Source organism: Phalacrocorax aristotelis, chromosome 6 (assembly GCF_949628215.1).
Source record: "Phalacrocorax aristotelis chromosome 6, bGulAri2.1, whole genome shotgun sequence".
Taxonomy (NCBI): domain Eukaryota; kingdom Metazoa; phylum Chordata; class Aves; order Suliformes; family Phalacrocoracidae; genus Phalacrocorax; species Phalacrocorax aristotelis.
The window spans coordinates 55507245-55630854 of NC_134281.1; the positions used below are offsets into that span (position 1 = coordinate 55507245).

A 123610-nucleotide genomic window follows, 5' to 3' on the forward strand; every position below is an offset into this window, starting at 1 on the left:
CCCCGGCTCTGGGGGTGCCTGCTCAAGCAGGGGGTTGAACAGGGTGATCTCCAAAGGGCCCTTCCAACCCCTACCTTCTGTGATTTGTGCATCCCCACAGGTTTTTAGATCGTTTCCCCACAGGTTTCTAGACCGTTTCCCTGCAGCCCAGCAGTGGAGGGAGCAGCAACTCTCTCTCTCCAAAAGCCTTTGCACGCTCCTCAGCAGAGTAACGCCAGCGAAGGGGGGATGAAGTTGGCCTTGGTGTCAGCAGCCTTTAGTATTCCAGCCAAAAGACCACATAGGTGAAAGGCAAATGGTGTTAGGACAGAGCAACTCACGTACTGAGGCTGAAGCGGGCAAAAATTTGGTTTTGGTGCATGTGTTGCTCAGCTGCATCGCACATGAGTTCCATTAGCGAGCGCACAGCCCTTCAAAACCAGCCTTGGGAAATGGCATGACATTGCTTTTTTACCGAGATAACATACTCAGGCAGCCTTCACTGGTTAACATCTACGTGGGTCTACATTTCATTATCACCAACTTCAGGAGTATATTTTGCAGCTTTGACCTGCGACGCACCTATCTTGCGCAGGGCGAGAGCGAAGGAGCCATGGTGTTCAGGGTGGGTTGGATGTCGCCTCCCCGCCGACGGCAGCCGGGGGCAGGCAGGCATTCCACGCATTCTGCATGCCAAGCGCGCACTGCCTCGGTACATAACAAACCCCCAAATACTGGGTTCCCTGAAGCGCTCCTTCGGTTCTGGAGAAAACTACTGCTGCTCGCGAACATGGCATGCATTCACAGATTTCCTCTGTCACCAAGTTTTGAGGGGGATTTAATTATTTGATTGCTTGAAACTAAATATTTTTGAAGAACAAAATTAGGTTCAATTTTTGAATCTTTACATGTGAAACACCAACAGTAGTAACCCAGAAATACCTGTAAAAATGCAATGTAAAAAAAATAATTACAAAGTCATTATGGTTTCTCTTAACCTAAAATAAAGTTCATGATAGTTATCATATGTCACATTGCAGCAACTTGAAATGCCATTTTGCCATCCTGCCTTTTTAAACCATTTTCATTCCTTTAAATACACATATTGGGAAATATCTATGTACGAGTTTCAGAGCAAGATGTAAAACTATTCCGGAATGCTTTTGGTTGGGTAAAATGACAGACGAGCCAGCAGCGGCTGGGACGATCCGATGATCCCTGCTGTGCAGGTGAGGAGCTGCGAGTCCTCGGTCCCTGCGGGCATCGGATCCTGCCCGGGCAGACAGGCCGCCACAGCGCCGCGGGATGGGTTAGGAACAGCATCTCAGGCAAAGTAGCATGCGAGAAATGCATACAAACAAAACTGTCAGTGCTTCTCTGATAGTGCACTCACTGTGCACAATTAATGCCTCTACTGCCAGCAGATTAACTCACAGTTACATTATCTGCATTACCTACGGGCCCAACTAAAGGGAAAGCTGGTGCCACCTCCTCTAAGCCAATCTTACCTGTCTGAGTGGTTAAGCTTTCACCCCCAACAAAAATGCTGATTTTCAGGCTGGACTAAGTATGTAAAGCTAAGCCTTTTAACTGCACCTTCCAGAACCGTGATCTGTAAGGATACAGTCAAAGAAGAAAGGTATAAACATATTTGATGGCATTTTTTTTGTTCATCTCACGGGCGGATGTTGAAACAGGTTGCCCAGAATATCTGTGGAAACGCCATCTTGGACACTGAAAACTTGGCTGGTCCTGCGCAAGCTCACCTACGCAGCTCCTGCTCTGTGCTGGGGCTGAGCAGAGGGCCTCCAGAGGTCCCGTCCAACCTAAATTACTCTCCTGACTCAAAATCTTTCCTCATGTCAGAGCTGCCGTCCTTCCTAGCTGAGACATGGCTTGGATAAGAAGGAATGAACTCCAGCCGAGCAGAACACTAGCGGTACAATTTACCAGCGGTAAAATTCTGCATGGGCACCACAGCTCACCTGCACTGACCTTACTGACCCTATCAGAAGGTCAGGCGTGCCACGAGCAAATGCCTGCCTAAAGCAAAGGGCATGCATCTGAAGTCTGGAAGAGGGGGTCTCCCTCCATTAAAAAGCACTGAAAAGATTCAAAACAGCTAGGAGATGAACTCTAGGCCCTTTCTGCAAGAAAAAGTTTTTGCAACCATTTCAAGCTGAGTAAACAGAACAAGTCTACACTTACCTTGATTGTCATCGTCATACCTGCAGATTTCCCGCCTGTTCTAATGGGAAATCAGATTCCTCCTCCCACCCATGCCTTAGATTATCTGCGTTAGTTCCCTAATGAATAACAACTTACTACACTTAAAGTAACTCTATGTAATTTTTAGCAGGTTCCTCTTATTTAGGTGGTATTTTTGGAAATTTTTGTTACTTGGATATTTTCTTTTAGCAGTTAAAACAATACTAGTAGAAGGTAGGTACTAGCCAAAGTAAGGACCAAATCCTGCAAAGAACTGCAGGACGAATATTCAGCGTGCAGTACTGCCTTCTCGCATGAGTATTAGCTACGGAAACAAAAGAAAATTCAACATCCTTGTGTGTTCTGTGCCGCTTCACACAGTATTTTCTTCATGTTTGCTATGGTTTTAAATGTTAGTTTAAGCATTTAGATTATTCCTCTATGCAACAGGCACACAGGAAATAGCTCAGTGAAAAGCTGCCAATAGTTGGGTCTATAAACACAGTTTGATCTGTATCTTAGAAAATTGTTTCCATTCCAAACTGTGGTTACAAAGCACTTTTTCTTGTTGGCAGCTGGATTTTTTTTTAAATCCCTATGCATCCTGTATTTGCCCAACAGAGTTGGCATTGATCACACACACACACACACACAAAAAACACAAACCTGCAGATAAAATAACATTAAGGATCTGGCTGGAACTAACTTGAGCCAGTGGAGTAAGAGTCAAAGCTGAGCTTTTGTTTCCAGCTCAGCCTGTTTTGTCCCGGAGCTGCAAAGCACACAGTGCTGAGCATGAGTCCTTTTACTTGGCCTTCTGCAAAAAGTAAAAGCTACTTCAAGAGGATGGAACTAGAGCTTGCATCGACTTGAAGAGGCTTCTTATTAGGAGACTGGCAAATACTTAGGACTGGTTAAACAGTGTGTCTTTAAACAAATAAAAAGCAGTATTCTTCTGAAGGTAGAAGGAGAAATGTCTTTAAAAGTTTTTTTCATTAACAGACTGAGATTTTGCCAGTTACTTAATCTTTTCTGAGTTGATGACCTGAGAACTGTAAATGACTGCACAAGCAAAAAAAATCAAACTGAAGTTGGAAGAAAAAATGCATTGGTGAGAAGGATATCCCTGGTGAAGAAGCTGATGCGTAGATGCAATGTTTGGGCACTGATATAGCTGAATGAGGAAATTACACAGATAAATAGTTCCTAATAAAAGACTGACAGATAACCTTTACAACCTTGCTGACAGTTTCTGAGGTCATCCCTGCCTCAGCAGACACTGTGAAGAAGCTGTGCTTTCCTAAGTACACAGGCTTTTGTTTCTGTACAAACTCAGGGGCTGGTTTTGAACTGCTCTGCTCTGATTTCGGAAAATTGCATCCCTCATAGCATCTAAGACCTGCTCCTGAAATAAAAGTTACATATTAATTTAGGACGTAACTGTGTAAAGATACACTTTAGTTTACTTCAGTGGGATTCATTCATATGAGTAAAACTAGAAGTGTCTGGAAACGTGAGTATTCTTTTCATTAAAGCTTAGCAAATCAGTATCTTTCTCCTCTCAAGACCTGTCACAGACAGGAGGATAAAATGACGACTATAGGACCAAAGCAGAGCTGATGACAGCTGGGAACTGGAAGCATTTGAATGCCCCAATAAAATCTATGACCATTCTTTTTATTGAAAGTGTCTGCCTTCCTGACATCGAAATGGACTGAAATAAGAGTCCCATGAAACTCTATCAGGCAGCTAATAGCCGTGTGCATTATCCCCAGCCTGCCAAACGACTGAGCTCTCTCAGATGCAGACACCAGTACAGTCATCCATACCTTTGTTACCCCCGACCCTATTTTGAACTGGCCAGCTGCGGCTCCCCAGAGGCCCAGGGGGTCCAGCATACATCTGGTTATCTTCTTAGGAAGACAAACCAATGGGACAATAAACCATTTATATTCTAAACCCGAGGAGGTTGCTAGACAACAGGCTGGACAAAGCTGAAGGTGTTCATTACCCAAACGGCTCCACCATCTGCTCCCTGGTCTCCAGAACCATTTGCAGTTGGGGTTGCCTTTTGTAAAAGCAAATTTTAGAGACTCCAAGAGCAGTCAAGTGTTTGGCTCAGGGCACTGACTCCCTTCTAGAGCGCATCCTTACCAGAAACCTCCCTAACCCAAAACTGCTGTAAGAGGCACCGCTGTCAAGATCTTAAACCCAGTGCCCCGCACCTGCATTGCTGTTGCTTGGCCATGGCCAACCAAACTCGGTGCCTTCTCGCAAAGAGGTAGCGGACCTCTGAGAAGCCGTGGCCACCACCAGTTCCTCTCTGACTCCTGTGGCGTGGGTCTCCTGGGCTCTGGAGACATGACTTGTAGCATCAGGTTGGATGGTAGACGGTAGGTTATGTGGGTACCAGGTTAGGTGTTTGCTACCCTGGCTGCCTGCAACGTGCTGAGCCTGTTGCTCCCAGTGGCATGGTCTACTTGCCATGTTAAGCTGTAATTAAAATTAAACAGGAGAGGATTTTAAGAACTGTGTATGGTTAACCGAGATTCAAATGAGTACTCTGACGGAAATACTTCTGCTCGTAGCTATCAGCTAAGTTAAGTAACAGGAGCATTCACAGCTCTGCCTTCTGTGCTTTGTTTCAACAGAAATAAGACAGTAATTCATGCTCTTTTTTTAGCGTCTTGCACTTATTTTTTTAAGTTGGTATTTGTGTTTTTAGAGAACGCAGGCTAACATCCCTATGAGCTTTTCAAAACATGTCATTGAACTTCAGGGCTGTCATTACCACCTCTGCCTGCAATCGTACGGCATGCCAGTGCTATGGTAGGGTGCCGGTCTCACTGAAGATATGCTAAAAATACCGAAGTATTTTGGATACGAAGAAGCCAAAGCATTACCCATATAATAAAAATAGCCAGTATCATGACCATCATCACCATTACCTTCTCCTAACATGGAGACAAAACCGGCAGATCAGTGACCCTCCACCTTGGTTGAAGTGAAAGTAAACACCAACAAAGAGTGTAGTAAGTTCAAGCAAAAGAAAAACAGATTCAAGTTTATACTCAAAACATTAGGCGATCCTCTACAAAGGAACTGAAATCACTACATAAGCATTTATCTGTCTATTTTGTCCTGTCTCCTTAGGCCAGGACCACATTTGCCGTTTCTGCCCCAGGAGGGCAGGGAAGAAGCAGAGCTCTCACCCACACCTGTGGGTGAGGCACTCTCGCCTGTGAGGCGGCCTGTGGTCCGCCCTCCTCCTCGGCCTCATGCCTTCACAAAGCATCCGCCATCATTCAGTACATTCTCACAGTATTTGGCTATTGATCCCAACTTTGATAAAATGTGACATTTCTGAATCTCATTCCCTACCTAGCTGGAGCAGTAAGGTTTTTGAGCTGTGTCCTGTAGCAGACCCTGTTAATATTGTACAGGAGTGCTGTACCCACTGACGGACCCTTAGCAGAGCCAAGGGTCTGCCAGGCCACACAACAGAGAGCAGGAGATGTTGTGAGGTACATCCACCATAAGTCCCATTATGCACAGGGTCCTAAAGCCTGCCGCATATGCAAAATTTGTTTGTTAAAAACCCTGCAAAACTTAAACACTGGAAGAAGAATATCTTGAATGGCTTCTCGTTGCCAGTCAACAAAATGCCGGACTGGGGGAACATATTTAATGAGCATGTACTTAGGGGAATCCACTTTCTTAAGGAACTTTCTTAAAGTTCCTTTCTTCCACTTCTATTGTTAGAAATAGCTTTTTTTTTTTTTTTAAAGCATCAGCCTCAAAACTCTGAGTTTCAAGTCAGAGCAAAATATAGAGGACTTCTAAATGCTGTAAAAGGAAAGGCAGTATTTAAAAAGAGAAGTGGAAAGGTCCTTTAATTGGAAGACTGGTCTTTTTTAAGAACTGTATATAGTGTGCTGTGCTCAAAGATTTTAAGATAATCACAAGAATGCCTTAAAGATGTGTTCCTATAATCTTAAATTTTAAGCAAAGATGTTGTTTCTGTAGGCAAAATCTGCCAACGACTTTCACATGTTGAAAGGATCTAGTCCATTTTTCTCTTTTATGCAAGCTAAATAATTTCATTACTCAAACAACTTTATATGTGTGCATATATGATTATTTCATTATAGTCATCCTGTATGTTACAAAGCCAAAAAAATGGGGGGGAAAAAAAGCCAAAGAAACCCAGCATATCACCTCAGGCTGCTGAGAGATCTGTGGAATTTCATATATGAAATATTCTCTTCTTTCTCTCCGTTGTGTGTGCGCCAAAGGGAGCGATCAGAGAAGTTAATAGTAAGAAACTATGACAATGAAGTCTGTGCATGCATTAGCGTGCTCATACTTAGCTTGTTTGCAGAGTCTGAACAACACCGCTTCTGTACAGCGACTGAAAACTAGAAAAGCATTTTTGTATAGCTACACAGAGTAGTATGGAGCTTCTTTTGCATCTCCTGGAGTGCGCCTATCAAGTAGAAAAGAATAAAACTGCGTTTCACAGGAGAAAAAAGTTTTCCTGTTTAGGCCAGGCACTATGGGGCACATGTTTTGACCTGATGAGCGTTCTTGACTTGTAAAGAACAATGCAGCAAGGAGAAGACTAGTACTTGATCCTGCTGGCTCCAGCAGGGAAAGTCCCTCATTTACAAACTTGCCAGGGTTGCTGCCTACCATCTGCTGACAGCTTGCTCCCAACACTCGCTCGCTCCTGTGGTAACAAGGAATGACAAAAGCGCAGCAGCTGATCGGAAGGTGGCATGGTCAAGCTTCTTCTCATTATTAATGTCCATCATAACATTCAGTCACCCCGGGAGACACAAGAGAATCCAAGAAAACAAAGGTGAAAAAATAATTTATAATTTTTTTTTTTTTTATCATAGGATGGTTTGATTTGTGCTCCCTTAATCACGTGTCTCCTCGTTCGCTCATATTCAGACCAATCTCAGTTTAAGTATCTCAAGTTATATGGTCCTACTATTCTCCCAACAGCCTGACCAAGCATGTGGTTAGGAAGCGTTTCCAAATATTTAACCCAAATGTTAGTCTGCTATTCTACCTCGTCACGTCTCATGTGATGTATCAGTGCAATGTCCTGCTGGTCTTCTGTGGCTGCTCAGACTATGGCACATGGTCCTAGGTGGCATCTCCTCCTACCCAGCCTGACAGACCGCCCAGCTGGTAGGAGCCCAGCCGGCAGAGGTGACACTGGATGCTCGCACAAGGGCTGTCAGCCAGTCCTGCATGGGTTCTTCTGAGTTTCCAGTAGTATTGCCTGGACAATAAAATATATATTTAAATGCAATTTAATCTTTCAAATAATGGAAAAACAATTTACTTTTCACTTTGAAATATTTTCTGAGTGGGAGTGGAAAGTCCATGTATCTCAGCTGATTTCAAATAGACAGGAAAGGCTACAAAGGCTTCTGTGTGTTCTCTAGTGGGCCCTCACAAGAAGGGCACTCTTCAGGTGAGATCTGTTATTGAGAAGTGTGAGCTATTGAAAATATTCAAAATATTTACATTCTTCAGTGGATAGAAGCACTACTTTATCCTAATCTCTTCTCTAATTACTTGAGTTTCCAGCCGTGCCACTGCATAATCTGTGTAACACCCACAACAAAGGCCCACAGCACTTTAATACAACAAATTTCAGATAGATATCACAATGATGGGGATCCTGAAAGACCCCCATTTAGTCGGGGTCTAGATATCTAAATATCTAGAATATTTGCTGGATTATATCCAGTTTTCAAAGTAGATTTTTCCTTGTTTAACCCCCACCAACGTTCCTTTGCATTGCTAAAATTTGTTTCCTAAATGCCATATTCTTCTCCAGAACAAAAAGACTCAACAATATTTAAAAACCAAGTATTTAAGGTTAAACTTCTGGGTTTTTTACATTGAGCTGTAAGATCTAAAATGACTGAATTTTAAAGTCTATTTTTGGATGGGTTTAACCATGTATGTTTCCAAACACCAGTTTCTGCCCTGAAACATCATGGGCAAGGTCATTTTCAGTGTTCTTCCACTTTTGTCTGGCAAATTCCCCTGTTTATATAGAAGAGAAACACAGCCAAACAGGATATACTGAGTGTAAAAACAGAATTTGCATGGGAGGGACATGGGCAGAGGGAAGTCTGAAACTAAAATTACTCCAACTGGCTTTTTGAAACTGTGTTTCCAAGGTGACAGAAACCCCTTTATTGCAACATTGCTCATTTATCTTGAACAGTTGCCAAGATTTTGATCTAATTTTTAGTTCTGAAGAACTAAAATTATCCCCCTCCTTCTCAAAATAGAAACCAACCAACCAAACACAACACAACAGATTTTAACTGCATAGTGGTTTATGACCAGCAACAAAGAAAAAAATCAGGTCAAACTGTAAAGCTGCCAATTTTAGCATCCCTTTGGAAGATGTATCCCCAAATAGCACACCCTAATTAGGCACATAATTCACCAGATATCATAGGCTAAATTATGCACTAAGACCCTGTTACAAGGTTCTGTGACAGACAGGACCCTGCCTGGGCAGCTACTGGCAGGTCAAAGCCTGCAGGCTGTGAAAGGAAAACCTTGGGGACACACACACACACACAGAGCTTCTCCAGATCTTTGTACATGTTCACTACCAAGTATTTAGGGGAAAGAAAAACCCTAAGAAACCACTAAAGACTACCTCCTACATTGCTCTATAAACCACCCCAAAACTGACGGTTCATTTCAGCAACACTACCAATGGAGTAAAGCTGGTGCTTTGTTACCTACAGTATCAAGTCTCAGAGCTTTAACACCTAGAAGTAATGAAATGCACTTCGTCTCAGGATTCAAAGCCCTCTTTTGCACAGCACAGTTTCCTTCTTTAAGGGCAAAAACTGTAACTTTCATTTTCTTCCCCAGTCCTGCCCTCATAGAAAACACTCCAAAAATTTGACTGAGTCACCTTCCCCCTCTACTTTGTCTGTTCCTGAAACACAACAAATGAATTAATGCTCTAAACCAGCATTTTTTCCTTTCTAAAAAGCAAATGGGCTTAATGAAGACCCTTAGGTATTTACCTGCTTTACCTGAACAACCCCAGAGAACGATGCCCCTAGTTTCACGTCCTCTCTTCCCCTCATCACTTCCTTACCCTCATTTACCCTGTCACAGGTGAGCTTACTGCAGGGTTTTGGGACAAGTGCCATGACACAGCTCCATAGAAGATTCATCTCCTGAGGTGGGCCTTTACTGTCTCTAGAGCTCACATCCGTTGTGGCCCTCACACACCTCTTTGGCCTTGGAAGGGCTTTGCCCATAACGCGCCCGGGCCCTGAGCTTTGCCGTGCACAGGACCAGAGCCCTCTCTAGATATCCATAATGAGTTTATCAGTCTTTTTGATAATCATTTAGTTAAAACAGTTTTAACATTCAGCAGCCTCTGAATGGAGACAGGATTACTGATCATTTTGACAGAAACCGGTGTCTCCAGGACGCCACATGCACAAGCAGGCAACATGCACAGTCGGTCCCACTGGCTGCCCCCACCTCCTCTGCCCACCCAGCGGAAACCAGCTTGTGACTCACAAAAACCTCCTGGTCTCCAGTGGCATTTCTGGTTCCACACATCATTTGAGAAGGACAACAGTTGTTACGGGTGGACATTAGGAAGGACTGCTTCCCAGGGAGGCATTTCCTTTGCCATTGACAGACGTGAGCCCCGTTACTTCCCGTGCTCAGCACCGTGGCTGCTGTTGCCTTAGAGATCAGCACCAACTGAAGAAGAAGCTGCTCTTCCCAGGTATCAGGGTCTCCTACATAACTGGTAGAGTCTCAGCTTTCACCATTAAGGCCTCACGTTGTAGTATTAGAGACTACTGCCAGGCGAGAGAGCCAACACCAAAGTAAGTGTCGATTTCTTGTGCAGAGGGGCAAGAGCAGCCGGCGATACTGCAGTGCTGCTCGTGCTCTGCAGGGAGCGAGACAGAGCGCACGGTGAGCAGGATGAGAATGCACGCTCGCTCTCTCTGAACGGCTTTCTTCTCAGGTAACATGCGAGACATCAGCTCTCCCTGCTTCTGCAATTTGGGATACTCCCCAGAAACCCAAAGTCAGACCACTTGTCATTCCCTGTGCCAAGTCTTGCCAACAGTTAGCGTGTGATATTTAGGAAGCCCGTCAGGAAACATACCCACAGCATCAAAAAAAGATGAATGATATATTTTTATCTCTCTGATTCAGCAAGCACTGCTGAGTCATTTGTCCACTGCAAAGCACACTGAACGTGGCCTCTGCATGAAAATACATCCCATCTCCTCTGCTTGCCCACAGGAGATACAGTGAGGGAAGCTGCAAAGGCTTTTAGCCCAGTCAAGTGGGGGCAAGGCCCATCTTATTAATGCAGCTATGACAATGCAAATCTATGATCTCAGGCACTTTTAAGATGCCTGTCATACTGGCTTGCGTTGTCCTTGTCTGATTTGCATACAAAAAAATATATTTTCAAAATACATTTACAAATGTTAAGCTGAAGAGAATTTTTCTTTGCCTGACAGCAAAGAGCATCTGGAAATAATCAATCTCTCTCTCCACCTTGCCCAAATGTCCTCAGGGAGAAATTAATCTTTTAAGACAACTATACTGAAATAATAATAAAAAAGTTTTTGTAAGCTTGCTAAATTCAGATGTCAGTTACGTTTTCATGAGAAGAAAGCGTAGGGAGGGGAAAGGGATCCATTCTTTCTAGGAGTAAAAAAAAAAAAACCACAAATCACTTTTCCTTATTCTACTGCTAGGTGCACAACAAGGCTTCAGCCCCTATCAAGAATCAGAGGCTCAGTGCTATGGCCCCTCGCGGTGTAAATTCATGTGTGTGATTAGCTTCATATACAACAGACTCTCCATTGCCCATAGTGGGATGCACACATAGCTGAGCTTCATACACACGTACAGGTTCTTGCAGGAACGAATGTGGCATCTCTAAGGAGAAATATTACCAGTCTGGGAACAGCAGATAAGCGATGATCAGCGCTGCCACTTACTCTCGCGCTCATTCTCCACCACCCCTTCTACTTAATATAAGAACCAGTAACTCAATTAATAGGAAAAAAAAAATCGAAGGTGTTGAAAAAGATCAAGTTTAGAAGGCAATATTGGCATGCTACCAAGAGCACAAAACTTGAAGCCAATTTGCATGCAGTTGTGCTTCTCCCAGCAAGGTTCTGGGTGTGCAGCGCTCCTTGCACAGGCAGGGTGTGACTGCAGAAGTATTTCGGTTTGGATCAGGAGGCTGCTTTTGAAGTGACTCTCCCTATCAGCCTGGCAGACTCTGCTTTGGTTTTCAGAGTGCACCAACTGGATTCCTTTTGGATGAAACTCAAACCAGGAGATGCACTCCAGGAGTGCATTTAATGCCCTTGGACTGCTGCTGGGCATTGAGTCTACCGGAGCAAAGCCGAGCTAGCCCACAGTACTGACCAGCTCACTCTACAGGGACTCTCCTATCGTGCCAAACAACTTACTAATGTACATGTAGCCACAGATTAAAGAGCATCCTTTAGCATGATATCAGAAACAGAAGTGGTTATATCTCATATAGCTTCCCACCACCCCTGTAGCTTTAACCAGGAGGGTCAGTAAACCTGCTTATTCTGCAGTAAAAACAGAAGATCTGCTTATTTAACAAAAAAAACCCATAAACAATATAATTGAGAAAACCAAACAAATGTTCGAGGTGGAACTGACCTTCTGAAGTGGATTATTTCCCAAGTACCAGGAGAGCCAATTTCCCAACAGCTTTTACTTTAGGTTCTTAATGTTCAAGTGTACGTGCACAATCTGGGATATAAACACAGCACTGATGGAAAATCCTATAGAGTTTCCTGGGAATTAGTGCTGTTACTAAATGTGATAGCTTTTCAGGTTAGTATCCGTGGAATGGTATTGAAATCTATGGGGCTTTTGCAGAATGTAAGAATTCTTTTGAAAGAGATAAGATTATGGTAACTTTCCCCAGAGAGCATTCAAACAGTATTTGAAATTTACAGTGCAAAACCAGTTCAAAAAGCCTTTGTAATACTAAAAAAAATCTAGAGCAAGAAATTAAGAAAGCAACCAAATAGATGTGTACTCTTTCAAGAGCCATGTAATCAGGTGTTAGGCTGAATCAAAGAAAATTGGGTCTATAGTTTAAAGTAGGACAAATTCAAACAGGCGTTATGCCAGCAGCTAACAAAAGCACCCTCTGCTGGAGCAGCACAACTGAAAAGCCAGCAAATGTAGCATAGAAGAGCTAAATTATTGCAGGGCTTCATTTGTCCAGTGGTCTTTTGGATGATTTTGCCGATGGAGCAGTGCATGTTTCTGCCAGCTACCTGATACTTTACTGCCTCAACAGCTATTGTGTGCTGCAGCTGTCCCAAAAAGGCTGAGAAAAGGCAGGGAAACGCGGGATCCCCAGCAGGGGGGTGGGGACCAGAATTTAATTGCCACTGTCTCTCGACCATTCAAGGAGGCCTGAATTTAGATATATACAATCTGTGTCAGGTAAGCCTCCCTTTTCATCAGCATTGGAATCACTTGATGACAAGGATTCTACTTATTTTCGTATTACCAGCTTGAGTTGTCAATTATCCTTCTGTGGGGAAATAATACAAGGAATCTATTAATGTTATAGAATAATTCTATAGCCTATAACTCTGTGTTGTCTATATGTTGCTTTATAGAGATACTCTGAAAAATTCAAGTTTGTAAGATGTAAGCAGTATTTCATTACAGTGTCAAAGATCGCAGTGACATGGCTTATTTAAACTGTCAGAGAGATATGGCTTATTTACAACTTATATCCAAGAGACATGCACAAAGATTCCTGTGAGAACAAGTCATTTGACAGGTCACTAATGGTAAGCAAATCCTTAGATCTTATATAAAAATCAGTATTCCTGACTATCATAACAGTATGTTTTCGAATGAGCCTTTACCATTGCCAGCCTTATAACTACATTAAATAATACAACTCTCTAAAACATTTCAGAAAATATATAAGCTCTTAGTCTCAGAAAATGCCATTTTGTCAGTCCTAAAGAAGGGATCTGTGCGCTTCTCTTAAGCATCTTCTAATTACAACAGAAAGTGACACTTTGTCTAGACCAGAAGCCTAACAGAGAAATGTGGTCTTTATTAAGTAGTTGTGATCCTTCCTACCAAAGAAGTGAAATGAGTCCCTCACATTACCTGGTCTGGTTCCACAAGGCATCTCTTACCACCCTGTGTCAGAGAAAGTTACTTGTTTAACAAAACTGGACTGTGTTCTGCTTCCCTACAGAAAGGCTCCCCAGTTACTGGGGAACAGCTGGGAGCCGGCTGCTGTGGGCGGTGTTTGGTTCATTGGGTTGGTTTGAGGAGAGCATGTTAATCCCCTCCTGTGGTTTAGCTTTAACTCCCCATTACACTCCCCTGTATTAATCCTGTATTTGTTCTCATATCAATCCATCTACAGCAAAAAACAGATGGTGGGGGAAGTTAAGCAAAGGGATGGGAAAGCAATGTTTGCTCCAAAGAATACCTTGACCTTGTCAGAAGGCAGCAAAACACAGAGTACTTGCATTGTTGCTCACAGCTACAGCGAAGCAAAGGTGGGATTTATCTTTTGAAGCTACCAAGACGAAAGCATTCTAAAGATGAAAAGCACTTCATCTTCTAAATGAAAAGCACTGATAAAATTATTTGATAAGGACCAAAAACGCTTATCTCCATTCATTGAATTCATTGCATTCTTCTGTCAATCTAACTCCACAGGTCCTGGCTTCCCTGAAAATTCCTGCTTTTTTCAGAAGTGCCCTGAAGAAAATAGTTCAAAGGAACCAGCAGCACAAACCCAGTCCAATCTCTGGTGCAACTCCACCTTCCAGGGCCAACTGATCTTTGCACATTTCTATCAGCGACACAAATTCTGTGGACTCCTCTGAATATGAGGTCACTCCCTTTGGTCTCTGATACTCTCCGCATGAAGAACTAGCTCATGAGAATCTCTGTCCCTCTGTTATTCCCACTATTTCTTGGTTCCTAATTATATGACTTACAAGCTTTTAGAAAGCAGTACACTGCTACCAACACATTTGTCTCAGGAACAGAACCATTCCCTGAGATTCCCATGTCCCATGGGAAGCCTCCTGTGCAATGAAAAGGCTGTATTTCTTTCAGCAATTTTCCGTATTATGCCAGCCTTTTACTCTACAGAAATCCCGCTTTTGTTTCAGTCTTGACATTTTGAGACAGCCGCAGACTGCCTTGCTAATTGTCACCTCGTTGCATCCTCCTTGAAACTTCACCTTAGTCAAGACATCCAGAAAAAGCCCTGGCAGTAATGGAATCGGATTTCTTAGCAAGATGCCTCCGTTTGCTCAAGGTTTCTCTGAGCACATCCCATGCTAGTCTTCTTTTTGAGAAGTTTTTTCCTCTGTAATGTTTGCCCTCCTGTGAATTATAGAGAGAGGAGTTGGCATCTCCTCCTGAGCACGCCTGAGCAGCCATTTCCACTCTGTTGCTGCTACAGCAATTCACCTCCCAACAAGCTCACCTTCATAGGGCACCGGTACAACCATGCTTGTGCCCAGGCCTGATGGTGCTGGGGGGTTTCCAGCTATCCTGAAAGCAGCCTTTCAGTATTTTCCATTCTACTGAGTAATTGTGGGTGTCCTTATGCATTTTCTCTGAAAATGGAAATGCTCCACAGCTGTAGCCACTGCCAGGGGTCCCCTTCAACTGGTACAGCCATTTATCCTTGAAGAACACACACCTCAGCTGTAATCAGCTTCCACACTTTTAAGACAGTCCCGTGTTGTTCTCACATCAAACCCAGACCCAAAGCAAAAGCACAAGTGTCTGTGACCACTAATCAAAGGTGTTTGGGAAAAATCAGCAAGCTAAGACAGGAACAGGCACGAGAGCCTTTCAAGCCTGAAAAGAAAACCCAAATTGCATCCTGCTGGTGACCGAAAGCGTTACATCTTTTCATCCAAACTCTGCCGTGATTTTGCAAGATTAGCAAGCTGGCAAATGAGTTTCCTGTCACCAGAGAAAGAAAGAGCCAGCCAGCACCGTGCAGCTTCCGTTTCTCTCCGTTGATAAAAAGTCCTCCTGCTGCGCTGATTACAGGTTCACAACAAATTACCCTTTGTGGAACACACTGCATGTCCCTGGACTCAGTTTTGGATTGGCAGCCTTAAGCTTATCACACACCATTTGTAAATGAATCAGTTCTTCAATAGCGTTAGTATGCATCAAGCTGTCACATAGGAATAGCAGACTAACGAGGGATGCCTTGCAACAACCTCTCCATTAGCATTTCTGGGAGGAAGCACTGTGTGCCAGGAAAGCCATTATCCTCAACAGCTGTACTTTTATACTCATGTGAATTCTTCTTTTCCAGATCATCCTGAATTTCTTGGAAATCCAAGTAATGTAGCTGCTATTGTGCCAGCATCTGGAGGCAACACAATGTGTTAATCGCAAATTAATTGCCTTCCAGCCACCGTTTTCCTAATCATGACAAATTTTTAAGAGAATTTTCTCAGATCAAACTTGTATGCATCTTTACTTCCTTCTTTTTCTGTAATGCATAATGAACATCATCACATTTGATTCATCCTAAGAACAGTGCAGTGATGAGTCAACAGACGGCTCGTTTTCAGAGCCAATTTTCCCCATTTGTCAGCGGGGGTGTATGTTCGCTGTCACTGTCTCCTCTTGAAAGGCAATCCAGGATAAACTGTTCTCTAGAGACTGCTTGAACATCTGAGCTATCAGTTTAAGTTTAGTAAGCGTTCACTCACGCATTTCACTGATCCTGATGCACAGAGTAGCCAGTTCTTCATTATTAGCTGCCCAAACCTGAAGGAAACCTGCAAGTCTATTTCTTGTTCCATCAAGCTTTGACCTTCAGCTTTTCCAGAGTCTTTCCCTCTTCTACTTTCAAAACAAATGAGAAAATCTTATTGCTCATTTCTTCACACTTACCTGATCTGCCTGCTTTCAGCACTCCATTATCCATCTTTCTTGTTTTGTAAATCTGTCACTTCAAATCACTCAAAAAGGGGACAGAGAAGACTTGAATACCCTTTAGGGGACTGTTGGATGCACTCCTATAATTCCAAGGCTTATTGTGACTGCATCTTTTCCAGTAGTGCTTCTGTCTAGCGACTTATTGACGAACCTGAATGATGGCTGGTGGTTTTACAGCTTCGTGGCTATGAATGCCATGAACACGTTATCAGTAACCTTGATCTAGAAGCCCAACTCCAGATGAACATTTATAATTTAGCCTATTGCCCATTTTTCTTAGAAGCACTTTGTGGTATCTGAGTAAGATCTTACAGATCCTTGGCAAAATCAGTGGGATGTCTCTCCTTTTCTTCCTCTCCTGGCTAGTAGCTACCTTCTATCTAGCTCAATCCAGCCATTTCCAAACAGCCTCTTTGTACCAGCTAGAGACACCTGTGGTTTTTTTTCCCCCTGCAGAAACAAGTAGTGCTCAGTAGGTACCACACTATCAAAGCTGATCACCAGAAACATTTCGCACCCTTCCAGCCATTTTCTCACCACAGTTAGGACTCTTCTTGCACTACTGGGAGTTCTGTAGTTGTTTGCATCACAAGTCACTGATCATGCAAACGTAACGTTTCTTTTATGCAATCTCATTTACTTACAACAAAATGCACATGCTGTCTGTTACCTCTGAACTCAGAAAGGTCAGTCCCCGCCCTGCTCCGGGCTTTGCTGTGTGCCCTGCATGTCAAATCTGACTTGCTTCAGAAGCTGCAGCACTAGCACTTCTCGCATCATCTTCTCCCGAAGACGATGCACTGAAGCATCCCTACCAAAAACCTTCCAGCAGCAGATCCAGTCCACCCAGATAGCCTGCCTGGAGCTGAAGTTTTCTCACAGCCTTGTTTCAGAGGTCTTACTGACAAAAAAGCAGCATAGTTGCTTTTGCCATTTTGCCACAGTCACTGCTTACAATGAAGATTTCCTCAACCTGTAAATAATACAATTAGTCATTCTTCTCCCAGATTAGCCATGCTGGTTTTCTCCTTGGAAACCAAGTATCAGATGGCGTTAACTTCAAGACAACTGGATACCATGTATATCATATTAACTGAAAACAAAAGGAGCGATTAGCCTGGTAACTTCCTCAGCTGCCCCGCAGAATAGCAGAGCAAACAATACAAGGACAAAAGCCTCCTTGGTCATGGCAGTCGTGGGAATGCATCCTATTGCCAGAGCTGGTGACATTAACCTTCAGCTGTAACGCTCTTCAAGGAGCACTTCAGTAGCAAACAGAACTATTGTAAGACTTGAGAACTAGGCGGTCATTGAACAGTGCACTTCATGTCAAACCCCTCAGATTTCAAGAAATGGTACCATTCATCCCACATAACTCTGGAATAAATTCTGTACATACAGGATAGCAGAGGCAGATTTCTCAAAAAGTGTCTTGCTAGTCATACCGTAATCTGCAGCTCGCTGCCTGGACGAAAACTGAACCTTTGGGAAAGTGGCCGATCGTCTGATTTTCATATCTGAACAGGAGCTTGCTGCTGTTCCCTGCGCTCAGGTCTCTACGCCAGCTATGCTAGCAACACATTCCTGTTAAAAACAGAGCACAAGCAGTCTTTTTTTTCTACCACACACACTGAAGATTAACACATTCAAACTAGCAATAGTAGGACAGCAGATACAAGGAAAAAAAAAAGAAATTAGAGTGAGACTTTTCGTTCAGAGGCTTCACGGTCTGCACTTCAAGACAAATGTCCTTCATTTCTTTGTAAGCGAGGCTCATAGAAACCGTTTGGCCCCAGACGAACAGGACCCAGAGACCAGCTTGTGACAACCCACATCCTGAAGCGGATGATGTAAGGCTGCATTACTGCATGGAGACAGCTGTTCCTGGAAGGGAACCGGTCTGCATTAGATGGTAATTTTTAGTGGAAGTTTCATGTGCGATTACTAGAAGAAGGGAGAATTTACATTAGCATTCTAGACAAAGCAAAGCACAGGCATTTAAGGTCTCTCAACTCAATGAAACGCAGATATCCACAGCTCCTGAACTGTCACACTCCACTGGCTGCCCACCTAGTGAAGGCTCCATTTCAGAGGGGGGTAAGTATGCCTGCTGTGAAGGGGTCCTCATCCCAGCTGGAACCCAGCAGGGTCACTATTAAGGGCACGGGAGGTTTCCCCTCGCAACCCAGAAGCCAGCTCTGCTCTGGTCCCTGCCGGCTGAGTCCCTGCTCTAGCCCAGCCATCGCAATCCGAGGCGAAGGAGCGTTTTGAGAAACCGTACGCAGACCTGGCACCACATCGGCTTTGCCTGCGACACCGTCCCTCACCGCGGAGCTTGCTACGACAGCATCAGGTGTCAGGGCTTGCGCTAGGAGAGCTGGCGCACAGGGAACCCTCAGCTGTGCACAAGGACCATTTTTTGAATGCTTTCCAGACTGGCAGCATAGAAGGGGTGGAATGTATCACGGGTTTGGCCCGACAGCCTGTGAAACTGGCTAGGAGCGGTTGCAGAGTCTGCGGGAAGAGAAGGATCCAGAGAAAGCATTATCGCACTGCCAAGCCTAGAACTGCATAGCCCGTGGCTAACCTCATATACTTACTAAAAATGAATACATTTTTCTATATATTGAGGTTCAAAAGAATTTTTTAAAAAATCACTTTTAAAAATATTAACATCATATTAGCACATATGCATATAGAATCTGTTCTGCTAAATTAAAGCTAGTCCAAGACAGAAGGAAAATAAAAATTATGGATTGCGTGAATACTTTAATTATACAAACTTCTATTAGTAGGCCTAATCTCATTGCAGATTTCCGAAGGCACAGAAGCTTTATTTGAAAACAAACCTAGAGCAACCCTCCCTCCAACCCAGTTTTGCTGGTACTTTTTCATATTCAGACCCAAAAATCCATGCAGCAGCATATCACAAATGCACCATACACTGACGAGCACTTTGAGATTACTGACTGTCTGTACTGGAATAAATACAATCTGGCAGTAAAGACTATCACAGCTTTGTTGTAATATTTTTTCCACATAAATATCTAGATTCTATTTTCAAGTTTTAGGAAGAATATGTTAGATGCTTCAATTGTTCCTGCATCGCTTAGTCTCATGTTTCACTGATGCAGGCCACAGAACATCAAAACTAATTATCAAATATTAAACTCTGTTACTAGGTCCATGTATTTTTTCAGCTTGCAGTTGTATATTTATTAGAAACAAAACCCTGAGGAATCTGTTGTGTCCTAAGAAATACATCCCCGAAATGCATATGGTACAGAATTCATCCCTCCTATTCACCAAGCATGCAATGCAATATTTATACCGCAGGTGTTTTCACATGTAGTTTTATTCCAGTGACCTATTTGCAGTCTTTACATATATTTCAAAACAATGTTATGCAAACATATCACAGGACACTACTTAAAGAATCTTTAGTATATACTCCTTTATAAAAGGGTTTTACACAATGGAAAAGTCAGTCCAGAAAAGCTCACGTTACCCGGTTTCTTGATAAACAAAATACCATGAAGTCCTGTAACGTGCATGAGCACAAGCATCCATCACAACGGATCCCTCTTCCAAATCCCTCTTTTAAATAAACAGGTTTAAATTTTGTTCAGTAGACGAGTTTCTATCACGGCACTGTCCATTTAATTTTGTGCTTTCCAAAAGGCAAGCGTACTACAGAAATAGAATTCCCTACCCAAGAGGAGAGAGAAATTCGGTAAACATGTATTTGTTTCCCCTTCCAGCAGGGGAATCCACGTTCGTTGAAATTCTCATGGCTAAATCCAGGACACCCTGCTTATACCTTCTTCTTCTTTGCCTGCTCCCCGGAGTCTAGTTTACGTTTCTTAGCAGAAGCTGGTTCATCATCTTTTTCACCATCTTTAAATAAAAGACAGAGTTAATCAAAGTCAGCAAAGCCAGTATTTTTGCCCTAAACACCATCCTCGTCTCAGAACAGCTGACTTAACCACATCTGAGGTGCGTGGAAAAAAGACACGGTAGTTTTAACTGACAACATCCTCATCTTTGGCATGCGGAGAATATGTGGACAGAATAGGAATGATTACTTGTCATTACTACCACAGACTGTTGAGGATAACTAAGAAGCCTTACTATGCTACTGTACAGTACCTGTTCTAAAAACCTAATTATTTGAATAGATAAGACAAAAAGCTAGAAAATCACATTTAAAATGCAGGAAATAATGCCAAGGTCAATTAACAGTTCAGTTTATCTTCTTATTCTTTGGATGAAGATTGACTAAGAGAAATGCGAAGGGGCGGTGGGGCGGGGGGGAAGCATACAAAGAAAAACTGTCCCTGGGGAAGGAACACCCAGAAAACAGGAGCAAGACAGCAATAACACCTTCCTTTGGAAAAGGTCTGCTGACAACTTTACCAGTGAACCAAAACACTATCATGTGTTCTGAAAGCCCAGAATTTCTCCTTCTGCTTTTATTGTCCTGGTTGTTACTGGCTACTCTTTCTCCAGCAAGTTTTAAAATAACTAATTCTTCCCTCCTGTCAAGTACTTCTATACTTCCTAGATTACCATTACAGCTTGTACCATGATTAAAAGCAGAGGACAGTTAATATTTTCATCAGTAATCTGCCACATGGAAGTTTTATTTAACTCCCCCCTTGGCCCCCAAGTTTTGTAAACATTATAAAAATAATCTGTCCTGCATCTACCCCTAAGGCAAGGCAGCAGTGTTTGAAGAAGCTCTCACTCCACTTTCTGTTTTAGCAGTACTGTGACTGAAGCTGTTAGTTTAACTAGAGCTCTGCAGGCTCTTTAAACATTGCTTCTGCTAATGACAGCGGAAGGGGAGCAGCGGGGTTGCGTGAGAGTCTATGCGGACCCTAGGAAACCCAGAAGACCCGCGCTTAGGCCCAACCATCCCCGCAGCCTTCGGCAGCACGACCGATGCACAAGAGGCCAGAACTTCCCCCGCGTCCCGGGCAGGGAGGGCTCCAGTCACAGGCCCCTCACAGAGGCCACCCACCCACCCACCCTCCCAGCTCGCCTCCCCGCTCCGAGCAAAGCACCGCCGCCTTCGCCTGGGCCTCACCCGACTCGGGCGGCTCCTGCTCCTCATCCGGCAGGAACCTGGCTTTGCTGGCTTGCCGGGGCGCGTCGTCGCCGTTGTCCTCGTAGATATTGGACCACTTTATCGCCATGTCGATGGCCGGGGGCGGCGGGGGCTTCTTCTCGGGCGGGCTGTAGGTCTCCGGCGGGGGCACGGCGTTGGTTTTCCACACCTTGAACTCCTTGGGGGGCTGCGGGAGAGAGCAGGGCACCCGTCACACCGGGCCGGGGCGGCTGCACGGCCCTCCCCGCCGCCCCCCGGCCCCGCACCTCCTCGGGCGCCCGCAGGACGCGGCTCTCCCAGTCGATCTGCTTGTTGAGCGGGTTGTAGAGGAAGGCGGGCGGCTGCGACACCCTACGGAAGAGCTCGTCGGGCGGAGGCAGCCGCGGCCGCCGCCCCGGGCTGCCCCCCGCCGCCGCCGCCGCGCCGCCCCCCGCCTGCCGCTCCTCGGGCTGGGGCTCCTCGGCCTCCGAGTCGGAGCTGGAGCTGCCGTAGGCCGCGAAATAGCCCAGCGGATCGCCTCCCTCCGCCGCCATGGCGGGGCCTGCCGCCGCCGCCGGTCCGAGCCGCCCGCACGGAAACCGGGCCCCGCGCCGAGGGTTCCGGCCTGCCGCCGCGCCGGCAGGGCCCGCGGGGCCCCCACGGGAAAGCCGCGGCGGGGCTCCGGGCCTGGGTGTGGGCGTGGGGGCAGTTCGCGCGTGGCGAAGGGGATCCCTCCGGAGGAGGAGGCGGCGGCGGAGGAAGACGAGGAATGGAACAATCTGACCTTTGTGCCTGCGCCGCGGGGCTCACCCCAGTGACTCGGGGAGATTTTCCCCCTCTGAGTGACCAGAGACAGTCAGACATGAAACTGAGACAGCCTCCGTTTCTCCTTTTGTACACCTGCAGGCCCAAGCAGAGAGAAAAGGCGTTCTCCTCCGAGGGTTCGCTTTGAACGTCGCCTACCCAGCGATAGCTTCGGCAGCCACCTCGGCCACCTTTACCAAAACAGATTGTTGAAAGCTGTTGGAAGAAGTTTGTACTAGGCTTCTCTCATCAACAAGGACCGTATATCTGGGTTTGCATCAGCTAAAATACTTACTGGTGCTGTTGAGGTTACTTGCACTACCAAGGAAGCAGAATAAAGTCTAAGGAAGGGGCTTTGGTTATAACATGATCGATTCCTTAACTGCAAAGATACTAAACTGGGTCCAGCTGATCCCTCATAATCAATACCATAATAATTATTTTGAAAGAACCCCTACACACAAAGTACGATGAAAACAACCACTGAAGTGAGGCTCCACGGTCCCTGCAACATTTGCAAGTCCTTTTTTGAGTCATACTCCCCAGCACTCAGAAGGTTTTGTTTCTCCCCAACTATTAAAAATAAAAAAAATTACAAATCTTAATTTAAGAACAAAGTCAATATATGCATGGCTGGAAGCAGCACTTCCCCCATCTTTAAGAAGTTGAGCAGTCCAGTCATTTCAAAAAAAAAGCAAGAATCAGGTTAGCAATACTAGTCACGACCCACAGAAAGTATAGTTAAGCAGCGCAGGTCTTCATTTCATGTGTGCGTTTTCCCTATACGCTGCTCTTGAACGCAGTCCTACAGGCACAGGTGTTTCGCATTAAGTCAGTCTTTCCACCAAAGACAAACCTCTCCAGCAAGACAATGAGAACAAAAGCCTCCTGCACACACAAAACCAAAACCACACGCCTAGATACTGGCATGAACTGCTCTTACAACATTTTAATAATGAGAGGCAGACAGGAAAACAGGCAATTATACAAAAGAATTTATTCCAAAAATTGTGATAAAAATATTTCAATTTTTTTTTTTAAAAGGCATGTTATAAACACTTGGTAAGATAATACATTCATTTAAAGTCTCAGGTTAACAGGCTCCGCTGCGGGAGCGGTCCCTGCACAGGCAGGCATGCTGCAGGCTACGCAGCAGGGCAGGCAGCATGGTTCGCGCGTTTGGATTTACAGCTGCGAGGCCGTCCTCACCCTGAGCTAATGCTCTTCTTCAGTTAAGGCCAAGCCTGCTCGCTCTCGTCCACCTACAAGAATCCAAGAAGGGACACAAACCTAACCACAGCTCTACATGGTTACAGCAGGCATTCAGACAAATCAATTTGGAGACATCCTGAGCATGTGCAACTGCAGCCCAAGTTAATGGAAGAGAGGGATTGAAACCTGCCCCTAATTTCTGTTAGAGAGCAAAATTTTGCTTGCATATCTAGGCACTTAACTTCTAGAGTGCCTTCTAAACCAAGCAGTTTTGTTGAAAAGCATTTTCACCGTCCTGACAGTCTATGACCTTTGATGTACACGAGAAAAACAAGGATCTTTATAAATACTGAAGAGAAGCCCACACCTCTACCAAATGTCAGCTATTCCTATACTAAGTATGGGGCATAACTGAACATTGCAGTTCATTTTAAGCTACTTCCAAAACCAGAATAAACACAAAAAAATGTAGAGACTATATTGCGGTCCTGCAGATGGCCTGTCTCCACAAAAGGGGAACACAGTTTAGGAATATTACCTGGGTTTGAATTTGAGTGGAATTACACGGCTACAGAACTGCACGAGAGCCAAAATAATTTAAAACGTTAAATACAAACCTATCCTCTGACATACTGAAAACATTCCATCACTTTAAAGTGTAGTACTACAGAACACAACCGTACACGTTTCCAAGGAAGCGCCTGCCTTTGCCTAGTAATTTTAAAGTGGTTCTAGGCCGACTTCATAAAAAGCAGATGACAGCTCAGGAGTAGAGTACGAGTGGAATACAGCATGTTACATTGTGTCAAGAAATGAGAACCTTCCCATGTTGAAATAGTTTAAAATGCATTTGACTCCAAACAATTTGAAATGTAAACTTGTCTGCTTTGAAGAGTAGGTCTCTGAAGTGCAACATTTCCAAGAGTCCTTCAGTTACGGACACTTGTTGCGACAGGACTCCTCCTCCACTTACCTACTGGGACAAAACATACAAGCTTTGCTCCTTAACAGCATTATACAACAATATTATCTTACAGCTCACGCGATGCTGTTACAGCAGTTTACATTCCTTTTCCAGTACTGATGAGAATTTATACCTAAAGTGCATCTCAAATCAGAAATCTCTAACTAATATACAAGAATAACATGCTAAGACTTGTGGAAGTATATTTGCTAACTCAAATCACTGCGATATCGAGTGCCTTTTGATTTACTGGTAGGACAGAGAACAAAGTTCAGACAATTAAGAAAACTTCTTGCAAATAAGTACAGCTACAGATTTGGCCAGATTGGGTTTCTTCTTGCAAACGGAGCTGCACACACATACACAGAGGGCAGAATTTACCCTGCAGAGAAATGCTTAATTTGGGAAATGAGTTAAAAGCTTGTGGGTAAGTGAGCTTAAGCTTTTAGTTCTGATTGTTATTTTTCAATACTCAATACTTTTTCCTAACCATCTTTCCCAATTCACCCGTCACAGAAACTTTAAGAGAAACAGGCTTGTTAGTTTTGGTAAGAATCAAAAAACCCGTTTGTTCTATAACTGCAGCTTAAATACCTGCAACTAAATGCAAATCTTAAATACATTGGTTTAAAAAACAAACCTTTGCTGGTATAATACATGACCTTTTGAAAAAAAGCTCCCTAAAGAACATAAATCAAGCAGCTCCAGAGTCACCCAATTAAAAAAAAAAAAACCCCAAACCCCTCCTTAAAAACAGCAAGTAACATAGATTGATTTTGCTAGTTAGCAGTTTGAAAACATCTTTTTAACCTTTATAAGACATCACACAAAGTTTCAGTACCATTTGGATGAACAGCCAAAAGTCACTATGTTCACTGTGGTTGAAGAGAACGTGATCTTAAAGGCAAAAAGCAATTGTCACTAGAACTAGTACACGGTTCTTGCTGCTCTGCCTGGAGCTCGGCGGGGAGAGGCGGTGCGCCGGGGTCTCCAGGCCCTGGAAGGGTGGCTGAGAAAACAGCACTCTCTGCATTTCCCATCTCTGCTATCGGTAAATTCATTGAATGAAGAGAGACAGCAGACACAAATGCGGCGGTGCTATAATCTTCTTCTGGATGATGGATCTGGGTAGATTCTTTGTCTTTTGTTTTATCAAAAAAATTAGATTCATCAGAATATGATCTAGAAAGATTATTTGTTCCTCCATACAGTGAGGTCATACAGGTGCTGCAGCTTAGACCTAAGACAAAAACCAGAGACTGGAGTTAGTGACAATATCGTACATTCTTAAAACTGTGCTCTGATTTAATATCACTAACATTGTCCAAGATCAATTGCCTGCATTTTTAACAGACTAACCTCTCATCTCACCTGGGACATCCCAATATTCATGTCAAATGAAAAGAAGAAAATACATGCAGGTTATCTAGGCTGACGCGAATGATTTCTTTATATCTCTGCATCAGCTACTGAATTTAAGCTTAGTTTCAGGCAGTTACTTTAGCCCTTTGACCTACCTTTTGATAAGATTTTTCTCACATGGTTCTTCAAACTTCTAAACGCTTCAGCTACACGGTTCTACTCCAGAGTGCACTGCATTTGAAGGCTGTTTTACCCGAAGCCAGAGAAAACTTCAGGTCTTTCACCTCTTGGGTTAAAATGTACTACTTCCTTCTGTATTTCTCTTTTGATGGGTGTTGGAAGGGGAAGTAAGGCTTTTGGTTTAGAAGGCTTATATTTACTTTATCTGCCTTCAAATATGAGTACATATAGTCACTTCAAACTTTGTGCATCAACAAAACCTCTCTACCTGTATGAAGCAACACATGCATACATTTGGAGTCTCTCATTTTAAGTTTTGGCATTGAAGACATGCAGGAGGATTCCCCTCAGGTTGCATTTGCCAGCTTATCTGCTGCTGAGGCTCGGAGACGAACAAAACCAGAGCATCCTGCCACTGCAGTAAATAACTTCAAGGGAAATACAAGGTGGGAGATAACCACCTATTTTGAGTTCTGAAATTAGAACCTCACAGAAAACAAAACTGAAACATGAAGACAGGCTTATCCATCATAACAACACATGATAAGAGTTTTTTTGCAATTATTATTTATGATGTGTTCAGATTGGAAAAAGGCAAAGCCAGGACGCATGCACTAGGATCTTAAAGCCAAACTGGTGATATTTCCAAGAATGTTGTCCCAAACACTAGAGGAAACAAAAAACCACAGCCAAAGAACACCAAACCCAACCCGTCCTAAGAAACACGAGTTAAAGAACTGTTGGAGTTTCGTTTTGCAGACCCTCAGAATAAAACTCATGTCTTACAAAATATTATTATGAACTTCTCACCTTTGAGAGCTTCAAGTTTTTCGTTTTTGACTTTCAACACTACATCAGTTATCTTTTGTAACAGGAAGTTTTGTGTTCTTTCTCGTCTGATAGATTCAATCAAAGCATCTAGTCCCTTTGGGTTTTCTGCTAAGTAGTCCAATAACTTCCCAGTTTTTTTCCTACTGGAAGATCGAGAAGAAATTTCTTCTGTGTCCTCTCTAGTGAGTATTTTCTTTGAACGTAGGTAATCAAAGTGTCTCTCAGCTATGATTTTGTCACAGAGGTAAGGACGCATCCTTTCTAAGGCCTGAAAAACAAAACAAAACTAGTATTAGCCAATCTTTCACATAGATTTCAAGTACAGGCTTTTAAATAAATTGATTTTGATACAGGTTAAGGAAATAACTTTTTAAAGCTGCCACTGTGTTACCTACCAGATTTTTTTCTTAATGTAAAAAAGATTTTTTTTAAAAAAAAAACATTATCTAATTTACTTATCCTTTTCATTAGTTTTCTTTGAGTGAACTCAGGAGTTTTAATGCATGTTCACAAGGTGAACACTTACTGCAAATGTTAGTTATATCAAGTCTGTGGTTATCACATTTCAGAACATTCACCAAGTAAAAATGAGAAGAAATCACACCAACAAAACACAACAGCACCTACTCACTTCATCTAGACACACTCACTCTCGCTGACTACCCAATCACCACATTTCCATACTGTCTGCACCCATGAGGCACAACTCCAAAGTATTGCAGTTATTGATGTTTTCTGTACATCGAGTAAAAGCAGTCTCAGAGCAATGGCATGAATACACTCACAGTTTAAAAGGTTCATTAAATAAATACCACTACTTACAAGTTCAGCAGATCACTGGCATCCAAAACACATGCCCTTTCATCCACAGATGTACCTACTCTCAACAACTTTACTGGCTGCTTTTTGTCCTCATCGAGCTGCCTTCTTTTAGTTTAGGATTTTATATTAAACACCTGAAGCAACGTGCACACCTCTAACATGCTGCACAGATCACAGAGTTAGTGCAACTCTGACGACTCCGGCAAAAGCAAAATGGCTCTACCTGCTGCAGCGTAACTTCAGCTTACAAGCGTAAACTGGTTGCTTAAGCCCTCTCCATAACCAGCAAAAAGAAAGAGGTGGAACAATCTGCCCACAGGAGGGAACTCCATCCGTGGTCTCAAGACCCCAGCGCGTAGTCTATTAACACTGGGTATGATGAGGCAGACACATCTGCCTTGAGCACTTCAGCAGCAGTGCCACTTTGCATCTTCAGGAACTGTAACGCCCAGTATCCGATCACGTTCCCTCCAAGATCTTCCGCAGAAACATCCTACCTTTTGTAACCGTACTCAATTCTAATTTGGAATACTCAATTTATTTTGGAGGTAATTTTATAGGAGCAATGTCAGAATTAAAGACTGCCATGTCACCACTTTGATTTCCTCCTTGGAAGATCACGTGCCCTCTCCTATATCGACCAATTTATTTTACAGTTATCAAAAAAAAAAAAATCTCCCTCCACCTCGTTCAGAGGGTACATCCAAGCACAAACATCACCAAAATGTACGTTCAATCTGCACAATAACTAGCCTGCTTGATACCAACATCAAAACAGAATTAATGCATGTGCTACAACTCTCTGATTTCAGTATCTGCTGCTCTATGAAGATCAGAGTCACAAACGACATCCCTGTGCTTGAAAAACAAGCTCTCGTTTTATGTAATACTACAAAATTGGCAGTTTCCTCCCACCAACATTTTTCACTGTGCAGAATTACACAAGAAGTTAGATACCCACTAGCTGAATATTACTGATGTGGAAAAACTAACGCCCCCAAGTCTCATTTGATGCAAAAAAATGACAAAAGAAAAAATATTTGAGTGCCAGAAGGAAAAGCATCTTTACATACAAGTCACGTGAAAGGATGGAAAGAAACAAAACTTCTTTCCTGAAGAAAGTTTTCAAATATCCTCCTGCTTTTTGAGATTAGATTCCATAAGAGCAGCATTTAAAAATTAAAATTTGAAAATGACTGTTTGCTTATAGCCATTTACTAGCTCAGTAAATAGAAGCAGAGGAAAAAGCTAGATATAAAAGACACACTTTAAACATATTTCAAACAGCAAAATACTGTCTGGCATACTGGTGCTAAGGAAAGCACCACTAGCTCTTGAAGAAAAAGCTTCCTGGACTGCTCCACTAAGTACAGCAGAGGATGAATGTGTTCTTCTAGTTGCTCTTAGGATCCAACAAATACTCGCTGTCAACAAACAGCCTGTGGTTACACAGTTTTAAAGAAAACACCAGATGAACACACATGGAAGAGAAAGGAAGGCTTTTGGCTGCAGACTGTCACCACTAGATCGAATACAATGTAAAACTGAAAACGTAAGGGTGCAGCTGCATGGCAGCCAATTTAAGTGCAAGGAATGCTCACCCCCTGTGTGTTCCTACCCCTTCCTTGGTGGATGAGAAGATCCAGTCAAGAAACTGTATTGGTGCTTTTGTTTCCCCTCCCACAGCCAGATTAGTTGCCCGATCAAGTATAATGTGCAGTCACATCGCCACTAGTGGTGGTGAAGCAACTACGGTAAGAGCCGAAGAGTGCAATGGTAGAGCTTATATCAACTTAGGCAGCTCCAGAATGCATCTCGAGTGTCCAACTGACCTCAACGACATCTGCAGCTTCCTCACAAGGGGAGGAGGAGGGGCAGGCGCTGATCTCCTCTCTGGTCACCGAGGATAGGACCCGAGGGAATGGCAGGAAGATGAGCGGGGGGGTGGGGGTTTAGGTTGGGTATTAGGGAAAGGTTCTTCCCCCAGAGGGTGGTGGAGCCCTGGAACAGGCTCCCCCCCAGGGAGGCACCACAGCACCAAGACTGATGATATTCAGGAAGCACTTGGCCAATGCCCTCAGAGACATGGTGTGAATTTGGGGCTGTCCTGTGCAGGGACAGGAGCTGGACTCGATGATCCTTGTGGATCCCTTCCAGCTCAGGGCATTCTATGGTTCTATTACTGCAACAAGCCCATGCCTGAACGGTTACCAATGTAGGAGGTGATACAGATTTCCTCAGTTCTCATAGAAATCTCATCCTACCACCAGAAGGATCAATCTACACACTCTGAAATGTAAGACAGTCAACATTTCAACTTTAAAAGAATCGAGTGAGTTGTTGAATAGAAAGACTACTGTGTTTTGACTAACATCTTCCTGTAGTGAATCTTTCACTATATGAAGTGTATCAGTTCTGAATTCCCCTCTGTACTATCCTTGTAGGTTAACAATTTATGAGAGACACAAAGAGTAAACACATTAGACAAACTTTATATATGCTTTGCTTTGTATTGATTACTTTTGTACAGCTCACTGCCTCCTTCACAGCTCTCAAATATAAGACTCCAACCTTTATAATTCCTCCTGAAAACAAGTTTTCCTTGCAAGTTAGCTTTCTGAGGTACGCTGTCACATAATAAACACAGAACTTCTGGTAACACAGCACTTCTGTTGGAAGTGATCCTACCAAAGTTACTTCAACAGCTTTGAAACAGCTGAGTTGACAATAAACCAGCACTTTGTATCATGAAACCACAACATTTAAAATCTGAGAGAAAAAGCTCTGAAGTTGAATTTACTGGATTGTATTTTGATTATAACACTAATGTTATTTTTTTCTAGGTATTAGGTTTCCATTAAATCCTCCAATTACTACTGGAGGCGCAGTAAGATTGAGGGTTGAAGTGACATCTGTGAGATGCAGTCATGAATTCAGTCACCGAGAGATTAACATACATATCATGTTACACATATAACCTGATTTAAGTAGTTCTTAATCCTTTTTTGGTGTAACTACTGGATGGTAACTCTTGCAGTATTACCCTGTAGCTCCACAGAAGCAAGTAATAACTTGAAACCCGTGCCTCACAAAACTATGACAAAGCACTTAAGATTATGCACGCATAAAGCTGATAAAAAACCAAAACCGAACACCAAACATTTATTGTACTTTAAAGGGACGTTAAAAAAACCCTCCAAATAAGTCAACATAAGACACTGCAAATTACAAAACAGAAGCATGGGTGGTCAATAAATAATTGATGAACTGTGATTTTCCTTTTTTATGTTAATCAATCACTCGTTGAGTTTGGTTTAGCACATTGCTTGCTTCCCAGTTTAGCCAAGAGATAAGTAAATCCAGACCGAATCAGGATGAAGTCTTCCCTCAGATTCCAGACACAAGTGAATAAATATGGGGGGCAAATCAGGAAAATATATAACAAAAAGCCTCTAAAAAAAAGTCACCGATATTTAATCCAAATATTCACGGTCTATAAGAGAGAAACTTATTAACGCCAAGAGAAGCACGTACATTTGCAGCCAACCTTTGGATTCGGTACCAATTACTCGTGCCTCTGCTCCCCCCCGCCTCACGGCGGTACAGAGACACCACGAAAAGCAAACCCCTGTCGCGCTGGCCTCAAAAGGCGGCGCGGGAGCAGCCGCTGAGGGGAAAACAAGAAAAGCCGAGCTTCCCGGTGAATGCTTGGCCCCGGGGCGCGTCGTTACCAGCCGCACAGCGGGAAGCGCCCCCCGAGCTTAAGACCAGGCCCGCCCCCGCCCTGCGGGAAGGCGGCGAGGAGCCCCGGCAGGGTCCCGGTAGGGCCCCGGTCCCCCCCGCCTCCGCCACCTCCCCGCTCTGACAGGGCTTCCGCTTCCCCCGCCCGGGCCCCGGCCTGGCCCCACCCCGCCCCACCGCCCTGCGCCCCGGCCTCGCGCGCTCCGGCCTCCCGGCCCGCCCCACCACTTACATCCTTCTTCACCTCGGCCATCTCGTCCTCCGTCAGCAGCCGCCCCGCAGCTCCCGGCTCCGAGCCCGAGCCCGAGCCCGGGCCCAGGCCTTCCATGGCGGAATGCTCCGCCACCGCCACTGCTGCTGCTGGGGGAAAGCGCTCAGGGCAGCGCTTCCGGCCCGTGCCCCGCCCACGCACGCCAGATCCCCGCCCACGCACGCCCAACCCACCAATGGGCACGCAGGAAAGGGAGCGTGGCCCTGTCCAGTGGCGCGTGCGCGGAGGGGCACCGCCCACGCCTGCCCGTGAGGCGGCGGTGTGTCTCCGCCGCAGCCTGAGGTGAGGGAGGAGGCGGGCCCGCCTCTGCCGGCCTGAGGCAGGCGGTGCTCGGTGCGGCCTGGCCGGGGAAGCCGCGTGGGGCGGAGGATTCCTTCCTGCGGTCAGCCCCTTCGGCTGCGGGGCTCCCTTCGCGGGTTAAGCCCTGCCCTTCCCCGGGGCAGCCGCCGCCCGAGGACTTGTTGCCCCCTCGCCGTTATAACCGGGCGCCTCGGGGCCTGCAGCCCTTAGGGCTACCGGCGCTCTGTGATGCCGTGCGGGAAGAATTGCGGGTTACCTCGGTGGTGGTGGACTCGTTACGGTGTTCTTGAGTTAAATGGCTGATTTGAGCCAACAGTGTACACCTGCAGCCCAGAAGGCCAACTGTATCCTGGGCTGCATCCCCAGCAGCGTGGCCAGCAGGCCGAGGGAGGTGATTCTGCCCCTCTGCTCTGCTCTGGCAAGACCCCACCTGCAGTGCTACGTCCAGCTCTGGAGCCCTCAGCACAGAAGGGACATGGACCTGCTGGAGCAGGTCCAGAGGAGAGCACAGAAATGATCCGAGGTCTGGAGCACCTCTGCTGTGAGGACAGACTGAGAGCACTGGGCTTGTTCAGCCTGGAGAAGAGAAGGCTGCAGGGAGACCTTATTGAGGCCTTTCAGTAGTTAAAGAGGGACTATAGGAAGGATGGGGGCAATCACTTTAGCAAGTCCTGTTGTGACAGTGCAAGGGGTGATGGTTTTAAACTAAAGGAGGGGAGAATTAAACTGGATATAAATAAAAAAATTTTTACAAAGAGGGTGGTGAAGTGCTGGAACAGGTTGCCCAGAGAGGCTGTGGAGGCCCCATCCCTAGAGACAATCCAAGGCCAGGTTGGTTGGGGCTCTGAGCAACCTGGTCTAGTTGAAGATGTCCCTGCTCACCGCAGGGGGGTGGGACTGGATGGGCTCTAAAGGTCCCTTCCAACCCAAACCATTCTATGATTCTATGGTAGGAGAGCATGGGGATTTACGAGAGATTTTGGGGACTGACAGGTCTCAGAACCCTGCTGCTGCGAACGGCTGACTTCCAAGGCTGCCGCAGGGCCGGGGGGAAGCCGAGCCACAAGCAAGCGAGCGCTCGCAGCCCTGTGTTACTCCTCCCGTGGCCGGGCAGCCCCATGCTCCTGGGCTGGGCACTGGAGGGTGCTGTTGCCCCTTCGGGGGATGCTGCTGCCGCCGCCAGTCCCGGCTTCTCCCGGCACTGCCCTGCACAGGAGCAAACTCTTAGAGAAAGGACAGAAGACAAAATTTACTTAATCGGTATTTTTTTCAGCTGCCAAAGGTAAAACTCAGGCTACCGCTGCAGTCTTGAAAACTTTGTTTCCAGCAGTTAAATGTGTAAGTGTGTAGTAGAAGCAATCAATACTGAGTTTTGCTGCCAGTAAGGCAAAACAACCAGTTTTACTGTATTTTGCAAAGTCTTTTTGCTTGATACACCTTGTTAAGGTGATCATACTTCAAATATTAACTGCAATGATACCTATTTTACAGTGCTAGCGTTCCCAGCTTTCCAATAAACACATTGGTCCTGCCCAGAACATTTAAAAAAATAAAGGCCTAGTCACCGTTCTTACCTGGTGACAGGGCTGACTTCTGTAGAGCTGGGTGTTTAAATCACAGCCAGTCTCCAAACGGGTTAGCAGAAAACACCCACCCAGCTCTGCTCCCTGCCACTGCTGTGAGGGATGCTTCTGCCCAGTGAAAGCTCCTTCAGATGTGCTCTCACCATCCAGCCCTGCGGAGCTGATTGCTGGTAACCTGGCAGCACACCTCTGCTCACAGCCCAAATCCTTCTGTGGTGTTATTCCCACCCCAAGAAGCCTTTGTTTGCTGTAGCACATTTGAATTCCTCAAAGCTGTCTGTGTATCTCTAGATTAAACATCTGAAATATAAAGTAAACAATTATTTATCTTCTGTTTTCTGCTCTGAGGACTACAGGGCAGGCCATTGTTTTTTCAAGTCCAGGTGCCCACGCTGATCTTCCCTCATCTGTGCTAGGCACGCAAAGTCACGGAGAGGTTTCAGATTCTCTGGTGCTTCCAGCGAGCTGATTGTGGCATTTCTGAGACAGAGACAGGCATCTTCCCAGTCCCAGCTCCTCCTCTTCAAGGTGAATTATACTGTAGACTTTGTTAGCTTTGTACAATACTGCTGATAAAAATAGCTGTCGTGCATTGTGGATTTTAGAGTATTTGTTAATAACCTTGCTCAGTGAGAGGCGCAGCTCAAAGCCACGCAATGCCTGGAGGGTTAGTTAGGCTTCTGGATTGCTGAGCCATGTATGAGAGAAACTGAAATGAATTAACTTCAGCAATTGGGAAAAGAGCATGTGGTTAGAGAATACAAGAACAGAATATATTTTAGCAGACTTAATGCAGATAAACCCTAACAGGATTTAATGGTCCAGGCGGCTGGGAGAAGACTACTCTCAGCATGAAACCCCTTCCAGGAGGTTAGCATCAGGTCAGTACTAAGTAGTGAGCCTCAATGAATAGCGAGGTACAGATAATGTCTTTCAAGGTAGCTGGGAAGATTTTGGACACTGTGTTTGTTTTATGAGTACATACATATGTAATGTCCATCTAGAATAAATTTCTAGATTAAATTTCCAGATTAAATTTCCAAATAAGAGTTGGAAATGGCTTCCAACCCAGAGCTGTTCAAATCCTTCTCAATATTGGTCCTAGAAAATGTTGTAACGCTGTCAACACAGTTTGTGAGAAGAGGTCAGTCGGCTTTTCAAAGCAGTGACTGGCTCCAGGTTTTCTTCCCCCTCTGCCCTCCCTGATGAACCCCTCTCCAGGCAGCCTGTCCTTACTGCAGAGCAGGGGGAGCTTTGTGTGCTTCCAGCCCATTCTGCCTCCTGGTCCTCACTCAAGGGTCTGGCTCCTGCCTCAGGACAACCCATTTTTGGAGCTGGCAGGACGCCCCCAGCCCCTGTGAGTGCAGCAGGGCTCTACAATCACAACTCCCTGGGGAGCAGGAGGAAAGCTGCCAGGCAGAGAGAAGGGAAAGAGAGTTTGGTTCTGTTACAGATCCAGATTGAGATCAAGGACCTTACCTGAATTGAATGGATATCTGCAGCTACCGAGGGCAAGTTCAACTACAAACCCATGGGAATCAACTTACAGCTAGCGAGTTTGTGGGGCTGAGGTTGTTGACAGCATCAGACTGTCTGGACTTTATGATGCAGGAGACCGTGACTGATGCTCTTCTGTCATGATGTCCTTACAGCAGGGAACGAAGTCGTACACCCAAGTGCAGACATCCTTACTGGCTGAAGTAATATCCTACAGCTAAATTTTGCAAAGGGCGCTCCTTTTTAAATTACTATTATGCTTTTGCTTTTGAAGGTTTTGATATTCTGTGAGGTGCTTCTTAATGTGGCAAGTGCGAGTGGCTTGTACAGCTTGTGTTGTTTTTAATTATTGCCATTTAGAAACAAATTCAAGTAAATTGGATTTGTAAAGTACCAACTCTCTCCTGTGGATGTGGGTACACAAAGATGCACATAAATGCAGTAGTTTACTATAGTAATTATACCAAGATAAATGTATCCACATTAGACGTAGCACTGATGTAAATATATTCGTATAGAAATCATACTTTTAACCAGTGTAGTTAAATTAGTACAAAGGCTGTATTTAGATCAGCCCTAATGAAATCCTTCCTTGTCCCTGCTTCTCCAGCAAGAAGAGTATTAGTTATGGTTTGTTTAAAGCCCCATTACTAGCAAAGGTGTACAGTTTGGAAGTGATGAACTACAGGACTGTTAATTATGTTGTGTTTCTTACAAAGTTGAAGGAACGATAATCGAGGCCTTGAACAAGTGACTCTTGGATTTCCACAAGGTGGCACTGAAGGCCCACGACCACTTACATGCATATCCACGAAGCCTGGACGAACTGCCTTGTCTCTCCTGAGATCGTTAATCCTAAATATCATAACCTCATGATATTAGAGCACAAGGGTACACGCAGCGATTAGCCCCACATGCGCTATTTGTGGCACACAACAAGCGGCATTCAGAGACAAAACATGCGACCATCTGTCACGTTACCACGAAGCAATGTCTGAAATGTAGTCACCTCTCTTGACATGCTGGTGAAGAAAACACACAAGAGCTACATGAATAAGACAACCATAATGGTCATGCCACTAAGCCTTTGTAGTTTCACCTTTTGTAACTTACAGTAAATACAGGAAATACATAAATACTATCCTACAGTAACATCTGGTTAGTTTTCTTGGACACAATCAAATTTAGTCACAACCGTTGTATCTAGGACACACAGGCAACATCCCCTCTCTACGTTATTCTTAAACATAGAGTCTAAAATCACAATTTGTTTTTAAAGAGTCGAGATTTCTTCTAACAGACCTAAAGGTTTTACCACTAGTTTCTGTAACTGGCTTTATTTCTAGGTGTGTAACAAGCTTCCAAACAAAAAGATGGCATGAAACAGTACGACGTTAAATGCATATGCTTTCAGTTTCAAAACAAGAGGCAAAAACTACACAGTGCACAGTACAACTGACATTTTATTCCTTCGTGATGGGGATATATAGTATTGAAACTGCAAGTCACAAAAAAAAATCAAAGTGCAAACCTCTATTAGAACAGATTATGGAATGTATTGATGTTTTTGGCACAAAAAGTGGGGAGCTATATACTGCGACGAGATTTTAAGTTTAATGAAATGTAACACTTCTGCGTTCAGTAGTCATATTTGTGCACTGCAGAACAATACAATGTAAACCAGTGACTAACACGATTCACATGCAACTCTATACAAGTTACATACATCCAGTTAAAACTCTTCTGAAAATACATGAGGTCCAATGACACCTTGTTCACAATCACTTAACAAATACCATTCTTGAAGCAGTCTTATCTTTTCAGCTTCCTTATTGATAAAAGCAAAAATAGAGAATCTTAAATAGTAAATTATTTCTCCCACATGGTTCCATGTAAATGTTAACGTTTTCTACCATAATTTGGCTCCAACTTACTGATATAATGTGTAAGAAGCTGAACGAAACCAAAAGCTCATTTTTCCCCCATATTTCATCTCCAATGTGCTGTGAACAAACAGCACTCTGTGCGCTGACTTTGTGTTTTTAAAACTGGACATAGTGTCACCTATGAGCTCTGTACCTATCACACGAAATCACCATAAAAATCAGAGCATAGCTTCATACAGTGGCATCTATTTAAGACCGAAAAGGAGTATATTAGCATGGAAAAGACAAAAATGCAGAAATGGAAGAATTCAAGTTTATCTTGTAAGGTACAGTATGCATTCACATTTTCACTGCGGAGAGAGACACTGTATTCATATCCTGGTGAAGAAAGAAACCCACATATCACAGCTCTCCCTAAACTCTTGGCAAAGATAACATCCATGGAAGATCTATAATGCACGTGGTAGCTCTCTCATTTGAGCGGAGCTAAACCGATTGCTCAAAGGGAAAAACAAAACCCTTTGATGAGTAATTCAAGCCCCTTTGCTGAGCTACGAACCACAAGGACTTGTGCACCAGCCTGCTGTGTCATACAGCCAGTCGTTATCAAGTGTTTTATGTGGGCAGCTATTAGTGTTCCGTGTCTCGTCTCCTTTTTTGGTTCGGGGTTTTATTATTTATATTAATCAAGGATGATGATTTCTATCAGGCATCTGAGAAATGTTCTAGTGACGAGATGTACAGGATGCCCATTTGATGCATATGTATCACAGCAGAAATGTCCTCACAACCGAATTCTTCGTTTGGGCAACAGAAAAAATAGCAAACAGCAAAAAGCAGCAGCACTTGGCATGATTTTAGTTCTTAGTACCATACTGCAAATGCACAAACTGAAGTGCTCTTAATGTTTCTGCTTTATAATGCCAGAATAAAGAGTAACGCTAAAAGCAGAGAGGAGAGCAATCCCACTAACCAGCTTAGGTAACTTCTGGCATCGGGCTAAGATGCGATTTAGAGCATCTACGCGAAGAGGCTGCGATACCTACTGAGACCAACAGAGAGAAAGCAGGTGTGATTTAGGGCACCTAAATGCCACGCCTGGAGTTAGGCAGTTTGAATACAACTTGAAATCATCACCTGACGGAATTCAGGTCCCTCAGCCACTCCCTTGCTCTTTCTGTATACGGAAACGCAGCCCTGAAGGCAAGGAAATCTGAATGGCAACAGGTGAAAGACCAATGTCTCTGTCAGCATAGACATTTCTCAGCTCTGAAATCCCAGCTGCCCTTCTCCCTCCCTGGGGGAGCCAGGGGAATTCATTGTCACCTATTCTGTTGCTTTCAGGGACACAAGATATCAACAACTTCCACCACAAATGTTTCTCTTGGAGTAATCCTAAAGAAAAAGAGTCACCCTTGTCCCTCTCTGGATCTATAGCTCCTGTTGGCAGTCATCCTTCCAGCTTGAAAGAAGTTGCTCAGAGCCAAAGTGGACCCCTCAGTTTCTCCTCCCTCCCGCACCTACTTGAGGAGGGAGTGAGTTTAGAATAGTCCACTGTGGGTTGGGATACTTTGGAGTAAACAGCGATGAGGCAGGAGGAGTACAGAAAAAGAAGACTCAAGTAGAACTGAGGCAACAGAAGGCAAAACCACTTGGGGTTAAAAAAAGAAGAGTCCTCATTGTGCCATAAACGAGAGTCTGTGCAAAAGAGAGACTGAGGTGAAAGGTGAGAGTGGGTGGAAGGAAAAAAACCCACCATAACAGAGAGTTTGAGAGATAAATTTAATAGAAATCCCACAGCCTAATGCTGCCCCAGTGTAGCTGGATGCTTTGGCTCCCTAGTGAGCGGAGGGAAGAGGGACTGAAGGACATGGATGGGGGCAGGCCCCAGGAGGTGCACAGACAGGTTAGGGGCAATTCTGTCCGCCTTTCTGCAACAGCTCCCATGGCTGCACAGTGTACAGCCTGCCTCTAGAAGGTCCCAGTTAAATACTGCAGAGTCACTTTTTGGCACAAAATCTTTGTTTAGTGTCAAGTCATCTTAAAATGCAAGATTCTTTATCAGATATTTAAAAAGCACCAAGGGAAGGTAGAAAAAGAGATTCCCCACTGCGACAATTACATCCTTAGAGCCTAACCACCTGGGTCAGGCTTAAATGCTGGCGCATGGGCATGGAGGAGACCAAGGGGAAACATTAGGAGAACCCTTTGGGACAGCACACAGCCATAAAATCAGCCCCTGATGTTCGGCTGGCTAAAGACTCCCTTCAGGACATGCTCTCTTTTCACACACATTATATTCGCTCCTCATTGCTCTCTCCCTCATGATACCTCGTGGCATCACAACATTGTGTGCCCACAAAACATCAGATGTGTTCTGGTAGCTGCCAGGAGGTTTCCTCCTCATTAGCCACTGCGACGAAGTGAGAGATACGCTGAGGAGTACCTACGGATATGAGTACTTGTGTTTCCTCCCTTACGACTGCGCAAAAAAGCACACAGGTTTCTGAAGGATATCTACGTGTGTGCTCAGTTCATGCTGTTTGCTTTCCTGCAGACCACACTGCCTGAGCCCCCCCTGCTTGCTTCCTACTGTACCTTAGCAACGTGCCACAAGTAGTTCAGGAAAGGTGGAGGAGATGTCTAGGAAGTTGATAACATGTTCAGGCTATTTGTCAGTCTCTGGAGACTTCCCACTACTGCCTCTGTTTGGGAATTTCTTCATCCTTAGTTTACAAATGATTTAACAAGAAGCATGTGAATACAATGGGGTATGCTTCACTTTACTGTGGCAAAAAAAAAAAAAGCATGACTCAGTGGGTAAACATGTTGTGGAATTTGCTACAAAAACTGTATTTGTTTTAACTGAATACCACAGTTAATATTCATGCAATTAAAAAAAATAAGATGGGTATTGTTCCAAGGAAAACTGCCCCAAGGGCAGATAAAGTACAAATGCCAATCTTTCAGGGAAAAATAGCTTCCCTTATTCATGAGCATAGTCCAGGAATAGCTGTCCTTCAACTCCTTCTATCACCCTTTTCTTTTGAATTTTCCTAGTAAGTGGCCTCCAAAAGAGGAGAAAATGGAGAGACATAAATAAATAGAAAAAGTAAGCAAAGTGAATCACATGCCCACCCCCCCCATTTTAGATTACTTTTGTAGCTTTAACTTTTTCCGAAGCATCTCAGCCTTTCATTTTTGTGGTCCGGGTGCTCTCTGGGATCTGACCTTTTTAAGAACTCTTCTTCCATTCTCACCAAATCAGAAGTCATGGCATTAGCAGCAAACTGGGACCTGAACTTGCAGGATGTAGCTTGTGCAGCTGCCCTGCTCTCTCTTTTTCTGTCACTCAAGCTTCCCAGGCGGGCATTGCCCTTGAACGTTCCCGTCGCAGGAAGCTTTTTCCAAAGCTGCTACCTGGTGTCTGAAATGGATTCCAGCCACAACTCTGCCCAGCAGCAGCAGTGTGATGTGGCCGAGACAGCGAGCACAGCCTATTGCCCACCGTTCCAGCTAGCGCACGGAAAGCTTCCCTACCACACAAGACACCAAGTTCATGAGCCCACTGAGTTTTCTTCTGTCCCCCAACACTTTGCATCTCTGAAAGTAAAGAGGACCGAGGAAGGACAAAAAGATGCAGAGCAAGGAAGCAAGAGAAAAAAAGACAGGAAAAGGGAACAGTGTAAAAACAACAGAGGTGCTTGAAATGCTTAGCATTAGTTGGTTTTCATGAAATTTTTCACACAGATATGTTAAATCACTAAAGCTAGGGGTTAGCTGTTATAATTGTCTTCCGCTAGCCCATGGGACTAACATACTTCAGAGTTATGTGCCCCCCAACAAACGGTACATCCACCTCAAATACCATCTGCAAGGACATAATAAAAATACACAAAGCAAAAAATCTGTAAACAAGGGTTAGTAGCACAGTGGTACAGTAGATTGTCAATAAAAACAATAAAAGTGTGGATACAGATTCGTCTACCTTGTGTGTAACATTATTGCCAGTTACAAGGAAGGGACTCTTCTGTAAACTCATAACTCTGAAGTTTTGTTAATAAGCACAGAGCAACAGGTGAGTGCGCCGTCTACTTTCTCCAGTTCTGTGTTGGCTATTGGGATCAGCATGTGGTCCTTCAGTTTTTCAAATACCTGTTTAGGGAAGAAAACGGAACAGAAATCATTACACTTTATGCCTGTCTCTTTTTTCCCTCTCCTCTAAGTATTTACAGAATGAACAGGCGTGGATTTATCAGCACGTGCTAAGCCATCTCATAATTTGTAATCAATGCTAACATTTACAGTGTACATGGCCTGGCTATGGGAGCCACGCACATCAATGCTAGTCAGGGGAACGGTTGCTACATCCAGTTATGCAGAAGCAGCACCAGGGGCACAAGAGACAAGGTAATTAAACCAGTAGTGCAGATAAGAACAGAGCCCAGGCCTCCCGCCTTTTGCCATCCGGTATTTCCATGATAGAATGCAACAGCCCATGCTGGAAAGCGCCCGATTTCAATTCCCACCGACTTCCCGGCGAGGCGGGAATGCTGGGGGTCTCCCAGGCACCCTCAGCGCAGCCCTCACCTTTGCGCTCTCCGGGTACTCCTCGGGGGCTCGGTGCAGCAGGACGTGGCCTTTGCTGGGAATGTTTAAGTAGATGCAGTTTGCTGCGGCATCGTCGGGCACTGTCAGCTTGTCGTAGCGGTGGTCACTCATCTGTTGCATGGTCTGCCGGGGGACACAAAGCGCAGCCATTTAGACCAAACACATCAGCAGCCCCAAACAAATGGGAGAACAGAGCCTTCAAAAACCAGCTAATTGTGATTGCCAAGTCAGCCAAGAGCCATTTCGCTATGCAGCAAGTAAGGCGATCCCTTTTCATCTCTGTCCTTCAAGAAGAATCTACTAACCCTAACTGAAATGAGCAGCAGAAAACCTTTGTGAAATGGTTCCTGCAAGCGGCAGGATTAAGCAGGGCACTCAGTAAGCATCGCCCATAGGGTCTTTTCCTTGAGGAATGCGCATTGAGTATGCAAAACTCCTGCTTGCATTGATGGAAACTATAGGTGCTCAGCGCCTTCAAAAAAAGCAGCCATCATTCAATATTTATAAAATGAGCGTGAATTAACGCAAACAGGACGGGAACCGTTCCCCGTTTGGATATCAGCCCAATCTTAATTCTTTTCAAGGACCCCTTTTCTGCTTTCCAAGCAGTCACTCTTTCACTAGGCACCTGTGCTGGGGAGCGAGCAGGCACGTCTGTGCTAATCCTCGTTCCCAAGGGGACAACACAATAACCTCCTCAGAACAGCAGAGCTGGTGGGTTTCAGAGGTTTGGTTTATAAATATAGGGCTCATACACAACTTTGGATCCTGGCTGGAATTTCAGCGACAGAGACTTTCAGCACACAAGAAGCCTGAGATCCCATGTTTTGGATCAGGCTCAACTTTTTAATAGAGATGGGAAAAGCCTGGAGACGAGACGCCTGACTCCCCATTGTACCGTTCCAGCTTTACCTCAGCTTCACCCTGACAGAGACCTAGAAAAACACAGAAGCGAACAAACCTCAAAATAAAAAACTTCAGCTCTACCAAAAGCCTAAGCAAAGTCAAGTGTTCCAGTTTCTCTTGTAGCCCTGCTATGTTCCCACATACATTGCAAAGATGCAAACCGAAAGGCTTCTTTTTCCACCTTAAAAATACCCACACTAATATTATTTAAAGAATAAACCGGTATTCTGATAACAAAATTTTTCAACTAAATTTCCTTCTCAGGGGAGCCCCACAGATTTACATCACGTTGCAGAGAGAAGATTTTGATTTTAGGCACAGTTAAATCCACGTTTAAATTACTTGTTCATTTGTACTGCTCTTCGTTCATTAAATGATATTATATAGAACTGAATTATAATGGGGATCTACAAGGTGCTGGGAAGCAACAAAGCAACTCGCGCTTCTGCACACCTACAGTAAGCAATTCCTTTATAGGCCTGGATACATTTTTCGTGTTGTAGCCTGAGTCATCCACATCCCGCAGACAGCATGAAACTCACAACGAAGAATGCCATACGTTCTTGAGGAAGTGTTATCAGATTGTCGTTTCTTGTTCCTTCTGAAGTTTTGAAACTTTCCTGAGTTCCCAAGGTCACATCTACCTCCATAAAAGGTTAATGTGTTTTTCTGGGGAAAAACCCTTGCACCTTTACTTCACCGGATGTATTTTTATTACTGTGTTTACAGCTGTTGACTTCCCTATTTATAATTTTGTTTCTCTTATGTTGCCAAGATGTATTTTATTACGCTTTCCTTGATGCTGCAGACGTCTAGCAGCAGGTGACATGCTTGCACCCAGTGCAACTCTTCTCCCTGGTAACCAGAGCCAGCAGACTTGTCCTCTACCTGCAGCTTCTCTTTTCTTCCCTACATAATCTTTTAAAGTCTGGATTAAGGAAACATATTTATTAAATCTGCACCAGAATACATGTATCAGTAGAGGAAAAATCCACCGCACCGGGATTTCGCTCGGCTCCCCAACAGTTGTGCTTTCTCCAGTCCTTGTTGGCAACAGAATCCTGGTATTGTAGGCTCTCTGTAGGAACCGCTCTTTCATCAGAAACACATTGTGAATCACTGTGTAACATTTCCATATGAAATTACGAATGGATTCTTAGCAGAAGGGTACGGACACATCTCCTATTCATTCACTCCTGCAAAATGCCGAAGCGAGAACACCAGCAGCAGGCAGAAATGAAGAACAAGTGGCAGGGCTCTAGCTGTGCACGAGCATGAGCCAGCTTCAGGAAGCCCGGGACGTGATAGGAAGGCAGGTTAGGAGGATTGTTTTCGTGATTAAAAAGGACAGAAGTGGTGGCTGAGTTAATTCAGAATCAAATGAGGTAAAAACCAAAAATGAGTGGGACAGCATGGGGGGTTGAGTACCCAGCTGTGACAGGGGAAATGGGATCTCGGCTAGCTCGAACACCACCGCCAGAAAGCATTTATTAGTAACTGGAGGTTTGAAAATACAGGATTACTCTCTTCCTCAGATTTTAAGATAAGGAAATTGTATTTGCAAGCTTTCATGCCTGTTATAACTACGCCTGCATGCTGAAGTAAAATTTCAAAGTCGCCTTTCTTGAGAAAGCACCCCGGCAGTGACACCCCAAACCTGCCTGACAGGGAGGCTCTGCATGCAGCAGAAATGCACTGATACGCTGCCATCAGGTTATTTTAAAGTCCCATGGGGTTTTCCATCTTTCTATTATGTAAAGGCATTGAGCACATGTGCCTGGCCAGACAGGACTCCAGGGCAGAGGAGGAGATAAAAACAAGGTCCTTTGATTGTATTTTCAATCAGATACACCCCAAAAATATGTATTTTTTGGAAATGACAAGTTTACAAAGACTATAGCACTCGCACAATGCATTTGCGGCGGGCTGGCTTTCTGCCCACAAGCATTGTACGACCAGCCACGTTAAGACCAAGGCATTTCCCGCATGCCTGGTTTTTCTGGGAATTTTCTTCAGCCTGAAGTGGGTGATTTTCATTGCACATTCTCTCAGCCCTTAGTCATGCTTTCCTTATGTTGAAGTCATTCGCATAGCCTAAAATGCCTTTTCTATAGTTTTTTTTACAGTGTGTTCTCCAACAACTGAGGTAATGGATAAGCTAAATAATCCTAAATATGAAGCAGCATTATGCGTGAAGGAAAAATGCATAAGTGTTTAGGGCCTATTATCACTGACAGAGTTAAGATGACCACATGTGCTTTTAAACCAGGCCAAGCCTAGTTACAGATTTTCCCCCTCCATGAAGATGGCCCTTGTCTGAGCCCTGCTGCCACCTGGGACCTACGTGTATCCAGACTGCTGCGGCACAGAGAGCGACCAAACCCACCACACCTGCAACGCACATTTGGATCTCCAACACCCCACAAGCAAAAGCAAGCATACAGTGAACGTTCTTCTTGCTAACATGGCAATGAACAGTGCACTTAAAAATGCCCATGTCATGTCGATAGAGAAGCAGAAGTGCAGATTTTCAAGGTCTGATTTTTGTTTTGATCAGCATCTGCTCCCCTAGCCCCCAACATTTAGAAGAAAAAACAAACTTAAGCCCAAGTCGAACACATGTAACCCAAGACCCACAGGATCATTCCCTCACCAGATTTCAGTTACCTTGTCCTAAAATCCTTCGAGTCACAATATTCTTAAAACTATTGAAGACATTTCTTCCATCCCATGTCTTCCTTCATCAGCGTTTGGCCTGGTTTACTCTGACACTTAAGTAACATCTGGCCTGGGGTACAGTGCAAGTTGGAAGATTTCAATCCAAGAGATTGAAAGTTGTGAGAAAAGATGAAGCTACATCAAGACTTTGCCTGCAACGGTGAAAATTAAGTCTCCTGTGGTGCAGGGCCACTAACCCTGATGAGAATAACAACTCTGCAATATGCAAGTCACATCCCCCCAGGTCGGCTGGGAGTCTGGAGGACAGCGTGCTTCTCTTCCGCTTGGAGGAAGGACCACTCGTCTGGGAACGACAGCACATCTATGCTCTTACACACTTACGGCAAAAGATAAGGACAGGCACATGGCCAGTACATTGCCATCTGGAGGGAGGACTGGGGAAGGTAGATTATTGCTCACTACCTGGAAAACGCCTCTGATTACCAAACCTGCCATTTTTAAATGTCTGTAGAACTTGGAAGTGCTTCTTTTTTAGTGCTGGATGATGTGGGCCTCCAGCCCCTCGTCAGAGGTGATGATATCGCACTACTGGATCCTAAGACAGGGACTGGAGGTGACATTTCTTTTTTGAACTTGCCCCTTGCCTTTAGAGCTCCCCTGGTTCCTGCACTGGGAGAGGCAGCGAAATGAATTGATCCCCAGTCACCTTTTCCACATCACACCTGATTTCATAGGCATCTATCATCACCTCGTAGTTGTATCTTTTTTAGGTTATAGTCACAGCTTGCTTAGTTTGTCTCTTCAGGCAAGCTGTTCAAGGTATCTGTCCATCCTTATTGCACTCTTCTGAATCTTTCCAGCTACTCTATCTTTTTTGGAATGAAGGGATCATGCACGCAGCGTGCACACAACAGCCAACATGCAGATGCACCGCAGCTTTAATCAGTGGCATAATGCTGTTATTCATTAGGCTTTCACCTGAGCTGGCAATTTCAACAAGCCCAGGATCTTATTTCTGTGGTAACGATCAGTCAGAGCGTATTATTTCATGTGATGTTCACACCGTCATTCTCCCCGTCCCTTGCTGCACATCATTTTACACCTACCTACACTGAATTTCATTCATTGCTTTATTGCCCTGTCTCTGTCTATTAAGTTCTTTCCTCGCTTTTTCGTATTTGGAGAAACAATTGGCACTAGAGAGGGAAAGCAGCAGCCTTAGGGTTCAACACAAGAAAACGCAGGGAAGAGCGGGGCTGGAGAGCTATGCCACGGTGCTACGCGCCTGGGTGCGGGGACCCAGCCTGCCATACAAACCACGCTACGCAATGGCTTCTCAGCGTTTCCCTGAAATGCAGCAGTGACAACAGCGACCGTAACGGCTGGCCAGGCTGACCAGAGGGGAGAGAACAGCAGAGCTGGAAAAGGCAGCGACCTTCTTGAATGTCAAGATCTATGAGGAGTGTCACCCCTGAAATGCAGACCAGCAGGAGAGACAACAGCAGGAATGGAACAAGACGGCCACCCTGAGCAGCATAAATCACAGTAGAATAATCTAAGGCTTCTTGTCAGGTACCAAAAAATCTGCCAAAGATAGGGTAAGGACAAGACAGGATAGACCCTATGGATGCCAACTGCATTCTAGACCTATTTGAAACCAGCAATGCCCCAGTCTGCCATGGTAAATACGCCGAATTTCTTACCCCATACACAGCCAGAGCATTACTTCAATTTCCACCTACCACCCACACTCTCAGCAGCTGGACTCTGGGCTTTTCCTCCCTGCTGCACCCTCTCAGTCATGTTTTCCAGAAGGCAGAGCTCTTTAAACAACCTCTCCCGCCCTGCTCCTCAGCTTTTCCTGGTGCAGGACACCTTTTGCATCACCGCAGATGTGATGGGTACCACGTGCCGCTCGCATGCACGCCCGTGCTGCTCTGCCCCTCTGAACCACCTTGTGTCACAGCCACGCTGTCACCTGCCTGCCAGCTCAGCCCAAGCACTGCTGCAAAAGGGAAGCCATGGCCTGAGGAGTGGAGGAAAAGGAAGGGGCTTACGTGTGTTGCTGCTTTCAGTCAAGAAGGTGAGAGGACGAACATCCTGTCTTTTGGAACAGGAACCCAGGGAGAGAATAGTCAAAGGGGAAAAAAAAAAAAGCAGCAAAGGAATAGCAACATGAGTCCCCATTTACGTAAGTCAAATGACATCTCAGCCTCTGACCCAGCTCCTGGGGCGGACAGCCGTACTGGTGACAGCAAATATGATGTATTGAAAGGCATACTTCCTCGCCCTTTAAAAAACCAAAAGAAAATAGACTAATACAACGGTCTCTATTCTATAAATATATACTTTTGAGTCTGTGTCTCCCAAAAGACTAGATTCTTCTGCACACATGCAAACTGAACAGCACTGATGCTCAGTTAAGCACAGTACATGTACTAAGACAGCAAACTTCTTAATTAAAAAGAAAAACACAACTAGTTGTCTTTTTATAGTAGCAGGTCATCTGGTACTCAGTGAACACCTGCGTCCTCTGAGATGCCGTACACCCCTAATTCATAAAGTAATGGAAAATCAGAAGAAGCTAAAGGAAAGTGCACACAATTTTATAAATTGAGTAATTTTCCTATCTATAAGGTTGGGAGCAAAGTCTCATTTTTTAAATTTTTACTTATATGGGCAAGCTGTCAATTGTTCTCTGGGTTTCACTAACCTTTCTTTCTTGCTGCATTACAGAAAAGTCAGCATTCATCTGCACTTTCTGCTAATTCCCTAACTGATGTCATCCTCTTTGGGTTATTAATATTAGTAATCATTTCCACAGCAACCCATTGTGATATCGTAAATAGAGGGTTATGACTTCATGTAGGGAATAAGCAGAGGCACAAATGATGAATTCTTAAGGAAGAAGAGATAATTTTTTCATGCAAACTCGTGCATTACTAGAAAAGACAGACACTACACAGACAATAGGAAGAGCAGATTTAGCTGAGCCTTTCCACGCTGCCCAGGCGTACGGGCTGCTTTCTAAGAACACTGGATAGATGAAGTTTCCCCTTCGGTGCCTGTTCTGGAGGCGCTTCTGTGGCAGAGCTGGGAACGCCTTAGCTTTTTATGTAGGCGCTCCATCCCTGCTCTCTTGCAGGGAAACAGTACTCAGCTTTTTAAAGCTGGCACACTGCAGAGACTTCAGTTATATGAGATGGAATAAGAACAAAAGGCATTTAATCACAGGAATGGGGGCAACTGCCAATGCTAGAACAACTCCTTGCGCCCAAACTTTAAAAGCACTGCTGTGATCATAGCTCTGGATGCAGACCAAGAGCCTAGTTGCCCAAGAGACTCCTTTCTATTTCATCCTTAAGATGTGGTTTCGATAAGCCTCCCTTGACCTCTGTCAAACCAGCGTTTGGGGCTGCATTTGCAATTGCATCCTTCAGGGAATAGTTTAAGGGATGAATGAGCAGTTCCACTCCCAATAGAAGATATTGAATGGGAGAGTCAAGAACAAGGCAGAGCAATCCAGTCCAACTTTTTATCAAAAGCAGGGGAAAATAAGAAAGGCATCTGCTGAAGTCATGGTATTGCACTACTGTACATATTCCAATATGCTCCTGACCATAACGAAATCCCATTGACTAATGAGGTCGGAGCCCAGAACACCACGGACGGGCTCAGAAGTGCAGATGTCACTGCTGCTCTGGGTCCCGCTGAGGCAGGTCTGTTCAGGGGACGCAAGGGTTTACAAACTCAGCTATGTTACCTGCTCTGCCTCGCACCGCTCCTGGCTACACCACTCTGCCACAGCCATGCTGCCTCTGTAATTAGCATCCATTCCTCTAAAACAACCAGGTGAAATCCCAGGCGTTTTACTTGAAACCAGGAAGTACTCCATTATCCCAGATCTTGGAGAGAATACCCCAGATAGAGCAGCCACAGGGATTAGGCTTAAGCCATAAGAAAGGCTGCATGCACTGGGATTGTTCAGCCTGGAGAAGAGAAGGCTCCAGGGAGACCTTGTTGCCACTTTCAGTACTTAAAGGGGCTTACGAGAAAGATGGGGACAAACTTTTTAGCAGGAACTGTTGTGATAGGACGAGGGGTAACAGTTTTAAACTAAAAAAAGGGTAGATTTAAGCTAGATATAAAGGAAGAAATTTTTTATGAAGAGGGTGGTGAAAAACTGGAACAGGTTCTGTCACAAATGAGTGGAATGCACCCCACTCAAAAGAGAAGCAGCAATATCTTTTATTGAGGTAAAATAATAATTTGACTGAGTTCAATGAATTTGATGGAATTTAACACAGTTTAACAGGAGTTTGCCAAGGTTCAGTAACTTTGATGGCAAAGTTCACCTTATTAATTACTGCATAAGAGAAACATACAAAGGCAAATTGAGTTAAAGTTGAGTTAGAATGATTCACACAGAGACCAGAGACGCAAAGGGTAAGGAAGACCCTCCCATTGAGTCATGAGGTTCAGAGTGGACCCCCTTACTTTCTAAACTCCTGATGGAGCTTAGGTGCGGCTAGGTCCAATCTTAGTCTCAGACTTGGACAATGGTTTATGGCTAATGGAATTATCTAGACAAAGTTTATAGTAATTAATATTTAATAGCCACAGAGATTAGTAAACTTTCATTAGTATTAATTCAGCATGCTATCAGTCACTTACTGAGGATCTGTTGTAAGGGACCTCTCTGCCTTGTGCAGGGAAGATCTCCTTGTCTCAGGTGAGGAATCTCACACCTTGAGAGGTGTCCCTGCTCAAGGGAAGAGTCACCTGGTGTGCAGTCCGGCTGCAACTCAGGGAGAGCTCAAATTAGACTTATCCAAAGACCTGCCATTGGTAAAAGGTCTCTGCTTCGAGGAGCAACCTTAAGAGGTGTCTCAGCTCAAAGGAGGATCGCCGCCATGCAGTCACGCTGCCTAGCAGGGAGAGTTCAAAGAAGGCTCACTCAGGCTGTCATATTTATGGAATAAAGTAGTTGCCTTGCAGTCAAATCACATGCAATGGAAAGGTAGGTGTGAGACTCCTTGTACCCACAACTTTGTTCCTTGATGAATGGGTCTTGGAAAAGCCACCCGCTCTTCACATGTTAATTGCATGATTGGTGTTCCAAGCTCATATGCATTGATGCTCTCTGCCTCACTCTGCTCCTTCGCAGGTTTTCAGAGAACAGATTGAAACTAGAGGAGTTCTTCGCCCAGCTACAGCTCAGGCCTTTGCCTCCTTTGGAGCCTGCACCAAACTCCTGCTGGTTTGGGTAAGGGGTTGAGTGCATCCATCACGGTTGGCCAGAGAGGTGGTAGATGTCCATCCAGGGAAACTCATGGTCAGGTTGGCCGGGGCTCTGAGAAACCTGATCGAGTTGGAGATGTCCCTGCTCATTGCAGAGGGGTTGGACTAGGTAACCTTTAAATGTCCCTTCCAACCCAAACTATTCCATGATTCTATACAGTGGGATGAGTGCTCTCCATGTCACAGCCCTCACCCCTAGGCACCATGACCGGTTTCCTACCTTCCAAGTCCTCTGCTCCCTTCTGAGATCCATCAGCAACCACCAGGCACCCAGCATTACCCTGGACCAGCAGGGTCAGCTGGAGGCTTTCTCTACCAGTCTCATGGGGACACCCTGGGGTTGGTCCTTCGGAGACTGCCCAACATCAGAGACTACCCAAAGGACAACCCTCGTTTCCCAGCAGGGGAGAGAACAACTTCATTAGCAGGCACTTGCTACAAGTACAACACGTACCGCTTGCAAGGGAATAGATGAGCTTGCCAAAGCTGGGAACAGCACGTGTGTCCCTCAGATCTATCCAAAGGGTGGCAGAGAATGGTTTGACCACAGACAAAGCTGCTTAAACCAAGGACTGTGTCCACCATCATCTGCCACTGTCCAAGTCTTTACTTATCACAGAAAGCAGAGGGGATCTGCTCTGTACCGACCAACACCAACAGCCAACGCACAGAAATATGGCCTTTCAGGATTTAGTACAGAGCGAGAGAGTACAGAAAGGAGTGTGTACCAGATGCTGTGTCATGGTCCCCATTGTCACCTTGCCTAGCATTTGCCTTTGCTGCTGCAACCTGAACTGGATTATGTCCCAGGTGAGTTGCTGCTCGTCTGCTGTCCCAGCAAGGCCCCAGGGCTTTCCCTCATTGTGGAAAAAGCAGTGCAGGGCATTCACCCGCAGCGCTGCCCCATCACCTCCCGACGCTGGGGCCGGCACCATCACAACCTGAATTCGTCTTCATTCACTCACAGTGAAGGTCCACAACTCCAGCAGTGCAGGATCAGAGCCCAAGGGTGAAAAGTTTGGAGGAAGTCCTGGCTTCACTGAGAGAACAGAAAAATAATCTGGCTCAACAGCCATGGCCAATACTCGACTACGGAGTTACATGTACGGAATTATGAACGGGTTTAACTACAAGAAGGAATTAAATGCATGCTGAAAACAGCAGAGGGAAGTTAAAGTTTCAGATGTGATAGCCACTACAGGCCCCAGTAGTTTCTGCAGTTAATTTGTCTCTCTCTCTCTCCCTCCCAGCTTCCTCGAGTGCCACTTTTCAGCTGTAGCTCAAATATGCTATACTTGCCAGAGCCAGAAGAGGATTTCATGGTTAAAATGTCACTTCTGATTTATTATCTACTTCTAGCATGTGCTTTATAATCCTAAACTCTGTGCACTCATTTCCTAGCTCACTTGCAGCGCTTCACATTACACACACAGCACTAAACTCATGATCAATTGCACTCTGCCATATGTGAGCACCAGACGCAATTTCTTTTTCTATTTTTAAAGTATTGTAAGGATACAGGACTTGCATCAGTAAGAACAATTAAGAAAAATTTCTCTTTCAAACAAGATTGTTAGTAGGAAGATAAATCCTATTTTAAATATAAGATGCTAGCATAGCATGACATAGCAGTTCACTTGTTGCCTAACAAGACATGCTACAGAATGAAAACAACTCAATTACCAGAGATGGTTAAAGAGAGCTTAATCATCTTGCTTGTATGATTGCGTTTCCAAAGCAGACATGAAAAATGGCAACAACAAAGGAGAGGTTTAAAATAACAAGCTATCACAATAAAGGAGTCGCATGCTGGGCTGTGCCAGGCAAATGACTCTGTAGAAGCTCAGGGGACCGTACTGCCACACGGACTGCGATGGGTAACGAGAGGAGCAGCTCACAGAACTGCTCAGTCGGTCTGGTGAAATCCAGAGAGCAGCTTTTAATTCTGAGCGTCGGTGCCTCATCCTGTTGCAGTTACATTTCCACAAGACTGCAAGAAGCCGATTAGCAGCTGACTTTTTTCCCTTTGGAGGCCAATGCACAAATACAAAGAAATGACTGAGGTCAAAAAGCAAGAATTCAAATGTTAGAGGAAGGTAGTGATAAGCAGCACTGCCAGCTCCGTCATTTTGGAGACAGATGCTTTACTTCTTTGTTTTCCAATAAATCTCTGAAGATGTTTAGGCTACAGGAAGAACAGCTAACAGCTAGAGGTTCCCCAGGATGAGAGCGGAGTTGGATCCAATACACTGATCAAGAAACACACTCTAGGTAACATCACACATTGCTCTGACTGCAACTTGGTTGCCTGACGTAACCTGTCAGCTCGCTGGGAGTGCGAGAAAGGCACATGCTATGGCACAAAACTGCTGCTCCGGGCCAGAGTCCCTAACCTCAGCTGGCAGGGTGTGAGCAAACACCCCTGTCACACACATGTAGACGTGCTGCTAAATTATCCAATGCAGAGAAACACATAGAAAACTGATAGAGTTGACTTATTTTTTAAAAGACATCCACCAACAATTAGAGACTGCTAGATTATCTTGTCAATTACCATTTTGTTTTAAAAATGTGTCTGCTTTTTACTGTACCTTGAATAATGCTGGTATTTACTTGACAGCTAGTTAACAGCAACATTTAATCAGCTTATCCAAAAAATATTTTTGGCTACAATAGCTAAATTGATGCACTGCAACATGATTAGCCAAGCTGTGCAAAACAATTTAATCAAACTGATGAGTTCTCAGATCAGTCCTGGATTGAGTTCAAATTGCAGCTCTGAGCAACCAGTATTGTACTTGAATTTTGCTCATGTTTATAAACACTCTGTACAAGTTTGTAGAGAGTCAAGGCTGTCTGGATATCTGCAAACTTCATCAGGCTGCTACTCACGATGCATTTCAAGTTTGAGCCTGAATACTTGGGGTAGTGCATATTTCACAGGGAAACATGCAGGGCACTTTCCATCCCCGACTAAATCAATCTCACAGCATCAGGAACATCAGACCTTTACAATCAAAACCATTCGTCCTTGAGAAGACATGGCTGATAAGCTGGGAATGTGCTCCCAGAGCTTCATGTAGCGATTCCTAATAAGTGAGTAACTTCGACAGCTTGTTCACATAAACGAGCAAACTTAAAGCCACTCCAAACTATGTGGGAAGCCAAGGGACCATCCTCTTGTTTAAGAGCTCCCCTCAAGTCATGCAGCGCAATCAGGCTGCTATCCTATTCTCTTAATTGCTGCCATGCTGCAAGTCTAAGCCAGCCAGGACTGCACTTTCCTGGCCTCCATAATTCAACCCATGTCCAGCAGGGGAGATTCTGAGATTTGAAATGTTGTTATCTTAGCTGGGGACTGAGACATTTTAAATCTTGAACTGACACAAGATAAAGAAGAAAAAAAATAAAACACACCAAATCTCTGCCGAGCTCTGATAGTAAAAATGATGCTGCTGCGAAATGAAAAGTCCGAGGACTATGCCCATAAAGAAAATGTATAAGATCTGAAAAGCAAATATACAATGAAATATCGTAGCATGCAGTAAGGACAAGAAGCCTCTCAGGCATCCATCTTGCAAATACTTAAGGATACTTTAAAGTAATAAATATCACTACCTTACTGAAGCCGAGGAGGTGTACAGGACGGGTTCCTAAGCTTTTTGGGGGCCAGCGATGTTGATTTCAGAGTTACATACTATTTTGGCTGTAAATGTTCTGCCTGGCACAGATTCGGATCAGTAGCCTTGGGCACCGATAGCAGTGCTGTTCTTTCAAATAATTCATACTTTAAAATCAGAGCAAGAGATACAAGTCAGGTCATGTAAGTTGCATTTAAATTGAGCCGATTTCAGAGAGCTTTCTCACTAGTTAAGCAAAGCTATCTCCACCCCTCCTCATTTAGTATAAGGGACACACAGCTGGCTTCCTCCATGCATTGGTGACCTTGTTGCCTCAGGGAGGCTTCTGCAAAGCCAAAGAGTAAAGCCTGCACTAAGGTTCTTATTTATTGGCAAAAAAAAATCAGCATAATCATAAGGTGAAAATTTGGGACTTGCTGCCATCACTGAAAAGTAGATTTTAGTTGAACCTTTGAAGGCAAGTCCTGATAAAAATGCATAGAACACCTAGATGTAATGTTTTCAGACATGCTCTGGCTTACCTGCCAAGCCATGCAGGATGCTAGGTCCTAATTTATCAAGAGGCACAAACACCCTCAAAGCTTCACTTCAGGTAAAATCTCTGTTGTGCTTCACTGTTCTGGTGCCCCAGCCAAAGCTTCTGCTGCAAAGCATCAGGGCCTGCGGCTGTGCAGGAGCAGAGATGCTGACCTCTCGCGTAAGCTGTCTCATTGCCTATGTGCATAATGATACTCATGGCCTCACACGTCTCTGCACCCACATCTCTGAAAAAAGCTTAATTTGGTAGATTTGCTCTGAACACACCCAGCAGGCAGGAAAGCCACTGAGTCCAGTGCAAACCACAGGAGCAATAAATATCTCCCACTGAGGATGATGGTGGTAGTACAGTGTTGACCTGCTACACAACTGATTACCGGTTTTTAAGTCTGTCAGCAAAGAGAGACCCAGATTCACAAGGCCTCTTAGGCCAAAGGCTCAAACCCACATCTCCCACTTTAAAGGCAAATGTTCAGAGACTCAAATTATCAGCAAGGCTGGGGTGTGACTAGTCTCCCTCCTTTCTGGTAAAGCCACACTGTTACGAGACCCTCATGGGACCAGAGAGGAAAAACCGTGACCAGGAGGGAACTTGACTTTACAGCCAGGTGATGGAGGAAGGAGGGATGGGGAGTCCTGGACTCTGGTTCGTGTTGCTGGAGTTACTTACCGATCTTATCCAGAAAGTCTACATCGCAAAATCTGTACACAGGTCATCTTTGCGATAGCTCTCCCTCCTCCTGCATGCCAGAACTTTTACTTCCCCTCTGGCAATTTTAAAAGCCACATTTCCTCATGGCAGCATCGGAAGTAAATATCTCCTGCTGCTCTGATGCTACCTCCTTCCTTCCTCCTTCCTGTCACCAAATTACCACCTTTTTAGTCAACAAAGCTGTAAGTAATAACCTGCATAATCCATTTATTTCCTGAAGATAGCTGAAGCTAGATGGATATCACTGTCCTCCTGCCTGATAGAAGCATTCTTTATGGTTTGCACATACATGACATGTACTGATTTCCTCTTTCATTGATTTATATCTATTTTTAAAAATTCCTGCACCCTTGAGCAAAGATCCAAAATTAAAAAAAACCAAGTTTGCCGTTTAGAAAATTTTCTTACGTGCTTTACCTTGAGGGCTTTCTGTGCAGCTTCACTTGATCCAATAGCAATCAAGTTTGGTCCAGCCATGCTGCAAAAGCTCTTCAGATGCAGAGAGTCATGAACAGGGACTGTGGAGACAGCGTAATCCTGTATGGGAGCAAAGAATGGTTGCTATTAGTATTTTTAAATTGTCCTCGTTCCATAATCATATTAAGACATTCCACAATTCATTTTACACTCTGCAAATTAACAATAGCAACGTATCCCAGGGCACAGTGTCAACTGTTTAAGTATGACATACCCCTCTGGACTACCTCGTCTTGCCTGGTACTGAAGTAAGATCCAGAACATGTTTCAAATATTACTATTGTTGCAACTGTAAAGAAATACATTAAAATGTGTAATTAAACACTATGTGCATTAAAAATCTCCAGGAACCAGCAATAAGAACACGTTGCCGATACATGAGAACATTAAGAACGTGAGTGTTGATATGCTCTCAAATAATAACAGCCTTCCACTATCGAAATTACTTTTATGCAGAGATCTCACATTTCAGATCCAACTTCAGCATTGGTCACTTTACAGGATGCTCAAACCTCTTCAGTAACTTGTGGTTTTTTTTAGTTTTTAAATAAGTCCTAAATAAAGCACTTGAATATGACAAATGACTCGGCCAGCATAACTCTTAAATTGGTTCAGTGGGTGGATAGCTTATATTTCCCATAGCATGAATTAATCCACAAACCTTAAATGTGTCAGCCAGAATTTCTGCACCACGTTGATTTGTCCGCCTGGAAAGACCCACAAAAAATTCTCTGCCTGCAATGAAAAAAATCAAAGGGCAAAACAGTTACAGCTTTTATTTTTTTTAAGCCATCCAAAAAAATCACATCAGCTCCATCATCAAAACAACACATTTTAAAAACAGACTAGCTTTAGACGTTCTGAAGCAATCTTTCACGGGTATCATTTTCTTTCTTTTCTCAAGTTGAATAGTAAAACCGAAAATTCAGCTTAGAAGAATGCAACCTGCAATTGTGAGCTGATAATTTAGAGTAATTATCTTTTTCCAGAAGTCACGTTTCACCAGAAGCATAAATAGCTTCCTCTTCTAAAGCTCTGCAATGGTCATTGAGTCAGGAAAAAGAACAGCTGGGCTGGATTAGTACAGCACTGATTGACCATTTCCCCCTCCCTCTGAGATTTCCTCTGGTCTGGAAGGCAGCTCTGCAGCCACCGGCATCCTCCAGCTCCAGAGGAAATCAGTGCTGGATCTGCACTGCATTAGAAAGGCCTCCCTTCCCAGTTTGCCTCTTTTGAGACCCTTCTTTCCCTTTGGTGAACTAAGGCAAGCAGCCAGTCTACTGTGATGCTGATCAAAATAAACAGGCTTATTCAGTACAGGCAGGGAGCAAGCATGTGCGCAGCCAATGTGAGAAAATGCCTAATGGGTTTAATGGCATAAAGAACACAGCCAGTATCTTCATCTTTGAAGTCAACCATGTGTATAAGTTGTCTAGCACATGACATCTGGCAGGCAACTCCACCACTTTCTCCATAAACTAAAAATGCATTTTTTGCATTTGATTCATTGAACTAGTGACAATTGCCTGCATCAAGCTTTTTACAAGTTCTGAAAATGAGCCTGGTGAACGTAGCTGCTTGTAATGAGAAATATGAAACAACTACAGGCAGTTGACTACTGAAGGCATTCTTCTTATTGGCACTTTACAAGCTAAAATAAAATTTGTATGCACAGTGCTGCTCTTTGTACTGTGTGTACTGCTGCTTCATTTATTCAGGCATTAGGCAGGACATTGAGGGTTGCATTGAAAATTTATCTCAGCTACCTTCGTGACATTTAGTAAACAACTGATTTAACAAACCGCACAAACGACAGTTTATTACGCAGATGACAGATAACATGCTGTGTTCTAGGCAGTCAGAATATGTAAACAGCAAATTCACCACCACTATACCTGTAAATAAGACATCTCCACCATCCAAGGTTGCATTTTCATCTACCATCTCTACTATATTGAGGTTGAGGCTTTCCAATACTCTCTTCATGGCTTCAACCTGTTCAAAAGAAAGTTGTTTAGAACATATTGTATCACTGAAAAACTTAAAAAGCCTACCAGAAATACATATCGTCAATAAGAATTAAAGTCCTTTAGCAAGATGGATAGCAGGGTCCTTTGTGTCCCTGCCCAATGCAGTTCCCCAGCTCTCTCCAGAGGCCTTTGTGGTCTGGAGGGGATCGGGTGTCTAATGGCTCGTGCCTTTGCACACAGGAACAATGCAGTGTCCAGAGGAGACAGATGAGGGATCCAAAACGTGTTAAGTCCGGTCCCTCTGCACAGTAATACCCTCTCTTGCAAATCACGTCCCTTGGACTTGAGCAGGAAAAAGGACCAGCAGGAGCAACGTTCTCTCCTTCCACGCTGCTCAAACACAAGACACGGCTCTACCAGCCATGGAGGTGGCAGCTCTACCCTGGGCCCCTCCTCAGTCATGGGGAGAAAGAAAATCCCAAAATCATTAAATATTCATTTTCTTTATAGTTTTGCAAGTTTACTGAGCACTAGCTGTCCTTGTACTTTTGAGCTACCTTGCTACAGAATTACAAGACCTTTCATGTCTGCATGTTATGTGGCTGGCTGCTGGCTGCAGAGAGCCTCACGCGTGGCGGGGAGCCCAGGGCTGCCGAGCCCATTTCCTGCTAAAAGGAACTCATAAGAGGAGTGGGGAATGCAGCTTCAGTAAGTTTCGTCTTTCCCAGTGAGGGCTGCTGAGGATGCCTAGAGCAGAACCTGTTTCTACAGAGGCTCACGTCATCGTCCATCCATAAGAGGGGCTAACACTTGCTATGTTCAAGCACCATCGTCTTAGTCCCTTGTAAGGCAAAAGAAGCACCTACACGCCACCAAACACTCACCAAAAGTTTACGACTACAGCTTACAGAATGTCGATACAAATATGAGCTCATCCACAGAAACCTGTGAACCTGACCCCACACAGCGGCATCTTTGTGTTTGGTGAAACCTCCTCACCGTAGCTAACCAGAGGTGTCCAGCAAGCATTAACAAACATGCAAGATGCAGTGAAGACCTGTTAGCTCTAATTTTTGCACATCCCACAGATCATTCATCCATTTAATGTGATCAATTAAGCATTTCTAGAAGAAACACAGGAAGCTAAAGCAGGTGACCACGTACCAACAGAAGCAACTCTCGCAGCCCTACTCTTGGGCTCTGCCAAGCTATACCTGTCACAGCAGAGAGGAGATGTGATGGCGATTAGTCCTTCACCCTTGCTGTAGCAGCCTCAGAGCAATAACAGCACGTGCTTTGGCTGTCGTGCCTGCCTAAGGGTGGTGCTGGCTTCAGGAATAAGGGAGGGGGCAGACGTGATCCACCTAAGCTCACTTTTTCTGCTCACTTTTCCATGACTCGGCTATGTGGCATTTGTGAGTCATCCCCTTAACCCCAAAGCCCAGACCTAAAAGGCAAGCGCAGGTCTCCATGGGCTGCCAGGACAGCTGATGTAGGTCTATAACAGATACACTGTGGGCATCATCTCATCCAAGACCCATCTGCTCTCTGGAGGCGCCTCTTCAGCACATCCTTGCTCTCCAGTCACTTTACAGAAAGAACCTTGGGCAAGCACGCTGCTAAAGTAGGTGCCTCAGTTTAAAGTTGAATGGGATGAAGGCAGGCCTTTCTGCCATCTGGAGAATGCTAATGGCTTACACTGCAACGCAGTACCTGTGAGCTTCCCGAGACTAAGGAACTCATCCTCCCCATGCAAAATCCCATTTAAGGCTTTGGCACGCAGACTGAAGCGAGCCTGCAGCATGCCCTTTACAATTATTAACACTTCTTTTCACTCCTGTCCTTCACTTGATGCTAAAATGACTTCAGGCTAAGAGTGACTCTTGGCACTCAAGAGTCTCCAGGCTTAGTAGTAAGGCTTCATCTTTCTTAGTCTTGTTGCTCTTTCTGCAGTGATCTTTAAAATTAGGTTTATAAGAAGGACTGGACCCATGTGATGTTTTAAAAATAAATGGGAAACAGCTGAGTTAATATTGGAAAACTATTATACAAAACCAGCGACATTTCATAACATCCGTGTGCCGATAGCAGAATGATTTCTTTTGCCTCTGAAGCCCAGTGGTTTTTACTGTGCAGGTGCTACGTGCTTAAGAGCCACTAGACCCAAAGAAGAAAACTATTGCTTAATATGGAGTAATTTAGTTGTGGCATTATATAAAAAGGTTCCCAATCCAAGAGCACGTAGACTCACTGTTTTGTGCCAGTGTGAAGCAGACAAGGAAACTCACGCCTGGGCGTAAGAACACCCTGACGCATGAGTACACCAGCCACAGGCAGTTAGAATAAATAAATACATCCATCAGATGGGGCTATTTAAGGCAGAAGGCCAAACCACAGGAAAAAAACAGGATTACCCAGCCTGTTGTGTGGTCACCTATCACCAGTTAATTCACCCTTCCAGCAGCTTCCAAAACCAAAACACCAAGAAAGCCCTTTCAGCAGACATGCTGCCAATCAGGTGCTCCCAGGGGCACTGTCTGGGCTTGCAGAAGCAGCCTAGCCAGCAGCTGCCCTGGCCGAGCACCCACTCTGCTCCTGCTCTCCTCCCTGATACTATGTCCCCACCAGTCTGGAGCATCAGCAGAGCTGCGGATGTTGCGGTGGCGGAGGACCACCCTACCCCCTTTCTGCAGGGAGAGCCAAAAGCAAAAGCTTCTCTGGACCACAGACCATCTGAGAGGGGTAACATGTAAAACCTGGGCAGCCCACAGAGAAGACATGAATGTCCCTCCATGTGTTGCCAGGCTGCGTGCAGACCTAAAAGGGCCAGGAATTGAGCAACGAATATTGCAAGCAAGCTACGCACACTAGCTAGAAAATTTGTGTCTGTTAACGGTTTAATAAACTACTTAAATTTCTGAAGGGAACAGAAAAGCAGCCTGCACCTTGGGTGGGTGAGGAGGGCTGAGGTGGTACGAAAGCCTGAAGGTGGATCTGCCTGCGAGAAGACGTGCTTGTGACCAGAGCAACAAACACTAGTTGCAGAGGTTCCCTTCAGCAGGTGGGAAACCTGCTTTTTCACCTGAGCATTGAAACCACACAAGACGCTTGCACCGTCCCGAGAAGCAACTCGCAGGCAGTCGCGAAGGGCTGCAGAGCTTCCAGGGGAGAGGCAGGGAGGGAGGCAGCAGCACTTCACATCCCCAGGCCAGAATGGCCAATTAATTACACTTGTACTAGAATACCAATTACGTGCCTAGCTAATGCGAATAGTGGAAGGTAATGCTGACTTTGGATTTGTGATTTGAGTCATACATATGTTTTAATCACCAGCTGCTGATTACCATTCAACCACGAGGTTACATCAGAGATGCCTTGAATTGTTTATTTAGTTTAATTTATAGGAGTTGATGCAGCTGTAACACAGACATTAAGGACAGTTATCAGAACTATAAAGTTGTCCAAAAGCACAGAAAACTAGTTTGATTTGCTTCGTGATTGTTCCAGGCTTCGAAGATATTTATAAGACGCTCAAGATGTTTTTCCCCACCAGTTAAGCTCATTTTAGCTGATGAACCCAAATTTAAATAAAATGACTGCCATATAAATAGCTGGATCTTTTTTCCATGATGGGTGTTAATGGATTCAAGCCTACGGTTCAATGTTTTGCACAGGGTTTTAAACAACCAGTAGAAATTCCTGGAGTTTTAATTGGAAAGTGCTGTTCACACATCTGGTGACATACGCTAGGAATATCTTTCAATATCCATTGCTTGTGCAAAATAGAAGTCTCAAGTTACTGTTTGTTTTCTATGGGCAACACCAGGAACTTCATTCAGCAGAAGCAGAAATTCAAAGAGGAGCACAAAGCAAGACAGACAAGATCAGAGGGAAGACTTGACATTCTTAAAAAGGCAACTGAAAAAAGAACTTATAAATACAGGATTCTGGAAAAAAAAAACCAAAATGAAGAGCCCAGCTGCTTTTGCATATACCTGAGTTCCCTGCATGGGGGATGAGCACAGACTCACATTACCGCCACTATGTCATCTTTAAAGCCATCCTGTGCCAGTTCTGAGTAGGTTCTCCACCATAGCATGTCCATGGTACATGTTTGACACATGACCATCTTTGAAATAGCATACTGCATCATTCAGAGTTCAGGTTAGTATGTGGTAACAGTCCACACAAATAGTTCAAGTGTCATCACTGCGAAAGGGAATCGAGAGCTTGGCTCCATCCTTAAGCTTCTCACATCAAGAAGGCTTGTGCCACCTCCCAGCAGAGCTCCTTCCCCGGAGAGAAAACTAGACACAATCTCTAGCTAAGGAGGGACAAGTGATGGGTTTGATTTTACAAAGGCCTCTATCCTCATATTTTATCCTTCCCAAACAACTGTTATCTGTTTTTCTGAAGCATGGAGTCTTAACACATACTGGTGAGATTTCATAATGAATGAAAGACTAATTCACAGAGCTGGCTTTGATGTATGAACAAATAACCACCTCTTGTTTTCTTTTCCAGGAGAGAACTGAAAAAAGGTGGATGGAGAAAGTCCTCTGTGAAGCCACAGTTACCCAGGAGACACCAGTAAAATACACAAAGTATTTGGAAATGCCCTGACTGTAAGTATATTCACTATGAAGAACACTTACTGCTTCCTTTTTTTCATAAGTAGCCAAAGGAAAAGTCACCTTCTGTCACTTTATCGCCTTTATTTGAAAACTAAAACCCCAGGTAGTCAGAATCAGAGCACACAAAGAACACACTCATCTGTATCCTTTAAGATTTCTGTATCGTTTTAGCTCAGGTCAGCTCCAGGTTTGTAACATGATACTGGGTTTTATTGTAAATGTACCCATTAGTACATCAGTTGAGTGTTAAAGCGTCTATGCTTTGTGTAGTGATATTTTTTCTAATAAGCACATTCCTGGTGTGAGACGGGATGTGTCTAATCCATAGCAAAGCTGATCGAGAGACAATGGGCTCCAGCCAGCTCAGCTCTGTTTCAAGGAAAGAGGACAATAACTGCGTTTGACATTTATAAGAATCTAATTTCCTTGTGCTTTAAAAATGGAGCTCATTACCCTCCGGACTGGTGCCTTCCAGCAATTACTGTAACTGATGTGGGGGGATTTTTCCTCCTCTACATTAAGTATTTTATGCACTCTAAACAGAGGCTGCTTCCTAAATTATTTACTGGTCTTCTGTGCACTAACCATGTTACGGGATTTACGTTATTGACAGTAAGAAGGAATTGATCTTTTCAAAAGACAGTGGAAACAGGGAAGTGATTTTGTAAGCCACGGGCTCACCCCTGCCAAGAGCAGGGCAGCTTTTCCCCCGGGTGCCAGGGCTGGGTGGCAGGGCCACGGCAAGGTGCCACCGAGGCTCCCAAATGCCCCATGGGCAGGGTCACAGCTGGGTCTCGGCAGTTGTTGTGGATGGTACCAAATCAGGCATCCCCTAATGACTGCAATTACCCAGCCGCATTCACCTCCGAGCTCTGGGTGAAAGGGGCAAGATGTCTGCAGACCTGTTTTGAATGAAAGGACGCAGAGAGATTCAGAGAACAGAAAGACCATCCAGTGACCCAGAGATTAAATGAGGTTTCCAAACCAGCAGAGCTCAGCTCTAAGTGCTAACAGCTTGCTTCTCCAGAGACCGACCACAGCCCTAACAAAAAGGGTTCTCAGCCCGAGACACACTACTGCACTGTCTCCTGAAATTTTACATCCACTACCAATTTCTCTGGCATGGCAAATCACAATTATTGTGTTTCAGTCTCCACTTCATTGTGTTTTAAACTGTCATTTATAGCCATGCACAGCAAATGTCAGACTTAATATATGCAGAAGTTAGACTATGGTATCTCCGAGGTGACTATTTCTGGAGCCGTTAGCTTCGAGTTCACAAAGTGCCACTGTCAATATATAATGCATTTTTCAGCAAGGCTCTGAGTGAAGGCTATAAATAGAGGTGGACAAATCCAGGGCCAGGAAAGGGTAGACTTCAGTTTTGCAAAACCAGATAGCAGTGTCGGTCACAATCCAGGTTCTTGCCTGTCTGAATCTGCTCCATTTGGAGATGAGGAAAGTCTGTCTCCTCTTGACAATAAGCATTGCCCTTCTGGGATTGCAAAGGCTTCAAAGAAAATAAGGCAGCACTGTAATAGCTTTGAGGTTTTTGAGAATAAAACCCCTCTACTGGTTGTTTTCTTGCTTTAAGCAGGTCAGATACACATTTAGAGTGATCTCAGGAATTGGTGGGACGTGGGTTGTGGCAGAGTTTGACTCCTGCTCCCAGTATTGATACCAGAAAAGGCCCAGGCTCTTGAGAGGTCAGCAGGGAAATGGGGGAAGAACAAGACGTTCCTGCACTGCTATTCAATTCAGATCACACTGTAAGTGTGTGAAGTACAAGACAAGTAAGGTCAGCTCTGTCGCACAAACAGCTGCCAGCCCAGCCTGGTAAGGATGCCCTGTACCTGCCATTCCTGCCCCTGCCAGCTGACAGACCACAGTTTGCTTTGGCAATCAGTCCCCCCTTTCAACCCACACAGGGCCTTTGTATCCACCCCATTGCCTCTCTCAGGAAGAGGAGAGAGGGTGAAGACTGGCAGCATCCTGGCCTTGAAGGGAATCACCAGCTGCTCAGCAGCACACTCCTGGATGGTGTGGGTGGATATGCTGCTCCCAAGGCACCCAGACAAATTGCATTCAGACTGCTCAGTTCAGAATGATGCAAGCATGACTTCTTCAAACTAGGCTGTGCATCATGACATGTGGAAAGCAGAACGTTACATCAGAATACCAAGACAACCGTTTCTGGGAGTTTCAGTTGATCCTACCTTGCAGCGCTCTGCCAACATGCAGCTCCAGGCCCAGGTACTTACCCAGATGACAGGGCAGTTGCACTGTAGCATCAGTCAGACTTGCAGTGCTTCAGTGGCTGTGCAAGAGTGCCCACCAACTCCACTCTCTGCTGGGACACGCAGCGCTCCTTCCACCCTGCTTGGCCAGATGTGCTGTCCGGCATGTACTCAGCACTGCTCATCCTCAACCATTTTTCGTCAAACAAGGCCACAGAAGGCCAAGAAAGAACACCGAAGGACTCCCAAGCCATGTCCCCAAGCAGAAGATAACTTATTATTTGCTCCTGATATGCAGGATCCCACAGCAATGCTTTCAGCTTGCGGCTCTGAGACAGTTTTACCCTTACCCAAAGCTCGCACCAAGCAGGAGCAGCTTTGGGGGCATTTTGGGTAGTTTATGAACGATGGAGTTCAGAAACTGTTACACAGGTAATTACTCCATTCATTATTGCCCTCGCTGCTAATTACAGATCCAAACCCACTTACTGCCCTACTACTGAAATAGTCATAAATGGCGTGGCCTAGAGCCAACATACCCGGTGCCGAATGTCCATTGCCCCTAGAGAGTGACCCGAGGTCAGGGCGAGTACAGCACCCCTAGGGATTAATGGGGAAGGGGAAGCATGGAAAGAGCTGGACCAGGGGCAGCACAGACAGGGACTGGCATATGGAAGAGGAGCAGAAAGTGGCAGGTGGCGTCCAGGGCTTCTTGTCCCAGAAAATGTTCTTGGCAGTGCAGGAGGGGAGCTCCAGCTTGGTCAGTCTCGGGAGGTCAAGCAGCAACCTCCTCTTTGGGTACATGCAGTTAAAAAACAATTAATCTGGGAGTCCTTGGAGCATGTTGAGTTTTAATAGCTAAGCAGAACAAAAGCACATGAGAACAACTCTACATGGCTTACCAGCAGTAAATCATGCCCGAGCTTCCCCTTCCTCTCTTCCACCACTTAGCATTTAAAGTACAGGGACATCATTTCCCACAAAACAGGAATGAACAACCTGCTCACTTGCTACAAGAAGTTGGCTGAAATTTCAACTTACAGCAAGTGGAAATAATTTCAATCAGGTATAAAAAATTCACAGAAAAGAAAAAGGATGATCAAAATGATGGAGATTTAAAGTCGCTAGAAGAAAAGTCTCACTAATATCCACTAGGCATACAATCAGGTTAGTGGAAAAGTTTAAGCAGCATGAATGCATTGGTACAGAAAAACAGTGAAGATTTTGCCGGATAAAGATGATGACATGAAATTTAAGTTGGACGCAGGCATGCTGAGAAAGTAACGTTCTAAATACTTTCTGCTTACAATTACAAAATGATCAATTGTTAAGCACTGGACAGAGAAATATATTCCATTCTGCCTGGACATGCACAGTGGGCCAAGAATGCACCTGGATAAGCCAAGCATTCATTATCTCCCAGACACTCAATATCCCATAATACCCCCAGTGGCTGCCAGCTCCTTGTCCACTCTTGACCACACGCCATGTGCCCCATTTCACAGCTGAAAGGTATTTAAAATTCATGAAGCCTGTTGAAAGCTTGACTGTCACATTCTGCTCATTCCACAGGGTATGGGAAAACTGCGCAGAAGGGACATTTCAGCCGGGGCTATTATGGCTCTTGAATAACCAATATTCCATTAAATTGCTAATAAACCCACTTGAAGATAAGTTGATCACAATCAAACCATACAGTAGCATTCCTTTCCTTTAACTCCGAGTTGTCAGGTTTCACTCTGTACTGTACTACTGTTTCTGTGCCGTTTGTTCATGCCTTGACACAGAGCATTCAAGATACTCACTTTGTCCCCAGTAATCTAAATGCCCTATTCTAAAGAGGCTGAAAGATCTTTGGCAAGGATAATACTCTGCTTATTTTAAGGTAGGGAACTCTCTTCAAAGGAAAATCTACACTAAAGAAGTGAAAAATAATTATACCTCAACTGGGGTATTTGGGGATTTGTAACTTCTTGAACAGGGACATAGTGGTAAATGATACGAGCACCTCCCCCCTTCCCCAGCGCCCAGTCAAGCTTGGTATGGTCTGAATTTTCAGTTGAGTTTGCAGTTCAGCAACCCATTTCATTCTCCCTCCACCAAATCTTACTTCTACCAACCAAGATAAATATCAAAAACTTTGAAAAACCCTTCAGGAGTGTTATTTTGCATGAAATGGAATTTGCTTAGATTCCTCAGTTAATTGTCGAGCTGCTGGCACACCTGCTGTTGCCTTCTGATCTTGCTGTGTGCACATGTCATTGTTCCAAAACAACTCAAAATTCTGTAATTTCAAGCACTGAAAAGCATGTCAATCTCAATCTCCTTCTCGGAAGGGGATTTAGAAGCTTTAATTTTATATTAACTAACCCAATACTGCAGAAAAGCAGCTCCCACCCCAAGCTGTCCCAGCAGGACCCCAGGAGCTATCATTACCACTCAGCTCTTAACTCTTCCCATTGCCTCTCCGAGGCATGTGGGAACCAACCTGAAGATTTCAGTGGCACAAATGGCCGAGGACCATCACTGGGAAGATTTGGCCCCATCTAGTCTGTCTCATGGACAGCCATGGACAAGATCCAGTCATTGCCACCAGGTCCCCACTGCCCCATGCTGACGATAAGAACAAAGGAGAAGCAATTGCTCATGCAGATGCCAGCCCAGAGTCCCCCAGTGCCAGCCCAGCTTGAGGAGCAACGACCATCATAACAGGCAAAAAGAATATTTTTCTTCACATTGAATTCACTCAATAACTGGCCTTTCACTGAGGAGCATCTGGTTGCTCCCATGTTATTTTATAACAAGGGCCCCACGGGCAGAGGTTATACTAACCCAGCATTTTTTCCCCTCTAATAATAGGTTTCATTCATGCTTTCAGAGAAGTTGACTTGTCTGTCTTATTTTAGCAAAGCTAACACATCCTGCAAGAGTACCCTGAAGTGTCTAGACATATATAACAACAATAATGGTAGAAAATGTAAATTTGGATTATTTTCCATCTCCCAGCTAGTTTCAGTAAGGTTTCCACTGCCGGGTAAGAAAAGTGTCATCCCAGTAGGATTACAGAAGTTTGCTGGTACACATGAAATGGGATTAAATCCTTGAAGACACACCAACAGTTTTACGTAGTCAAAAATACATGTCAATACAAAAAAGCAAACTGGGAGTCATCAATTGAACAAATTGGCCATCACAGTGCTAGATGGGACATTTCAACCTGAAAATTACCTTTGGCAGTCTAATACTGTCCTGACAAGTTTTAATAAATTCTTAAGCTTTAAAGAAAAATATGCAGTAAGCGTAAGCAATTACCCATCTCTGGTTACTGTTCCTCGAACTCAAACTGACAAAGGTGAAGAAAGAGCCAGCTTTGCTAGTCCTGTTTCTGCACCAATGTCTCATTTGAGGCTTGCAGTCATAAGGAAGAAATGAGAATCATAGAATCATAGGATCGTTAAGGTTGGAAAAGACCCTTAAGATCATTGAGTCCAACCGCCAACCCATCACTGCCAAGTCCACCACTAAACCATATCCTCAAGCACCACGTCTACCCTTCTTCTAAATACCTCCAGGGATGGAGACTCAACCACCTCCCTGGGCAGCCTGTGCCAATGCCTGACAACCCTTTCGGTGAAGAATTTTTTTCTAATGTCCAACCTAAACTTCCCCTGGTGCAGCTTAAGGCCATTTCCTCTCATCCTATCGTTTGTCACTTGGGAGAAGAGACCGATCCCTGCCTCGCTACAGCCTCCTTTCAGGTAGTTGTAGAGCAATAAGGTCTCCCCTCAGCCTCCTCTTCTCCAGACTAAACAACCCCAGCTCCCTCAGCCGCTCCTCATAAGACTTGTTCTCTAGACCCTTCACCAACTTTGTTGCCGTTCTCTGGACATGCTCCAGCACCTCGATGTCCTTCTTGCAGTGAGGGGCCCAAAACTGCACACAGCACTCGAGGTGCTGCCTCACCAGTGCCGAGCACAGGGGCACGAACACCTCCCTGCTCCTGCTGGCCACACTATTCCTGATACAAGCCAGGATGCCATTGGCCGTCTTGGCCACCTGAGCACACTGCCGGCTCATGCTCAGCTGGATGTCAACCAACACCCCCAGGTCCTTTTCCTCCAAATATAGCAGTGAGCACTAAAACACAAAGAGCACATGAAAGATACAGCAGTTGGTGCAGTCTCTCTGCACATTTTTAAGAGGTAGAAACTTTTGTATATGCAGTGCCCTGCTGTTCCTTGCAAGCTCACCAAGTGTTCAGGCAGCTGCCTGCAGTGCTGGGCAGAGAAGAGCCTCTAGCCCTGCCACGCTCTTGCTGCACGCTCTGCAAGCACAGAAAGGGACGATGCCACCTCTCAGGCTGCTTTGCCAGGACATCCCTCACCCTCCTGTGCCTCTAGCGACAGAAGGACTGCAGTACAAGCTCTCTTCTCACCTTTTGCATTTTTAAGCCATAAAACTCACAGCCAATATTTCATTTAAAAACATCAACAAGTGTAGGCAGACTACCTTCATTGTAATGTACGTTACATTAACATGATCCTAAGAAAACACAGCTTCTACTTGTAAACCAGCCTGCTCATGCCCTGCTTCCCCTCGCTAAAGTCTTGAGGGACTCAGGAGACTGTTGCTCAGTAAAATTACTAGACCAGAGCCATAGAACGAGAAGTTTATGGCGATTAAACCTCCCATGTCACAGCAGAGTCCTACTGCCCAAGAGGGGACAATGACACACCAGATGCAGAACCGTGCCCTCAGCTCTGAGGATGGAGCACAGGAGCCTTCCCAAAACCGCTCCAAAACCTCACCATCAGAACTGCTGTGAAAGGCACCTGAACGCCCCATGATCAAGCACCAACATCACTGAAATTGTGAATTTCTTGTTTATGACAGACATGTAAACGCTTGGGAAAAGGCAATAGCCACCTGCCTTTTGTGCAGTGATGTTTCACCCAGACAAAAAGGACACATGTACAAACTCTGATCTCCAAAGCCCTTATCTATGCAACAAATATTAAGTACAAGCCAAAGCAAGTCCTTTAAAGTCCTGTTTGCATTTAATTACCTTGAAGTCTATAGGAGTTTCAGTGCATTGACATTTCCACCCCCCACACTCCCCCAACAATTTCTGCAATACGGGCACAAGGATAAAGGATTTAAAACATTTTCTGAAGATGCAGCACAGCAACACACATCATTTTAATACTCAATGATAGATGAGTACTGATCAAGTTTAAAACCAAAACCTAGATTAGAATACTAGGGTTTTTTTTTAAAATGAAATTGCTTAGGAGTGATTAAGTTCAAGTCATAGTCCTCTGAGGTTTGAAATGACAGTGCTGCTTTGACCACCTGCAAGTATCATCAATATAACTCCACACAGATTTGCCAGGAGACCATGTAGTTGCGGGTGGGAATTTGAGTCAAACCTGAACACAGGACCTGAGCTCTAGGCAGGCGGCAGAGGATGAAATCCTGGCCCCACTGAAGCCAGAACCCCTCCCACCCAAAATGTCCCTTGACATTTCATACAGTAAATGCAGAAATACACATGTCAGCATGCCTGCAAGTTAAGCACTTTAAGAGCACTAACAGTTGCAACGTGGTTCGTTGTGTTGCTCCTTTCCCTGCCAAACAAGCTGCTACACACTTTCACATATCCTGAGACCATATTCTTCAAGAGAGCTAAATATTGTGTTCAGCTAGAAAGTGCAATGAAATTGGGGGTGGTGATGGTGGTGTTACATTTTCGAAAGAAATATTTCTTTGCCATGTGTGCAACTCTTACTACTGCACTTTGCTACTGTGTAAACATCTTCCCCTGCACATGAATAAAATACAAATGCATTTAAACAAAGGGAATCCAACACACTTGTGACACACAGGGACAGAGGGGAAAAATGAAAAGCAAAATAACAGCTAAGTAAAAAAGTACCGTTCAAAAATCCTACTTAATTAAAGCTCTTCTAGTAGAAAGACACTTCAGATGCGAGACTCCTAACCCAATCGACATGCTTTTGCAAACAGAGCTGTCTCCCCTTCACTCGCTCACCAATCCCACTCATCAGGCACTGTGCTGGAGACACAGCTTCTTTGGTATCTTACTACTTTGTCTTGGGAACAGTTACTTTGGCAAGGGAAATCTCTCTCCGCAGGCTTTTAAATGCACCTTAGAAATTAGGGTTTTGCTTCACATATTATTTAATAAGAGCTACTCTGAAGGAGGAGTAAATCCAGTAAGAACTCTTCCCAGCTGCGCTGTACTGGGCTAATTGGATTTGATGACCTACAATTCTTAATTACGCCTCCTGTATCTGAGGCAACCCATGCCCGTGTTTCACCGCATCCAAGCCAGCGCCCTTTGCAGAGCAGCAGCGATGCTCCCGAGGGGTTACGTGCCCAAGCACCCGAGCTCTGCCCTCCTGCCCGCTGCCAGCTCTGCGTGCATGAGGCACCACCTTAGAGGACGTGGTGATGCCAACATCCTCCCAACAAATCCCCTGCTGAGAGCAATACCTGCCTCGCAGGAGCCTGGCCCAAACCCACCACCGCACAGAGCTAACGGCAGCAGCGCGACTGATGGATGCAAGGCAACAGCAGCCCATTTCCAGACTCACGTGGGAATAGGGAGCACGTCTGCTGGAATAACAGCCAAGAGTCAATGATACAGCAGACTCCAGTATTACTTTATAGTCAGCCTAATGGCTTTTCCTTTCTCTGCACAGTTCCACATAACTTCACTGCCATACAGAAATAAAGGTAAATACTAAAATTTATAAAATTATAACTAAATGGAAACTATTACCTCACCAGATGCTATCAACACCATCGGAGGTGTGGAAGTAACCTGACAGCTTGTAACTGCAGCGCTCCCAGACAAAGGCGATGCCAGAGCCCATGGGTACCTGCAGGACCTGCTGCAAACAAAAGGCGAGCCTTGGGCTGGAGCGGGAGTAATTTGTGGAAAAGTTAAATGAAAATGACTTAATGCACTCCTGCCACTGAGGAGCTGAACTTCATATTTCCTTGGCAGCTCTTTTGGTTTCAGCTGCTGGGAGCTCCTGCCCCGCCGGGGAGGAGGTCACTGCTGCGTAGGGTAGCTGAGCCTCCCCAAGGACCACAGCCCCAGCCAGGGAAGCCCCAGCCCTACCAACAGGACTCAGCTGTGGGCATGCCATGTCATCCAGCTTGGGAGGAGGGAAACGATGCCTGCACCATGTAGCAAGCATGTGGGAAATAGCCAGGAGCACCTGGCCTAAGAACTGCCTTTGACTGAAACATCCAGCCTTTAGTGCATCTCCTTCAAGCATCCTGGAGGAAATGAAGATGCCCTAAAACTTGCTAGTTATATACCCCCATGTAAGGAAGACAGCTCAAGAGCTCCTCATTCACTGGGTTACAGTTAGGAAGACCAGAAACGAGCATAAAAAACAGCAAGTTTTTTAGCTTCTTTAGTAGGAAGGGTCTTCCGCTGGCTGATGTTAACTCCACACTGCACCTGCTTACCGATCTGTGGGTCAAGCAATGAAGTGGAAACCTGGGAAAATGACTGCTGTATTCTCTGTACATGTTAGCGTTGTTTTTAAAACTTGTCTCTATCGACTGCTGAATACTTTTGATGTCCTTCAAGTGGTAAGTGCTCAAGGGGAAAGGTAGAAAGTCTGTTTTTCTACCTGTTCTGGCTAGTGACAGAAAGTTATAACTGTAGTTACACAGCAGTGAAGAGAAGCTGCAGAAATTAATACAGTCCGCAAGGTCAGGGCAGGGGGAATATGATACTTTGTTTGGCCTGTTCCACATTCGTCTTCCACTTCAGCAGAGTAACGGGCTGAAAAGAGGGCGAAGGTAGGAAGCAAATCTCCAACGCACTGGCATACAAGTCTTTTCAATACTCACCTCACTCTAAAGGAAGAAATACAGCTTCTCCTTCAGAGACCACTTGTGACAGTGACCAGAAGGACGATGCTCCTGAAAAGCCTAATGCACAGTTAGCGGATATTAATTTATAAAGGCATGATAATTTGTTCAGAATACACATAACACTCCACACTTTCAGTTACAGATAAAGCAGTGAAGCTAAAAATGCACCAAAAAAGTGACAGATTTCAAAAATCTAGACAAAATGGATGTCCCTAATAAGTAAAAGCAGTTACATAATGAACACAGAATTAATAGTTTTCAAAAGCCTTACTTTCACAAAGCTGAAATAGTTGAGCCAAATCATTAAGCAGATAATTTTCATGCTAAAAATAAGTGATGCCCTGGAGCAGCTTTAAGAAAATGTCGCTAAATGTCCAGAAAGCCTGCTCTCACATGTGAGAAAGAACACTGTACTAGATTAAGGATCAAAGATAATGGATAAGTTAATTGGTGTAGAGGGGAAATTAAATTAGATACAAAAGCCAAAACAATTATAAGTAGTAAGTTTTAGTGCAATATATGAGAAATCAAGAGAACTTATAAAAGCAAAAGGACCTAGTGAAAAATCTCTGGATAGCAGAATCAAGATGCGCAAGGACCTTTTTATTTCTCCTTTGCTTCCCTACCTTAGGAACAACAGGAATAGCAACAGTGGTGCTGATTCATTACTACCTGGAAAGGGTGAAATTTTCAGTGTTCACACCAAAAAGGTAAAAGTATAGAATAAATATTTCTGCTCTACATGGGGAAAAAGCCAGTTAAATGTTCAGATTGTATTAGAAAGTAGTTTTCACCCCAACCATAACACAGAAGGACATTAAACAGCAGTTTTTAAAAAGCGCTTTTAAAACAGCAGGTCAGGCTGATTTTCACCTAAGGAGGAGTTCTGTAGTGCTCATCATCCTTCACAGCCTAATGGGGACGCCAGAAAAATTTGCAGAATGACTGATAGGGGAGTGGTAGGGAATTGAAAGATAAAATAATTAATACCAATCAGCATGTGTTTATGGCAAGTTAATCTTGCCTAGTCTGATACAGCTTTGGATTTTCATCCAGACTGGGTAACTCCAGCCAATAGCGGCAATAGCATTGATGCACCAGGTTAAGATGTAGACAAGTAGATACTGCTGCTAGCATGCAAATAAATTGTTTTCACACACCTTAAGACCTGATGAGGATGGAAATCATTGCTGAACAGGCGTGTTTCAAACAAAAACTGCCCAGTGCAAGGTCACTCAAGCTTCACACAAATAGCCTGAGGGCACACAATTATCACTGGTCAGCGACCGGACTGTTAAGCCACAAGCAAACCAGGTCACAGGCAGGGAGGACGGCACAAGAGGTGCAAGTGACCAGCGCAGCCGGCCATATGGCCACCGTGAAGGCTGCACGGCTGGCACGAGGGCCTCAGGCCACAGCCAGAGGATGGGCCATCTGTCTAGTTTTGTAAATTGAGCCACCACAAAGGATCATCATCTACACATGGGCTCTAACCTCAATCCTGCAGCCAAAGAGAGACCTTCTGATGGGCAAACAGGGGAACTCCGTGTAGGGGCAGAGAGATCCACCATCCCAGCGTGTGCCGTTGCCACAGCTGCTCTCCAGCACCACACCCGCTGCACAGAGAGCATCCAACAGTCACCAAGGGCTCGGAGAGAGCCACCAGGAGGAAGGCATAATTTCTAAAGCCTCAATCAAAGTAGCATTCAGAGAGTTCAATCTGTTTCACTGATCAAAGAGAGGATTATAAAGGCCTTCAATCACATCTGCAAAGACCTACACAAGGAATAGAAATTCAGTAACAATCTCTGACAAAATACAGCACGTAGAAGCTGAATCCAAACCAGGAGCCATGGTTGACGCAGGGATAGTGTTTTTATTTTTAAAAGGAAGATAATTTATCATTTAGATAACTTCGCAAGGATCATGTTAAACTCCTCCTCTTCCTTGCAGCCCAAGCAGAGGGCACCCACGGCTCAGCAGCAAGCAGCCCACCCGCAAAGCAGACAGCGTGGGTCTGGGAAAAGGCGATGGGGGAAGGCCGAACCCCGGAGCCTACTGCTAGTCCGGGCACCAGAAAACACTGATGGACAAACCACAACTTCACAACTTCTCCTCCTTGATCAGTGAAAGGGAAGAAGATACAGAGCCTCGTGAGAAACTAAGGCGCTTTTCAGACAGTGGCTAATGCCAGTGCAAATGATGTAATTTTAGGAACAGATGAGTCTGAAAATCTTGACTAAAGAACTTTTTTAACTGCTGCCACACATCCCCACGCAGGCAGGGGTACGCTCACAGAAACAGATGACGTACTCGGTTTACTACCAACAAATGGATCAATTTTCGCTTTGCAGGTAGTAAAAGGCCTCCCTGGAAAAGCTTGTGGCTATTTAGGACAGACAAGGTGCTTAAAGATATCTTACAGTACCACTTACTCGCCACTTCTGCTGGTGTACTTAGTGAACAGGAACATTAAACGGTATGATCTTGAATGAAAGCACGCAGCATCTGCAATACGTATCGCAGCACGTCCGAGCGATGGGGTAACTGGGGAGGAGCAGTGTGAACGGTAGAGTTCACTTGGGAGGGGGCGGGGGGCAAGGCAGCTTGGGAAACACTGACGTATTGTCTTTCCATTACTAAAAATTACACTTTGTGAAAGAGCATTAGATCATTTTAAGAGGTTTATATAAGGACACTGAAAAACAAGTCCTTTTGCAAATTCTATTTTTTTAATGTCTCCCTCCCCTTTCTATTTCCACTATGCATCAGGTTGTGAAAATCTAACATGCAATAAGTCTAGTGTTCCCAGACAGAGGAGACCCACCTCAACCCAAGTTAAATCTTCCAGCTGTTCCCTGCTCCTTCTCTTCTCCCCATCAGACAGGCTCATAGCAGCGCTTTAATTACTTGTTTAGGAAGGATGTGACATGTTCCAATTTAATACATTTAGCCCTTCTTAGAGCAAATGTAGAATTAAGCCTCAGTATGCACTTGACAGATCTCTTAGCAACTAGAGTGCAATCAGCCAACAATGGATGATTCACAGTTTTAGCAAGAGTGTGCAGAACTGCCTGCCAAAAGTCTGAATAAACTCACATTGCTAGACACTATGGTAAAATGTACCCTGATCTCTTTTAAACTATTATATCATAGAGGAAAGTTAAACTGCATGCATTCCAGCAGCTCGCCCGAGTCTGGAAATACAATTGAACTGCAACATCTTGATTTTATAATAACCAAGATTTTTTGGTGGTTTTCACTTAATTAGGATAATGGCACATTTCAAAGGAAACTGCTAAAATCCATCAGTTTGTGTAAATAAGGAATGACTTCTTCCGGTTCCGTTGCTCTGAAATGGGAAAAGGAAGAGTCTGGAGGACACTAATGGAGACAGTCTATCCAAAGTCACACCAATTAAAAGATGGGCTTAATCTCCCACCTACTGCTGCAAGGCCCACTGGTATTTAAAATATTTAAGAGATGCCTGTGCAATCTGTGAGTCAGAGGGGAATAGCAGGAAGCAGCACAAGAGAGCAAATATCCATCCCGACACACTGCTATACTCTTTATCGCCCTCCAAAGCCTAGCTGAGCACCAAGCTGCCACAACTGACAAGCTTGTTTGTATTTCTACAGCTAAATGTCTGCCTTCATGGACCAGTTTCACTCCAAGCTTCAGATTTTGCTTTGGAAGAGTTTCTTCTATACTCTCTATGTGGGTATCTTCATACACAAAAACAGTCTTGAGAAAATCCTTTATTTTTTAAATAGAATTTGGTAAACAGAACCAGAAAAGCACTGCTGTGCTTAGTCCTCCGTAGCAAGGGCACCAAGTGACAGCAGATATGTCGCAGACCCTTCCCTTTCAGCTACAACAGTGAATCCTGACTAGAGCTTCTCCTGTGGCACAACAGACACCAGAGTGAAATCCCTCCTGAGTCCCAGGAGACAAGGACAGCCCCTTCCCAGCATCCCAGCCTCATATAAATGTCATTACAGTAAAGAGTCCCTTTGGATCTCTGGCATAAACTTCAGCTCTAGAGGTCTGAAAAGCTTTTCACTATTTTATGGTGATTTAACCATTGGGTCTATTCATACCTTGCATTTTGACCTGTTTTTCATCACCTCTTCCCCGAGACATCAACATTCACAGCAGAAGGGAGCTGACACTGTTTCCTTTTTACTTTTTACTTTAACTGCCTCAAGCCACTGATCGCTTGGTACCTGCTGAATGAAACCCCATTTGAAAATACAGACATCTTAGCTACCTTTCTTTGCCATCTTTTCAGTACGTCTTGTCCTCCAGCTCTCTCTGGAGGTGGGGAATGATTCAGAGGCACCCAGTGGAAGACCCACCCTTAGCTCCATGCAGGCACCATGCAAGTGCTCTGACCCATCGCTCCCGGGAAAGAACGCCACAGTCCTTACAGACCAGGCACAGACCCAAGACAATGAAAAGCTGCAGCATGCTAAATCTGTTTACCATTTCGGCAACACGCCCTGGCAGCCCTGCGCTGCCCAGCCACCAGAAGCCTGGGGATCTCTCCCATTGCAGGCAGGAGTCTCGCTCCAGCAGCCTCGAGCAGCCCTCTTCCAGGTAAAGCAGATATGCTTGGCTAAATAAGTAGCTTTCTTTGGCACGGAAGAGCAGGGCACCCGAGCTGGCTGGCAGACTTTGCCTCTGAAAAGAGGGCTGTGGTCAGGGAAAGGAATTTGAACACATTGAGCTCCACAGTGTCTTTAATACTAGGATAGTCACAGGTTTCCGCTCGTATGGGCTGATGACCCTTCAAAGCAAAACGAAGGCAGCAGGGGAGGTACAGCAAGTGTCAGGAAGATGCATTAAGTGAAAAAACACCATAGCTGAGAGTTTCTGTAAAGGCACAAAAACACAAATTAGGCAGGTAAGGAGAGGGGCAGGTACAAAGTAGAAGGTGCTTATACATTTATTGCTTTTGTAAAAATAAGCTTCCTATTGACAACGCTCAATAGACAAACTAGAGCCTAGGAGATTTTTCCATCTATTTCCATGAGGATTAGATCAAAGGGCTGAAAAGAATGTGAGCAGTGGGGCCGCAGGGAGCTGGGGCACAGGCACCTTGGTTGGGGAGGGAGCCACAGGCAGGAGGGGGATCCGGCGTTTGCCTTGAATCAAGCAGCAACGTGTGGTCTGTGCCATGTACAACCAGCATCATCACATACCACCAGCTAAAAAAAGCACCGTTATATCTAGAAACAAAATACACTGGGGACTGATGTTGCCTCTGCTCTGAGCAGGCTATCCTTTGCCTGGATGGAGGCAGATGAGATGTCATTTTTTCCAACCCAGAGTTGCTCTGCTGCAGCTGTTCTGGGAGCTCTGCTACGGCCTCGGCCGCAGAGCGCGTGTAGTGATATTTCTGCTTTGGGGAACTCGATGTTACTCAACGGCTGACGTGAATCCCCATGTTGTACGAGGCAGCAGAGCAGAATTCCCTCACTCCCTGTTTTACCCTATAAGGGCATTTGATGATGGCACTAGGAACCTGTGCCTTTGCACAGATTTTCTGCAGCTGCTGCAGCACGGCAAAGCCAAGCACAAGTTTGGATTCTCATGTGTTGGGATAATCAGCTGGGGTTCGGAAAATCCTTCAAAAAATCTAATGTTCTGGCAACTTAACAAGGCTTCTGAAAAAAATAACAGTTTAACATCTGGAACAAAAATACTCCGAGGAAGTCCAAGACCAACACAGCACAGAACATTTTCCCCCCATAACTGTTACTGTACAGCACTTCCTTGTCCCCAGCTCAGTGAAACTGGAACGCTTGCATCAAGATGCTGAAAAATTTTATTGGAAGTCATGCAGGAAGGTAGAAAGATAAAGGGCTATTCATGCACTTGAACATTTTTTTAATTTTCTGGGTTTTGTTTATTTTTATTCCTGTCCCATGAGTTTCCTCAGTCTTTTAATGCATCTTAATCTTCACCAATATTTAACTGCAGCAGAAATACTGCATACTTTGTTTTCCCATTTAACTTGGGGAACATCTATGGGAACAAGAAAAATAGCCAGTTCTAAGGGAAATGACTTTTCCTTTTTCCACAAGATGTCCTGGAATAGACTCAGGAAGAAGGATGAAAGAGAAAGATGGGCAGCAAGAACACCACGCTATTTCAGAGTTAGCTAGGGTCATCATTTAGGACACTTCTTCCTACCTCTGAGTGCCAGGTACTCTTAGTAAAATCCATAAGTTCAGATCATGTCCTGCAAAGTCTCAGATACGTAATTTTCCACCTCCTGCTCTGTTGGGGAGCAGCACCCAGAGCAGCACTTGTGCCTGGGACACAAGAAAAATCTCAGTTAAAACATATGGAGGGTTAAACTTTCCAACACAGTATTTTCAGTGTTGGCTAAGAAATGCTACATGGTTTTTCCTTGAGAAAAAAAAGAATTGCTGTGTTTGGACAAGCTCACGCGCTGCCCTCTGTCAGAGTTACTGGGGCTCCTCCTACAGCAAATCAGACCCCACATACCAACTACTACAGCATGAAAAACAGTGTGGAGCAAACTGTACGCTGTCACCCATCAGTGTCCAAAAGATCCTAAGGCCCCTGAAGAACCTGCGCACACCCTCAGCTCAGCCAGAGAAACCAGGTACAGCAGAGCTGCTCTAGACCGTGGATCCAACAGGAAGCAAACCCAAACCCAGAATACTCCTTTATTTCCATGTATTGAGCAGAGTATTTATACACTTCAATCCTGGTGCATATCAAGCTATCCTGCAAAAGGGACTTGTGCCTAGCAGAGCACAGGAGCTCACCACTTGTATTGTCCCTCCACACGATTATTTCTAAGGAATTTCACTAAGGTAACAGGACTGCAGAAACAGGCCCTGCAGTATTCAGGTTTGTGAATGTGTTCGGATGCAGTCTGGCTCACAGAGGGGGACGATGCCACACAAAGCCCGGTTATGCAGGAAGCCATGCAGACTACAGTGCCTCAGGACCCCTCTGGATTAACTGCAAAAACAGACAGATCAACCTAATAAATCTCATGTGCAGGTACACATCCCAAAAAATGTAGAAATACTGAGAGGAGAGGAGCCCTGACAGAGGCACCTGTGAAAGGCTCAGATTACAGAACAAGATGTAATTGCATCTCTCCATTCCCACTTGCAGCTGAAATCTAGAGCCACATCAACAAACACTTGGCACATAAAACAGCTTTCAAGTGCTCTTACAGAAATTAATGACTGCTTCCCACACCTCTGCAGCTCAGGGGCTTCATTATGTGCTGCGGATGGACAGAAAATGGTGCATCTCTGCTCAGCCAAGGGAAGCTACGGGTGCTCCTGGGAGCCCCTTTGGGTGCAGGGGAGCTCCTGGCTTTGCCACCAGTGCTTTGCCACCACCTGGGGTCCCAGCACATGGCACAGCAGTGCTGGAGCAGAGCTGGCAAGGGGGAGCCTGGCCACCAACTGGTGGCTGCAGTGGACAGAGAAACTAAATGCCTTCAAATGCTAAGGAACCAAGCAAGTGGGAGCCACAAAACTCATGCTAGATTAGAACCTGCACTGTTTTGTTGCCTTGAGCACAGAATACCCTACCCAGTTAAAGAAACCCTTGGGGGAATCACAGCAGCACTTCGCCAGTGGAGAGCCGACCACCACCAAGGATGCTGGCACAAAATGTGGGATTTTTTGTGGGTCCTTGGAAGCATTTGCTGCTGAACAGCTACTTGAGAAACCACTCCTCTGCCCCCCTACACGCACAGTGGTGATACAGGGACAAAAACTAAGTCAAGCAGCAGGGGTATGACCAGTGCTCCTGTCTCAAAACTGGTGCATCGTTTCATGGATTTCCATTCTCCATGTTCTGGGTTGCTGTTTCCTCATTCCCTAATGAGACCCAAATAACTGCAAACTGGCTCAACAACAGAACCCAGAGGGTTGTGATCAATGGAGCAGAGTCTGGATGGAGGCCTGTCACTAGTGGTGTTCCCCAGGGTGCTGGGTCCAGTCCTGTTCAACATATTCATCAGTGACCTGGGTGATGGGATAGAGTGTAACCTCAGCAAGTTCACTGATGATACCAAGCTGGGAGGAGTGGCTGATACACCACAAGACTGTGCTGCCATCCAGCGAGACCTGGACAGGCTGGAGAGCTGGGCCCAGGGGAACCTGATGAAATTCAACAAAAGCAAGTGCAGGGTCCTGCACCAGGGGAGGAACAACCCCATGCACCAGTACAGGCTGGGGGCTGAACTACTAGAAAGCAGCTCTGCTGAGAAGGATCTGGGAGTGCTGGTGGGCAGCAAGCTGACCCTGAGCCAGCACTGTGCCCTTGTGGCCAAGGCGGCCAACGGTGTCCTGGGATGCATTAAAAGGAATGTGGCCAGCAGACCGAGAGAAGTTATCCTCCCCCTCTACTCTGCCCTAGTGAGACCACATTGGGAGTACTGTGTCCAGTTTTGGGCCCCCCCAGTTTAAGAAGGACAGGGAACTGCTTGAGCAAGTCCAGCGGAGAGCTACCAAGATGATCAGGGGCTGAAGCATCTCCCTTATGAGGAAAGGCTGAGAGACTTGGGTTTGTTTAGCCTGGAAAAGACTGAGGGGGGATTTAATAAATACCTATAAATATCTAAAGGGAGGGTGTCAGGATGATGGGACTAGGCTCTTTTCAATAGTGCGCAACAACAGGCCAATGGGCGATGGCAATGGGCACAAGTTGGAATGCAGGAAGTTCCACCTAAGCATGAGAAAAAACTTCTTTATGTGAGGGTGCCAGAGCAGTGGCACAGGCTGCCCAGAGAGGCTGTGGGGTCCCTTCCCTGGAGACATTCACACCCCGCCTGGACGCGGTCCTGTGCCCCCTGCTCTGGGAGTGCCTGCTCAAGCAGGGAGTTGGACAAGATGATCTCCAGAGGTCCCTTCCAACCCCTATCTTCTGTGATTCTGTGAAACCATACAGGCTTTGCAAAAGGTTGCCAGAGTTGATCCTCTTTCTTTTCTGCTGTCTACACTAAACCTCCTCAGAGGGCAGCAGAGGACAGTGAGAGGTCTACCCTCCTACGCACAGGCAGGATAAGTGCATCCCACAGATGCACACCTACCCTACTCTCCAGGACTGGAAAGCCCCTGGACAGCCACACAACCTATTCTAACACTCCACTACCCCTCCCGTTTTCCCCTAGTATTGAACCTATATATTGGTCACTGAAGTTTAATCCCACAACATCCTACCCCCTCTGCCATAGCTAATCCCTCCCTCTTGGCAGCTGGTTGCCCAGGGACACTTCTGCATTTTCACTGTTGCGCTACACAGAATGTACTGAATCTTTAATTAAATGGGCTTGATGAGGAAAGTCATTCAAATTAGGCTTCATCAGCAAGACAAAACCCCAGCTGTCTTTCCTAAAGGATATAATGAAGCACAGTTTAAAATACCTGGAATCCAATCTTAGCACTGCAGAACAAGAGTTTGCAAAACCAGCGTTTGTAAGGTAAGCAAGGAACAGCTGAAAGAAAAATCTCCAAGATCTTAAACAATCAAGGCACATTAAGCCACACAACTTTTATGGCAATTCCTTCATAAACCAAGCGCTTCTAACAATCTAACAGGCTTAATGAAACTAGTGGCAAAAGTGCACTGTTTCACAGGGATTGTCATTTGCACGTTCAATGTGCTACAGAAAAATGGTGCAAGTGCCCTGAAAAAGGCACCTCTGGGAAGCTTACTGTAGCTCCACGGAAATGGAGTAAATAAAGCATGCATCATCAGCACATCCTCAACATGCCTCTCATCCCTTTAGGATGACAGCAACACCGGGAGCTTCTCTTGTTTAATCTGCACGAGAGGATTCATGCACTCGGTGCTGAATGACTCTTCACATTGACTTCAGTGGGAATAAGCTACCCTGGATTTAAGAAGAAAAAAGCACTAACAGAAAGTTGATGAGGTACAAACCAGGTTATGAATGGACCGAAGAAAAAACCTCCTAAAGCTATTTCCTGCCCTGCTGTGATCGAATACATGCCTTTTAAGGCCTCACCTCACCCGCCCCCCTCCCTCCTTTAGGCAATGCTTTATTATAGCCAGAGACTTTCTCTACTTCTCTAATCAGTTTCCATTATGTCCTTTTCCTTTAAAGTTTCCCACTGTTACAGCTCCACCAGGAGCAATAATGCCGAAAACGGCAGCATAGACTGGCTACAGCCTTTTAAATAGCCTTGAAATGGAGCCAAGGTGGAATAAGTCTACTGGACAGCGGGGGTTAAAGCACCAGGGCTCTTACTGCAGCGCCTGCATCCCTGCTCCTGCCAAGGCAGCTCTGCACACGACAACATGGAAAGTTTTAGAGCAGAGTCTAGCCTAGGGTAAGAAAAAATTCCTGACCTACAAGTTTTAAAAAGGATGTTGTGAACCAGGGGGCTGGATTTGGCCCCCTTCAAACCAGAGGGAGACCCAAAGGCAGAGCACAGAGCCGGACCAGCTCTGGCAGAGGAGCACTCAACCCACAGAGTGAGTTTTCCCTATTTCCTCCTCTGCTGGAAGAAGGAGGGTGATGCAAGTTTGCTTCATGTATTCCCTTCTTGCTTTTACATTCAAAACAGAAACCCACCACCTCCATGCACACATACTCCGCTATCACTTCTAACGAACCATGTTACCCACCTTCAAATATTTCTCTCTCAATCACATTCCCACCTCACCAGCTCACACTCACAACACACAACCAGCAAGACTCAGAGCTGGCTGGCAATCTCATGAGACAGACTCTCACAAGAATTTCCTGCTTCTGGTTCGGCCAGACATACTGCAACAACAGACACTCTCGCAGTATTTTGGCACCTCCACTCCTTGGTTCAGGCCAAGACCCAGGAATGCAAGTGAAAAAACCCACTTTTTAATTTTTAGAATTATTTTAAAATAACTCAGCTCTTCCCTCTTCTGCTGTGGGTGTCTCGTTGGCTTCCACGCTAAAAGACTGTTTCCACTGAGATTAACTGGATTTGGAAACTACAGTGCTGAAGGCAACACCAAAAAATTTGCTTCCCAGAAAACAACTTGGTAAGACACCACCACAGTAGGGCATCAGAGCAGTATACTCCAGAGAAGCAAGTGTTATGGAAAGAACAAATGACTGACCTTCCAACTACACTGAATTAGGTTTTCCACGAGTCCTGGGGTACTTCCAGCATTTCTATCAAGATGATCTAGCTGCTGAAAACTCTGCATATGAGCCTCAGGCAAGACCTACAGATCTTTCATGTGCGTTCCTAAAAGTAAAATTCATGACGGACTGAGGAAACCAGAGTTTCCACGTTTTCTGGTCTCTTCTACTGAGTTACCATGCAAGCCTGCCCTACAGCTGGGCAAGGCCATTTCTCAGTGAGACTAAAGTCTCCTAGTAAATAGTTGAGATACTTGTAGGCTGCTAGAGCCCCTTGTAGGCAGCTACAGCTCACACCTGTACTTCAGGGAGCATCCTTCTCGGCATCACTGCTGGGTCATTACAATTCCCACTGATAGATCAGCTTGGGAAAAAGCCTTGCTGGAAATCCAGAATTTGGGCCACATACAGATGCACTCAAAGCCCCTCTCCTCACACCAGGTCTCATAGGAGAGCCTGAACGCATGCCTATGCCACCAGCATGAAGTACGGACCACACTGGACACTGTGGAGGGCCCCAGCTCCTTTCAACAGGGGTTACCACCCTCAGATGTTCTTCTAGATGTTCACTGAAACACAGCTTCCTACAGCCTCTGCTGGTAGAGCCTGCAGTCACAGCTTAGGATACATTCAAACACACCTTTCCTACCTGCCACATGCAATGGCACACTTCTCTGCCTCATGCTTAGTTTTCTTAAAGCAGCAAAAGCAGGGGAAGGGGGGGTCAAGAACACCTTTTGTAAAAAACATAACCCCCACTGCTAGCATGTAGGCAGCTCAAGTTTTAAGGGTGAATTTAGAAACAGAAGCCCAAACTTCTCAGTACAAGTACCTATAGCTGAGTTGGGCTCTTAAATCATGCATAGGTTCAGGAGGAAAGAGCCTGCCTTTCAGAGACGCTGAGCCTGTACTTCCCATTCAGGGCTTTGGCCAGGGGTCAGAGGACACATACAGCGGTGTGAGCAGTTATTCAGGCATGTTAAAATACTTTAAAAAGATTCTGCTGCTGATCTCATCTACAGGAGTTATCACCTACACCAGTGTCTGTGCAGGGCTGGGGTTAATGCTTTGCACCAGACAGGGTACGCATGACAAAGAAAGTGGGTGTTGATGGCAGCCACCTCCTCATCTCCTCTGGAGCACCTTCCCCAAAAGCTAAATGAACGCATCTACTTTCTACTAGGCACAAAGGGGAAAACCTACAGGAAATCTCATTACGAGAGCAGTCAACGCATATGGGAGGCATGTCAGATGCTTTATGCATCAACAATGAAGAGATCTTTCCCAGCCCTGGAGGACCATGCAGAAAGCAAGGCACAAAGATTAAGAGTTCTTTAAAGATCCATGCTTCACATCTTGTTCTTAAAACTCATTGCAGGATATATTTAATATTACTATGAATGCAAGTTCTATTGTGCTATTAACCACATGCTTTCACATGCATCACACTACAGACTAAAATCTGCTAGTCAGTACTTAAGGGTAAAAATTTTAAAGCTAAAGCCATATCATCTTGACAAATGTTACATTACGTCAGACTTTCCACTCTTGAAAAACATGGTCATGAGATCAGCTCAGAAAGACGGTAAATAAGCAGACACAGGGCAGGAAAGAGTTTAAGTGCTTTAAACTAAGACGACTGATTACAAGCTCTGCACTAAGCACTGGCCCCTTACAGGATTGAGCCCCAGCTACTTACATACTTGTGTCACAGGCACAAGCTTTAAAGCTAAAAATCCCTCTCCTTGAATCCTAACATATAGAATGCACAATTGCCTGTCTTTATCCTTTCAATTCTTCCTGGACTGAAATCATCAGCTAGATCTACACCCAGCTCCTCCACACTCCTCCCTGCTCCAGATCCCACCAGCTTCACAGCAGGCAGCCAACACTTGCACTTCCCCGTTGGACACCTCAAGGCCCTTCCCCATACCGGATGCATCCGGCTAGTACCAAGGCTGCAGTCCATTCCATGTGTTTAAAATGTTTAACATGACTGTCGATATGTATTTTGTACAGCTAATAAAATTAAAATGGGTTTTCAGTATTTTCGTCCCACTCCTGAGAAGTCCAGTTCGTTACCAGCATAGCACTTCAGGGCAGATGTAGGTATGCGGTGAATCTGCTTTCAAGAATGCAAAACAGGGCACTATTTTTAGACATGGTCTCAGGATTTGTATACATCTGAGTAAGACCTTACATATTGTTTTATTAGGAGCCCTTTGTTTACATTCCATCCTGGAGAAATACAAACCCATTTGTTAAAAGTTTTGGGAATACTGCTGCACATCGGAGGGCTGGCAGACCTTTAGGAGCTCCCATTAGGCTTCTGGTTGCATGCAGCGATCTTGTAAAGAGGGTAAGGAAGTGAAGCAAAGTGGAAACTAGGTTAAAATTGAAGAAGCCTGGTGCAGAATTACAAGCAGTGCCTTTAGTTCTCAAGATGAAGCACAGACAGAGCACATTTCAACTGCACAAAAGCTTTTGGCGGCTTCTGGTGACTGCTGACATCTGTGCCAAGGTTCCCCTAAGGATGGAGAAATGAGAAAGATAGAGCCATGCTCGGGAAATATCAAAGCCAGGACATGAATCAGCAAGCCCCAGGAGGGACAGGACACACTCACAGCTAGCAGAGGGGACTGTCATAGGAGTGTTTTCCCACTGGTACCACAAACCCAGCTGCCTTTGTCAGAGCCCGGATAGCAGTTGGCCTTCTTTGTATTAGTTTCACCTTCCCTGGCATTTACTTTTGCTACTCTACAGTCATCCTGCATGGACAGGACACAGTGCCCCAGCAATCCAGGCTGCCAGGGAGCCACAGCTCCAGCTACTGGGTCAGGCAAACCTATTGGGAGTGTTACTACAGCCAAGTAACCGGCACCAAAGCAAACAGATGCAGCACAAGAGCCCTTTTTCCCTGCCTGGCAGGCTGTAACACCCAGGCTCTCACAGCCCGTTTGATCAGGGCATCACCAATGCCATGGGCACACACCAGGCTTCCATGCAATGGGCTGACAGCTGAGAGGACTTTTGGAAACACAGCCAGAAGAGTGCTTGCCATCCAACCGTGGCCACACCAGTTCTCATCCTGCTCCTGTAAAACCTCTCCAGCCAGCCCTGTGCAACGCACAGCTGGTTTGATGCTCTTCTGTCAGAGAAGGCTTTTAGGCTGCTCATGGTATTATCTCAGTAACAAGATGGATGCTGCTCCTGGCAGCCTGCCATTCAAACCCACCTAGAAATGGCTCCCACTTCTGCTGTTTGCAGGCATGCAAAGCAAAACTGCTGGTCTTTTTAAGTTTTTAGTTGTGAAGCAGGGGTATAAGGGCAGAAAAGAACAGCGCCTTTTCCAAAAGGCTCCTTACACTCTGAAAATGAACAACTATTTCCTGTCACCAAGGCTGATGTTTTCAGGCTCACTCAATCTACATCAGGCTATTTGGGAAAAGCCTGTCCATCTCCACAGCAAAACCAGCAGGTTATTAGCTGCCATCAACTGTCCCACAACAACATAGACCCCAGAGCAGACTGTCCTCCCCCAGCACCTTTCTGCAAAGGCTCTTCTAGGACACTCTTCCATAACATCAAGCCTGGCTCTCGATACATCAAACCTCTGTATGCCAAGTATTCATTGCTAGGCCTTTCTAAGAATCATTTTGCAAAGCTTGGATGGCAATATGTTTTCACAGCTGATGTGGAAAAACTAGAAACAACATTTCCCAATGAGAAATCTCTGCTTTACAAAGTGTACACTGTTTCTTAGGGTTAATCTGACTTGCTAAAGGGGGAAAAAAATTCCTATTATACTGTTGACATAAAATAGCTCTGTCTTAATAGTGGAGCCATTCAATTTTTTACCATCTGCTCTAGGATAGATATACTGAGGCAGAAAAGGACAAATAACTCAACATCTGACCTCAGAGCACCTATTTCTGGTGCTAGCAGTGGCCCATCTTATGCCATCAGACACCCTGATTAAGCCTGAACACAGGTTCCCATTGCCCAGTGGGATGGAAACACCGGCAAGATCTCTGCAAGGTTAAGGCAGGGCAGCTGCCTCCCAATGGCAATGCTTGGACAACTCGTGACCTTCAGGATCACAGCAAGGGACTCATTATGAGTCTGCTAAACAGCTATCAGTATTACAGCTTATTCATAATACATGAAGGGCTTAAGTGGGTCACAGAGACCTGTATATCCAAGTAGTCTGACTCCAACAGTGGACGGCACTGGCAGCTTAAGGAAAGAACAACAGAAAGAAGACAAGTATACAGTGCTGCCGTCTCCAGTACATTTTTCCCTAGCTTATTATAGGAAGCAGCGTACATACTTCCAAAGCCAGATATTGCATCTGGATCAAAGTGTTAAACAGCTATTGATGGATCTCTTCCATTAGCTGACACCCAGCTGTACTTTTGGCCCCCGCAACACCCTGGCAATGAATCTGACAGTTCAGTTGTGCGTTACATGACAAAGTACTTCCTTCTGCTTGAATTTGCTGCCTGGGTATTTCTCTGTATGTCATCAAGTTTCATACTATCATTCCCAGTTCATTTTCTCCATACCATTTGAGACATTGTAGAGCTCTCCTATTTCTCCGCTCGCTTGCCCAAAATAACTTTGAGCTGAAGGCTTTTATCTAATTAGCGTCACTTCACACAGCAGTCCTGCACCACAGCAAGGTCTTCTTGTCCACCCCTACCTTTTTCTGCTTACCCTGCATCTCCAGAATAGGTAACCAAAACCTACACAGCATTTCAGGTCCAGATGAATAATCAGCTTAAGCCCAGACAAAAAATGGCCTTTCAGCACTACTGGAGGTATACAGCACTTAAGAGAGTTTTGAAAATGTTCATCTACAAGAAACTGTCCTAATCCAGATCCCTGTGGTCAATGCAAGCTGGTTGTTTTACTGTGTGACAATAAGGTGACATCCCAGAACAAGAGGAGGATGAACAGAAACAAGAAGGGTCAAAAATAAGAGATTGCTGTATGGCACTACTGAAGCTCCGTTTCATACGGATCAGAGTTTCACAGTTGGACTTTCCAGCATCAGTGAAGACACGGCATCCAGCACAATGCATAAAGTGCTGACAAGGGCTCTCCCCTACATACTGTCAGGTCACACCCTTGCCTTTCCTTCATACTGGCTTTGACAGCATGCCTCTTCTATCCCAGCTTCTGCCCTGACTACTTTTCTTGCATTGGTGGGGTTTTACCTTTCAGACAGTTTCCTTCCTTAAAACCATTTCAGATCAAGAGTGTGATTACTGACTCATTGCACACTGGGCAATGAATCTGCTTTTCAGACAACAAAAGGGATCAAGAATTGTTGAATGAAGATCAGTAAGGCCAACAGCAGAGTAGTATCTGCCAGATTTCTTCTAGAAACTACACTAAAACCAGTTGTTCTTTGCACACATTTTGAGCTGCTGCAGCCAAGAAGAATATCGAAAAGAGTTTATCACAACCCTGTGCTGCCACCGCTGCCTCCTCCTCTAACACCCTCTACTCCAGGAAAGCATCACATTTGGAAGTTTCTGAATACATGTGGCTACAGGAGTCGCCCCATATCACCTTGCAAACAGGTAAACTTGAAGACTTCAGTGTTTACTGGAAAAATATGGGTATCCAGTTCATACCATCCTCCATCATTATCTATTGGTTCTATCAGTTTCTATTTGCATCTCAACAGCACTGCTCGCTTCAGCTGCTGCTACTACACTTTACTTTCCCATCAGAGGCTTGTAACAGACACCAAGCCATGAACTAGCACATCAAACTTCAGTGAGTACCTAGTGACTGGCAAAAGCCACGCCACTTCTCTGTACAGTGTTGGAAAAACATGAGATACTTGATTTGTCACTTTACAGAAGATACACACTTTTCTGTGTTTCACAGAATGCATATTATTTTTTCTATCAGTAATTCTTGTTTCTTCATTTTTCAATAATTGCTTAATAACTTAGGATGGGACTTCACATACAATATCAGAATATCATCTTACTTTAGAACATCTAAAATTAATGGCACAACTTGAAAAATAAGTGTTTGAGTGGCCTACAATTAGTATAACTTTCCATGCTATGTCAATCTAATCTGGAAATCAAGTACATTTTGGAGGGCTTGATATCTTACTACTTCTACCTATTTTGAAAAGAAAACATTTTCAAAATTCAATTTAAAAATACTGCATGTAAAACTATGTTCATAAACATGTTTTATGAGAAAAGAATAGCTAATCTTTCTGAATAAAAAAAGCTGTTGCTCAGGAAGTTTATATACCATACAACACAACCTAGTAATACTGTTTTAAGTACAATTTAGCTACTTGCTGAATGTCTCTCACCTTTTCAGAGAGTCATGGTCTGGAGTTTACTGCTAAAGATTTAGAGTATTTTAAAAAACACAGGTTTCTATTTCTGGACAGCAGGCTAAAAGCTAGCTCAATCTCCAACTTTTGCCTTTTTAGCTTGGGTTTGCATGGAGATGACCACCTCCACGGCCACTGGCTTGCCACTCAAAGGACATCGACCATACTGAAGTACATAGATGTACGCACAAGCAGGATTCTTGCCCTGTAAGATCACCCTTTCTGTGAGGTATGGGATTCAGCTTCCCTGACAGCTCTTGCATTAAGCCTCAGAAAAAAAAGAGAAGAGAAATCCAAAAATCAATCACAATGCTGCCAATAGGGTCCAATTATGTGGCAGTCTTGTTTCAGTTTGCTTCAGTGGCCAGCTGGGACTGAGCTGAGACAGACAATTTCATCTTGCCAGAGAACTTTGGTTGGCATCCAGAGACAGACATGGATAGCCAGTTCCTTTACTATTAACATACATAAGCCTTCCAGAAACAAATTATCACAATTATTTTTTAAACAATATTGCCAAATACTGAATCTCTACTGAAATGAAAGTGAGTTCTGCAAGTCTTGAACAAGCTATTTTTTAAATACTTTGGTTTTGCTATTGACTCAAAATGACAGAAAAATGGCACATTACAGTGTGGTCAGCTGGCTTGTATGTGATCAGTGGCCTCAGATGAATGCAAGACCTGTACATCTCAGCCATAAACCATTTAATTTTTCCTGAAAGAAAAATTCCTAATACTACTACAAAATAGGCAGCAAGAAAAGGTATTGTCACCTCATGCTGTGGGTGCATCATTTATCTTCACCCTAGAACTGCAACTGCCCAGATCTGATACCAGGAGTGACACTCTTATACCATAAACTTGATTAATTAAACATATGCTCTTGTAAAAAAAATTTTTTTAAAAAAGCAATTAATGATCAGTAATTACTGACAATAGTTTCTTGGTAGGAACACATTCTCTGCAGTCACCAACCTCTGCAAGCCTGCCATAAGCAACAACTTCTACACAGATGTCTCTATGTACTGGGATAACTCACAGGCAATGAAGACTATATAGGTGACCTGTGTTTCAGGTTAGATATTTAATAATCAGGTCTACATTTCTGATCCAGGAGACATTTTATAAAACAATAAATTCTCTGAAAACTGAACAACACAGAAGCATAGATACTGTTTGCATGGGCTAATCTGAGCTGCTAAGCTCAGAAAATACTCAATATGAGCTGAGTATTGCGAGTTAAGATTTGCTATACAGTCACTTCCCACAGCATCCTTGCTGGAGTCACGCTGTGTCTGCAGAGGAGGCTGAGTGCCTGTTCTAGGGTCACTCCAGAGACACCAGCAAGGGAATTATAAGCAGTCATATAAGTAGAAATTAAAGTTTTGAATAAAAGTCAGTGTTTAGACCAATCATGCTGGCTGAAGAGTTACATGCCCTTGTCACCTCACCAAGACAGACAATTGGAGGCAGCAAGTTTAAGGGTAACCGGCCTTGTTGATCACGCCTGTCTTGGGACAAATAGTAACAAACCAGAGGTTCTTACCCCTGCCACACTTCTATTTCTACATCAGAAGTAATTATGTTTTACAGCAAACCAGCCTGTCCTCTGCCAGAGCTGAGTTCTTGAATTAGCATCAAGGGAATCACACTGTTTACATGCAGCATTAGGAGTTTTGTATAAAATAATCAGGACCCTAGAACTGGAGGAAGCTTGGCAAGATGCAGCACTGGGGCAACAAGTGAGCACAATGAACTCGGCACCAGAACATGGAAAGTACTGTTCTTATAAAGCCAACTGCCAGAAGGGCCTGCAAAGAAACACAAACATTTAAAAGATAACAGGAATAAAAGATTAAAGAATATCCGTTCCACTGGGTTATACACATAGCTAGACAAATAACTTGTTTAAAAACATGAGACATGCCTCTTAGAAAGTGGAGTAAAGGACCTTGAAATGAGCATTATACATCTTGTCTCAAGACAGAGTGCTTTACAACAAAAGTTCCATATCAGCTAAAAGACCTGGCATCACACCGTTCAGGGGAAATACTAGATTGCTATACAAACCTATAATGCATTAGTTACTGAAGAGTTTAGTGGAAAGGGAATTTAATCAAGTTTCGAGAACATCAATGAAGCGACAGACTGGCACCTCCACACACTATTACCAAACAGCTGCACTTACCCTCAACCACAGCAGAGCCCTTCAGAGGTGCTGTCAGAGGTAGGCCCTGCCAGCGGAGATGCCTCCCCAGCTCCCATTCTTCCCATGGGAAGTACGGTGCAGCTCTGCAGCACTACAGCCTGTGCTCTGCACAGAAGCGTGGTGGGCAGGGGACTTTAGGGTCCTGGCTCAGGGGACCAGCACACAGGGGCTACGGGAGGCCAATCTGGAGACACGGATGGCAAGAGACAGGCCCAGGTGGAGAGACATGGGACTGGAGGCGAGTTTGCAAATAGAAGCATGTAGGAGGGAAAATTAAGATATATGCTTCTTCTGTGCATGTGGGTGTCCTGGCATGGCACTGGGAGGAGCTGCTGCTTGTGCCATTTGGTACAGCATGGGAAACCTCAGCTGGGGACTTCCCTCTCCACACAGGAGCATCTCAGAGTCCAACAGGCAGAAGGAGAGCACGCAGGAGCTCTTCTGCATCACGTGCTCTGCTACTCAGGAGATGCTGTCAGATCCCACAACAAGCAAGACAGCACTGCAGTCTGCACACCAGCCCTCTCGTTTGCAGAGAGTGTAGGGTGTTGCAGGCTTGTAGGGAACATAGGATTAAAAAAAATTTATCAGGCATCCTACCCTGGGTATGTTACAAGCCCACCTTTCAATCTCAACACCAAAATTCCAGCAGTGACTGTGGTAAACTAGTTTTTACAATGCTTCTAAGTGAGGCAGTTACCAAAGAAAGTGATTTAGATTCAATTTGAAAGTCTGGGCAGAAATCTCTTGGGGAAGGAGCAGGTAATTCCAAGCCATATGTATAAGTCAAAGCAGCAAAAAGGGCTCTTTTCACTGTTTTGAGGAAACGCTTACAGTCCTTTGGAATCTTTAACCACTTAGCATTTGCACTGAACCATAAGCTCACCAAGGGCTATTTATCACAGCTAAAGGAACACTGATTAACAAGGTACAAAAGCTGACATCAGGCTTGCACAATAATAAGTGTCCACAGGAGATTAAAAGAAACAGGCATTTAATTTAGGTCCTGCCTTTTTTAATCTTCTGGTCAGCAACTTAGATATTTCTGAGAAACTTGACATCGCAATTTAATAACATGGTCTAAATATTGCCTCCGCTAAAAAAGCATGAAACCCAAGCTGTTCCTAGACTGTCCTTAAAGATTGTTTTACAGTTCTATAGATAGAAACCAAATACAATGAATACAGTCCACTTATATTGATCTGACTAGAAGGTACTTCCTAACATTTCCATTGAATTTGTGATCACAGAAGCAACATTGAAAATTAAAAAAACCAACAGTTTTTGGCATAGCCAATTCACCCAAAGTGTCAGTCCTATTAATGTAGGGTCAGAGCTACATCGGCAATGAACCTCAAGACCAAAGAACCATCTACCCAAACCATGAGGCAGCACTCAAACTGCCAAGCAGATGGAAGGGGCAGAGCCACAGAAACAAATCAAACGGCTTTTGAAATAGTCTGCTTTAGGAGGCTAAACATCCCTTCTCATGCCTACTGACACAGGTCTACCTGATACTGTCCAAAGGATTGTTTTTTAAATGGTATTGAGAAGTTTAAGAAGCTTTTCTCCTCTACTGCATGCTTTTCAGTTAATTTACATGCTAACACCAAAACATTGAAAGTGAAAGGTAATGAAATATATTAAAAAAAACACTGATGCCAGTCTGACAAGAGTTACTCTGTTGCCATCTGTACCCCATGATGGGCATCACCCATTTGCTCCTGGAGAAAGCCTCCAAGCCACACACACTGTGGAAGATCACTACATTCAGTTCTGACATTTATATGCTCTGCAAAAGACAACCAAAACCCATGTTAAAACTCAGGTATACATCTTATCTGAAGTCTGACTGGTACTTCTTAACTTGTTTTCAGTCATACTCAAAACAATACACTGACAGTATCTAGTACACTTCAATTCTAATTTTGAGGTTAGCCTCACAAGATGGTGAAAAGGAAGGACAGGGTAAAGGAGCATGTATATGGCTCAGTGGGGAAATGTATTTAAGAAAAAAAAAAACAATTTACAAGAGGGTGGAAAGGTACCTAGTGCCATTCCTAATTGTTAAATCAGCCTCCATGTAAAGCTTTTGTCCATGTTTACTCACCTGCTGTTTTAAGCACTACAGTGGTAACATCTGTGCTTTGAGTGGTAACATAATAAGCTTTCTAGGCAGAACACCAAAGTTGTCTCTAACATCAAGGGCAAAGCACAATAAGGACACACAAAGGGGTCAGTGCAAATGTACAAGACCTCCACAATTTGTTATGACAGTTTAAAGAACAATTAATTATTTAAAGTGGTAATAAAATGTTTAATCTCTTGCCTCTCTAGTAATCAGCAAGCACTAATCCTCCATGGAAATGAGACAGATATTTGCCAGTTGTGCAGAGAGATGCTCGTTTAAGTGATTAGACAACAAATACACATTCTTTTGTACTCGCATGTATTATAAAATAAAAATCCCATAACCTAATTAAGCTCAGGAGCTAGCAGAGCCTGGAATCTGTTTCTCCTGAGCCTAGCTTTTCTTTTACTTACAATAGACATCATTATCCTACAGAATTGTCTAGGTCTACAGGGGGAATGGAAGAAATAGAATCATAGAATCCTTAAGGTTGGAAAAGACCTCTAGAATCAAGTCCAGCCACCAACCCAACACTACCACGTCTCCTAAACCATGCCCTGAAGTGCCACATCTACACATCTTAAATACCCCCAGGGATGGCGACTCTATCACCTCTCCGGTCAGCCTAGTAAGTGTCTAGCATTTAGCACTAGATACGTGCTGTTACCTGAGTCTAGTAAGTTATATGCATATTGCATAGGCTCCTTTTGCCTTCTATTTTCTCAGAAGCCTCTACCAGCCAGCCTGAGAATCATTCCTGCAAGCAGTAAGCTGCAGCTGGGACTGCAGCCCAGCACAGGGTGTAAGCTCTAGTTCATACACATCTGTACAGCCCTGCAGGAGCTGTACATGGGGTGGCAGCTGAGCAGGTGAGGGTGCTCAATACTGAGGTGCAGGTTACTTGGCCCAGCACAGCCAGAAGCTCTGCAGAAGCACTGCTGCAGACAAAGTCCTGCCACCCAGCAAGCAGATTTGTGAAGAGGTACCCAGAGATGCTCAAAAAGCAATTAGGAGGCTTCTCCAATGCTTGTTGAGAGGATGGGATTTGACAAACATACATACTCCTCTACAGCTCATTCCATTCTCACCACTGAAGGATTGCTTTTCTTCCATCACAGGAATACAGCCCCAGAAGTTGTCCCCACTGGGTCTTGGGAGGGCAGGTGGAGAATGACAATACTCTTGCATGGAAGTTCCCTCTGGACAACCAAGGAAGGAAGCACAGTGATAGCTTCTGCAGCAGCTCCTGAAGCTTTCCCAGCACCAGCTATCCTCCCTTCCCTGTGCAGCAGCTGAGAAGAAGCCAGGTCACTGGTGGGTGCATTTTGCTGAGCTTTTGGGTTTCCATCTGTCTGCATAAGCATAGAAATGGTGGAAATGATGTTTTGTGCTATCCCAAGCACATTAAGACAACTTAGGCAGTAAGAGCAATGTGCTGATGAGGGTTCTTCTCAACTAACCCTGTTGTGTTCAGAAGGTGACATAAGAGTTTATACTAGAGGAATAAACAACTGAGAACATAGTGCTGGAACAAAAGGTGCTGGAAATGGCAATCTGATCAGTGATCACAACATTTCCATTGGAGTTACTCAATTTGAACATCAAGTACACTGGTGACTGCACATAGCTAAACAAAACACCAGCTTATCTGCATTAGCTATCTACCTCTGGCTTACTTCAAAAGCCTTTACCCTTCTCCCAAATCCAAAACTCCCCAGAAACTATGAATTTTAAAGTAAGTTCAGAAGTTGATAACAAAGATAATGCCTTCAAATAAGTCTGACTCTTGCAAACAAATCACTAAATGCATGACTAATTTTTTAACTTTACTAAAAAAATACTGGGCTCTTTCCCAGTACTGACTGAACATGACCAAATTTAATTCAATTCTTTTTTTCTCCCTACAATAACTTGGAGCAAGAACAGACATAACCCCACATTTTATTTTGTTTTGCTCCAGACAGACAACCAGTAAAGAATCCAATGGTACTGGAGGGGTAAGCAACAGTATCTGTAAAGCCTGAAAGCTCAATCAATGCTATTACAAGCTACTGCAGAAATTTGCCTGCTGCATACAGTGTTACAGTAATTGATGACAAGCCCTCTTATTAAGGAGTCTAGTCAGTGAAAGAACATGCTGCATCAGTTCTTAAATATTGCATTATGGGTTTTCAGTAGCATGAAACAGGAGATGGAGACAGTGCTGATCAGTTCACACATCTGGCAGTTTATCAGGAGGCACACCACACCTGAAACAGCTCTGCTCCAGCTGCGTATTCAACCAGGCTGTTGTCTTTGGGATGGACCTTGGCACCCCCTGTGCCCTTCAACTTTCACCAGTCCAACCAGGCTTCAGAGCCTGACCTACACACTCCTCTTGGCGTGTTTCATGGACACACTCTCCCTCTTAATTCTTTGCAGCAATGGCACCCTACAACCCTGTTTCCCCGCATTCCTCCCTTCCCCCACTGCTCCTGCCCATTCTGTACAGAAGTCCGTTAAACAGTTAAGGGATCAGCAAGACAAGCCTGGCTGAGTCCTGCCTTCCTGGGAGGTTCAGGTCAGGAGTGCATGCTCAGGAGCTGGGCTTTATGTTAACTGGGTTAAGCCAAGCATACACCAACTGTACTGCTAAAATATTCATGGGTTTGCGCTTACATTACATAAAAAAAATAAGAGGTTGCACTTTGAGAAACTGGTGCTGTACACAGACTGCATATACCCTCCTTCCATCTCTGTCACCCAGTTGACTAGAAGAGTGACAATGCACTACAACAGCCTTGGTTCACTTTCATACCAGGCTGACCAAGCCAGCTGAGGTAGGAGTACAGTCTTTTGAAGGCTGCAAGAAGAAACTGGTTTCACGGGGCTTCATCCTTCTGATGTTCTAGAAGTGGATCAACCACACCAGAAGCCATGCAGATTTAATGACTGTCCGCTATCTCGTTCATGGCAGTTCAACTGACAAATGCCTGACTCCATGTACCCTAACATACAATATTTCATGCTCACAGGATAATTGGGTTGGAAGGGACCTCAGGAGGTTTCTAGGCCAACCCCCCACTCAAGGCAAGGTCTGTTCTCATAGATGGCCAGGTTGCTTTATCCAGCTGGGCCTTGACAACCTCCAAGGATAACAACTGCACAGCTTCTCCAGGCCTTGCTCCACTGCTTGGCTATCCCCGCTAAAAAACCTTCTCCTTATATCCCAATAAAACCTCATGCTTCAGTTCATGTCTGTTGCCTCTTGCCCTCCTGCCACACAACTGAACAGCCCAGTTCCATGTTCTTGGTAAGATTTGGTCTGCAAGTGCCAAGCAGAGAGGGTAGTCACTTCTATCAGTCTACTGGTTCTGCTCTTTTTAATACAGCCCAGGACCCTGTTGGTCGTCTTTACTGCAGGGATGCACTGCTGGCTCATGGCCACTGTGATGCCCACCACACACCCCCACGGGTTTTTCTGCAGAGCTGTCCCCCACCCACTCAGTCGCACCTAGGGATCCTTCTTTCCCTGGGGCAGGACTTTGCATTTGTCCCAGTTCAACACCATAAGATCCCTATGGGTCAGCTCCTTCCTTCAGCCAACAAGGTCCCTCTGAACAGCAGCCCAGACCTAATGGGTATTGCCTCTCACCCTTGCCCCAGTTTGGGGCTGTTCACAGCTCTATACAGATGCCCCCATCACCTCCAGGTCACTGATAAAAACATTTAAGAGGGCAGATGCAAGGACAGACCCTGCAGCAACTTTACCTGCCACCAGTCTCCAGATATTATCTCAAATGGGGAATTCAGAGATTGAACATAAACCTCACAAAAGACCTTGGGAGGCTGCCAAGAGCCATCCACCAGAATGAGCAGGAGAGTCAGGAGCAGGCACTGGACTCCCTCAAGTCGGGCAGTCCAGGCCCTGAGGCTTGTGGCTACCCTAAGCACCTGCAGCTGGTACCTCCAGAACCAGGGCTGGAGGCAGCAAGAACAGAGCAGCGCTGGCTACAATAGGAAACACCCTCTCAAGAAGCTACAAGAAGCACTGCTGCTTCTTGGGGGGCTCTTTATGAAAGCAAGGTTATCATAGATGTTTGCCAAGATGTCCAAGGCACATGCCAAGCCCTCCACCACAGCAACCAGAGCCCTAGGCAAAGCAGTCATGTACTACTAGTCATTTCTGCTTTTTAAAGCCTTACCAATCTTACTGTTTTCAAGATACCGTCCTGGTCACAAGTTACTCAAACAATAACTAAACACAACTGACTCAGTCGCCATGCTGAGGAGGGGACGCTGCCCCAGGGGATGCCTCAGAGGGGAGAGGACCAGGAGCACCAGGCACCATCCTGCAGAAACATGCGTCTTCTCCCCCTCTCCGCAAAGCGCTGCTGTAATGATGCTCCCAGGAGGAAGAATTGTTGTAAAGAATGAAGAGTTACACATTCAGACAAGCGCTACACTGTAGTGTCATGCATTGTTATGGCTTTAAGAGGATGTTTGTTCAATTATTTTTTTTTTTTCACTTCACAGAAGCCTCACAGGAGGGATTGCTCCATCATTCAAGGAAATTAATAAGGTTCAAATTATGCTTCAAAGGCTTTTCTCTCTGCTTGATTCATGACTCTGCCTGGACTAGTCACCCATGACAAGTAGTAAATCTGTTCTGCTGTTTCTAGTAAAAATTTACCATGTTCAGCCTTTACTTCCAATCACTTCTGAACCACTACTTCATGCAAAATAGGGAGTGCTGATCAGCAAGAAACCTGGTCAGCAGGCACAGGCCAAGCAAAAAACCCCAGAATATAAACAGAATAGATTTTGCATTTTTCTCAAACTGACAATAAATTGTGTCATTCAATGATAAATTGTTGCCATACGCATACCCAGCAGCAAAAATCTTTTTAATTTTTGTGGATGCTGGGAAATAACATCTAATTATGGTTTAAAAAAATTTAACATATTTAGGATTACAAAAGTAAATGTGACATCTTGTGGGGTTTTTTTGTTAAAAGAAAAAAAGCTTTGCTTTACCTGACTGGTACTTATAACAGGCAGGATACAAGTAATCTGGTGCTTGGTTTGCTGTTTTTAACCCCAGGAGAAGGCTAATGTGTCAGGTACTCACACCCTACACTCCTTTCCTCAAGCGTCCAGCAAACCCCTTCTCTCTGCCTCACACATCACTAACTCTCCTCCATTACTCCTGCAACCTTGGGTTGTGTCTTTGTCCACTACATTTGCTGAGCCAGAACAGCTAGAGACACTGAAGGAAGGAGGAGGAGAAATTAGCCTGCTTCTTTGTAGAGAGTACCCCACATGCTTTGCTCCTTCATTTTATGCTTTTTTATTTCCTTATGGCACCTCAAACGGTACAGCAAATAGTTACAGGCAGTCGTACATTCAGCTCTGCTGTCGTATCTAGTCTCTTGTAATTCACTGTGCATTGGCACAATTTGAAACCTCAAGATGGGGGATACAAAAAAAATGCATATTGAGCCACAGCAGATTCCACACACACACTTGTGAATTTGCACAATTTACCCTTTAGGAAAAACATCTCAGTTATGGAATTTGCACAAAGTGCAATAACTGAGATATTTCTCCTAAAGGGGAAATTGTGTAAATGGCAATGGGGGTCGCATAGCTACATACCAGCGAGTCACAGGCAGGACCAGTGAAAACTCACTTGGACTCTGGCTGAAAAACAGCTGCTTCCGAGAGCAGCATGTGGCAAACACACTTCCCACTGATGCTGTCACCTTTAAGAGCATTCAGATGTGCTTCAAAGAGTAAACACACATGGGTATATGCAAGGAAGCACACAAGGTCTGTGCAGTATCTCAGACTGTTACACTGTTGGATGAAATTCAAGTAAACTTTGTTATTGCTAAAAGAAGGGCACTATATAGAAAATACAAAGTAGAGACACTTATCAATTGCACTCAACAGCCAAGAGCAGCTACTGGTATTACCACAGAGTGGTCCAGCCCTGTCCCACAGGCAAAATGGCACGTGCTTGAGGATCACAAGACAAGATATGGTACCACAGAGAAGATGGGAACCAGAAGAGATGGGAAGAGGATTACGGTAAAACCTGCTTACAGGAAGGCAGGTTGCCCGTGCAGTAGTTTTTGCAGCTTCAGACAGGGTAGGTTTGTTTAATTTACTACTCACAGCTCGTTGAGCAGATAATTGGGTGGCACTTCGATGCATGCACTAGCTTATGAATGGGCTGAGCATATTAAGAGTCCTAAGAATATATAAAGTAAGGCTCCTGCGGCTGCGCATCCTTCACACCTCTCTCCAACGAGATGGCCCACATCCCCAGCACATCCACACACCTCAAGCCCACAGAGCCCGCGGTGGCGGCATCAGGTTCAAGGGCATTGAGGCTATCACTGAGCGCACCAAAACGAACCCCAGCTCTTGTGCGCAGGCCAGCGGGTACGGTTACCGCAGGTACCGGCAATGCGCTGCCTGGGACAGGGCTCAAGTTGGACATGTAACGAAGAGGGGTTTGGGCTGAGCAGCGCTGCAGCACGGCCGCAAACCCGCACAGCCGGCTGGCGATGCACCCCGCAGGACCGAGCCGGGCCGGCCCGCACGGAGGGGGAGCCCGCACGCCCCAGAAAGGATGAGTCATGGCCTTACACCGTCCACTTGTTTCCAGGAGCAGGAGGACACCGCTCTCCGACCAACCCCGGCGCAGCCGGGCTCCGTGGCACCGGGCGCTGCCCGGCGGGCAGGAGGCCGGCCCGGAGCCGCCGCGCCGGTCCCACCGAGGAGGGCTGCCGCTCCCTCACGGCTCCCCGCCGCTCCCCCCCCCACACACACCCCCAACCCGCCCCGCGGCTCCGGGGACCCGCCCGACGGCGCGGCCGCCCCCAGCCCACCTGCGCGGCGCAGGACACCGCTCCCCCGGCCCCGGCACCGCACTACCCCGCACCGTACCTCCTTCCTGCGGCTAGGCGCGCCCGGGCGGGTGAGGAGCGCCGTCTCCTCGCAGACCACGGCCGCATCCTCCACGAAGACGCAGTCGGGGAGGCTCTCGTCGGCCGGCAGCTCCAGCACCTGCAGCCCCAGCTTGCCCCTCAGCACGCCAACGTAGAGCTGGTGCTCCCGCTCCGCGCGGGCGAAGTCCACCTCGGGGCCCGCCGTGCTGCGCAGCGCCTGCCGGCACAGCGACTCGGGCAGCGCCCGCACCACGGCGTGCGTGCAGCGCCCGAAGGCGGCGGAGCCGCCGCCCAGCCCGGCCATGCTGCGCGGCGGGGCGCCGAGGGAGGGAAGGAGGGAGGGAGGGAAGGAAGGAGGGACGGGCGGCCGCCGCCGGCCCTGGCAGCTGATAAAGCACCGCCCGCGGCCCGGCCGCGCCCCATTGGCTCCCCACCAGGCACATTTCCATGGGGCCGCCGCCAAGCGCGCTCCCATTGGCTGGCGGCGGCCGCCGGGCAGCGCTATTGGCCGCTCCTCCGCAGGGCGCCGCTTACCTGGGCGGCTGGGCGGGAACGGCAGCGCCCTCCTCTCAGCCCTGAGGGGCTGGGGCGGTCTCTGAGGGGCAGCGCGGCCCGGGCGGGGAGAGGCGGTGGGGCCTCTGTTGTCCGTGGGGCGGCCCCGGCGCTCGCCCCAGGCCTTACCTGTGGGCAGGGCGCTGGGGCGGCCCGCGTCTGCCGTGGTTTGAGGGGCAGCGTGGTTTCACGTAGTAATTTCACGTAGTAATTTCACGTAGTAATTTCACGTAGTTATGTATAACCATGCAACTGCGCTGACAGAATTCAAACACCTGCGGCTCTCCGCATCCCCGCGCTCGTTCCAGCTGGGCGAGGGTGCGGGGAGGGCTCCTGCCCCTCCTGCTCCAGGGCGCATGGCCGGGCTGCTGCACGCCCTTTGCAGCCGCCTGTTGCTTCCCCAGCGGCAGAGCGAGAGGCTGTGCAGTTTGTCTGTGCAGCCAAAGGAAGAATATCCCATGATGAAGGCAGTTCCAAATACAAATGCAAAGGAAACAAACCCAACCACTTCCTAATCCCTCATCGTGGCTTTCTACAGGGCCACTCGCCAGCAGAGCGTGTCCACCTTCTTCCACTCCTTTACGCTGTCAAAGTTTCCACCTCTGCAGGGTGGAAGGGACACCAGCGTTTTGAAGGCACACCAGGGACTGAAACAATGAGCATTTTCCACTCTTTTCCCTAAAAGAAACCTTACTTACCCCCGTTTCATTTTCCCCAGGTTTTACCCTGACTGGGGGTTATCCCAAGCAGGGCCAGCCCTTTCCAGCACACACCACTGGCTTCAAAGTGTGGAGGCAAATGAGGCTTTGGGCCAGACCTCGCGCCATGGGCGACATCCACAGCACCAGCCCCGGGTTGCGCTGCTCCTGTTGCCACCCTCCCGGGTACCTCCGAGGTCTCTGCTCACCGGAGCAGACAGGAAGAGAGGAGGAATATGAATTTTCCTTCCAGCTCTTCTTTTACCGGCAGTGGTCTTCCCTCTAGTCACAGTGGGGACCCCACCAGCATTTAGCTCCATGTTCCCCCTTTTGTGCTCAGACAAAACCCAAGCAGCTGCCTTGGCCATGCTGTCACAGACATCAGCACACATTCAGCATTTGGGAATATGGTTAATTAATAGCACAAAGGAAATATAAAAGTGTGTTTCCGAAATGGCAGCCGACTAGATTTTCATCAGCATTTTCCACATGTTCTCCACATCCATATCCAAATATCTGGTAACGGCTGCCTTTACGTAGCATGCATAGGTACAGTTACTTGAATAACTGTCATTCACTGAATTATGTGCTAGTACTATTCTCCTTAGAACAAATGGACAGGTAATAGAGTTGCTGCCATGTGGGACATTTCAAATTCTTGAGAAACCACTATAAATGGTATTATACCATCTCTGGTATACTGTGTGATGTCGTTAAAGCCTATTTTTACTTATTACAGATTTGGGATATGGCCATTGGCATGCTTTGGTTTGCTTTTTGCTAGCGTGACTTTTAGCCAGAAGAAAAAGTGCTACTATCCTTCTGTAATTTAAAAAATTGCCAGGGTTACTCTCTGAAAAGGTATTGAATATAGTTGTTCTTCCAGCCAATGGATCGGAAAGTTCTAGTCAATACAGATTTTTTTTTTACATCCATAAATACTTTATGACTATAACTGATGACACTTTGTAGAGCTTACTGAGATGACAGGAATATGAGATGTGAGATGATGCCGCGCACTCATCTTCCTTGTATGCACATGATAGGATAGGACAGTGAGGTTTGCCCCAGAGGCATTGCCACCGGCGCAGGCTGACCTCAGGTGGCCACGGCAGCTCCCTGGGACCTGTCCAGGTATCATTTCTGACAGCTTCTCAATACGTTTCCACATTACGGGAGACAAGGCTGGAGGAAGGAGGGTCTCTTTATGAGGTGCAGTGGTACAAGACAGTGGTAAGCTACGAATACAATGCGTTTTGGAAGTACCAATGTTAGCTATTTAGACAAGGTTGTAGAAGTAACGACTACAGTAAAAAAAAGTCATCTGTATTTCCATACATGTATAAAATGGTGCAGTTTAAATACAAACTAAGATCTGTTTACTGATTGTGATTGTTCTATTATTCATGTTGAAAAGAAAGGCATGATTAACAATCCAGGAACAGATGCAGCCACAGCAAAACTGTGCGTATTTTTAATAAGATTAACAAAATATCAGTTTACTCACAAATTAACATTACATAATAGCATGTGTTCACGTGGTCTTGTGGGAGTGATGGTAAAATTCATCATATGCAGTAATACAAAATGGGTCAGTTACAGTCATCAACATAGTATTTGTTGTCTACCTTGCCCTATATCAAGTATTTTCCTGTAATTTTGTCCTGCTGGAGCAACGAGTGTGAAAGGGCAAAGCTGCCCCCCAGCAAAGAAAAAAAGCTGTGTCACACTACAGAATTAATGCAGGATGATGAAAAACCATGCTTCCAACAGAAGATGGACTGCAGACTGGTTAAGCACTCTCAAAGAAAGCTGTATTTAGAAAGGAGAAAATGTTTCATACAGAAAATACAGAAAAGGATGCAAATCCAGGTGGTTTGTGACTGACACTACACAGAGTCACCTGCTGGCAGTGACAGTGAGAAGAAAATTGCTTTGCAAAATGTACTTGAGGAAGCATATGTAAATAGCACATTTGCTTTCAGGAGAAAGGAATAGATACTGAAAAGGGAGATACAGTTTAAAAGTTGTGACAGAAAAGTCATCAATACACAGAGTGAAATTTCATCTATTTGACAAAATCACCAGCAGTAGATCGATATGATTTATTTTTTTTTTAATACAGCTGTGACTTGCCGGCAGCCTGCAGCTACAGAGATGAAGGGAACAATTTCCACAAGGTAGAAGGCAAGCAACAGACTTAAGCTATTGCAAGGAAAAGTATGGAAAACTTTCTAACAATAAGGAGCAGAAAAAAAGATTGCCTGGGAAGAGCGTGCAGCCTCCATAACAGTTTTTTTTAAAGCAGAAGTTAAAGAAATGTATGCCAGGAGCAGAAAGCCAGAGGTGGGGAGGAAGGATGTGATGAGAAGAGTTCCCTTCCAGTCCTATGATCCTATTACCTTTTTTACACTGAAAATTATTGATAATTTTAGTGAAAACAGCTACCTAATGGTGAGTCTGATGTCCCCGATAACAAATGCACAACCTTTATGTGCACTACTGGGTGACTGAAGGTGACGGCTGGTCACTGCTGTTGAACAGTTTGTGTGACCACAACAAAGGAGAATTTGGATCACCACCAAATACAAATGCATACCACACGGGCTGACTGCTAGACGGCTGCAAAGTTTGAACACACTTAGCATCGCTTGCAGATGCTGGAACAACACCGCTGGCTCTAAAGCCTTAATGGACACCTCTCACACTATTAATGAAATGCTGCTTGAAACTCAAGACGGTGAAAAGCCAGGACAAGACGGCAACTGAGCCATTCAGTCACCAGCACGTCCTGCTGTGATGATGGGAATCCGCACCAGAAAGATGGAGAGACAGTGAGCGTCGCTTTTTAAAAGGAATACAAATTTGAATTATTTCTTCACCTCTAATAGAAAACTGTGCAACTACTGCACAGCCAAATGCCATTATTAATAGAAGAAAACACTGCTCTGCAGGAAAAGCTCCCATTATGATCAACAGGTCATTCTTTTAGTGAAGCTACAGGATCAGGTCTTACACATAGCCATAGAAGAGAAAAATGTGACTTTAATCATGCTTTAACTACACAAAAAGTGACTCAAAGGGGTTCTCACCCAGATAGTTGACAGACGTTTTCAATTTCTGCTCTAGTACTGTAATACAAAAAGCACAGTGAATCAGTGAATCAGTATTTTTACTAAATAATTGTCTGGGCTCCTCATTTAGAGGCGCTAAAGACATTAGGCAACAAGTTACTTCGCTTAACTTCACCCCACTGCACGGACAAGCTCCCAATTGTTTCTGTATTTCCCAAATGCTGAACAGATATAGCTCACCATCTATTCTTTATGTAACAGATCACTCCTGGGAGAGGAGACGTAACTCAACAAGTGCATCTGCCAGCCTGTAGAGAAATCCTTTTGGGGAGCAGCATTTGCCCTTGCCTGAGTTGAACCCGAGCTATCTCACAAAGTCTTACCAGGGTCGGATTAATTCTATATATAGCTGGTTCAGGGGAAACACAATATTTGTTTTGTCTGCTATGGGATAATGAACTGGCGTTTCTCAGCTGGCATTCTGCATCCTCCGGAGAAAGAGGAATTCCCATGAGCTGACAGCTACGCAGTTGTTAGGAGACAAAGCTGTCAAAGGGTGATTCTTTAAGAGTCAGCTTTGACAGCATTGTTGCCATGACACATGGCACCAAAGATCCTGGACAGCACGCAGAGGCGCAGGACATTCCTCACATTTATAGTCTTCCCACGCATTTTGTTACAATAGGTTGCACTAGTACAACCAGGATCAACTTTTGGATTCACTTGGCTGAGCAAACAGATCACTGGGGAGAATGCTGCAGGACTCGGACTATTTGCCTCCTGTGCTCCTACCTCCTCACCTTCACCATGCCTTCCATCCATTTCTGCCCTTCTCTCTGTGCAGGGGAAAAGTCACTTGTTGAATTAAAAAAAAAAAACATGGGTTAGGTACCACAGGTTCAGATGTCCACGACTGAAAAACGAGATTAGTACTCTATGGAAATTTATGCTGAATTACAATAGTTGACATCTCTCTTTACCGAAAAGAATGGAAGGACACCATTTGTTTCCCTGATGGACATACTTCCCAGAAATATGCCAGAAATACTATGCCAGCCAGGAGAGAAAGAGGAGACCAGGCTAGGATAAGAGCCTTGTGAATTGTTCTTGCTGTGGCTGCCCTGGGAAAAAGAGACAATAAGAGTTTTCCTGCTATCAGACAGCATTTTTAATGAATTGTGCTATTTTATCAGCTTGGCAAGAAAGCATCAGCTCCAGCAGTAGAAGAGAGGGTGGCTCATGCTATTCGCACTTACACAGCTATTGTTCCAGGGGTCTCATGAGTCCAAAATCAGCTGTGGTGAGGTGCTGCTGGTGCCCCCGTGGGCAGCACGAAAAGGCTGCCTGAGGGAGGTGAGGGGTAAAGTCTTTGGTAAATCATGGCTGCTAAACTGGACTGCACTGATACAAGAGGAGTAATGCACATGCTATTTTTTTTCTCCCCTTCAAGTCTTCCATCAAAACTATACCTTTATTCCTTAAAAAAGCAAAAGCTTAAAAATGCTGATCGGTGCAGGTTAATATTTTCTAAAGGACCCAAGCCCTTTGCAGTGTAACTTGAGTTGCGTTTTAATGTTTATCCTAAGTCTCCATTTCGCTTTTCTCTGTAGCCAGCTGACCAGTTGGCAGCACCCCGCAGGTGAGGCAGGCTGTCCTTCCTGTTCATTGCCTGAAAAGCCCTTGCAAGCTCAGCAGTAAGATGTATTGACATTTGGCTGTAGCATTCCTTGCTTCTCTTAGTTTGCATTTCCCATTCCTTCCAGGAGGCAGCTACCTAAGAATGAATTCCCAGCCTTTCTTATCACTTGGGCATCTCTTGCCTTGATTTGTAAATGCTTGGTGTATTTTTGCTGTTGACCTGGTCAATAACCTGCAAATGCAACTATGAAACTGTATGTTTACGTGAAATTTGTTAAAGTGGAATTAGCTTTTGTATCCACAAGAAAGAGAATATGGAGATAGGGAGACATACACACACATCCATATATGTATATGTATGCACACGAGTCAACAACTTCGTGGTTTCCCTTGTGCGCCTGCAAAGAGCGAGCAGTTCTTTGGCCAGCTTCCTTGGCACTAAGATTAGTGCTAGAGACAAACAGACAGATTAATACATCACAAATTAAGCTAAGAAAGGGAAAGATTTCCAACTGGCTTTTTTTTGCTGAGTTTATTAATATGCCATCCTAAGTGTCATTGTTAAGAAGCTATAAAACATGAGAAGATGCACAGATTGATGTATTCAGGCTGGTGGCAATAACTCTTGCTGTAATTCATCACAGAATAGATGTGAAATGATCTTTTCTTCAAAGGGAAATGTTTGATAGCTGTTTGCCCCTCTACAGGGGAAAAACATGTAGGTGCTTCCATAGGAAGCAGGTAGTATGGAGGGAGTGACACTGCTTGGAAGGCTTGAGGAAGCAGTGGGTGATCAGTTTGTTCTGTTTGAACTTGTGCTGTACCTTATCACATAATCAAGAGGTTTCTAGATGCCTCTAACTCACCAGCTGAAAAAGAATGGAGAAGTAGAGCAGTTAAGGTGCAGTTCAGAAAGGGACAGAACTACTCCCCGCAATTTCCCCGACAAGTAGTGCCGCTGCACGCCAGGGACCAGAGGCAGCACAGGGCACTGCCTTCAGCAGATGAACTAGCAAGAGATGAGGCACCCTTCATACCATGTAACGTTTGATTCTGAGGGATTCTGCTGAGCTGAAGCATTTATAGGACTTCAAGGTCTGCTTTCTGAACACCAGTAAGATCAGGGCCTACCTCTGTGTATTGGGTGATAGGATCACGTACCCTTGTAGTACAAAAGCTTTTCTTGATGTTCAATTCAAACCTCTCAAAGTGTAATTTCTACCTGATTTATCCTCTGCATCTATTGAGAAGAATTTGTCTCCCTTGCATTTGTAACTGCTTTCAGGCACCTGTAGGTTGCTATTAGTTCCTCCTTAAACTTCTCTTTTCCAAACCAAACAAGCCTAGCTCCCTAAATCTCTCCTTCCATGCCACATGCTTCAGACCCCTAATTACCTTGGTAGTCCTCTGCAGGGCAATCTCCAGTTTCTCAATCTCTCTTTTCACCAGGGAGCCCCAAACTGGACACAGTATTCCAGATATGGCCTCACCAGTATCAAGTAGAGGGGGATAATAATTTTCCCCAGTTTGAGAGCCATGATCCTCCTAGTGCCGCCCAGCATGCTGTGGCAGACTGTGAATCTGGAGCCCATAGTAACCCTCAGATCCTTTTCCACACGGCTCCTGGTCGGTTGGTTCCTATTTTGTAGAGATCCACCATTTTGCAAATCTCTGCAGTTCTCCTTGTTGACCTTCATGAAGTTGCTGTTGGCCCAGTGCTCAGGTTTCACAGGATTCATCTGAATTCTCCCACACATTGGCACAACTCATAATGAAGACTTGCACCTCAGCATATTCCAAACACAAGGAGCAAAAAGGTAGATCAAACTGAATTACTGCTGTTATAAACAACAGCAACATTCTGTATATAATACAAACCCTCCTATATTTTCCCTTGATTAGCAGGATTTCTACCAAAAATCAGCTCATCCCATTTAGTACCATGGAAATCACACACCTGTCTTCAGCTCCAGGGAACTATGCCTTGTTAACCAGTAAAAGATCTCATTCACATTTTCTTGGGTTGCCTTGAAACTGATGGTTGCAACCCTTTTTTTCCCCAAAATCCTGAGGACTTGTGATGATGACCTATAAATTACTGTTCTGCACTGATGCTCACTCTTTTGTCTGATCTCTTGATATTTCAAAACCTCTATCTTTCTACATTTGATAGCAAGTTAATATTCGGTGGAAATCCAACCGCTTTCATTTTAGGCAGACATACAAACACTGCTGGTCACGTTACTGGAAAGGAATGAATGTTGTCTTAATAAACTGCTAGGAGAAGTCAGTTCACATACTCACTATGTTTGCTGACAGCTTTGCTGACCACATAAATTCAGTTCTGTTTGAAATGTGCTTGTGAAGTCAAGTGAGGAGGAGCAGTTATGCCTTTCACGATACAACTGCAAAGACAAAATCAACACTGAAAGCAGATAGCTCTTGTATTGATTTCCCTGAAAGCAGTAACAGAAAAGTATATTTCATGCATTTTGGCAGTTCTACTCCTTACGGCTATAAATACATAGAGACTAGCGCCTCAAAATGCTCATCATCTTATTCCATTCAGGATCAGAGAAGAAATACTATGTGGAAATGAGCACAGTAAGTGAGGATGCAAGAAATTTTATTGTGCATCTAGATAAAATATAATTATTTAATGATTATGGTCATAGTTTTACAGGATAGATAGCTCTAAAGTATAATTATCTGCTCACTTGAACAGATGTGTTAATGGTGGGAGTGGAACTATATACTTATTTATTCCTTTCAGCTACAAGTAATTTTAAACAACTCTTCTCACAGCAGAGGGAAAAGCATTCATTTATTTACTTTTCACAAGAGAAAGACATATTTTTAAAGATAACTAATAGTTTCAGACATTCCACTTACGGGTATTCTTCTTTCAAGACCTGACAGTCAAAGGCTTGGGGAAGCACCTCGGAAAAAGCACCATCTCAAGTATCCTAAGTAGGGCATACCACACCATGAGTCATTTCTCAAAGTCTCTCCAGAAGCAGTGAAAATGACAAGACAGTGTCATGTGGGAAGTATTTTGTGACAAAGAGTAGAACTGCTCTGCGTATAAAAACGAGACTATAATCCAACACTAAAAAACAAAGGGGATCTATCAATAACTGTTGTATTTTAACAACTGTCCGAGGTACCAGGTGACTTTTGCTGTGTATATTGTCATCTCCTGATTAGAAAGGGAGATATACACACACACACATAAAAAAGTAACGCAGCAGTGACATCATGATTTAAAAATACTCTAATAGCACAAGATGGAATTCAAGCTCTAACCAATCAACCAACAGAAAATGCATCATTTTCCTATTTTAAACTGGAAAGTGTGAATCTAAAACTTGCCTTTTTTAATCTCTGCTATCTTGTCCACATATAAGGTTTGCTTTCCACTACAGGCTATTTTAATGGGATTAGTTATTAAAGTCAATGGGAAATAAATCACTGTTTCCAAGAAGGCCTGTTTGAATTTGGAATTTTTTTTTCCTACTTCACAGAGTTAAGTCTTTCTTAAACAAAGACAAACAAAAAAATTGAGATATGACTAGTCACCGACCATATTAATCCCTGTTAGGCATTTCTTTCCTGTTAAGTCAGAAAAAGTCACTTTTCAATATAAAACTTATTAGACAATATTACTTTTAGATGATTCCTTTTTAGACATTAGTCACATACTTCCTTCATTTTAATTTATAAGCCATCACTTCAGTTTACCACACTTATTCAATATTTAGAAACCTAGAGGCTGATTCTACCCTATCATTGCTGTCAGTGCAGAGTCATTCCAGTAAAGTCACTCGACATCAAAACGTGAGCAAAAGGAAAACCAGCCCTCTGTGTGTTTATGTTTCTTCCCATTTGGTGTACAAATAATTCTGTTAGAATTGGGTACATCTAACCATTTTTACTATTGACCATGATTATTTTTACTGCGTAGTGTCCAATGCCCCTGGGGCACCATAGGATGGAATTTCCTACATGATTAAGTTGCATTTGCTGAATATTACCATTTGACTAATTATCCATTCCTCAGCAGAAGGGAATTCATTATTCTAACCTTTATTTTTTTAATTTCAGAAAACCATACACACGTCTACCCTGCATGGCCACGCCAATCTCCATTACCTGCACAATGTTAGATTGATTAGTTTTATAAAAATCTGTTTGTGCCTAATGATGCTATTTGCATATTGTAAATTACAGCAAGTCTGGTTTTTGATAGCTTTGCAAAGGTAATTCTACCTCCCCCCTCTCTCTTCTCAACCTTTTCCCCCAAAATACCACTTAATTTTTTTTTCTAATTAAATTGCTACACTTTGTGTCTGCATATGAGTTTTCTCATTGTGTCTCTCTTTCACGATCATGACCTGCACCGTCTATGTGCCCCTGGAACAATAAACTGCCAACGAGAGGGCAAAAATGTGGCATTTAGCCCATGAAATTTGGAAGCCGGTCCCAAAAGAGATCATGTTGACTATGGACATTTGTGCCTTCAAAGTGAAATGCAAAATCCACTTCTTTGATCTTGTCCTCTGCTCAGTAACACCACATTTATAAACAAACACGCATCATATAAAATAAACATTGCCTTGCTCCTGTTGAGCAGAGAGAAGAAGGCTCCTTCTGTGCCCATTTTATTTTTGGGAGGCAACTGGATGCTACAGCAAAGAGACGCTTTATATAAGGACCTAGAGATGTGGAGATTTTCCAAAACTAACAGCACATTGTGCACTGACAGCGTGGTAAGTAAGGCAGTTTTTACCATTAACGCCTTGCAATTCTAGCCACATATTCAGCTGAACCCCCACCTGAAATCTGCCGATGAAAGCAGCTTTAGCTTGCACGCAGCAGTGACAGGGAATGAAGATACACATCAGGCTGATGAGCACTAAGAAGTAAATTGTTTGCCCAGATGGAAATCAATAGCTCTCTTCACTCTCTTCATTCTTTGGCAAGATCAGGAGCTTTGGATGGCAATTAAAGCTTACCCAGCTGCCAAGTGCCCTAATTACACACACAAGAAATCCCACATTTCTCCTTCTACCTGAAACATCCCTTGTGCCACATTCATTAAGCTCATTACAGTCAGGCCTGCTGCTGTTGCTGGCACTGGACGTTTCTTTTTTTTTTTTAAAAAAAAACTACCTCAAAATCCTTGCTTGCACCCGGCTTCGCCAGTGAGCGATTCTCCCTGAGCCTGACGGATGCACCGCGATGGCCGCCAGCCCCTGCTGCCACACAGGGATTTTCACAGGACCCTTCTAGGCAATGTCTTCCCTCTTCCACTCCATTTTCAGTGTTTTCCACCTCCCGTTTAACTTTGCAGCCCACCCTTCCCTGCCCAGGGCATTTCCCATTAAGAATTGGCCCCCGCCTACTCGTTCATCGTCTACTTTGTTTTACTCGCAGCAAATTTCCCCGCATCCTCTCAAGCCACCACTCTCGCCGCCAGGCTCTGCATTGCCGGCCGCGTTTGGAGCAGCATTTATATACAGTGAGAGGCAGCACGGGCCGCCGGCCGAGACGCAGTGCTGGCTAACCGCGTGCGGGACGGTGCATGCGGAGCGCCCGCCGGTGCCGCCTTTGAATGCTCACCCGCACGAGCAGGTAGCCGCCTTTCTAGGCAGGCACGTCACTGGCTCCGTACACCACTGAGAGCGTTCAAAATGGAGCGGAGAGCGGTTTCATTTTGGCATCCATGCACTGGTCTGATTCTCCTGGAAGTGAAGCCCTATCTTTTATGTATTTTGTCATTAGGGTGTTCATCCATCCTTTGTGCACCGAGGCAGGTCTGGATTCTAAGAGGAAAGAGCAGACTTTTACTTCCCTTGTAAGGAAAAATATAGCAAAAATTTCTCATAGAATTTTACATTTTCATTTTCCTGGCACGTTTTTGGTGCTGTATAAGTAAAAGTAACTAATGGACAGCTGAGCTTGAGCAGTGCAAACAGTTTCCAGGAACTCCTCCTAATTGTCCTTAACCAAAATATTTGGCTTTTTCAGAAGCCTTCAATAATGCAGGTCTGAATCTAATGCAATTAGTGAAGCTGTGCAAAACATACCGAAGAGAAAAGCCACTAAAAGCACAGGCCTCTTATTTTCTCATCATGATTATCACTTTATTATGAATTAAAGTGGGAAAAACCATTAAGCACCTGTGGATCCAAGAGCAAGGGCTCTAAAAAGACAAAGGTAAAATAGCCTCCCACTTAGCCCAGCAGCTCAAGACCACAATGCCCAAGACATTGTGCTGTATAAATCACCTTGTGTTTGCACAAAATGGTTAGATCATCTTAATTAAGCCGCAAGATTAGCTGAGCAGGATTCAGCTATAATCACCAAAGAACTAATAAGCTATGGGATATATCAAGGGAGAAAAGAAAGGGTAAGAGGGAATCCGTCATCCCCCTTGAGCCATCCGTAACCTTCCAATTTACATGTGAACTTCTAAGGAAGAGGAAAGTTAAAACAAGTATCATTAACATTAAAGGGTATTAACTTGTGTTATGTGCTTTTTTTGGTCTCTTTAATAGCACTTTGATTCTCATTTATCCTGCTTTGGAAGGGCAGAGAGGCCTTAAAGGCAGGTATAAATGAATTTACACTGCCAGAGAAGCACAAGGGCGCCTTAAAGCTAATGAAAATTATCTCTATAATCAGAGAAAGAAAAAATATTGAACAGCCGGTACTATTGTTGACGCAAGAAATATAGTTAAAAATTTCACTTCCTCTCAATACATTATAGTTCACCATGTCTATTAATTCTCTTTTAATACAAATAATTAATATGCATGTAAACTATTGCAAATAAAGCCTGATGGGAATTCTCCTTGAAGGATAAAAAGACCATCTGTCCTTCATCAGCCAGGCACAAAAGGGATGCCTCGCTATTTTATAAAAGCTGCCAGTCAGTTCTAGGTGTGGGATCATCTATCACAATAGGCAACTTGCCATCTCCCACACTGGTGAAGTGATGTGTAATTTGCAGCGCTCTGAACACGGTTTGTAATTATATTTGATAGGGCCACAGGACATAAATTACATAGTTTTTACATTTGGCTGCTACTGCAAATTCTTGCCTGGCATTAGCTCCTAGGGCTTTTCAGTAGGGATAAGGAGGAAAAGGGGGAAAAAAACATGTTGTGAACTTTTTAAGAGACTCTATTTAAAAAAACAAAAAGAAGAGTTTTAAGAAAAAAATTAATATCTATGTGGGAATGTTTTTATTATTATTATTATCGTTTTGTTGTCAGTTCAGTTGGACAACATCCCAATAAGACTAGCAAGAGAAGAAAAAAGACATAATTTTAATTTTTTTTTTCTTTTTTAAAGTCCAGGGCTGGCAGTATCTGTCTAGTTATGTCACAGCAAGACTGGTTTTCTTCTCCTATTTGCAGTGATTTGTAAGCACAGCTGTCAGGCAATATTCTGCTCTGGAAACCAGCTCCGTAAAGCTGATAGCTTATAACCTGTTATGTACGTGTCGGGTGCAATACTTGGTGATACTCGCTGACTGTCGTGACAGATACTCTCCAGGACCCAAAGCAAGAAGCCCCCTCTTGCAGAGACCTTAACGATGGAAAATGAAGAGGCAGATCCTAATCATAGCACAAGAGCACATACTTTGCGATTCCCTGAGGTTTACTGTCATTAAGGAACCAGAGGCTGGAACAGCGGCACGGCAGGGCCATCCTCGAACACTGATCCCAGGGAAACGCTGGATGATTGAAGATTAGCAACTATTTAATCCATTTTGGCCTGGAAAGAATTTAAGAAGAATGAGAAGCTTGAATCAAAACTTGAGTAAGCCCGCAGCTATCCTGACATGTTTGTGAACCAAATTCCCTCCCGACACTTTTCTATTATTTCAGGGCTTGGATCATCATTCTTTGCATGCTGGGACCAACAATGCCTTTTATTGTAGCCTGTCCCATTTTCCTCTTGCACACAAAGGGAAAGCTCCCTCGGTGAATGCCAGAGGCAAATACTGCTTTCTCAAAAAGTTACATGGGAGGAGTATGCTTCGGCTTTTGTTTGCGTACTGTAATCTTCAGCCGCACTGAGAGCGGGCCGAGTCATTCATAAATACGGCCTTTGGACTTTAAAGGTCAGCTATGCTTTTCATAATAAAAACCTGTTAACGCAGAATCACCCTGGCAAACCCAAACATCAGTTTTAAGTAACGTATCCCAAATGATACGCCACGATAAACACGCCACCCACGAACTGCTACTTTGCAGTCTACGACAAGCAGCACCAAAACAGGAAAAAGTGATGGAGATAAGAAGGTCTTGGAAAGGTCTAGGAAAATCTGTGATGTTTTTCACATACCATAGCTCGGTGAAGGAGTTTATAGAAATGCCTGACGCAGCTGAATATGAGAAGATGTAGACTTCTGAAACAGGAGACCAGCTTAGGAAAGAAAAAGGGACATGCAAAGGACCAGCTCATGAATGAGAAGCCTTGCAGTGAAATGACAAGGGCCAGTTGTAAATAAGAGAAGAACATTTGAGACATAGAAAAGAACCACAAGCTATTTTCCAAACATAATGAAAAATTCAAACTCTTTCAGGGGCTTAAGGGTATTTAAATGTAAATGAGCTTCCTTTACCCAACCCAGAATCAAGAGCTGCTTTGAAATTGTTGAATTATTTTCTGTTGAGTAATCATAACTTTTGAGCATCCAGCGTACCCTGACAAAGAGCTGTGAGCACGGTGTCTGGGCATGCATGGGATTGCCTCCTGTTAAAAAGAGTGGATGTCTCTTCTAAATGATGCAGCACCTTCACAGCTGGGTTTTGTGGGCAGCTGTTGAGACTAATTCCCTTACACATGTGCCTGAATGCCAGCACTCACTGTAAACTTGTTATTTGTAAGAAAATAAGTTAGAAATATGTAGAAAAGTTAGAAATATGTAGAAAGAGTGGTATAGGATTGCTTCCATATGAGACACGTAATACATTTTAAGATTTATGACTGGATTTGGAGCTGATGAAAGGCTACAGGTTGGCAGACAGAACCCAAAGCCCACTAAGCTCATGCGAGCAGTAGCGGGAAGCAGCTGTCCCCAGCTCCTGGCATGGTGCTCTGGCCGCAGCAGCAGCAGCAGCAGCCGCCCCTGGGGCAGCCGGCTACCCACATCCCTAATGGCCTCATCCCACCTGGCCAGGCCAGCGAGAACGCAGCTCAGTGCCAATTGTCACGGAGATGTCTGTGTCCTGGAGGGTTTCCAGGTGATGGCAGGAGTGAGAGCAGGTAGGCAGCACTGATGTACTCGTGTACGACAGACTGAATCCTCACGTTCCTCCTAACCCCCTTCCTCCCACCCCATTCGTGCCCGTGGTCTCAAGCTTCCACTCAAGCACTCATAGCCGGATGACTTTTGACTCCTCCATTTCCTTACTTCTTCTGTCCTCCCAAAATGTCTCTAGGCTCCAATCTTTCCTTCTCAACAGCTCTAGTGAGAAGTATGGGCTGACCTGGTCATGACTGCAGTGCAGCATCCCTTCTGCCACCCTGGCACACGGCCACCCCACCCCGCTGGCTCATAACGTTGCTTTTTGAAGTTGCCCAACTCTGGGATCCCTCAAAACCATAGCTCCTCATGCTCCTTCATCAGGTTTGGGCTTCTCAGAGCAAGCCCAAAGCTGGTGGGGGAGCTGCCCTAGGCCCTTCTGGCCTCAGTATAAATGTTTTTAACATCTGCAGATCTACTCCTTGCTCCTCCTTTGAAAATCCAGCCCTTGTCTCATCAGACTCTAATACCATCTCTTATATACACATCCCTGGTGCTCCTTTCAGGCTCACCCAGACGGATGTTTTCTTCTCTTTCTTCTGCACCACCTCTCCATAAGGAAATGTTTTGCTATTTCTGCTCAGCTTACCACGTCTTCTCTTTCAAATCCTTCCTCAAACTCACTCTCACCAACCTGCTCACAAAGCAAACAAAGAAATGCCCGGTTGTTTGTGTTACCTTCTCATGAAGTTACGTAACATTGCGGTATAACTTAACCCTTCTCCCAGGCGCTTGCAGGCAGTGCTCCGAGAGGTGGCTGGGGGGACGGGACGGGTCCCCGCGCACGCAGGAAGGCTGAGAAGGGACAAAACACTCCCCGCAGCTGCCCTGCTCAGACGGTGGCCGCCACAATCCCCATCCAGAGCCAGTGACCAGACCCCAAAAATGTCGTCTGTGCCTCTGGTTCCCACTTCTGTCAGAAACACTCAGGTCTTGGTCTTGCTTAAATTTGGATTATTAAGTTCTCTGGCCAGGAAACTTGTGCCATCTCCAATATGAGAATTTTCCTTAAAGAACCTAGCAAATTTCTGGGCACTGCCAATTTACCAGAGGAAGGGCCATTTCTATTTCCAAATAGTATGAAAATGAGTGGATTTGGCAATATTAATCTCTAGTATTTGATAAATGTTTACTCGCCCTGATTAGGAATGACACTATTCCTCTGCCCAGTTAATTCTGCAGAGCAAGATTAGCAGTATGTATCATTTCAGCTGACTGACTCGTGGGCCAACTAAAAAAGCCAAAGCTGGAAGCCTTCAAGTGAGCATGTGAAGATGGAAAATGAATTAAGAAATTATACACATTTTGAAATATTTGTGCTACTGGATTTCTGTTGCAGATATCTGAATACTGAAATGCCTCACACCATACTGCTACCCTGTTTCTAGATCTGAAAAGGCACCAGAGCTTTTGTCACGGTTTCTACATTTGAGAGCTTGTTAAAGCTTGCTCTTGTAACATCTGCATGTTATAAAAAGGCCTATCCCTAGTGAAATATGTATTTAATTCGTATTTAAAATAATTTTTGGAAACTAGACCCAGACTTGTTTTATACAGAAGAGTACAAAGGCTTACGGCTGACATTTGCCTAAGCTTCAAATTGTACTCCGTTGAGCTAAGGTCTTAATTTAACTTGCTTATATAGATTTCTGTTGGTAAGTGGCTGTAACGTGTTATTTTATTTGCAGTTAATGCCTTGAAAAACAAGGTATCAAAGATAGCAATTACAGAGCCCGTTTTCTCCTCTCGTGTCAGAGCAGCAGCGAGGAGCTGTGCCGGTGATGCCTGAGTGCGTGTACGAGATGAACTGCCATGAAGATGGACTACGGGGGAAGAAGCACCAGCGGTAGGAAAGCGAGCGAGGCAGTGTGGGAAAAGCGCTCAGTGGAAGCTCATCCAAGCCACGCCATCGCGTAGCTCTGGCTAGAGTACTGTAAGATTGCCTCAGTAATGAGGAACAAGACAGGCATCCCAACCAGAAAAAGATGAGCTGAAAATGGATAAGAACAACTGGATACAAGTAAAATGTATAAAAGCATGCTGTGAAGCCAAGCAGAGAGGTACTGGTACCATTTAGAGACCCAACCTAGGCAACCTGACCCAGAGTAGAAGCTCTTCTGAAAGCACAGGTGTGTCTGTACTTTAACACACCAAAGAAAAACTCTGATTTAGGGGATCACCTAAGCGCATTTGCTTGTTTCTTCAAGCAGTTTTTTTTCACTTGCCCTGCAAGGGTGGTAGCCCAAGGATATGTCATTCCCGGCAGAGAAAAACTGAGCCTGGGGAGCGCGGATCACCTTTCTGCCTCAAGCGTCCACAGCCCGCTTCGTGCAGGCTCCAGGGTGTGAACCAAGGGAGGCTTTCCTAGGATGAACTGAGAAGGTGAGGATAAAGTTACAGGTGGAAGAAAAACTGCGGGGACAGGGTGGGTGTGTTTCAGATGCCAGTAGGAGAGGCGGGTTAGGGATGGGTACCTTCTCGAGTGTTAATGTCTCTGCAAGAATCTGACCCGAAACAGAGTTCAGCATTGCACTAATGCATTTTCTGTGTGTCTGAGTCTAAGGAGGAAAGAAGTCAAATCCATTTCTGCAGTAGAACGAGGGTCTTCAGCTGGGACAGCCTTCCCACCCCTCCCGCCCGGTGCCCAGGCAGTCACCTCACAGCTCAGCACGCACAGGTACAGGATGGACCTTGTTTTTAAAAGTCAGATGTCAAAAGGACACCTTTTTTTTTTTTCCCAAAATGGAAAACTCCTTGTGCTGGAATGAAATAATTGAAAAGTTGCTGAAACAAGAGAGTAACAGTTAATCCTGTCCAAAGGGTAGATCTAAATTCTCCCTGGAAAGGCTACTGCCTGTGGGATTATATATAGTGGTTAACCAAATATTCAAGGGACATTAGTAATTACCATAACATCCCACCACTTACTCTGTCAAATGCACAATTTATGCAACAAGCCCACAACTTCAAAAGGAATTTGTTTACTTTAAAAATAGTTGGAAATACATTTCCAACCCACAGTTTTTTCCCCAATACCTTCCTGTCCCCACCTCAAAAAATGCCTGAAAGGCTTCTAGGTGTTTTGTGCAAACACCTTTCCCAGTGAATTTTCCCCCAGTGCCGTTCGTTTCTAACACATGGCGTGCCAGGGCACACATCTCCTTCATTTCCCTGCTCTCCTGGCAGAGGTGCGTGCTGGCCACCAGCGTGAGATGGCTGCTCTCGATGCCAGCCCCCAGGTCCAGAGCCCTCCTGCCACCTCATGCACCCACCTCGGGGGATCCCCCGTCAGCTTTCACACTCATTGGCGCATGGAAGAGGGTCACAAAGAAAGTGGCTGCACAGAGCTCAACCTTTACGCTGAAATTTCTTAAAACCTAAGATTCATAAGAGAGTTATAAAAACACTGGAAAGCAGAAATACACCAGGGAATTGTAGACAGGCATCAGAGGCCAACAGTTTCCACCATTCTGCAGCAGCAGCTCCATCACCCCAGGCATCGGAGGTGCACCAGGATGCGGGAGAGGTCACGCTCCTCTGAGCTGCCTGCTCCTGACTCAAAACAAGCCACAGCCATGGCCCCCGGGAGGGCAGCCCCTGCCCACGGGGAGCAGCCAACTCTTCCACTGGGAGCCAGCAGCTGTCAATGGGAAACCTCCCAGCCATTATCGTTCCAGGCTGTGCTGAGTCAGGACCCTAAAAATAAGAGCAGCCTGGCTCCTGCCCCTGTGTTCTTTGATCTCCCAGCCCTAACACTGCGCTGACCCACGGCTCCTGGGGAGCGCTTTGCCAGCCGAGCCGGTGGCTTGCCTAGACTTGTTGTAACCTGTAGCCCCATCATTTCAGTGATGTGTCAGTTGAAAGCCTACTCTTTAAATCTGATATCTGTTTTGGTAACTTGCTGCTTTCTTACCGACACTCAGGGCGCACCGAATGCTTTTAGGGACAAGGGATCAGGATGTGCCCCTAGTAACGCCATGTTTTTATAGCAGCACTTCAGTTTCTGATGGGATTTATTTAAGACTGTGGAATAATAATAGTTAAATGGAACTGAGCAATGGAATAAAAATAGACTTTATAAGTAAAGCTTATGCTATTAACAGTCTCAGTACTGGTAACCCAGAAAGTAGTAGTGCTTGGTAATATAATTGTGCCTGATCATTCTAGCATAATAAACACGTTGAGCTGAACTTAACTGGTCTTCTGAGCTTGTGCTCACTGCCTTCACCTGGCCTTTGAATGCGGTTCACCATCCCTGCTTCTCCCTGTCCCCAGCGCAGGCCCGGAGCTAGCTGCTCTCGCAGCCTGGCACGCTGGCAGGGGAGGCCCTGGCAGCACGGGAGGCAGCTCCTGCGCCCGCACGCAGCCCGCGTCCACCCCCCTGCCCGGTCCCTGGGCACGCTGTCACCTGCAGAGCTCTCCTGGCCGCCCCTCTTCTGCCCCGCTTTCCGCTTAGTTTCGCCTCTGACCTCGATGGCTTTGCAGCTGAGCCTGCGCTGGCGGAGGCTCATTACTAAGCCTTACAAGGTTATTAAAAAAAAAAAAAATATCTTGCAAAGATACGGGAACTGAAAGCCCCACTTTGTTCATATTTGTCTTTCCTTGGCTGTGTGCATGCCAAAGGGCTATCATCTTGCTTCCCGGCTGAAATAGAAATTCAGTAATGCATACTTGGGGAGTTCTGTCACTGCAGCAATCATTTAATAGTGACAAATAAGCCAGGGAATAAAACAAACAGATGGAAAATGGTCATCCCCATCCATGGACACCTGCTCTGGGATGCAGTCTGTAATGATCTATATACACTTCAGAGACAAAATTACTTTACCACATGTTGGAGAGTATCTGTTCAGATCTGGGAATGAGTTACAGGAAAGACATAATGGGTACCAAAAATGGCATCAAATCAACAGTCTAAAAAGTACCTAGTCGTAGTTTTGAAAATAACAGATTATCTCATTCACAAAAAAGCTCTTGAATCGGGAAACAAAACAAGGGTAAAAATATCCCTTGAAGAAAACCAATACAAGCCCCAGCACTATTCATCCCCAGGACAAGGCACCGACGCCATCAGCTTCCAGGGCTTTTCCAAATGTGGGTTACCGAACCTGATTTTGTTCAAAAGAGGCATTCCTCTGACTAGGAGCAAGGTGGAGCCTTCCACGCATTTCATCTGCAGGCTCAGGCCTTAAGTGCATTTAAGCAGAAGTTAAGAATTTGAAAGATTTTTAAGGCTTCAGAAGCCCATATTGGATTTGGAAAACCTACATGCTCGATACTTCCAAAAGGCAAGGCCAACCTGATTGTATGCCAAAACAAGATTTTAGGAGCATAATAATACTGGCAAGCATCCCAGTCTGAGTATCATTTACAGTAAAAAAGAAGAACCTCTGCAAGAAGACCTTGTATCTGTTCCCTCAGCAAAAATTAGCTTTGTTAGATTTTTGTTTTTTTCAAGAAGTAGAGAAATGATGCAAAGAAAACATGCCTCTATTCAACAGCACCCTCCCAGCAAAGGTTTCCCGTCTCCATCCTTCTGCCAGAATGTATTTTCATCCCTGCATTTTGAAAGTATCTGAAAATGAAGATAGCCAGAGTACTCTTATGTAATAATGATGTGGCCTCATGCTGTGAAGTCACCACCTGGTAAAATTTCAGCTGTTCCAGTACATAAGTATTTTAAGGCTGGGATTGCTGGTCTTTAATTGTAGGAAGGCCAGATTTAGGTTTCCACGCACTGAGTAGAAAGAATTCTCTTTCCCTGCTCTACCCCTCCCCTCTTGGGTTTAAGGGGAAGCAGAGTAGGTCCTAAATATACATTCATTCATTCATTACCTTGTCTTTCTGAGTGTACATGAATATGTTAAAATAGCTCGCTAGCTTCCCCCCTCAGAAGAAAGGCCTAGGTAGATGACATGATGTGACAACTTACTAAGACATCAGTACTTTTGCACGAATGGGATAGATATTATTGCAGCTCTGGACTTTGAATTGAGTCCTTGACGCCCAACAATATGTTTGGAAAACTTAGTAACAGGAAGGAAACAAAAGCAGGTGCAATCATGGAAAGAAAACTGAAAGAAAATGGGCTGAATTTTGGTTGCAATCACATAAAGTAAGGGTGAGCACACAGAATATATATATATATAAAAGCCTTACTGCATGCTTTAACATCAGCTGTAAACCATCATTCCAAAAATAACTTTCCCGGCAAAAAAAAAAAACAAAAAACATATCCACAGGAGGAACAGAAGACTGTTATATAAAGGGAATCAGGGTCAAGAAAGAAGGTCCAGGAACAGCGATCTATTCACAAACCTTGAGTTACTTCACCTCTTTCATGGAAAAATACAGGGCAAGTATAGCCTTTCTCGCTTCATGTGGTTACAACTATAAATACATCTTCTGCTGACCTGCAGGTATTTACTGATGCCAGGCAGATTAAAGGGGTATTCCTGCCAGCCTTTTGCTCCTTTTTTTGATAACAGGTACACGTGCACAGCTCTGAGCCACAGCATGGTTCAGAAATGACTTTGGGACTCTTACCAGTGAGGGTGGCTATTTTTATAATTCACTTGTCTAGATCTGTGGGATTTTCCCCATTAGATAATTGCTATTTTAAGATTAACTCGTCAGCCAACACGAGCCAGAAAGATGAGATCCAAACTTTGCACTGTTTGTATCACCATCTTGAGTCGGTAATTGGTAATGCTGTGAAAGAACTCATTTTAGGCATCGGGGGCACTTAAGCAACCTTTGGCCAAACCAGCACTGTATGTAGGCTACCTGGCCCAAACAGAAAAGCCTCCAGTGTGTTTCAGATGCTGCCCACTGCTACCTGGCAGGGCAAACTAATTAACCCTGCATCCAGGTGCAGACAATATCGCTTCTAACGCCCTCTCTCAGCCGCAGGGCCACCGAGAGCTTGGCAGCCTACTGCTTGACCTACCTTTGCTTGCAATGAGCGTCCCGACAGACAAACGTCCCTGCTGCTGATGGCCATTACTCGAGCTCTGAGCAATGCAGATTGTGAAAGAGTTCAGCTGTATGGGAAATAAATTGTTATTTTTCTTCCTGCACAGAAAGGAACGGATTCAGCATGT

General features: G+C 44.8%; 3 protein-coding genes and 1 long non-coding RNA gene across 4 annotated transcripts; all 4 read right to left on the reverse strand.

Moving 5' to 3' along the window:
* Positions 1-19585: 19585 nt before the first annotated feature.
* Positions 19586-22109, reverse strand: C6H1orf52 (chromosome 6 C1orf52 homolog). The gene is made up of 3 exons (XM_075098050.1): positions 21625-22109; positions 21338-21545; positions 19586-20145 (listed from the first exon to the last, which is right to left on the reverse strand). Exons 1-3 carry the CDS (start codon positions 21889-21891, stop codon positions 20063-20065), a joined length of 558 nt encoding a protein of 185 aa, XP_074954151.1. The 5' UTR covers positions 21892-22109; the 3' UTR covers positions 19586-20062.
* Positions 22110-23121: 1012 nt separating this feature from the next.
* BCL10 (BCL10 immune signaling adaptor) lies at positions 23122-31659 on the reverse strand. Its single transcript, XM_075098049.1, has 3 exons — positions 31486-31659; positions 26670-26958; positions 23122-25557 (listed from the first exon to the last, which is right to left on the reverse strand). The coding sequence occupies exons 1-3, from the start codon at positions 31579-31581 to the stop codon at positions 25190-25192; spliced, it is 753 nt and encodes a 250-aa protein (XP_074954150.1). The 5' UTR covers positions 31582-31659; the 3' UTR covers positions 23122-25189.
* Positions 31660-36349: 4690 nt separating this feature from the next.
* DDAH1 (dimethylarginine dimethylaminohydrolase 1) lies at positions 36350-101634 on the reverse strand. Its single transcript, XM_075098051.1, has 6 exons — positions 101222-101634; positions 57550-57649; positions 56316-56389; positions 55595-55714; positions 41381-41524; positions 36350-40945 (listed from the first exon to the last, which is right to left on the reverse strand). Exons 1-6 carry the CDS (start codon positions 101525-101527, stop codon positions 40829-40831), a joined length of 861 nt encoding a protein of 286 aa, XP_074954152.1. The 5' UTR covers positions 101528-101634; the 3' UTR covers positions 36350-40828.
* A 2315-nt stretch (positions 101635-103949) lies between these two features.
* Positions 103950-113049, reverse strand: LOC142059323 (uncharacterized). The gene is made up of 4 exons (XR_012661282.1): positions 112808-113049; positions 110078-110263; positions 109490-109590; positions 103950-108054 (listed from the first exon to the last, which is right to left on the reverse strand). It is a non-coding gene; the product is annotated as an uncharacterized LOC142059323 (long non-coding RNA).
* Between the last annotated feature and the right edge of the window lie 10561 nt (positions 113050-123610).

What these genes read in the sequence shown, in the direction of transcription:
- C6H1orf52 (XM_075098050.1), bottom strand. Translation starts at nt 21,891, where the DNA reads ATGGCGGCGGAGGGAGGCGATCCGCTGGGCTATTTCGCGGCCTACGGC. An exon ending in TCCTGCGGGCGCCCGAGGAG is followed by an intron (nt 21,546 to 21,624) that starts GTGCGGGGCCGG and finishes TCTCTCCCGCAG; the next exon opens with CCCCCCAAGGAGTTCAAGGT. An exon ending in GCAGGAGCCGCCCGAGTCGG is followed by an intron (nt 20,146 to 21,337) that starts GTGAGGCCCAGG and finishes TTTTATTTAAAG; the next exon opens with ATGGTGAAAAAGATGATGAA.
- BCL10 (XM_075098049.1), bottom strand. Translation starts at nt 31,581, where the DNA reads ATGGAAGGCCTGGGCCCGGGCTCGGGCTCGGGCTCGGAGCCGGGAGCT. An exon ending in TGGCCGAGGTGAAGAAGGAT is followed by an intron (nt 26,959 to 31,485) that starts GTAAGTGGTGGG and finishes TTTGTTTTTCAG; the next exon opens with GCCTTAGAAAGGATGCGTCC. An exon ending in AAAACTTGAAGCTCTCAAAG is followed by an intron (nt 25,558 to 26,669) that starts GTGAGAAGTTCA and finishes TTTTTGTCTTAG; the next exon opens with GTCTAAGCTGCAGCACCTGT.
- DDAH1 (XM_075098051.1), bottom strand. Translation starts at nt 101,527, where the DNA reads ATGGCCGGGCTGGGCGGCGGCTCCGCCGCCTTCGGGCGCTGCACGCAC. An exon ending in CGCCTAGCCGCAGGAAGGAG is followed by an intron (nt 57,650 to 101,221) that starts GTACGGTGCGGG and finishes TCTTTTGAACAG; the next exon opens with GTTGAAGCCATGAAGAGAGT. An exon ending in CTGCACAGAAAGCCCTCAAG is followed by an intron (nt 41,525 to 55,594) that starts GTAAAGCACGTA and finishes GTCCCCCGGCAG; the next exon opens with ACCATGCAACAGATGAGTGA.